This window comes from Polypterus senegalus, chromosome 4 (assembly GCF_016835505.1).
Source record: "Polypterus senegalus isolate Bchr_013 chromosome 4, ASM1683550v1, whole genome shotgun sequence".
NCBI classification, from domain to species: domain Eukaryota; kingdom Metazoa; phylum Chordata; class Cladistia; order Polypteriformes; family Polypteridae; genus Polypterus; species Polypterus senegalus.
The window spans coordinates 253993667-254137845 of record NC_053157.1 but is presented as its reverse complement, the minus strand read 5'-3'; the positions used below and the strand labels follow the sequence as shown (position 1 = coordinate 254137845).

The 144179-nt window shown below is 44.2% G+C and overlaps 3 protein-coding genes across 3 annotated transcripts in view; 1 reads left to right on the top strand and 2 right to left on the bottom strand.

Moving 5' to 3' along the window:
* LOC120528512 (NACHT, LRR and PYD domains-containing protein 3-like) overlaps positions 1-396 on the bottom strand; it is a 5873-nt gene extending 5477 nt beyond the window's left edge. Inside the window, exon 1 of the mRNA XM_039752690.1 lies at positions 237-396. The gene's annotated coding sequence lies outside the window, so the exon portion shown is untranslated. The remainder of the gene's footprint in view (positions 1-236) is intronic.
* A 66489-nt stretch (positions 397-66885) lies between these two features.
* LOC120529056 (E3 ubiquitin-protein ligase TRIM16-like) lies at positions 66886-99158 on the bottom strand. Its single transcript, XM_039753116.1, has 8 exons — positions 98580-99158; positions 94844-94939; positions 91762-91968; positions 81675-81825; positions 77650-77715; positions 71288-71782; positions 70474-70579; positions 66886-66949 (listed from the first exon to the last, which is right to left on the bottom strand). The coding sequence occupies exons 1-8, from the start codon at positions 99156-99158 to the stop codon at positions 66886-66888; spliced, it is 1764 nt and encodes a 587-aa protein (XP_039609050.1).
* Positions 99159-108629: 9471 nt separating this feature from the next.
* Positions 108630-134816, top strand: LOC120528500 (tripartite motif-containing protein 16-like protein). The gene is made up of 6 exons (XM_039752677.1): positions 108630-109266; positions 112651-112746; positions 118639-118872; positions 121618-121777; positions 125492-125563; positions 133976-134816. The coding sequence occupies exons 1-6, from the start codon at positions 108652-108654 to the stop codon at positions 134515-134517; spliced, it is 1719 nt and encodes a 572-aa protein (XP_039608611.1). The 5' UTR covers positions 108630-108651; the 3' UTR covers positions 134518-134816.
* The last annotated feature ends 9363 nt before the right edge of the window (positions 134817-144179 follow it).

The following is a 144179-nucleotide window of genomic DNA, read 5'->3' as shown; positions in this document are numbered from 1 at the left end:
CACCCCTGTGGCCAATCGTATTGAAATGTGGCACACATTATACTTCATGGTAATTTGTCCGGTCAGTTCAGTTTTCATTCAGGTAACTCTAACTGATCGCGCTGGCTGCGCAAATGTTTGCAATTTCAAAATCTTGCATTGAAAAGCACTGGCCGATTTGCAACCTTGTCTGTCTTAAAACAAAAAAGCGTTCTGTGCAGCTTCAACTATGAATTAGTTAACTGTTTCAACTTTACCTTGACAGTGGTTGCTTCAGCTTGCATATTTTCCTCTTTTGCTCATCTGATCAGCACTTGGATGCCAACTTCAGGGAGTTTCGGTACATCTGGAAAGTATTCCCAGCGCTTCATCACTTTTTCCACATTTTGTTCTGTTACAGCCTTATTCCAAAATGGATTAAATTCATTTTTTCCTCAGAATTCTACACACAACACACCCCATAATGACGTGAAAAATGTTTACTTGAAGTTTTTGCAAATTAATTAAAGACTAGACATTAAGCCCATTACAATAACGGGCGCTAGGACAGTAGTGCATAAACATTAGTAGGAACAGTCCATATTATATGGCAAGGGACCTTGACCTCATTCTGTTTGTTGTCTTAATTTCTTTTTTTTGTTTTGTCAAAAATATTTTTGCAAGAAGCCTAAAGTAAAATAATAATAAAAAATAAAATAGAAATGTATATGATAATACAGTAAGTATAATTAATATTGCCTTAGTGTAGAAATTTATAACAATCTGTAATACACAATATCTGAAGAAGATATTTAGGAAAAAATTTCCATTGTTTTTAACTCATGAAATGTTTCTATAAAATTTGATTATAGACATTTCTTGTAAATATTCTGTCTGAGTTTGGCAACAGTTTGCCTTGTTCAGGACCATCTACAACCTTGACAACAACATCTGGAAAACTTCTAACTCTTGATAATGCAACATATAACTGACCGTGTTTTGTGTCACAACAGTGGGCAATCAGCAGAGTCTCACCAGCAACTGATGTAATGTGTGGCATGCAGCTGATAATCGTGCCAGTATTTGAATCCGTGCTGGTGTGCAGCTGATTACTGTATGTCTTGTCTCCCCGGCAACGGATTTTATGTACGCGGCCGCGACTACCCAATCAGCACTCTCCCCACCAATGATGTCCTTTATTTTCTTATCATGCGCGGCCGCGGCTAGGCCATTCAGTGTGTTCCAGTGTGTGTACGTCCACGGTGCCTTGCGCATGCGCGGGGCACGGTGCGATGCATGGCCCTGCGCATGCGCACTTCACCAGAAGACACACACACACGGACACCCCTGACCCCTGGACGCACACAGGGGTTTTATCAAAGAGGATAAAAAAACTGAGAAATCCTATGTCCATAAGTATTCACCTTTGCTCAATACTTTGTCGATGCACCTTCGGCAGCAATTACAGCCTCAAGTCTTTTTGAATATGATGCCACAAGCTTGGCACACCTATCCTTGGCCAGTTTCACCCATTCCTCTTTGCAGCAACTCTCAAGCTCCATCAGGTTGGATGGGAAGCGTTGGTGCACAGCCATTCTAAGATCTCTCCAGAGATGTTCAATCAGATTCAAGTCTGGGCTCTGGCTGGGCCACTCAAGGACATTCACAGAGTTGTCCTGAAGCCACTCCTTTGATATCTTGGCTGTGTGCTTAGGGTTGTCGTCCTGCTGAAAGATGAACTGCTGCCCCAGACTGAGGTCAAGAGCGCTCTGGAGCAGGTTTTCATCCAGGATGTCTCTGTACATTGCTGCAGTCATCTTTCCCTTTATCCTGACTAGTCTCCCAGTTCCTCCTGCTGAAAAACATCCCCACAGCATGATGCTGCCACCACCATGCTTCACTGTAGGGATGGCGCCAGGTTTCCCCCAAACGTGACACCTGGCATTCACACCAAAGAGTTCAATCTTTGTCTCACCAGACCAGAGAATTTTGTTTCTCATGGTCTGAGAGTCCTTCAGGTGCTTTTTGGCAAACTCCAGGCGGGCTGCCATGTGCCTTTTACTAAGGAGTGGCTTCCGTCTGGCCACTCTGCCATACAGGCCTGATTGGTGGATTGCTGCAGAGATGGTTGTCCTTCTGGAAGGTTCTCCTCTCTCCACAGAGGACCTCTGGAGCTCTGACAGAGTGACCATCGGGTTCTTGGTCACCTCCCCGACTAAGGTCCTTCTCCCCAGATCGCTCAGTTTAGATGGCCGGCCAGCTCTTGGAAGAGTCCTGGTGGTTTCGAACTTCTTCCACTTACGGATGATAGAGGCCACTGTGCTCATTGGGACCTTCAAAGCAGCAGAAATCTTTCTGTAACCTTCCCCAGATTTGTGCCTCGAGACAATCCTGTCTCGGAGGTCTACAGACAATTCCTTTGACTTCATGCTTGGTTTGTGCTCTGACATGAACTGTCAACTGTGGGACCTTCTATAGACAGGTGTGTGCCTTTCCAAATCATGTTCAATCAACGGAATTGACCACAAGTGGACTCCAATTAAACATCTCAAGGATGATCAGGGGAAACAGGATGCACCCGAGATCAATTTGGAGCTTTTTGGCAAAGGCTGTGAATACTTATGTACATCTGCTTTCTCAATTTTTTTTTTTGCAAATTTGCAAAAATCTCAAGTAAACTTTTTTCACGTCGTCATTACTTTCCGGATGCACTGTAGATGGCAGGGACAGTGGGCACAAGCAGCTCACAGAGTAACACACAATGCTCTTGCTGCTGGAAGAAGAAGAGGAGAAAAGAAAAAGTTACTTCTCTGGAAATAATTTGATGGAGAAATCAATAACGTAAGCATAGATAACAGAACTGACTGAATCAATAGTCTCTGTGGATTATTATTATTATTATTATAAAGAACCAACATTATCAACCTGAACTATCTGAACTAATTAATTACACAGTAAAACGTGCAGCTGCCCTGACTGACAGAAACACAGGATGGGTTTCAAAAAGTGGACTGCAGTTGACCTGTGAGAAGACAGGAGCCGCTGGGCATGCAACAAAATGACGAGAACGGAGCAGCATTTGGGTCTGTGCCATGCGGACTACTTAGCAACTGAACACACAACAGTCCGACTGCATGTTACGGTTCAGAGCCGATTCTGCTTCAGTGTATCTTCAGACGGATATGAAAATCTGTGTCACTTTGAATTCCGGTTATATGACAAATCAGTTGTTACTTACTGTGTTTTAACTAATATTGATAGCTTGACAGGTGATTTCTATTAGTTGCTTTATTCCATTTACATGGTGATATTGATACTTTTTGTATGCTAGTGCTTGTCATTTTCTTTTAATAGGTATCATTTGATGATTATTAGGTACTACTCCATTGGCTACACCTTCAAAAATGTTACGTTTAAGGAAACTGAACAGCAGTTAGTCACAGACCTTCCGGTAGGGACACACATCAGTCCGTGTCATGTTACATCACTTGAACTGGAATCTCCTGACAATAAAAGCCACTGAGCCACCACAAGCAGTGCTGCCAGGGCTGCAGTTTTCTAATTGCATTACTTTTGATTGCCGTCCATGAGAAAAGAAATGGCTTTTACAAGTCGGGGGGATTTTGGTTTACTTTTTAAAAAAAAAACAAAAACAATATAGTACTGTATTTTGGGCTATTTTTAACCCCACCCTCATCGAAACAGGCTTTTATCACGTTTTTCATCATTCTGGCACCCCTTCCCCTGCTCTTCGCTGTTGTATGATGGTGTTTATCCGCCCTGTCACTTCAAAACCTCTCAGAGGGGACACCCCTTTTTACCCAACGCTCTCGTTTTCCGGTGCATCAATTACTCCATCCCAGGCATTGGGCGATTTCTTTGGGCAAAGTCAATAGTTTTAAGCTCTCCTTTTTTTTTGGGGGGAACCAGCCAACCTTAAGTGTAAGCCTCTGATTCGTAAAGTGGTGATAAAAAGCACTGATTTAAAGGAGCCTTTATTTTTAATAATTCTTTATTTATATTTGAATATAATATTTATATTTTTGTCCTGGTCGTGGACCAGCTCTACACCCTTAGCAGAATCCTGGAGGGTGCATGGGAGTTTGCCCAACCAGTCTACATGTTTTTTGTGGACTTGGAAAAGGCGTTCGACCGTGTCCCTCGGGGAATCCTGTGAGGGGTGCTCCAGGAGTATGGGGTACCAGACCCCCTGATAAGGGCTGTTCGGTCCCTGTACGATCGGTGTCAGAGCTTGGTCCGCATTGCCGGCAGTAAGTCAAACCCGTTTCCAGTGAGAGTTGGACTCCGCCAGGGCTGCCCTTTGTCACCGATTCTGTTCATAAGTTTTATGGCCAGAATTTCTAGGCACAGCCAGGGTGTTGAGGGGGTCCGGTTTGGTGGACTCAGGATTGGGTCACTGCTTTTTGCAGATGATGTTGTCCTGTTTGCTTCATCAGGCCGTGATCTTTAGCTCTCTGGATCGGTTCGCAGCTGAGTGTGAAGCGGCTGGGATGAGAATCAGCACCTCCAAATCCGAGACCATGGTCCTCAGCCGGAAAAGGGTGGAGTGCCCTCTCAGGGTTGGGGGGGAGATCCTGGCCCAAGTGGAGGAGTTCAAGTATGTCGGGGTCTTGTTCACGAGTGAGGGAAGAATGGAGCGTGAGATCGACAGGCGGATCGGTGCGGCATCTTCAGTGATACAGGCTCTGCATCGGTCTGTCGTGGTGAAAAAGGAGCTGAGCCGTAAGGCAAAGCTCTCAATTTACCGGTTGATGTGTGAACACCAGCAAAACCATGGAGTTGGTGGTGGATTTTAGGAGGCTCAGGCCCCTCATGGACCCCGTGATTATCAGAGGTGACTGTGCAGAGGGTACAGACCTTTAAATACCTAGGAGTGCAGCTGGATGACAAATTGGACTGGACTGCCAACACTGATGCTCTATGTAAGAAAGGTCAGAGCAGACTATACTTTCTGAGAAGGTTGGCATCCTTCAACATCTGCAATAAGATGCTGCAGATGTTCTACCAGACGGTTGTGGCGAGTGCCCTCTTCTACGCGGTGGTGTGCTGGGGAGACAGCATAAGGATGAAAGATGCCTCACGCCTGGACAAACTGGTGAGGAAGGCAGGCTCTATTGTAGGAGTAAAGTTGGACAGTTTAACATCTGTGGCAGAGTGACGGGCATTAAGCAAACTCCTGTCAATCATGAATAATCCACTGAACAGTGTCATCTCCAGGCAGAGGAGTAGCTTCAGTGACAGACTTTTGTCACCGTCCTGCTCCACTGACAGACTGAGGAGATCATTCCTCCCTCACACTATGCGACTCTTCAATTCCACCCAGGGGAGTAAATGCTAACATTATTAGTTATTGTCTAATTTTACCTGCATTTTTATTACTCTTTAATTTAATTTTCTTTTTTGTATCAGTATACTGCTGCTGGATTATGTGAATTTCCCCTTGGGATTAATAAAGTATCTACGTTCCTACCCTCACCTATGGTCATGAACTATGGGTAGTGACCGAAAGAACAAGACTGCGAATACAAGCAGCTGAAATGGGTTTCCTCCGTAGGGTAAAGATAAGGTGAGAAGCTCAGTCATCCGGGAGGGACTCAGAGTACGGCCGCTGCTCCTCCACATGTAGAGGAGTCAGATGAGGTGGCTCGGGCATCTGATCAGGATGCCTCCTGGACGCCTCCCTGGTGAGGTGTTCCGGGCGCATCTAGGAGGCCCCAAGGAAGACCCAGGGCACACTGGATGGACTATGTCTCTCGACTGGCCTGGGAACGCCTTGGGATTCTCCAGGATGAACTAAGAAGTGGCCAGGGAGAGGCAAGTCTGGGCATCTCTGCTCAAGTTGCTGCCCCTGCGACCCAATCTCGGATAAACGGAAGAGGATGGATGGATGGATTATATTTGAATGTGACTTATTGTGTTGCAGAGTATTCAATAAGCAAATATGCTATGAAGTAAATACAGATTTGGGAAAGGCTCCAACTTTCATTCAGCAAACTCCGATGCCAAACGCACCTGACTGTTACGCCATGCGGACATTTCCTAGCGTGTCTGGCCAACTCTGCACACGTGGAAGTGAAACCTGAAGCTCCGCTGCCAATCCGCAGACCTGCCGCGGCCTCTGCTTCTGCACCGACCGTTCTGGCTGCTCCCAGGCTGCTCTTCCACATTCCGGCGAATGCGACGAAGTAAGTCGGGGCCGCCACGCAGAACCGGGAAGCTGCAGACGTTTTACTCGCGGACTCCCTGCACGGTCACTTAACCAACGCACCTGTGCTCCAGAAAGTCACAGAGTACCGCTATGGTGTCGTGTGGATCAGACATGCCAGGCACACGTTTACTAAACTCCAAACAGTCAAACAAAATGCCCACAATGCAGGGGGCACCCGACAACAGGGCGTGAAAAGTCCCTTGGCAAGGCGCTCGGTATGCGTTTCGAGTCCCATAAGCGGCGTTAAACGTTAAAGCGGCAGGAGGCGCGGAGCACTACGCACTTCTGGCCACACCGACGAGCGCACACAACGCGCCTCGGAGTAAATATGAACAGCGCTCTGCATTTAAGAAAGAAAAACAACTACTTGAACCGCACAAAAAATAACATGTTACCATTATTATTACTACCTTATCTCACCGGCGGGCACGACGAACTAGTGACGGGCGGATCGATACTAACGTGGCAACACTGCGTCGAGCTTCCCAAGCGCTGCTCTTCGAGGGGAGGTGCAAATACGCCCGTCACGTGATCTGGAGTCGCGCTAGCGCCATGACGTCACTGACAGCCGCACAGTCAGAGGCCGATTTGGTTAAGAAGTCCGCCGGCGCCACCGGATCTGTTTGGTTCACAACGTACGAGCTACGGCGTTTTAGCTCCTGTGAGGGTGTTCTGACGCGAGTTCCAATCCTGCGGTTCTCAAAAATTTAAAAAGACTTAAAAAAACAGAAAAATACGTTTAAGAGACATCGTGAAAGATTCACACGCGAGCACAGCAGGACTGGTTCGGCGTGAAGACAGGGGTTCGATTCTCTCCTGGGGAGACAGCAAAGAGAGAGACGTACAATTTTACAAATCGGTATGAACTGTCAGTCAGTCGGATCTTTGCGTTTTCATGTTTTATTCTGTTAAGGACTTAAGCCTGGGTTTAAATTACATGTGAGATATATGTTAGTTTTAATTTCACGAACTTGTAGGGGCGCCCTTTTAAAAACATCTGCAGTTAACATGAACAAGTGTCCTTATAAGTGTTCTTAATTCTAAGTTCTGTAAGAGATATAAAGACAGACAGAGAAGTCACTGTATAAATAAACAGGGAAGGCGCTGTGTAATAGACATGATATAAAACTGTCAGGAAAAAGAAGTCCATAGATAGGAGTGAAAGGCGCCATATAATAGATAGATAGATAGGAGTGAAAGGCGCTATATAATAGATAGATAGATAGGAGTGAAAGGCACTATATAATAGATAGATAGATAGATAGGAGTGAAAGGTGTTATATGATAGATAGGAGTGAAAGGCACTATATAATAGATAGATAGATAGATAGATAGATAGGAGTGAAAGGCGCTATATGATAGATAGGAGTGAAAGGTGCTATATAATAGATAGATAGATAGATAGATAGATAGGAGTGAAAGGCGCTATATGATAGATAGATAGATAGATAGGAGTGAAAGGCGCTATATGATAGATAGATAGATAGATAGATAGATGGACTTCTCTAGCACCTTCAACACCATCCAAGCTCTGCTCCTTAGGGACAAGCTGACAGAGGTAGGAGTAGATTCACACCTGGTGCCATGGATGGTGGACTATCTTACAGACAGACCTCAGTATGTGCGTCTCAGGAACTGCAGGTCTGGCATTGTAGTCAGCAACACAGGAGCGCTGCAGGGGACTGGACTTTCTCCGGTCCTGTTCAGTCAACATACATCAGACTTCCAATACGACTTGGAGTCCTGCCACGTGCAAAAGTTCAGACGACACTGCTATCGTGGGCTGCATCAATAAATAATATAAAAATATAGATGGATGATAGGAAAGGCTCTAACCCCTAACCCTAACCCATCTTTATAAGTGAGGGAGTTGTGTCCTCATTTTGTAAACATGCTGCAGTACGTCCCTGTCTAAAAAAGGCAGAATTAGATCCTGGAATTTGAGCCAATTATCATCCAATTTCCCAACAGCCATTTCTGGCTAAAATTCGAGAAAGAATTATTTATAATCAATTGGTCGATCACCTTAACTCCAATGATTTATTTGAGACCTACCAATCTGGTTTTAGGCGATATCATGGTGTTGAAACGGCACTCCTGAAAGTATTCAATGACATCTCTATTATTACTGACTCAGGTGAAGCGGCAGTCCTACTCCTCCTTGACCTGTCATTTTGACACTATTGACCATCAGATGTTGCTATTGTGGCTTGAACATCTTGTTGGGCTTAAAGGGTCTGCTCTTAACTGGTTCAGGTCAGATCTAACTGGTAGACACTTTCCAGTGACTTTAAATTCCTCTTTTTCATCTACTGCTCCTCTTAAATGTTCCTCAGGGATCCATTTTGGGTCCTATTTTATTCTTTATATACAATTTAGGAAATTTAACATTTCTTTTCACTGCTGTGCTGATGACACTCAGGTTTATATTCCCGTCTGCAACTCTGCAATAAATCAACTCCACAACTGTCTGTCTGAACTGAGATCCTGGATGGCTAATAATTTTCTTGATCTGCTCATAGTAGGTCCACCAGCTAAAGCCCACATTGGTCTTGGACTTCTCAGCTCTTTCTCTGTCTTTCCAAACCTCAAGTCCACAATCTTGGTGTTATCTTTGACAGTAACCTCTCTTTTGAGAAACAAGTAAATTCAGTAGTCAAGAGTTGCTTTTTCCAACTTTGTCTATTAGGTAATGTGGAAGACGAATGTTCTCTTCGTTCCCTTGTACTAATTCATGTCTGAGATGTAAGCTTTACGAAACCATGTAACAGCATGCTTTGTTTTAGCAAACAGTAAAATATTTGTCCAAAGGACTCAAGGTCTGACATTCCACACATGAGTCTGCCTTATCACGTTTTCTCTTAGATTACATCTGAACGCCATAACAAAAGGAGCCAAGAAATCAAGTTGCACAAGGGGCGTTGAAGGGGCTAAAGGTTTGTGTATAATAAATGTGTTGACTGTTACATTTTATAATGATATTAAATCACGCATTCTAGGGGTATAAAACTGGACCCCACCCAACAGACGGGGTTCAGAAGAGCCCTGATGCTGTCATGTATATTTGATTGTCTGCTTTTCTGAAACTCTTCTCACCGTGACTCTGAAAATAAAGCTGCTTTATAACCGCACCTGCTGTCGGGTCTGAGATTTCGTCCACAGTTTGATCAAGCGTTTTTTATCTTCTAAGGATCTTGAGAAAGCTACTCGTGCTTTTACTTTTTCCCGTCTTGATTACTGCAACTCACTGTATTCTGGGATTAGCAAATCTCTGACACGCAGGTTACAGTTGGTCCAGAATGCTGCCGCTCGCTTTCTGGTTGTGCAAGAAAGTCTGATTCTGTTTCTCCTCTTTTAGCTTCTTTACAGTGATTGCTGCCTGTCAGTTTTCAAATTGATTTTAAAATCTTGATGCTACTTTTTAAATCTTTACATGAGCTCACTGCTGCCTATTGATCTAAATTGTGTGTTTTACAGCAGCCATCCAGAGTGCTTAGATCTTCTGGTCAGTTGTCTCTTGTTGTCCTTCGTACCAAATGTGAAACTAAGGGGACAGACAGGACTTGTGCAGCCTCGCCTGTGGAGCTCTTTACCTCGTCACATAAAGGAGTCGTCGACAATTCAAAACGAGATTAAAGACTCATTTCTGTTCACTTGGTTTCAGTGACCTTCAGTAACACTCATTGTGATTATGTAATCTTACTTCCATTTATTATTTATTTTATTTCTATTTATGTTATTTATGTTAATTGAATGTTTTTCTTCTTCTTTTATTGTAAATCACTTTGGCCACAGCATTCCTATGTTGTTTTAAATGTGCTATATAAATAAATTTGACATTGATAATAATAAGCAGTCTTGGAAGCTGCTACATAATAATAAATAATAATAATAATAATAATAATAATAAGTATGATAGTAATAATAATACTATTATTCATGCTTCATAGACAGATAGACAGGGAATTCACTGTATAAAAGGCAGGTAGAGAAGGCACTAGACAGACCAATAACGGTATTAGCAATATATTGCAGTTTTATTATATATATTATAAATATTATCTCTGAGATTTATGTCAAAAAATAAATGAAAAATGCTTCAGCCTGTTTATTAATCAACAGACGCTGCAGGAAGGCAAGCAGGCAGTGATGTGAAAGGCGCTAGATAGATTGGTAATTAGACAGGGACGGCAGTGCATTGTAACGTCCCGGCCACGTTGAAGGCCCTTGGGAGTGACTGCTGGGTCCGATGGAGGGAGGGTGGAGTACAGCGCGGCGGACTGACACACAAGGACAGCACTCTATACTGTAATAGGCAGTCAGAGAAGGCACTAGATCACAGTATGGGCATGTATCAATCAACAGAAATGATACCATTCTACATTTAAACTTAATGATTTATCCATCCATCCATTGTCTAACCCGCTGAATCCGAATAGGGTCACGGGGGTCTGCTGGAGCCAATCCCAGCCAACACAGGGCACAAGGCAGGAACCAATCCTGGGCAGGGTGGCAACCCACCGCAGGGCACACACAAACACACCAATCACACACCAAGCACACACTTAATGATTTACTTAAGAAAAAAAGAAGAAAAACAGTCGAGCCTGCCTGTGAACACAGACGCCGCGGTGCGAGTGGGCAGACAGGCAGATCGGCGAAAAGTGCAGAAGAACGCGAACCAACCGAAACGGAAGTTGACGTCGCGCAGTTCAGTGCAGTCCATGAAACTCACAGCCTCCTTGATTTCTGACCTTATGATTAGTTGTCAAGATCATATAAATAAAGTCATTTTAAGAAGATGACAAGTCTGCTATAGTCAGTTCAATAAACGCTTCTTTTAAAATGTCTGCATATACAGAATATAAAACAGAATCTCAATGAATCGGGACTTGTGAGTAGTAACGAATAATATGTGACACTGAGAAATTATAATTCATAATTACGGGAACAAGTAAAACTACGACTTCCTAAAACGGACACTGTAAACATAGGCATTTCAATAACTCATTTAGGAGGCTTGTGTGTTCATTTCAATATCGATTTAAGAGCTCAGTAAGCCACCTGTTGTACTAAACGGCCGCTCAAACAGCGCTGAACAGTAAATCGTCTAACAACTCAATATAAGACAATGAAACGAAGAGGCCGCGCCGCCGACAATGAAGGCTCACGCTGTCCTGCTGTGTGTTTGGAAGGCGCTGATTGGCTGAAACTGTTTATAGCGAATTGTCCCAAGATGGAAGTGCCCTATGGCGATCAGAAACGAAAAGACACATTGAGGCATGCTGGACAGTAGTTTATGTGATGTTTATCTACAATACAAATTCAGTACGACACCAGGGTCTCCAAACACACAAATATGAAACTTATTACGTTTTACAGTGAAACTCTTTACATACACAATATAATTAGTGGCGTGTGCCCCCTGGCATAACCCTCCCTCCATAGGTCTCTTCGGTAGATATTGGTCCAGGGTGCAATTTTTTTGTTAAATAAGACAAGAAAAGGGTTTCTATATGGGGAGGATGAAGGACGTGAACCCCTGGTCTCTTCATGGGGAGACCACAGCAATACCATTGAGCCCCCTAATCAGGCTGACTGTCTAACTCCACACAACTGAACTACTACTACAGCTCTTAGCGCAGCAGACGTAGACAATGCATTTTCTTTGAGATATGCATGTTAAATTGGTTGCATTGTCACGAGAGTATCTGTTATATTCTACTAATGAAGACAAAAAAATGATATTTATAGATGTATACTATATGACGTACGGTTTTGAAGAAAATTAAGCATTGCATAAAAATGTTGCACGATTTATCTAATCTTTTTATATATAAAGTTGATTTATGACAATATATCTTTGACACAATGTTTCAGACAAAGGAAATCACAGCAATCCACAAGAACAATAATGAATTGTCAGCAACTACCTGAATTGTCGTTTCAGGCCGTCACTTAACTATATCAACTGAAGTGTGTGGTGTCAATACGAATTACAAAATATAGCTAGAGAGTTAAGTGTCAGAGAGACTCTCACAAATATCGAGCTCAATGCCGTCTAGTGTGTTGAGTCTTCACAAAGCCTCCTTTAACTGCTCAGGTCTGCTCAGCGCTTCGACCGCCATGACGGTTCATTAGCCAGTGCGCATGTCTGCTCGGTGTTTCCACTCTTTATTCATTGAGCTCCGTTTGAAGAACATGAGGTGTCAGCGGAGTTCAAAAACTCGATAGAATTGACAGAGAAATGAATGTTTGTGGATGATTGTGCCCGATAATACTTAGTGACAAGAAGCAAAACGATAAGTTATACATCAGACAAATGCCAACTTGTAGAATGTGTTGCAAAGAACAGCTTTAGTACTATGGGTGACAACACCTCTCTCACTATAATACTCTTTTCGCATTAATATCCCATTTTTGCCTCTTATCATTCATTTACAGTCATGTGAAAACATTAGGACACCCTTTGAAAGCATGTGATTTTTTGTAACATTTTTAATAAATGGTTATTTCATCTCCGTTTCAACAATACAGAGAGATTAAAGTAATCCAACTAAACAAAGAAAACTGAGGAAAAGTCTTTTCAAGATCTTCTGTAAATGTCATTCTACAAAAATGCCTATTCTAACTGAGGAAAAAGATAGGACACCCTTGCCCCTAATAGCGAGTGTTACCTCCTTTGGCTGAAATAACTGCAGTGAGACGGTTCTTGTAGCCATCTACCAGTCTTCGACATCGGTCTGAGGAAATTTTACCCCACTCCTCAATGCAGAACTTTTTCAGCTGTGAGATGTTTGAGGGGTTTCTTGCACGTACAGCCCTTTTCAAGTCACCCCACAGCATCTCAATGGGATTCAAATCTGGACTTTGACTTGGCCATTCCAGGACTCTCCATTTCTTCTTTTTCAGCCAATCTTTGGTTGATTTACTAGTATGTTTTGGGTCATTGTCATGTTGCATGGTCCAGTTCCGCTTCAGCTTTAATTTTCTAACTGATGGTCTCACATGTTCTTCAAGCACCTTCTGATACACTGTAGAATTCATCGTGGATTCTATGATGGTGAGCTGACCAGGTCCTGCTGCAGCAAAGCAGCCCCAAACCATGACACTTCCACCTCCATGCTTCACAGTTGGTATGAGGTTCTTTTCTTGGAATGCTGTGTTTGGTTTACGCCAAACATGTCCTCTGCTGTTGTGTCCAAATAATTCAATTTTGGACTCATCTGTCCAAAGAACATTATTCCAGAAGTCCTGGTCTTTGTCAACTTTATCTCTGGCAAATGTCAGTCTGGCCTCGATGTTTCTCTTGGAAAGCAAAGGTTTCCTCCTTGCACACCTCCCATGCAAGTTAAACTTGTACAGTCTCTTTCTGATTGTAGAGGCATGTACTTCTACATCAACAGTAGCCAGAGCCTGCTGTAGTTCTCGAGATGACACTTTAGGGTTTTTGGAGACCTCTTTTAGCATCTTGAGGTCTGCTCTTGGGGTGAACTTGCTGGGGCGACCAGTCCTGGGCATGTTGGCAGTTGTTTTGAAAGCCCTCCACTTGTAGACTATCTTCCGGACAGTGGAATGGCTGATTTCAAAATCTTTTGAGATCTTTTTAAATCCCTTCCCAGACTCATAGGCTGCTACAATCTTTTTTCTGAAGTCCTCTGACAGCTCTTTTGTTCTCACCATGGTGCTCACTCTCACTTCAACAGTCAGGAGCACACCAAACTAAATGTCTGAGGTTTAAATAGGGCAAGCCTCATTCAACATGCAGAGTAACGATCTACTAATTATGTGCACCTGGTGTGATATACCTGTGTGAGATCTGAGCCAATTTAAGAGGGAATACATGTGAGTGTGTCCTATCTTTTTCCTCAGTTAGAATAGGCATTTTTGTAGAATGACATTTACAGAAGATCTTGAAAAGACTTTTCTTCAGTTTTCTTTGTTTAGTTGGATTACTTTAATCTCTCTGTATTGTTGAAACGGAGATGAAATAACCATTTATTAAAAATGTTACAAAAAACCACATGCTTTCAAAGGGTGTCCTAATGTTTTCACATGACTGTATCTACTCTTTATGTATAAAAAGATCAGCTAAATCAGGTAACATTTCATGCAACGCTTATTTTTCTTCAGAGCCATACGTCATATAGTCTTCTTCTTCTTCTTCTTCTTTCGGCTGCTCCTGTTAGGGAGGGTCCAGGGAACTGGTAGACGGTTTCATTTTCCTGATGACGTCCTCCACTTCTTCCCGTGTGGCAACAGAGAAAGAGCAAAGGGGCTGGACAGTTTTAGGCAGCGGGTCGACAGTTGGGGATAACAGAAAATCCATGGTAGGGAGGTTTAGGCGGATGTTATAAACCTTTTGTCTGAAAACATTAATATGCAAATTACACCTCTCATCAGTGGCCTCGGAATGAGCACATGAAGGAGGTTTAAGAAGATGATTTATAGTAGAAAAAAGTTTTTTTGGATCCCTGGAGCTATGATGGTAGAATAGAACCTGGACCGTGCAACCTTCAAAGCTTCCGCATACGCCCTCCTATGTTCCCTATAGGCCTGTTTGTGAACAGTCAACCCAGAAGCCCTGAGCCGTCGCTCAAGGACACGCCCAGCCGCCTTCATTTTTTGCAGCTTGCAGGTGTACCAAGGTGCTGAGCACGAAAATGAGACGGACCAAGACGTTAAAGGGGCATGAAAGTCAAGGAGACTGCTCAGAGACTGGTTGTAGAGATCAACGAGGTCTGCAACAGAGCTGGAACTGGTAAGATCAGTAGAAAGAAGTTTAAGGTCCAGGGCCAAGGCATCCACATTGATGTTCTTCAAATTTCTAAAATGAATCTGCCGTTTTGGTTTGGTACGAGGGGAGAAAAAGGGTAGCTCCATTGACACTACTTTGTGTCTGAAATACCAAGATCATAAACCAGTAAATTACTAATTAAAGCAGAGTTTGAAATAACCAAGTCAAGTGTATGACCCCTAGAGTGTGTGGGGACATCAACATATTGCTGTAAGTTGAGGGAATCTAACAACTCAAGAAAATCAACAGTGAGATAACCTTTAGGATTATCAACATGGATATTCATATCTCCCAGGATTATGATGTTGGCAGAGGTGGCACACAATGTTGTTAGAAGATCAGTCATTTCCGGAATAAAAGCAGAGTTAGGTTTTGGAGGTCGATAGGTAAGAAGAACAGTCATGAGAAAAGGGGGCTTGCATTTAAATACAAGACACTTGCAGGAAGATGTTACAGGTACTGAAATAGGGGACACCGCCATTACCTGACGATAGATGATGGCTAAACCACCACCACGCCCAGTGCTGTGAGCTGCTTCCAAATAACTGTAGCCAGATGGACAGGCTTCATTTAAGGCAGAGTAAGCCTCTGACTGGTGCCAGGTTTCTGTCAGACACATGAAGTCAAGTCCCTTCTCCCTGATGTGTTCTTCAATCAGTGTGGATTTATTGCTGATGGATTGAGAATTAAACAATTCAAATCTGACCAGCGATTTTGGAGTAAATCTCAGTACAGGTCTCAAAACATTAAAATCCACTCCACGCAGCTTGGAATCCGCTCCACAAAATAAATCTAGTCGGGGATGTGAGGATCTCGCGGTATTTCTCACAGTGGCTCGGTTGTTTCCCACGCTAGAGTGCAGAGATCTCGCGATACTTCTAATGTTGATAGTATTTGAAACAACGGTGCTCTGATGACGCATCACACGTGCGACAGGTGACCAAAAAGATGGAATATTAGTAGCAGAGCACTTTTGCTGTTTATTGAAAATGAACTTCCGACCAGAGCCTCTATGAATATAACGAGGACGGCAAAGTTGTTAATTCCAGATGGATGTTAATTCCAGGAGTGGTTACAGGATTTAGTCGACGAAGTTTTAAACGTCCTCCCTGTGTGAAATATGACATGAAAAGGTTTTGATTTTTCATTTAACAAAAAATTCCACTGTGGACTGATGGTGAGTGAGGCGAGCTATCTTCGGGGGTTTGGGCCGCCATAGCCGGCCAGGGGGGTACAGACCCCTAGTAATGATATATCCACAGTAAATGTGCGTCTTGTGTATAACAAAACAAATCATTTGAGTGACGATTTCATTTGCTGTTGTGGGTAATGAAGCCTCATTTAGGGGTCGCCACAGCAGATCATCCGTCTTCATCTCTCCCTGTCTTTCACATCATTTTCTGCCACACTGACTGCCTTCATGTCCTCCCTCATCACATCCATAAACCTCCTCTTTGGCCTTCCTCTCTTCCTCTTGCCTGGTGGTTTCATCCTCAAACTTCTTTTCCAGATGTACCCCTCATCTACCCTTTACACGTGCCCAGACCATCTCAATCTCTCCTCTCTCACTCTGTCACCAAACTGTCGTACCGTGTTGCCCCTCTAATATACTCATCCCTAATCGTGTCCACCCTCGTTACTCTGCACGAAAATCATAACATCTTCAGCTCCACCACTGAGCCACCGTCTCCAAACCCTACAACACAGCTGGTCTCACCACCATCTTGCAGATACTCTTCTGTCACAAATCACTCCTGACACTCTTCTTCACTCAGTCCACCCTGCCCGCACGCTCTTCTTCATCTCTCTGCCGCGCTCACTGTTGGTATGGAATGTTGAACCCAAGTATTTAAATTCATCTACCTTCACCACCTCTTTTTCTTGCAGTCGCACCCTTGCACCACCTTCTCTGTCATTCACACACTCGTACTCCATCTTTTCTCCTACTGACTTTCATTCCCTTTCTCTCCAGTGTGGACCTCCACCTCTCCAGGTTTGTCTCAACCTGCTGTCTGCCTGTCACTGCAGATCACAGTGTCATCCATGGACATCACCCGTCTGACCTCATCCTTGACGTAATCCCACTCTCTCCTTGAACCAGGCTGCCATTCCTACCACAGTCACACTGTCCCACCCTCACAAACCTTTCTACTACTCCCGACTTCCTCATACAGAACCCTAACTCCGCTCTTGGCACCCTGTCATGCACTTTCTCTAAGTCCTCAAACAAAGGTCCCTGATGACCTTACTTCATTCTCCACTTTTCTGTACTCTTTGTCTCCTGTCGCAGGGGCATCAGTACGATTTGCAGATATCAGAGTCTTAGCCCCGTATCCGAATTTTGCATTTAGCCTTACTACGATATAAAATCAAATGGCAGTTCTCCTTCTCTTTCAGCGCAGGACGATCATTGGCCCGAGTCCCTAAAGCCCCACCTAGCCCCTCTAATGACGCCACTGACCGACGGTCACCAACTTGAACTCCAGTTTAAGAGCTGATCTTCAATGTGTGAGCCAAAGGCTTTCTTGAGGGTCGATGTTGTTTGCTTTGCTTGAGTCAACTATTCCAGTTGCCAGTTCAGAATCCCCTCCCTTTTATTATTATTGATTACATTAACATTGTCTAATTATTCAATGTCCGTTGTTTTATCTGTCTTTTGTGTTATTAAATGTCCATTGATTTATCTGTTTGCCGTGCGCTGGCGCCCTGCCTGGGGTTTGTTTCCTGCCTTGTGCCCAGTGTTGGCTGGGATTGGCTCCAGCAGACCCCTGTGACCCTGTAGTTCGGATATAGCGGGTTGGATAATGGATGGATGGATGGATGGATGTATTATCTGTCTTCTGTGCCTCTGGCTGATGTTTCTTTCGTTGTATTTTTAATATGTAGAGTACTTATAGATAGAACTTTATTTATCCCTAAGGGGACATTTGGCTTTTTACTGAAGCTCAATAATAAACAAATAAAATTGCTATTACATTATGACCAAAAAAAGAAAAGAAAAAGTCAAATACACTCCAGAAAGAATTAAAAAGAAATAAAACGTCTGCCTTGACAGTCCCACTCCCAGTGAGGCCTATACAGTCGTATTGCTGTTGGTACAAAGGACCACCAGTCGCGTTTCTGGACTCGCTTCTAATTATTAGTTCATTAGCTGAAAGTCCTCAGAGGGGATGTGCAGCATTGTCCATGACGGCTGTCAGTTTTGCCTTCATTCAGGTGTATCCCATAACTAGTGTGTTGATTCGGTGGGCTTCTCCTGAAGATACCTTCACCATCCCAGCATACCAACCCTGGCCAACACAGAGTTCTAGACGTGTGAAGGACGTCGCTTCCCACGTCTCCAAAGAGAGAAGACTCTGCTCTGCCCTTCCTTCTCCCGTTCCTCTGTGTTCTGAGACCAGTGCAGCCGGTCACAGATGTGGACCCCCAAGTACTTGTAGCAGTGCACCACCTCCACGTCCACCCCCTGTGATTAGAGTACAGGCTGTTTGGGTGGAAACTAATCAATAAGCAGTTCCTTGGTTTTGCTGATTTGAGGTTTTGGACAATTTCTAACAAGCTTGCAGACCTCTCTGGTCATTTGCTTTCATTCTGTCTTTATGGGTTACTGAGTGTCGGTTGGAGGGCAAAGGTATCCGCTTGAAATGAAATCTACGAGACAGTAAGGGGTGCAGAAAGTGCAGGGTCTGAGTGTCTTCTGAATCCACTGTCTTTTACCAGCCATTCTATACCAGTTTCTGTTTGTATTTACAGTCGACGACTCAGATGTTCCCATCCACTTAGAGTGAATTCTTGAAAACTCCCTTTATCAGCCCTCCGAATGTTTTATACCAACAAACTCTAAATTTGGCCTTTCGTTTAAGACGTCTATTCTGTGCAGGGCAGAAGTCATTTTGTCCACCAGTCTTCACACACCTCTGAGCTTTTTACTTTTGCTTGCCTATCACAATTCCAGTGGGTCACAAGTTTATGAACACTTTGTTATCTGTGCCTGTAAACAGCTTGGAAAATTCCAGAAAATATTGTCAAGCCTTCATGCAATTAGACAATGAGCTTCTGAGAGCCAATCGGCCTCATTGGAGCCAACGTGTGGACGGATGTTAAGTCTGACCATCAATCTCATGGTCTCTTTACTTGACATGATGGAAAAATCAACCAAGAGCTCAGAAACAAAATGGTGGACCACCACAAAAGTGGTTCATGCTTGGGCACAGTTCACAAACGCCTGAAGGTTCAACGTTCATCTGTATAAACAATAACACACAAGTATGAGCACCAGGGGATCACCCAGACGTCATGCCACTCAGGAAGGAGACGCATTGTGTCTCCTAGAGAAGAACGGACTTTGGCTCAAAAAGTGCAAATCAATCCCAGAATAACAGCAGTGGACCTTGTGAAGATGCTGGAGGACACAAGTAGATGAGTCTCGATATCCACAGTTAAACAAGTCTGACATCGACATCACCTGAAAGGCTCCTCAACAAGGAAGAAGTCCACTGCTCCAAGGCCACCATCAAAAAGCCAGACTGCAGTGTGCAGTGACACATGGGGACAAAGATTTGACCTTCTGGAGAAATGTCCTCTGGTCTGATGAATCCAAGATCGAACTGTTTGGCCAGAATGACCATCGTGATGTTTGGAGGACATAGGGTGAGGCTGCCAAGCTGAAGAACAAGCATGGGGGTGGGAGCGTCATGTTGTGGGGGCTACAGGGGGGACTGGCACCCTACATAAAATACATGCCATCATGAGGAAGGACAAAGATGGAGAGACACTACAGCAACATCTCAAGATCTCAGCAAGGAAGGTCAAGCTCAGTCGTAAAGGAGTCTTCCAAATGGACAAGGACCCCCAGCAGACCTCCAAAGTTCAATCCAATTGAACTGACAAAACGTATGTGAGCAGGGAGGCCTACCAACCTGTACCAGTCACACCAGTTCTGTCTACAGGAATGGGCCAGAATTCCAGCATCTTATTGTAAGAAGCTTGTGGAAGGCGACCTAAAATGTTCGGCTCAAGCTAAATAATTTAAAGGCATTGCGACCAAATATTAAGAAAGTGGAAGTGAACTTGAGACCCTCTGGAGCTGTGATATAAGTCAGTAGAAAGTGAAGCACTCAGAGGTCTGTGGACATTGCTGGAAAAAAATGATATTTATGTTGTTGTTGTTTAAAATCTGTGAAGAGTTTGGAAAGTGACCATTAAAGAATGGATGGAAACATTAGACTTTTTTTTGCTGTTAGCAAGTAAGGTTGTAAATTTGAGTTCCACATATAGAAGTGATTGTTATGACTCAGAGTCCCTAAGCACGGAAGTCACAAAAGGTTCCAAAAGCACCGCCAGAAATGCTTGTTAAAGGGGGAAATCCTGTCAAAAACAATGGCGAGACACTCCTTGTGGAGTCTTAATAAATTTACAAGATTTATTTTTCACAAAAAGCAATGATGCTGTGTGGAGCCCTAAGGCAAAGGGATTAGCTCAAAACACTAACTTGTAATGCACATAATGCTAAGCTCTGCTCCATCATTTCCTCCTGCTTTGTCTTGCAAAAGCATGTTGATTATTAAATGCAACTTGTAGAAAGATGCATTTTGAGAAATGATGTACATTCATGAAGAGTTCTCAAAGCCCCAAAAGCCCAATATCATTCGAAGGCAGACTCTAAATTCTAACGATGTTCTCCCATTCATGCGTTCATGCCTGTTTTCTGTCACATTTCTTCTTCTTGATGTTCCTGCAGAGCTTCTTGAATATCCTTGCACACCTGTCACAGATGCTCAGTCCGGCAGATTCCTGTTGGTAAAAATCAGAAACATGGATCGTCTTGTTTTAGAGTTCATTGGAAGAACAGCTCACTGCTACCCCCTGGTGTCTGGGGTATGAGGAGCACATTTCCTTTACCTTTGCTGCCTGCCATAATTTATGGTCAACAAGGCAGAAAGGATGATGGCAGACGGCAACTGGGGAAGATACCTCAGTATTCAACACCGTCCAACAAATCAGACAGAGATCAGATTGCTTGGAAATGGCTGTCTGGTTGTATCACAGGCCTGAGACGAGGTGCACGTTTGTCAGAATACACTGGCATCTCGACTGAGTAAGGGACACCCTTTCGTTTAGGACCCTCTTATTATTCTCCATTCCTGTTGCTCAGTATCTTTAGTGGAAGAGGTTGCTGATATTTCTTCCAGCATCTAAGTCCTCATGGTCAGCATTTAACATGATTTACTCAACATCTCGACAAGTCCTTACTCAACTTAAGTTCTACATTTTTTTTGTATGTACACTTGTCAAAAAAGCCCTGGAACTTAATACACTGTGATGTCGTAACCCTAATGGTCGATCACCTGTACTCCCTGATGATATCCTCATTATCAGAGAACTGAAAATCTGTTAATGAGCGGCAGTGCTTGGAGAGGAAAAATGAAGAACTGATAAAACCCTACACAGTAGATATGGCTGATGATAACCATTAAAACCATTTCAGATAGTGGGTTGGTTTTCCCCTTTGAGAGCCAAAAGAACACTAATATCTTCTTCTTTTTCTTTGTGGAGTCATCGTCCTGATCAATCTTCTCTAGACACTTCTGTCCTGCGCCTCCTTCCCAGTGAGACCTCTTTTACTTTATCCATGCACCTCTGCTTTGGCCTCCCTCACTTTCTTATCCTCATCTTCATCACTCTTTTCCCCCACATATTCCTTGTCTCTCCTCATCACATGTCCAACCACTACCATCTACTTTCCTGTACTTTCTCTTCCACTTTTGCTGTGCCTCTGATGGTCTTGTTTCTAATTCTGTCCTTTTTTGTAACTTCACTCATCCGTCTCAACATTCTCCACTTTACTGCTCATGTCTCAGCTCCATCCATCATTGGTGGTCTCACCACTTTCTTCCAAACCTTAACTTTAACCTTGGTCTTAATTCGTCAATCACACCAAACTCCTGATACCTTCTCCCAATTGTTCCATCTACACTGCACTCTACATCTAATTCTCCCTCTTGGGCTACTTCTGATCCGGTACAAGCTAACTTCTGAATCCTGATTGTCTTTAAACCTCAAATATTCCATCTTCTTCCTACTTATCTTCAATTCTCTCTCTTTCAAAGTCCTTCCCATTCTTCCAACTTCCTCTCCACTTCTTCCTCTATGGTGTTATACAAGACGATGTGCTGCTTTGGAGGCTGTGGCAGAGGTGTAGGAAAAATTGTAGACCAACGAAGGTGGGAGAAAAGTGTAGGTAACAGTAGAGGTTAGGGACAAAGCTGGAAAGGATTGGAGTTATAAAAAGCAGAGGAAGGATAAGCAAGGTGAGGTCTTGAGTGAGCATGACAGGATCGAGAAGAGATGGAAGAGGTACATTGGTAAGCTATTGAATGAAGAGACTCCATCAGTAGTATCTGGTCATGTGAAGGCCAAGTCCCAAGAATATGGAGGGAGAAAGTAAAGGAGGCACTGAAAAGAATGAAAAGTGGAAAGTCAGCAAGACCAGCAGAAGTGTGGAAGTGTTTAGGAGAAGAGGGAGTTGATGTGTTGTGGGATGTAACGCAGAAGAGTGGAGGAGCAGTGTGCTTGTACCCATTTATAAAGAGAAGGGTGATATTCAGGACTCTGGAAACTACAGAGGGATAAAGGTGATGGCACACACAATCAAAATTTGGTAAAGGGTTATAGAGAGAAGGCTTAGAGAAGAGACCACCATAGTAGAAGAGCGGTGTGGTTTTAAGCAAGAAAGAGGAGCAACTGATGCATTCTTTGCATTGAGAACACTAATAAAGGAGCATCGAGAAAAACAGAAAGGGTTGCATATGGCGTTGACTTATGATGGAGGGCCACGTCAAGAGGTCTGGAGGGACATGAGAGAGAAAGGAAGACTAGAGAAGTGTGTGGGGATATGCATGAGGCAGTGATGGTACACACAGACATTAACTACTCGTGTTCAGGAGGGAGTATGCTGGTGACTGCCGGCCTACTTCAAGCACTGGTGGAAAGTGACATTAAAGAACACAAAGCCAATGAAGTGATGATGAGCTTTAATGATGCCGTCACACGCAACATAACCTGTCACTTCAGATGACTCACTGGCTCTTCATCCTGATCATCCTTCGATGCTGCGGTTCCACCTGCAAAGAAATAAAACCGTGAGAGTCGATTCTTTTATAGATTGAAGGCTGAAGTTCTCATTCTTTTTCTTTTCTTATGATGCTGTCTTAAGTTTCTGCATTATATGGTGCAGCATAAGGGTGTCATCCATTCAGGTGCCAGTCCTGGTTGGAGCTGAGTAACCTCACACACACACAGATTCATTGTCACTCTGATGCCCGCACCCAAAGAAATCCAGTGGCCTTAACCCTAACCCCTTCAAATCCTAAACTCCAAACTCAAACCCTGCGTGAAGCAGTAAAGCTGCCACCATGCATTGCACTGTTTTGAACGAGCACACATGAGACAAGTGCCTTTGTCGAGGACGTACTCACCAAGTTTTCCTGCCTTTTCATTTTGGACCTAAGAACAAAATACAGAAAGGTTGGAATCGTCACAAGAGGCAGAGAACATAAGAACGTTAAGAAATTCGACAAACGAGAGGAGACCCCTCAGTCCATCAAGCCTGCTTGTTTAGCTAATAGCTAAGATGTCCCCGTATCTCGTCCAGATCCTTCCTAAACATTGTCATGGTTTAAGTTTCAACTCCAAATGACTCTGAGTGAGACACTCAACCCGACTTCGCTCTTAATTATGAAAATGTATGTGAGAAGGTCTACATCGGCTCCGTATTAGTAACGTTCGCTGGCATGGTGTGGTGCACTTTATAGAACAAAGGCTGCGTGTCTGAAGGACGAAGTGTAAGGGATGAGCAGCCGGTGACTTTCAGTTTCAAAAGTCCTCCAAGCCCCTGGTCACATGGTGTGGCCATCATTGGTCCCTCTATTTCTCTTCCTTCACATGAATGTGTCGCCTGTAAAGTGATCAACTGCTTAGCTTTGAAAGCAAACAAAAAGAAAAGGAGAGGAAGGTGACTTAAATGGGCGTAAACAAAGAACAATACAATAAAAGGGATTTAAAAAATAAATTGGAGCACAGACGTTAAACTGACAGATATAGTCTAACAAAAAAACTCAACGTGAGGTGTTTAAGTCGACCAAATTGTTCAGAAAATAGCTAACACATCCGGAGGTGTTAAAGGTACACGCAACACTTAAATTGTGATGGAGCACAAGGATGGGCTGGAGCTGGGAGGCCCTCATAGTGGAGGGAGACATAATGGAAGGACAGAAGGGAGGCTGCCATACTCCCCCAGTGTGCCAGCTGCCCTGCTGTTTGTGTGCCCCACAGGTCTGCCAGGGAGATCTTGTCCCGGTAGGCAGTCCTGTCAGGTTCCTACGGTACCAATGAGGGGAGCTGTCCTCTATCCAGACAGTTAGCAGCTTCAGGTCCCTGGGTGTACAGATCACTGACGGCCTTTCATGACCATCCTGAGGAGGCTTTGGGATGGGAACCAAATTCCTGGCACACATTTACCAGTTGCATTACATTGTGGTTTGGCAACCTGACTTGCCAGGATCAGAAGCTCCACCGAAGAACAATCCATACAGCTTCTGAAATCATTGGTGCTGACCTTCCTTAGCTTCACAAAATCTACTCCATCCAATGTCTAAGGAGGGCTTAATCCATTCATTCTGATGCCAGCTATCCAATTCATCCCAAGTATTCACCCTGCAATGAGCTGGCACCCCATCTAGGGTTTGTTCCTGCCTGGCGCATGATGCTTGCTGGGATTGGCGCAACACTGGATGGATGGATGAAAGAATTAAACAGGTATAACAGAGATTTTTTTAATGCTCCTTAAAAGTTTTCAAGAATCAGTATTCTAAGATTACAACTGGTTTTACATTTATTACAGAGCTTACTGTGTGGCAATTGGTTACGTGGAGAAAGAAAATGGAAGGACAGGAATTGGAAGTTGGTATGTTAGAATGTTAGACAGACACCGTACTGCTGTGATAAAGAAAGTCCATCCAGAAGAACATCCATGAAATTCCCAGGACACTTTGCCACCGTATCTCTGACAAGAAATTGCTAAAGTTCAATGCAGAGCACATTTATGGCAGGTGTGGCGAGGCTCCAAGAGGCTGGATGTATGAATAAGTATCCCACTGGTTTCATTGGAGAAATGTGTAAATGTTGGCTTTGTGAGCTGGTGGTCCAGAACTGAGACACAGAATTCATTGGATGATCTTCTTCTTTAGAACATTAGAACACTCTAGACGAGAACAGGCCATTCAGCCCAACAAAGCTTTCCAGTTATATTCACATGTTTTCTCCAAGAAAACATCAAGTCAGGTTTTGAAAGTTCCTAACGTCTTACTGTCTACCACACTACTTGGTCGCTTATTCCAAGTGTCTATCGTTCTTTGTGTGAAGAAAAACTTCCTAATGTTTGTGTGAAATTCACCCTTCACGAGTTTCCAACTGTGTCCCCGTGTTCTTGATGAGCTCATTTTAAAATACAAGTCTCGATCCACTGTACTAATTCCCTTCATAATTTTAAACACTTCAATCATGTCACCTCTTAATCTTCTTTTGCTTAAACTGTAAAGGCTCAGCTCTTTTAATCTTTCCTCATAATTCAACCCCTGTAGACCTGAATCAGCCTAGTCGCTCTTCTCTGGACCTTTTCTAGCACTCTCGATTTTCTGACCGCCCATTGTGTATTCAAACCTAATATTTTTACTTCCTATGTGTAATTCTTTACATTTACTGACATTAAATTTCATCTGCCACAAATCTGCCCAAGCCTGTCTGCTATCCAAGTCCTTCTGTAATGATATAACGGATTCCAAATTATCTGCTAATCCACCTATCTTGGTATCATCTGCAAACTTAACCAGCTTGTTACTTATATTCCTATCTAAATCATTTATATATATTAAAAATAGCAGCGGCCCTAGCACTGACCCCTGTGGAACACCACTCTTAACATCGGCCAGTTCTGATGAGGTTCCTCGCACCATCACCCTCTGCTTCCTGTGTCTGAGCCAATTCTGCACCCATCTAAAAACATCACCCTGAATTCCCACTTCTTTTAACTTGATGCCCAACCTCTCATGTGGCACCTTATCAAATGCTTTCTGAAAGTCCAGATAAATAATATCATAAGCTCCACTTTGATCGTATCCTTTTGTTGCCTCCTCATAGAATTCCAACATGTTAGTAAAACACGACCTCCCTCTTCTGAACCCATGCTGACTGTTCAGAATAACTCCTGTCCTTGTCATGTGTTGCTCAATCTTATCCTTAATAATTCCTTCCATTAATTTTCCTGTGATGCTTGTTAAGCTTACTGGCCTATAGTTGCTTGGATCTGCCCTGTCACCCTTTTTATATAATGGGATGATATTTGCCATTTTCCAGTCCTTTGGAATCTCTCCAGTGCACAGTGACTTCCTAAAAATATGTGTCAAGGGTTTATATATGTACTCACTAGCCTCCTTAAGAACACGAGGATAAATATTATCTGGGCCTGGTGATTTGTTTGATTTCATCTTATTTAATCTGAGCAGCACTTCTCCCTCTACAATTTCCAAATCCCTCAGTACCTCCTTAGTAGTTGTTTACCTCTGAGGGTTATCCACTTGCTCACTTGTAAACACCTCAGAAAAATGTAAGTTTAGGGCATCTGCTATTTCATTGTCTGTATCTTTTAATTCCCTTTACTATTCCTGATGAACTTGACCTCCTCCTTAACTGTTCTTTTACTACTAAAATACTGAAAGAATCTCTTGGGGTCTTCTTTCGCCTTATCTGCTATATTCCTCTCCAACTGTCTTTTAGCCTCTCTGATATCCTTCTTAATGGTTGCCCTCATTTTCTCATACGCTCGGTTCTCTTTGCAGTCATTAGTCTTATATGCCTTATACAGCAGTTTTTCCTTTGCAACTTCTTTTTAAATCTTTATTAATCCATCGTGGAGTTTTTTAGTTTCCTATTACTTCCAAATTTAGGTATGTATCTGTCCTGCATTACATGTAAACCTGTTCCACTGCTCCTCGACTGTCTCCACATTTAAAAGCTTATCCCAGTCTATCCTACTTAGACTTTGTCACATCTGCTCAAAATTAGCCCTACTAAAGTTCAACTTAACAATTTTAGTCTTTGCATCTGTACTCTTACAAAATACTGAGAATTGTATTACATTATGGTCACTTGACCCTAGTGGTTCAATCACCTCTACACCCTCAATTCTATCCTGATTATTACAGAATACTAAATCCAGACAGGCTTCACCCCTTGTTGGTGCTTTAACATGCTGTGTTAAAAACAGTCACTGATTACTTCTAAAACTCCTGCTCTTGTGCTCCTCCATCTGTAAGGTTATCCCAGTTAATATTTGGATAATTAAAGTCCCCATGACTATAATATCCCCTGTAAACTTGCCTTTTGATATTACTAAAAGATGTGTGTTGAAATTACTGTCTGAATTGGGTGGTCTATAACACACTCCTAAAATGAGACCTTTTCCCTAATATTTTCCAGTGAAGCCACATGTCCTCACTAAGATGGGGCTCATCATCCAACTGAAGATGACTTACATTTAATTCCTGTTTGGCATAAACAGCAACCCCACCTCCTTTTCTGTTCTGTCTATCCTTCCTAAAAATGTGTATCCCTCTATGTTACACTCATCCCCATCTTTGTTATTTAGCCAGGTTTCCGTTATTGCTATAATATCATAATTATGCTCTGCTACATACAACTCCAACTCACTTACCTTATTTTTGATACTTCTAGCATTAAGGCAAGCTATTTTTAATGTGTTAATCCTTCTATCTTTACGTGTTTGCTTAAAATTTACATTACTATGCATTTTTATTTCTACACCATTGTTTGTTCTTCCATGTATAGATCTAAATCTGGCCTGTCCTAAACTCCCTGCCCCTTCAGTTCCTCCTCGACTAGCCTACACATACGCCTCCCCAATACATTGGTGCCCCTCCGGTTCAGATGTAACCCGTCACGGCGAACAGGTCCCATCTGTTCCAAAAGGAGTCCCAATGCCCCATAAACCTATACCCTTCTACCCTGCACCAAGATTTGAGCCACGCTTAAGCCTTCTAATCTCCTCAATCTTACCTGGACTGGCGCTGGCACAGGCAGAACTTCGGAGAAGACTACCTTGTCAGTTCTGCTCCTCAGCTTGGTACCTAACTCTTTGAATTTGGATCGCAGAACTGACAGACTACCCTTATGTATGTCATTTGTTCCAACGTGGACAATGACAACTGGATCCACCCGCTCTGGCCAAGAGCCTATCCACCCTTCCAGGAGGTCTCCCACCTGTGCTCCCGGAAGGCAACACACCGTCGAGACTCTCTCTCTCTGGAGCACACCTGCGCTTCAATCCCCCTAATGATTGAGTCCCCAACTATCACTACCTCTCTCTTTTTGGGAACTGGTTTTGAGGTGGCCCGTTGGGGCTCCTCAACCCTGCCTACCACCTCAGAATTATCAGAGTCACCGTCCAGCTCCGCAGGACATGATAACGTTAGACACTTCTAATTCTGGGGTTGATGCCCCGGACAGTGTGCACCCTTTACCTTAAGCCTTGTGACCGTGACCCACCTATTTCTACCTGTCTGGTCTTATATCTCCTCCAGGGCCACCTTGGGGGTGCACACTATCTCTCTTAAGGACACCTGGGCCAAGTCCGCCAATTCTCTATTACAACGCAGGTCAGTTCAGCGACCCTGAGCTCGAGGTGCTGGATCAGCTGGCATCTCTTGCAGATGTAGCCCTCATAGACAACTGGCTCTTCCAAACCATCATCTAAAAGTCCAACATCCAACAGGACTTGCATTGCACTGGCCTCATTATTAAAATTTGATTTGGGGTTACTAAGCTGCCTTAACTTATTTTTTTTTTTCTTAAAATTAAATTTCTTCTTCTTTCAGCTGCTCCTTAACTTAAATGGTAACACTAAGATCTGCTACAGATATTTTACACCTTTTCCCCCTTAAGCTCCTGTACTGTTCTCCCTCTCAGCTGCCTGCTATTTGCCTTTCTATGAGGTTAACTTTACTTTTCTCTGTCTCTTCTCCTAACTTTGCGCTCTTCTTACTTATAAGCTGTTCACTTGCACTGTTTGTATTAATGAACCCTTACGCTGTCGCCCACTTAACTGTTCTCCTCTGGACCGCTAAGGACTGTTTAATCTAAAATAAACAAATAAATAAAACTTTACTACCTTATTTGCTCCTACTGCTCCTTGTGCCTGATTGGTGTCTTAACGCAGGCCGCTTACCTGCGCACTGCTGAGTTTCCACCTTTTACTGCTTTGAAGTCAGCCGCGGCCTTTTTTTCTTTTCCTTCAAACTAAGGACTCGCTGTTACGACGACGCGGTTATTTACTTACAAATGCCGATATCAGTTACTGCTGCTTTCTATCCTGCCTCCTCGATGCTAATTCAAATACAGATAACAAGAAGAAGAACAGGTACAGGTACAAGTAACTTTTCCAAGCGCACTTCCAAACACCCAGCTACTTTTGCTCTTGTGTGGTCGAAAAAAGCAAAAAAACCCTTCTAAAGGGAAAAAACTTTAAAAATTCCCACACGGTTCCTTAGCGGCAAACAAAACCAAAGTTTTTAAGAGCAAAATGTATTTTTTTAATGTAAATCTCACACCACAGAACAAACCAAAAACTCTCAACAGACTCGAGCGTTTGCAAAGCACACGTCAGCCATATTACCAAGATAGGTGGATTAGCAGATAATTTGGAATCCATTATATCATCACAGAAGGACTTGGACAGCAGACAGGCTTGGGCAGATTTGTGGACGATGAAATTTAATGTCAGTAAATGTAAAGTATTACACATAGGAAGTAAAAATATTAGGTTTGAATACACAATGGGCGGTCGAAAAATCGAGAGTACACCTTATGAGAAGGATTTAGGAGTCATAATGGACTCAAAGCTATCAACTTCCAAACAGTGTTCAGAAGCCATTAAGAAGGCTAACAGACTGCCAGGTTATATAGCGCCTTGATGTGTGGAGTACAAGTCACAGGAGGTTCTGCTCAACCTTTATAATGCTCTGGTGAGGCCTCATCTTGAGTATTGTGTGCAGTTTTGGTCTCCAGGCTACAAAAATGACATAGCAGCAGTAGAGAAGGTCCAGAGAAGAGCGACTAGGCTGATTCCAGGTCTACAGGGGTTGAATTATGAGGAAAGATTAAAAGAGCTGGGCCTTTACAGTTTAAGCAAAAGAAGATTAAGAGGTGACATGATTGAAGTGTTTAAAATTATGAAGGGAATTAGTACAGTGGATCGAGACTTGTATTTTAAAATGAGTTCATCAAGAACACGAGGACACAGTTGGAAACTTGTTAAGGGTAAATTTCACACAAACATTAGGAAGTTTTTCTTTACACAAAGAACGATAGACACTTGGAATAAGCGACCAAGTAGTGTGGTAGACAGTAAGACGTTAGGGACTTTCAAAACTCGACTTGATGTTTTCTTGGAGGAAACAAGTGGATAGGACTGGCGAGCTTTGTTGGGCTGAATGGCCTGTTCTCGTCTAGATTGTTCTAATTCTAATTCTAATTCTAATATTGCAGCCGTGCCGTCTTTATCAAACATACCAAACCCCGGTGCCTCTCCTGCCTCCACATCACCACACGATAAACGTCCTTGTGGTAGTAAAACCAGCTATAAACTTGGAGCACTGAGTGTACAGAAATTTGAAGGAACATTGAAAACATTTTGTTATACGTATTCCATCCAGGGTTGTGCGCATCCCAGCTCACCACTAGCTCTGTGCCTGCACATCTTTAACACAAACGTTAAGGCATTTCATCATGAAAATGATATCAAGTAGGCAGCTAGATGGATGAGGTCTCCAGGACTCTAAAAATATCCAAATCTTATTATGGGATATCATCTACTGTTAAATTCTGCTCCGTACTTGTAATAATTTTTATTTGTATACTGTATTGAGGATTTCTTCTATTCTGTGTATTGTATTGTATTGACCCCCTTCTTTTGACACCCACTGCACGCCCAACCTACCTGGAAAGGGGTCTCTCTTTGAACTGCCTTTCCTGAAGTTTCTTCCATTTTTTCCCTACAAGGTTTTTTGGGAGTTTTTCCAGGCAGGGCCTGTTAAAGCCCATTGTGGCAATTCTTGTGTGATTTTGGGCTACACAAAAATAAATTGTATTGTATTGTATACACCTTAGTGTTCTAAGAGAGCTGTAATATCATGACTGTAATGGATTCTGCGTGGCAATCACTGCCTGTGCGCTCCTGTCGGCCCGTAGCGATTAACGACTGGATTGGGGAACACAAAGCATTTAATGTGCTACTTTAGTTACGATGGCATTTGAGAACCTCTAGTGAATTCGATTTTAAAGTGACTTTTATGACAACATAAATGATGAGACTAAAGTTGAAACTTCAAGACTAAAGTCAGCATTTCGACTTTAATCTCAACATAGATGTTCCCTATTTTTTCTTCTTCTCTGCGGCCCTAATGCACTCCCGTATGACACTCAGACGGTGGGCTGCGACTCGCCTTTTCACGTTGACTTTGATATCTGACCACTTCTTTTTTATTTCGGGCACTGTGCTAACAGGACTATTTGACCACTCATCCTGCCAGCAGTCCCCCACAGAGTCAGTGGCACAGGTGACCTTAACCCAACGTGAAAATGCAAGTGGGCATCTAGAAAGGCATTGGATACACCAAAGAAAAGAAACAGAAGGCAACTGAGCTTCAGCCGAGACACCCGATCGTCGTCCTGCCAACATGACTCACCTTTAGGTTATCAGCACAATGAAAGTGAGGAGATCAACATCTTCAGATGTCTGGGACATCAGCTGACTCATAAAAAGAGAACAACTCACCTGAGGATTAGCGTTCTTGGAGGGGATTGAAAACAGGTGCTGTTCAGAAAAACAACAAGAAGTTTAGCCATAGCAACAATGAAAATGAAAGAAATGAAAGAAGGTCCTCCTACATCCCCAGCACCGGTGAGCTCCATGAGCTGGTGATGGTAGGTCCCTTCAGGACAAGCCTTGGCAGTGAGTGGCAGTGCCAAATGGTGTCCTCTCCTCAAAGACACCAATCAGATTTGGGCACTCTGGGCAGATTGTATGAGGGGCAGAGCAGCCACACCTTTGGATGGCTGTGCTGGGTAGTTGACTGGACAGACACCATAGACCACAAACTGGACAACAGAGAAGACACAGGAGGGAAGGCGACCTTTTCACTTGGATTATATCTCGCCATTACTTCAGTTTGCCAGTTAGACATTCAGTGCTAAGAACTGAGCAGACTCCATAACCACCAACGCTGCCCACTGAGTGCTGCCTTCTCCTTCGTTGGGGTCTCCTTCTACAAGGATGTTCACTGGAGGACATTACCAGCCTTTGTGTGGTACAACACATCAGCCCGTTGATCTCAATGCCATGCTGACTTTGGCTTCACGTGTGTCCCACGGATAAGAATGGAGAGATTCGGCAGAGACGGCTACAGCACGGTGAAGGTTTTCGGGAGTGCACAGCCATCCACACCTCTCTGAACACCAAGTGACTTTCACAGCCATTGAAGTCCCTGATGCAGTCATGACATTCATACTCTCCGACCCCATCCAGGTCTTATTGTTCCATAACAAAGATTCTGGGCAAAAAAAGTGAACCAAGAAGACAGCGTGTTGTGACTCACCAGGATGATCCACTGAACCGGAGCCGCCATCAACCCTGGGAAGAGAAGCGATTTTCAAGGAAGAATCCAAACCGCACCTTTAATATTTTGAAAGTAAAAAAAAGATGAAGTTATTAAAATGAACACCCATGTGAGTGGAGCACCAGAGCTAAGATGGATCTGTGATTTCCATCAATCTGTCACTTGAAGTCAGCGTAAGTTGGACTGAGGTGTTTTAAAAAAAGAAAGGCTCTGCTTTTCTGGCCATAGGAACCTTCTTGATGGAAAGCGTTATGACAGGTTTGGGACGGGGACGCCACTTGCAACACCGAGCTCAACGTTCAGCACATAACTTAAGTTACGTTGAGTTAAGAAGTCATATGCAATTTAACGAGTGCCATTTAAAATGACATCAGTGAGCTGGAAGGTGCCCAGTGCCCAATTGCTTTACTTAATTAAACAAAGCTGATCAACGTTAGTCAATATGGTTCAAGTTAGCAGAGAATTAAGGCAAAGGGCTTCATGTGAGACCAGAAGGAGCCTTTCAGCAGTGGACCTGACGTCAAGTCAAGTAAAAGAACCTCATTGTGACAACATTTGATTAGAAGAGCAGAAGTCAATGTCTTCTTACCTTTGGCTGAGAGCAGAGATACACTCCGAATGCTGGGTGTCTCTTATACAAGATGCAGCTTTTATATTTACAACACACCCCACGTGCTGAAGTGCAGGCATGTCATGTCTGAGGAATGCAGAAAACCGAAACTAAAAGTGTGCACCCGTTGAGGAAACTCCCTGCGCTTGGTGGATGCAAAGCAGCAAAACTAACAAGAGAGAACAGAATGAAACCAAAAGCCAAAGTTTCGAGGCCTGCAGAAGGAAAGTGTGACTCAAGAGTGGAAACACAACAGGAGCGCCCAGAATCATGACCTCGGGGCCTGTGGGGTAGACAGTAATCGGCAGGTGACTACTTGGGGTGCGTCTTCACGGTCGGGCTTGACAGTCGCATTGGCAGTTCAGGGAACGGGTGACACAACACAACCAACCCCCGGGCTGATGTCTCCATGGCATTCACGTGCTGTCGTCCCCTGGTCATGGTGATGCCTATAAATGTAAAGAATAATAATAATAATTATTATCCTTATTCTTATTTGGTTGCCTAGTGAAAATCACACAACACCTCATAGCTTCATTTACAGTAAACGGTCACTTGACTGAATAGAAATCTAAACTTCCTAACACAGTTGCACAACTTTTTTTGCAGTATTGATCTAATATTTTTCAGAATATTTCAGACATTTTTCCTAAAGTTTGGTTTTTGATCTGATTTGTTAAGCCCTGAGAGGAAATTGTCTTTTCATGCGACCTTTAGCTGTCAGAGTGCAGAGTGCACAGCAATTTTCAGGTTAAGGGCATCGCTCCACGGCCCAACAGGCAGTAACGGGACTTTGTGATGAGAGGCTCTCATTGGGTACGTGCTTCGCTCCAAGGTTGATTGCGGTGCTTGGCTGATGGCGCAGACACAAGCAAATGTGAGCCGGTCAGTCACGTAACTTGTTCACACCTCAACACTCCTGCACTCAATCGGGGAGGATAAAATGGAGCAGAGGGGGACCAAAAGAAACAGAATCAGAACAGTGAAAAATGGAAGGAGTGGAAGTTAAAGGACAGAGAGAAGGGCAGGAATGGGAGAGAGCCGGCGCGACACAATCCTAACAAACATTAGGACATTAGGACAGTAGACACTAAGCGACCAAGTAGTGTGGTGGACAGGAGGACTTGAGGGACTTTCAGAACTCAACTTGATGTTATTTTAGAAGAATTAAGTGGACTGGTGAGCTTTGTTGGGCTGAATGGCCTGTCCTCGTCCAGAGTGTTCTGATGTTCTAACACAGAGAAGAAGCAGGCAGACCGCTAAAATGGGAAGGAAGGGTCGCTCCTGCTGAGCATCCTGGGAGTACAAGTTGGTGCGGCACCCTGTACACACTGACGGACTGGCAACAGGGGCCTGCGCAGTATCAGTGGGCTGTCTGTGCCCGCTGCTTGGTGTCTCCTCCTGCTGTAGGATCTCAACAGGGTAAGCCAGGAGATGCCAGATCTTAGAAAGGAGCACAGAGGCTCATAGTATTAAAGAAAATGTTTGCCCTTGGGGGATTATGGATATATTGTTTTAGTATATTTTGACCTCCACTGGACACTCCCTGATTCTATGGGTTATTTATTTAAAGGATGAAGGAGACTGCACAGTTTGCTCTTTGTTTTGGGACTCCTGACACTTTTTGTGCCAACCCCTTGCTGAATGTGTGTGTGTCCTCATCTACCCGACTCTTCTCGGTAACATGACTATTTGACGGTTAGGATTTGAAGAGGCTCCCGGATACAACAAGGACCGCCACAGACTTGAACATGCCACCTTCCAGATACCAACACAGATCATTTGGCGCAGAGTCACAGCAGATACAGGAAACACCAGCATGGCAAACCAGTTCTGACGTTGACAGTCAAAGCTGCTGCTCCGTGTACTCCCTAGAAGGAGACTTGGCAGGTTTAAAGACGAAAGAACCAGGAGGTGAAAATGTGGCGAGGGAACAGGCCAGGATCTAAACTGGAAAACCAAAATTAAAACACTGAAATAAATAATAAACCAAAGTCGAAAGCCAGAAGTGAAAAGAGCGAGAGCCAGAAGACTGAATCACAAAAAGCACCTGCAGAGGTTTTGTCTTTTTAATTATTCACAATTTACAATATCATTTATAGTGCCCTGCGGTGGGCTGGCACCCTACCTTGTGCCCTGTGTTGGCTGGGATTGGCTCTAGAAGACCCCCGTGACCCTGTAGTTAAGATATAGCAGGTTCGATAATGGATGGATGGATTTATAGTGTATTTCAGTACAATGCAGTCAGGGTGCTTTGCAAGTGGTAGTAACTGGAGACAACAACCAAATCAGCATCTCGTACTAAGTTTCAGATGACCAGTCGACAGAGGAAAAAACCCACCAAGGCCTCCCTGGACATTCCATCATATGTCTAATATACAAAAGAGGGGGTGTCGGCCAGTGCTGACATCCTCAAGGACAGGACCTCAGTGTTTGTTTTACTTCCACCAGCTTTGAGGGAATTTTGTCCAGATGGTGGTGACCTGGGGCCTCATGTATAACGGCGTGTGTAGAACTCGCACTATAACATGGCGTAAGCACAAAAGACGAAATGTGCTTACGCACAGAAAAATCCAGATGCAGGAATCTGTGCGTACTCCAACTTCCATGTTCTTCCGCTACATAAATCCCGATCAGCGTGAAAAGTAACACTCGTGCACGCGCGTGCTGTCCCACCCCCAACTCCTCCCACAATTACACCTCTTTGAATATGCAAATCAATATAAAGAGCCCTTCAGCTCAGCCTTCTGTGAAAAGACAATGGGAAAAGCACGGGGGGAAACATAAGAATTTCAGCGAATACCAAGTGGAGGCAAAGAAAAAACATACTATTTGATCAAATAAACCGTGGTATAATCAACAAAATGAAGTTGATCGAGTGACATAGCGTGTTGGAGAAACTTGAAAGCTCACGTTCACAAAATCGCACAGTGCCGGAAATAAAAAAGAAGTCACATATCAAAGTTGCCGTGAAAAGAAGAGTTGTAAGCCCACCGTCGGATCTTATTAGGGTACAGACAAAAAAAATAAATAGGCACACAGTGGGAAAAAAGCATGAAATGTCAACTTTAATCTCGAAATTTCCACTTTACTCATGTAGTTTATTTTGTCATTAAAGTAGAACATCATAAACTTCATCTTAAAATCATTTAATTAACCAGTTTCTCAAATCACATCGTAATTAAAGTAGCACGTTAAATGCTTTGTTTTGTATTTGATCTTCTACTCGTATGTGCTCTGTGTGTGTGTCAATCACTACGTGCTTCCATTCTTCCTCTTTCTCTGACAGGACACAGAATCCATGACATTCGTGATATTACAGCTCTCTGAATAATTAAAATACTGAGATGTATACGTGATATCTTTTTCATGATGATTGGAATGAAAGCATGTTATTAAGAACACGGTGGCGCAGTGATTGTTCATGTCTCACACAATATGCTGCTGCGCCATGCACGACCTTCAATGAAATAATTTATTGTAGCACTACTGTCTCTTTCAAATGTACTGACCTCCAATTCCTGTCCTTACTTTTCTTTCCCCAAATACCCAATCGCCACACAATCAGCTCTGTAATACACGTTAAGCCATCTGTAAACTTACAACGACGATTCTTCAAAACTGTTAAGGAACATTAAAATATCTTCATAGTACGTGTTTAATTATTCTATCCATCTATCCTTCCACTGTCGCGCCAGCCTCAGCAAATATACAACGCGAGGCAGGGACGATACGTGAACTTGCTAGCATTTAATTATTAACAATACAGATTATTTAAATGAAGTTAAAGTTTTATCTGTATAATTTAACAAACATATTTTGCTGAATTTCACCTTAAAAATGATATCGTCATCATATGTAAATACGCGCTTTATAAAGTGGCTCAGGTTGTGAGATATTATAACTGTAGTGCAAGTTTACAGTGAGGTGATTGTACTTATAAGTCCTAACAGTTCTACAAGGAGCAATTGATTGAGTGCGTTTAGAGTTCTTGGGATGAAACTGTTTGTGAACCGCGAGGTCCGTACAGGAAAGGCTTTAAAACGTTTTGCAGTGGCTGAGACAGTGTGTGCTTAATGCTGTATATGATAATTCTCTTTCCGATCAGCTGCTGCTGTGATTCACACTCAGATACAGTGATATAAATACTCCGAGTGGTGCAGTGAGAGTAATATGGAAAAATATGATCTGCTGTGGCAACTCCCAACGGGAGGAGCTGAAAGAAGAAGAAGAAGAAGAAGAAGAAGAAGAAGGAGAAGAAGAAGAAGAAGTGAGGGTAACAACGCTAAAGCAGTTATGGTATTTGTAATACTATGGCTATTCCCTCTACCATTATATTGTTACGAGTTAATTACAATCAGATGCGTTACACTAATAAACAATATGCGGTTATTTTCTGTGTATTTATAAAGCCGCGTCAGGAAAATAAGGTGTAACCACACAGGAACAGTAGCACTGCTTTGACGCTGGGTGCCGCCAGTCTGCAAAACTGAGCGGAGAACTTGCGTACGACAAGGCATGAGGTACCGTGGAAAAGTGCGTGGCTTTACGCCAAGTGTATGTTTTATACATCGCGATTTGTACGTAAAAAAGTTCTTACGCAACATTTCTGTGCGTACGCACCGTTTATACATGAGGCCCCTGGTGTCCGGTGCCCACATGAGTCACCCATCATCACCTTCTGGCTACTGGATGCAAGGTGACCTGCTGAGAATCTTCATCCCTACAAATCACCTCACAGTTATCAGAGTCACCGTCCAACTCTGTAAGATCTTGGAAAACGTCGGACACTTCTAACTCTGTGTCTGAAGCCCAGGACAGCGTGTACCTTTTACCTTATGCTTACATTAAGCCATCGCCTACTTGTTTCCACCTCTCTGGCCTGAAGTCTCCACCCATGTGACTTGGGGTGTATGGTATCTTGCTAAAGATCACCTGGGTAAGGTCTATCAATTCTTTACTACAACACACATGACCCATCTCCTCCTCAAGTCCATTGGCTCTGGACCCAGCATGCTTGATCTGGTGACATCTCCTTCAGTTGTAGACTCTTAGGAGCAGGCATCATTAAATTAAAGCTCTGAAAAGTCCAACACCACACAGGACTTCATCCATTCATTCATCCATCCATCCATCCATCCATCCATCCATACATCCATCCATCCATTATCCAACCCGCTATATCCTAACTACTGGGTCACGGGGGTCTTTTGGAGCCAATCCCAGCCAACAGAGGACGCAAGGCAGGAAACAAACCCCGGACAGGGTGCCATCCCACCACAGCCACACAGGACTTGCATTCTGAATTTCCACTGTCAGAGCTACTGAGTTGGAATCCTTGTTACTGTTTTTCTGATTCACAAACTATCTGACCTCAACGAGATGGATTAACATTGTGGACTATGGCCGGCTTGTCATCCCGGCCAATACCCCCAGGCCGACAGATGGAGCCCTCCCTGCAGTATGGAGGTGCCCCGAAGACCAGCAGGTAATCATGGACAATGGAGTTTTCATCCACAGCCCTGCTGGATACCACAGGAGCAGCAAGAGGGAGCTGCAGGGTAGAGCAAAGAGTCATATGTGCCCTATAACCCGGAAGTGTGTCATAGACAGAGCGACGGCAGAAGTGACGTACTCCAGGGTGAAGAAAAGGACTTTTGAAGTGATAGAAGATCACATGGACTGGGGATTGGAACACTTCCGGGTCAGGGAATATAAAAGGATTGTGGGAGCTCCCAGACGGGGAGCTGAGCTGGGTGGTAGGAGGGCAACACGTCTGGGAGTGGTGGACAGTGGATTGTGATTATAATTGTGTATTTGAATGAGTATAGTGGAGGAGAGGGTGCTTTGTGCACTGAGCTGTGTAAATAAAGTTAACTTTTGGACTTTTACCTGGTGTCTGGAGTCTTGGACAGGGGTTCAAGGGAGTGATAGCGCCCCCTATCTGTCACAACATCCATGGCTTGAAGTTCCACCATGGCAGTCTGTGGTCACCTTTTGGCCCGCCAGCATGGGTTTGGACAGAAAGCGAATAAGAACCCATCAATAGGTACCTAAGCTCACCATGAGATGGTGCTGAGGTCACCGAGTCCAACTAGTGGACCGAGGAGGCTGAGAGTTCTTGTAAAATTATGGTGGCTGGATGCCTTCAAATGGTTAACCCTCACTCCAATTAATGAGACATGCTCTCCGCTTTTCCCTCGAAGCAACTCAGATTTCCCCTGTGAAGTGATTCACACATTCTTCTGGTTTCAGTGACGTCAGGGTAGCAGCACTCACACGGTTTCAGGTGCTCTTTGTTGTTCAGTGGCATTGTGAAGCTCAGGCATGGACATGAATTTCCATTCATCTTCAGCCTTAACTTGAACTACTCGATTTGCGGAGTGAATGTTTTGTGTTAGCTGCACTTGCCCTAATTGTCCCATCTGCCCTACAATAAAACCACGTGAAAGGCATTAGACTTTTATTTAGTAAAAGTCCACATGTAGCAATGTATGTTATTGTTAAAATGAATAAGTGATGTGGTTAAAGATGATGATGTGACAATGACACCGAGACCCCTGTACTGCTGCGCTCACCAGACGATGTGGATTTTCACATAATGGAGATCTAAACTCTTAGGTTTGATGAAGGGCAGCGCTGCGGTTGTCCCTGTTGAATCACTTGGGGTTCAAATTCCAGCCTGGTCGATGTCATGTGGAGTGTTCATGGTCCCTCAGGTTTTCTTTTGGGTGTGCTGGCCTTCCCACAGATGTACTTCACGTTGGTGGCACTGGTTAGAGATGCTGACCGTAACCGCCAGGGAATGTGGCCTCAGCCCCTTCGTCAGGGCACTTATGCTTCTGCTGTCTTCATGTGAGGTTCTCCATGTATTCTAGTCTTCAGAGGACATTTTTCCGCGGTCTTCTTTTAAAGAGTTAAACTATTCTCTTTCTCTGTCACTCTCAGGTCATCTGATCTGATGGACCAATCGGCGACTGTCGGACAATGTTGGCTCACTTTGAATTCTGATGCACTCCGGTTCAGAGACTTCAGTCTTTTACTGGGTCCCCGTTGGACCCCCCAATAGAACTGAGTCCGTGGTTCAGTCTGGGATGGTGTGCCATGTGTCCGTGGCAGATTAGGTTTTGTTTATAAGGAATGAAACTCGAGTGTAGGTATGCGCAGGAGAGACGAGCGGCCATAATGGGGGAATTGGCGAGTCAGTTACTCAGGTGTGGAGAAGGATTAGCCGGGCCATCACTCATCAGTGGCTCCACAGGTTGATTAGTGTCACATCTACTGTCACAGTCGGAAAACTCTGAGCCCAGCGAGAAGGGAGTTCAATAAAAGGAGATCTGGGGGCGGGAGACAGAATGAGTGCCGATCTGGGAGATGATTGTGGGCTCTGGGGGCTCAATTTGGTGCCCGGCACAGGTGGCAGCGAGAGAGAGAGAGCCAGGAGTCCAGTGGGTACCGACGGGGTTGGCTGAGAGGAGAAGCCTGGAAGATGAAGTCCATTGGCGTCTCTTGCCCGTTGATCGAGTCTAACATAAAGGTAGGGGAGATGAGAGGGAGACACTGGAGAATGCGGATTGTGAGTTTGAGCAGTATGTTGACATTTCAGTTGTTTTAACCCAGACGCTCTCTTTTATAGATTTAGAGTTTTGTTAAAGCACCTCACTATGACACCACTTGAACTTGCTGTTGTGTCCTCACTTGCTCAAGTCCTTCATCGTTTCATAGGTTACTGGATGTTCCCGAAGAGGGGCTGCCTGAGGCCGTTACATTCAGTTAGAGATGAATATCGGAAGGATGGACTTGACAGGTTCAGGGTGCTGATTTTAAAAAATGAAGAAGCAAATGAGACTAAACCTCCAGGACCGGTCATTAACGCAGTAGTCCACTTGAATGGATGTTTCATCTCTTAATTTAAATAATTTAGCAATTTAATAAAAAGGGAGTTCAATAATCCATATTATTGGATGGCTTAGACAAGTTCAGACTCTTTAAGGGCCACATCTGCCAGGAGGTGCCAGCTGATCCCTCAGTCATTGAACTTGTAGAGGCCAGCATTGTAGTAGAGAACTGAAGCCAGGAAGCACGTCTATCTGCAAAGAGTTGTGGGAATCTGAGACAAACTACCAAGACGTGGATCTGAAGCAACCTTTGTGAAGGATCTGGAGGAGATATGGGGCCACCCAGCTATTAGCTAAACAGACAAGCGAGAAATGGACTGAATGATCTCCTCATGTTGGTCAGAATTCTAATGAATTAACTTGAGAGTAGTAAGGGATCTCAGTCTCCCTGCCATTACCCACAGCTCATGGCTACAGGTGAGGACAGGGTTGTAGCTTGACTGGAAAACCGAGAGTCGTGTTCTTTAGATTCGTCTCCTGCTTCTCCTTGATATCGGGGACACACCAGGGGTCTTTACTAAGGATGCCCAGGGGACCGCAGAGAGTCAGGACCTTGGTTTGACATCTCATCTTAAGGACGTTGCAGAGTGTCCTCGTCACTGCACGTTCAGACCATGGGGTAAGCGCCCCCTGCTGGCCTCGCCAAGGTTCAAGGTGGCTTTATTTAGTCTGAAAACATGAAATGCGCCTTCTCAGTTGCATCTCATAACAGACAGAAAGAAATAAAATAAAACAAAGAGAGACCAGACGGGTTAAGGTAAGGCAGTTCATATTTACACTAAAGTGGTTACAGGACACCGCACTGCGATATTCTTAATTAAACCGTCAGACAGCACCAAGAAGATTGGACTTTCTGGAGCGACTCTCCTCCCTGATCCACTGAAGTTCAGTTCTCCATGTGATGTCTGTCTGTCCTCAGCTGAGATGATCTGCAGTTTCCTAAGCGTTGTCCACTGACACTCACACACTTGCCAGATCAACTCCATGAGCCCCCAATAGTAGTCTGGTGGAGCTTTTTAAAGTTTGGCTTGTCAGACCACTAAACCAGACAATGAAACTAAAAGTGACGGCAGACGGGATCAGACTGCCATAAAAGGACAACATGAGCTCCTTGTCTACTTGAAACAGTTTGAGTTTATGGAGGAGAAATAAGCGCGGATTGCATTTAGAGAATATTTGTATTCCCGTTAAGATTGTCATCTAAGTCTTTCTATTCAGTCACTGTTTCTACCTCCTCCTCCTGAACAACAATGGGTGAGCAGACAGATAATAATCATAATAATCATAATCATAATCATAATAATCGTAATAATAATAATAATAATAATAATAATAATCATAATCATAATCATAATCATAATCATAATCATAATCATAATCATAATAATAATAATATTGGCGATTCTAAATTGTCCCTAGTGTGTGCTTTGTGTGTGGGTGTGGGTGTCTTGAGGTGGGTTGGCGTCCTGCCCAGGATTGGTTCCTGCCTTGCGCTCTGTGTTGGCTGGGATTGGCTCCAGCAGACCCCCGTGACCCTGTGCTCGGATTCAACGGGTTGGAAAATGGACAGATAATAATAATAAAATTGATAATGATAATAATAATTCTTTATTTATTTGTCACATACGTGGTTATACAGGACATCATGCAGTGAAATGCGTCTTTTCGCACACCCCTTGGGTTCAGAGCGCAGGGTCAGCCATTGTGCAGCGAGCGTCCCTGGAGCAATTGAAGGTTCAGGCCCTTCCTCAGGGGCAGATTTCTGTCTCTTAAAGTCAAAGATCATTTCTTTGGTGTTGTGCTCTCTCAGATAGTGAGACAGATCTTATTGCACCAGTTCACCACACAGTCAGGGGCTTTCATGCCCCCCAGATATGCTCACTTGATAACGGAGCGGTGGTCCTTGTTAGTTAGTCTCATGTCAGGTGATGAGACATCCCACTGCTGACTTCCTGTGTTTGAATGAACGACCTTTGAAACAGCGTCCTGTGCTTTGACTGTCTGTGAACGATTTAAGAGAACGTCCTGACTCTATAAAGTGACAAATGGGTTTACAGTCATACTGGTCAGTTTCCCAGTCAGTATGTCAGGCTGGATGGTACTGAAGGCTGAAGACTCGGACATGTGAAGCAGGCTGATCATGAAAAGTGAAGATCTGAAGTAAGATAACAAGCAGAGCATCTTCAACACGTCGGTCTGCACAGTGAACACTTTAGTACTTATCTTCCAGCAGCAACCCAATGGTGGTCTCCCATCTGAGTCCTGGCCGGGCCCGAATGAGCTTAGCTTCCGAAATGCTTGTGATATGACAGCAAGGTAAAGGGGGCGCACTGCCTGGAGTCCAAATTATTTTCAGATCTGCTCCATCAGGCCACCCCAGAACCTGTGTCCAGAACGAGAGCGGTAGCGATAGTGGGGGTCTCGATCATTAGGGAGACGGAGATGTGGGTTTGTCACATTGTGTGTGGTGCCTTCTGGGTACACAGCTGCTGGTAGCGGACGTCTGGTGTATCTTATTTATTGGTTGGTTGACTGAATGATTGTATTATTATGTCCTGTGAGTCCACATCTTGGAGTTTCAGCTGCATTGTAACCACCGGGGGGCACCACTGAGCCTCGGACACATTAATGCCCAACATGATTCAAAGATATTTATTTATTTATTTATTTATTTATTTATCAGTCACCCCATGCACAGATCATTTAGCAAATCACAATCCAAACCAATTTCTTGCTGCCCGCTGCCTCCCGGCCCTGACTCCCCAATGTGTGGCGCCAGACTTCTTTTCAAGCAAACCCCGGGTCTGTTTCTGGTGCCACCACATTGCTGGTTGAGTACATTTCTGGGTCACGTGGACAGCAGCAGGGCACTGCCAGACTCCAATTCCCATTAAACCCTGTGAATGTCCTGACTGGGATAAGCCTGAAGGAACACTGCCACCTTCTGTTTCGAGGTGTGAACTGTTCCTGGTATCCGCATTGAACCAGTCCACCCATTATAGATCGACACCAGCTGGAATGAGAATTACAGAGCCAGCGTTCCAGCAGCCCTTCCATTACTTCATCCAGTCTGGGCCAGAGATTATCCTCCATTCCCACCAGGATGCAGCATCTGAATTTCTCCCGGGATTAGTAAAGTTTACCTCACCTAATAAAATACACGCAGCATAACTTGCTTACCAGCCAAAGGTAACAAAATAAATGAAACGAGTAACACTTTAAAACTTGCCTGCTGGAGAATCAACAATCCAACACGTGACTAAGCATGTCTGCTGTATGAGGGGGCACGCTGCCCCCAAGTGGCTGTGGGACGCCATGAGCTGGATGTCCAAATCATGAGTGGTGTTGTGTGTGTTAGAGCTAAAGCTGTCGACCGAGACCGGGCCGAGATCAACAACAACACATTTATTTCTGTTGCACATTTTCATATAAATGATGAGCTCAAAGTGCTTTACAGGATGAAGAAAGAGAAAAAAGACAAAATAAATAAGAAATAAAACTAGGCAACACTAATTAACATAGAATCAAAATGAGGTGGTCCAATGGCCAGGGAGGACAGAAAAAAAAAATAAAAACTCCAGACAGCTGGAGAAGAAAAAAAATAAAATCCACGAGACCACCCAGCCCCCTCTAGGCGTTCTACCTCACATCAATGACCTCACGGTCAGTCCTCATGATATTCAGGGCTCACATGGAAGAACTTGATGATGACGGTCATTTGGACCTCTGGCCTTCAATCCATCACTGTAGGATCAAGCCTCACAGGCCAGGGGTGCCTGACAGACACCAGACACCAGACAGACAGACAGACAGACAGACAGACAGACAAATAGACACCAGACAGACAGACAGACAGATAGACACCAGACACCAGACAGACAGATATACAGACACCAGACACCAGACAGACACCAGACAGACAGACAGACAGACAGACAGACAGATAGACACCAGACAGACAGACAGATAGACACCAGACAGATAGACAGACAGATAGACACCAGACAGACAGACACCAGACACCAGACAGACACCAGACACCAGACAGACACTAGACAGACACCAGACAGACAGACACCAGATAGACACCAGACACCAGACAGACAGACACCAGACAGACAGATAGACACCAGACAGACACCAGACACCAGACAGACAGACAGACACCAGACACCAGACAGACAGACACCAGACAGATAGACACCAGGCACCAAACAGACAGACACCAGACAGAAAGACAGATAGACACTAGACACCAAACAACAGAAAGACATCTCCCCCAACTTTATATATATGGACTAACTGTGCCAGCCATCTAAATAATCCACTCAGACCTCGGTGCACCACCGATTTTAATGGATTTTGTACTGAATGCAGTAATGAAATGAATTGTATTTGCCATTCCAGCCGATGGCGCATCGCAAACACTTATAGTCATAAAATGCCAAAAGCTTGTGATGCGCCATCAGTTGGAATGGCAAATGCAATGCACTTTACTACTACAGATGTCTGAGATGGCAGACACACAGACACACAGACACACAGAGGCTTGTCCTTTAGCGAAGGTGGGTCAGATTTCCATATAGAAGGCCTAACTCCGGGTTGCTTTTTGTTCGTGTTTGCTGACTAAGATTTGAGGTTTCTTACTTCCATTTTGAGCACTTTCTCTTTCCTGCCCTTTTTGCTCTCCCGTTCTTCTCCACCTTGGATTTTCACACTTATAAACTGCCATCAGGGTCTGAGGTGTTTATGTTCAGGTCGTGATGCCATCAGCGCTGTGATAAGATGCAGATAAGAGTCGCGCTGCACCGGTGAAGCTGACTTTTAAACATCTCGCCACGTTTGTCTTAATGAGCAGAACCGCCGCTGGCGGTCAGGGTCTCATTTGTAACTTTGGCTTTTTGCGGCTCTCCATCTCTCTCTTCTAAGCAATATGATGGCTGAAGCTGAGCTATTTGCACTCCAGGACGAGTTCATCTGCTCGGTGTGTCTGGACACCCTGAGTGACCCCGTCACCATCCCCTGCGGTCACAGTTTCTGTCTGAAGACCTCACGGACTGCTGGGATCAGAGCCAAGAGTGGCGCTGTCCTCAGTGCAGAGAGACCTTCACGCCGAGGCCCGAACTGAAGGGAAACACTCTGCTGAATGAAGTCGTGATAAAACTGAAGGATACTCGACTCAGGCCTTCTCTGGGTCAGAATTACAGCAGCGGCGGAGACGTGGAGTGCGACTTCTGTACTGGGCAGAAGGTGAGCGCGCTGAAGACGTGTCTGACCTGTCTGGCCTCCTTCTGTCCGACTCACCTGCAGCCTCACTACATTGGAGACATCTGGAAGGACCACGAGCTGGTGGACCCAGATGGACACCTACAGAGAAAAGTCTGCACAGAACATCGGAAATGTTTGCAGTTTTTCTGCAGAACGGATAAGACGTGCATCTGCCTGCTATGTGGGATCACCAACAACAACAACGACATTTATTTCTGTAGCACATTTTCATACAAACAGAAGCTCAAAGTCCTTTACATAATAAAGAATAGAAAAATAAAAGACACAATAAGAAAAATAAAATAAATCAACATTAATTAACATCGAATAAGAGTAAGGTCCAATGGCCAGGGGGGACATAAAAAACAAAAAAACTCCAGACGGCTGGAGAAAAAATAAAATCTACAAGGATTCCAGGCCATGAGACCACCGGCCCAGTCCCCTCTGGGCAATCTACCTGACATAAATCAAACAGTCCTCTTTGTATTTAGGGTTCTCATGGAAGGACCTGATGATGATGGTCACGTAGACTTCTGGCTTTCAGTCCATCAATGTTGGAGCATCATGAAGCTTTGAGTAGGTGGAGGTGGCGCAGGTCACCACCACAAAGAAACCGGAAAGAGAAACAGAAGAGAGAGTTGGGGTCAGTACGGATTTAAGAGCCACCATGAATAGTTATGATGAATTGAACATACAGAGTATCAGGATTAAGTTAAACTGAAGTTATAAAAAGGCCACCAGACACAACGGTCATGAAATGGTCAAGTTGAGCAAAGGAAGAGAAGAAAAGCAGGTGAGAACGGGGAGGGGAGAAGAAGCACACGGTTTGTAAATGTAGGCCCATCCATTTTTGAACCTTGCTAATCCAGTACCGTATCTACTCGAGGATAAGTTCTCCCGCGGAAAGGTCGGGACTTGATTTAACCCTATAACGCCGAGTGCAACGTTTTCGTAACATTTAATTAAAACGTATCTGGTGCCGAAATTATAAAGCTTTTGGAGCCGATTTATATCAACGAAATCGTAGCACTTCACTAGTACAAATGCATACCGCTAGTGACGCATTTTAGCAGCAACCTGCTTGAATAGGGGCACATGTTTTGACCGATTGTGCGCTTGAGGTTAGTGGTCGTTGGCATTCAGTGCATTTTACGATAATTTTCAATCTAGTGAAGTTTTAGTGTTGATATTTTTTATATATGTTCATAAAACTGTAGTTTTTATGTCAAAGGTGTAATACGCATAAAAAACATTATATTTATTATATATTTCTGCTTTTTCAAAACGTAACGAATTCGTTACGTTCGTCTTTTGAATCGACGGTGACAAAAATTATCACAGCATGGATTGTGGTTTGTTTTATGGGAAACGGCGAATTTATGACCTAGATGGAAGTGGTACAGACTCAGACAAGGAACCAGATGCTAATAAGGATGAAACTGGTAAATAAAATGTGTATTATATTTAAAAATTTTGATTTTACTATATAAAATTTTATTTATATTGCTATTCAAACTATTTTGATAACAATATTTATTTTATCCCATGATAGGAAGTGAATATACACCCGAATATTTTGATTTGGATGAATTAGAAGACCTCGTAGTTAGTAATGATAATACTAGTGAAGATGAGTTAGAAACTTCAGTTGTTGAAGTTGAAGAATCAATTCCAATAACTACAAGTTCAAAGCCATCTACATCAAAAAAGCAAAGAATTCCTGTTTGGCGGCACATTTCTGGAGACGGTACAGCTAGACCTGTGCCTGAATGGTTAGGACAAATAGATTCTTCTGGGATACTAAAACGTCCTGTTGAATATTTTAGACATTTTTTCTCGAAGGATATCATTACTCATATTGTTGACCAATCAAATCTTTATGCAATCCAGCAAAATCCCAATAAACCTCTTGCACTGAGTAGCCAGGAACTTGAGCAATTTTGGGTACACTGCTTGCTATGTCGATGGTGAAGCTCTCAAATTCACGCTTATATTGGAACAGCAAACTAAACTGTCCTATTGTATCGGAAGTGATAAGTAGAGATAGATGGGAAGATATAAAGTCCAAGATTCACTTCAATGATAATTCACAAATTCCCTTACCTAATGAGAAAACAGATAAATTATTCAAGATCCGGCCTTTGATAGACCATTTACAAAAAAAGTTTCGGGAAATGCCAATGCCCCAAATGCTATGCGTGGATGAACAGATAGTTCCATTCAAAGGTAGATCAAGCATAAAACAATATACACCCAGCAAACCACACAAGTGGGGATACAAATTGTTTGTTCTTTGCGATGACAAAGGCATCATGTATGATTTTTCATATATTCAGAGAAAATTAAACCGTATTAGGAGAACCCGACTTGGGAGCTAGTTCAAATGTAGTACTGAAATTGGCCCAATCAATTCCTGTTGGATTGAACCATTTATTATATTTTGATAACTGGTTTACGTCACTTCCTTTGATGACAACTTTAGCAATGAAAAAAATATTTAGCTTGGGAACTGTTAGAATCAATCGTTTGCCTGGCATCCCACTAATCAAGGACAAAGATTTCATGAAAAGAGGCAAAGGGTCCCATCAAGAAGTGACTGCTCTAGTTGAAGATACTGAAGTACGTGTAGTGAAATGGGCAGATAATAGAGTTGTAAACCTTATGTCAACTTTTGCCTCGGCAGAACCAAAGGCCAACTGTAAGCGATATGACAAAAAGACAAAACAAACCATCACAATCGATTGCCCCGCTATTGTGAAAACCTACAATCAGTTTATGGGAGGTGTTGATTTGATGGACTCGCTAATTGCACTGTACAGAATTCACATCAGATCAAAAAATATTATCACAAATTATTTTTTCATTTTATAGATGTGACTGTTGTGAACTCTTGGCTACTTTATCGTAGAGACTGTGAGAGCCTTCAGTTACCAAAAAAAAAGATCCAAAGTCTGCAAGAGTTCAAAATGAGCATCGCCGAAGCTCTTCTTCTTGAAGGAAAAAGTAATAGACCAACAAAAAGAGGCAGACCTTCTACTAGCTCTACTGATGTTGAGTTTGCTAACAAAAAGAGAAGAGGTCCTGCCACCAAAAGTATCCCTGGAAGAGATACCCGTTTGGATGGTCTTCACCACCAGGTCACAAACAGAGGAAGATGCAAAAATGTAAATTGCAAGAGTGCACCAGTATTTGTCTGCAGCAAATGCAAAGTTCATCTTTGTATCACAAAAGAAAAAAATTGTTTTGTTCAATTTCACACTAACTAAAATTATAAACAAATACATTTTGTATTATATTTTATAAATAAAATAAGTTTTCAGTTTGTTTTTTTATTTAATAATAAAATAAGATGAAAAATAACATAGAAATGAAGGTGCATTTTTTATTCTTGTATTATCAATCCATGGACGAATGTGACAATTTGGTTACATTTAAAAAACATTGCAAATTTTATGTTTTTTTAATATATTTTGGTTGTTATATATATTGACAACTATGAAAGTAAAGAATAAAAACAAAAAAATTTTTTTTTTCCTGAAATTAAAAATTCAGGCGTTATAGGGTTAATTTCTGGAATTTTATAATGTCGGTCGTATAAGTCGAATTGGTCCAAGAGATTACGATAAATGGTAACGAGGTGCTAGAAGGTGTGGCCTCAGGCAGATGGGAGGCCAGTCCATCATAGTGCCCCCTCACGTACCCTCACTTTGGACCAATCAGAGTTAGGGTGTGAGTGATGACGGGGACACCAGACACGATGTTACAAATCATCTCTGCGTGACTGACGTGGATGACACGGCCCTAAAATGTCAGCTGAAATGTTTGAGATGAACGTATGGGGAGAACTTTAGAAGGTAAACTTCTCGTTTTGTTTTGCTGATTCTCACTTTATGGTGGTGTGGGCGACTATACAGACTTTGCCCTCATCTGCTTTTTGCTCCATCTTGGCAGGCCTCCCATTAGAGTTGCCAGTCATGAGGGGCCAGCCATTTCATTAACAAGTGACATAATCAGACCACCATAAAGGAGGCTCAGAAACAGAAACGTCAGGCCAGGACTAGCCTGCGACTTGACAGGATCTGTTGATGTCGCTCGGTTCCTGTCTGTTAGTGACATCTAGTTTGACCAGTCATGTTAGTCTGTGAAATAAATTGACCGCATAAGACCACATGTGACCGCTTGTGTTTCCTGAACAGAAGCAGCTGGGGGCGACACTGGGAGAAGTGGAGAGGAGACTTGAGGAAAGACAGAAGAAGCTGAAGGAGATGACGCAGGCAGAAGGGCTGGTGAAGGTGAGTGGAATTAAGATGGCACTGTGTGCCCCACGTGCTCTTTGCTTGGGGTGTTGTCAGTCGGGTCCCACCGCTGGAGGGCTACCTTTTACTGTATGTAACAGAGCGCTGGGCGATGGAGATTTCTGTCACCAGAGCTACCATCCCACCATTGTTAGTCCCCGCTGCTGACGAGTAAACGTGTAGTGATGCAGAGGGGTGGGATGAAAATGGGGGCTCACTCAAATGAAGCTGGCAGCAGGCACTGAGGCTCAGTGAAAAAGCTTCAGCATTGTGAGAAAGTATTTGCCCCCGTCATTATCTCTGCGTTTGTATATTTGACACAAGGAATGACCTCCAACCTTAAGACAACAGGCAATATTAGAGAATTTGAACATTTAAAATCAGGACTCTCTGTATTCAAGGAACACGGTTATCCGACACCCCACATGAAAGAAGTCATTGCCCCCATAGTTCATCTACTTGGCTGAGGCACCATTAGCAGCAAGTCCATCATTTGAACTCAGTCTCTGGAGTTTTAGCCCTCAGAACTGCTTTGATTCAGCCACTTTGGCATTCTGGGAACGTCAGACTCTTATTTCAGCATATTGCTGGGATGGAGTCGGGACGTTGAGTAGGCCACTCCAAAACTTGAATTTCGCTTCTTCAGTTTAGATTTGCTTTTGTGTTTTGTCTCCTTGTCCTCTCACAAATCCCAATGATGCTTCAGCTTTAGGTCACGGACAGGTGACTGGACATTCTCTTTAATAATATTCTGGTAACGTGGGGAAATCATGGCTCCTTCACTAATTCCAAGTCTTCAGGTCCCCACTCTATCACACCTGCTCCCGTCTTGTTGCAGGTCTGATGTTCTTACTGTCCAACACCGGGAATAGCGGACCCTGTGTCATCCAGCGTGATCTGCTTGGAATTTGTCTGTCCAAGGAACATCGTGCCTGAAGGTTTGAGGATCATCCAGGTGTTTCTTTGCCAAAGCAGGACCCACAAGGATGTTACTCCCAGATAGCAGAGGTTTCCACTTTGCTGCCCCCTCATGACTCCCACTTTATCTCAGTCTCTTTCTTACTGCGGAGTCTTGAACACTGACCCTAGTGGAGGACAGAGAGGCCTGCGGTGTTCTGAATCTTCTTTTGGGATTCTGTTTCAATTCCTGAATGACTAATTGCTGCCTCCTTGGGGTCATTTTACCAGTGCTGTCCATTTGGATATAACAGCTGTCAGCGTGGTAAGTTTCCAAAGCCTTTTCTCCAAATCTCTTCTGGAATTTTCTTTATCCAAGGCCAAGTGTTCTACTAGACGCATTGTGATGACGACTTCAGTCTCACGATGAAGGATCGATACACTTAGGTCCATAAATATTTGGACAGAGACAACGTTTTTCTAATTTTGGTTCTGCACATCACCACAATGAATTTGAAATGAAACAACTCCGATGCAGTTGAAGTGCAGACTTTCAGCTTTAATTCAGTGCGTTGAACAAAACGATTGCATAAAAATGTGAGGCAACTAAAGCATTTATTTAACACAATCCCTTTATTTCAGGGGCTCAAAAGTAATTGGACAAATGAAATAACTGGAAATCAAATGTTCATTTCTAATACTTGGTTGAAAACCCTTTGCTGGCAATGCCAGCCTGAAGTCTTGAACTCCTGGACATCACCAGACGTTGGGTCTCCTCCTTTTTAATGCTCTGCCAGGCCTTTACTGCTTTCAGCGGCTTTACTTTCAGTTGCTGTTTGTTTGTGGGCCTTTCTGTCTGAAGTTTAGTCTTCAACAAGTGAAATGCTCACTCAGTTGGGTTACGATCAGGTGACTGACTTGGCCATTCAAGAATTTTCCACTTCTTTGCTTTAATAAACTCCTGGGTTGCTTTGGCTGTATGTTTTGGGTCATTGTCCATCTGTAGCGTGGATCAATTTGACGTCATTTAGCTGATTTGAGCAGACAGTATGTCTCTGAACACCTCAGAATTCATTCGGCTGCTCCTGTCCTGTGTCACATCATCAATAAACACGAGTGTCCCAGTGCCACTGGCAGCCATCACACTGCCTGACTCCACCGTGTTTTACAGATGATGTGCTATGCTTTGGATAATCAGCTGTTCCACACCTTCTCCATACTTTTTTCTTGCCTTTATCATTCTGATAGAGGTTCATCTTGGTTTCATCTGTCCAAAGAATGTTTTTCCAGAACTCTGCTGCCTTTTTTAGATGTTCTTTAGTAAAATCCAATCAGCCTTTCTGTTCTTGAGGCTTATGAGTGTCTGGCACCTTGCAGTGCCCCCTCTGGATTTACTGTCATGCAGTCTTCTCTTTATGGTAGACTTGGATATCGATACGCCTACCAAGCCCTGGAGAGTGTTGTTCACTTGGTTGGCTGTTGTGAACGGGCTTCTCTTCACCATGGAAATGATTCTGCGATCATCCACCACTGTTGTCTTCAGTCGACGTTTAGGTCTTTTTGCGTTGCTCAGTTCACCACTGCTTGTTTTCTTTCTCACGATGTACCAAACTGGAGATTTTGCCACTCGTAATATTGTAGCCATTTCTCAGATGGTTTTTTTTTGTTTTCTCAGCTTAAAGATGGCTTCTGTCACCTGCATGGAGAGCTCCTTTGACCGCATGTTGTCTGTTCACAGCAAAATCTTCCACATGCAAGCACCACACCTCAGATCAACTCCAGGCCCATTATCTGCTTAATTGATAAGACGTAACGACGGACTTGAACACACCTGCCATGAAATAGCCTTTGAGTCAATTGTCCAATTACTTTTGAGCCCCTGAAATAAAGGGATTGTGTTAAATAAATGCTTTAGTTGCCTCACATTTTTATGTAATCGTTTTGTTCAACCCACTGAATTAAAGCTGAAAGTCTGCTCTTCAACGTCATCTGAGTTGTTTCATTTCAAATTCATTGTGATGATGTGCAGAACAAAATTAGAGAAAAGTTGTCTCTGTCCAAATATTTATGGACCTAACTGTATGTGTTGACATTTAGAGTCAAAAGGGTTGGCTGTGGACAGCTGAGTCTAATTGTCAATTAACTTTGGTCAATTGCTGAAGTGAATTACTAAGGGGGCAATTACTTTTTCACACAGGCAATATAAGTGTGAGGTAACTTGATTACACAAATATGTTGTTATTATGGGCCGTTACACGTTCACCCTGCTTCTTTGTATGAATGATTTCATTTTGTTTAACAATCTGAAGCCATTCATTGAGGCAAAAATAGAGGATTTCAGGAAGGGGGCAAATACTTTTCCACAGTAGTGTCCAACAAAGCTAAGCGGCTCGATCTTCCTCACCTTTAGCTGAGCTGCAGACCTGACTGCAACAATTCCAGCAATCCACACTTGGTTCCCACCAACAGCACCTTCTCAGGGTGGACATGCAGAGTGGTGGGGGTGACACCCAGAGTGAATTCCTGCCAGTGCCATTGTATGTTGTGCCAGGGCCTGGAATAGATAGATAGTAGATTCTCCATGATTGACAGGAGCCTGCTCAGTGCCCGTCACTCTGCCATGGATGTCAAACTGTCCAGCTCTGTGCCTACAATAGAGCCTGCCTTCCTCACCAGTTTGTCCCTCTTCTTTATGCTGCCTCCCCAGCACACCACCGTGTAGTAGAGGGCGCTCGCCACAACCGTCTGGTAGAACATCTGCAGCATCTTATTGCAGATGTTGAAGGACGCCAGTCTTCTAATGAAGTATAATCGGCTCTGTCCTCTCTTGCACAGATCATCAGTATTGTCAGTCCAGTCCAGTTTATCATCCAGCTGCACTCCCAGGTATTTATAGGTCTGTACCCTCTGCACAGTCACCTCTGATGATCACGGGGTCCATGAGGGGCCTGGGCCTCCTAAAATCCACCACCAGCTTCTTGGTTTTGCTGGTGTTCAGTTGTCTGTGATTTGAGTCACACCATTTAACAAAGTCCTTGATTAGGTTCCTATACTCCTCCTCCTGCCCACTCCTGATGCAGCCCACCATAGCAGTGCCGTCAGTGATCTTTTGCACGTGGCAGGACTTCGAGTCATATTGGAAGTCTGATGTATGATGACTGAACAGGACCAGAGAAAGTCCAGTCCCCTGCGGCGCTCCTGTGCTGCTGACCACAATGTCAGACCTGCAGTTCCCAACACGCACATACTGAGGTCTGTCTGTAAGATAGTCCATGATCCATTGCACCAGGTGTGAGTCTACTCCCATCCCAGTCAGCTTATCCCTAAGGAGCAGAGGTTGGATGGTGTTGAAGGCGCTAGAGAAGTCCAGAAACATAATTCTTACAGCACCACTGCCTCTGTCCAGGTGGGAGAGGGATCGGTGTAGCATATATATGATGGCATCCTCCGCTCCCACCTTCTCCTGGTATGCGAACTGCAGAGGGTCGAGGGCGTGACGGACCTGTGGCCTCAGGTGGTGAATTAGTAGCCGCTCCATGGTCTTCATCACATGTGATGTCAGAGTGACAGGCCGGAAGTCATTCAGCTCACTAGGACGTGATACCTTTGGGACTGGGGTGATACAAGATGTTTTCCAAAGCCTCGGACTCTCCCCTGTTCCAGGCTCAGGTTGAAGATGCGCTGTAGAGGACTCCCCAGCTCCAGCGCACAGAACTTCAGCTGTCGTGGCGATACACCATCTGGACCCGCTGCTTTGCTGACATGAAGTCTTCTCAGCTCTCTGCTCACATGGGCTGCTGTAATTGTGGGTGGGGATGTCTCACCTATGCTGGTATCAGCAGAAGGATGGTTGGAGGATGCAGTACTCCGAGGTGAGAGTGGATTAGGGTGATCAAACCTATTAAAGAAGTTGTTCATTTGGTTTGCTCTCTCCACGTCTCTCTCGATGGTGGCACTCTGCTTCGAGCTGCAGCCAGTGATGATCTTCATCCCATCCCATCTTCCTTCAAGCTGTTATTCTGTAACTTCTGCTCCAGCTTTCTCCTGTACTGCTCCTTCGACGCCCTGAAATGGACTCAGAGTTCCTTCTCCTTCTCCTTGAGGACTTCCAAACACGTCTTCTGCACAGCTGGATCTCCAGAGAAGAGCTGCTTGAGTGTAACGATGGACAGCCAGCACACTCGTGTCTTAACCACTCTGTCATATAAAAACCAAGAATGTGTCTTTCTCCATCCAATCAGATCTCTGCTGACAGGGAAGTGCAGGAAAGGGAGGAGAGCTTCACTGATCTGCTTCACTACATTGAGGACACCTGCAGGAAAGTCACAGAGAAGATCAGAAGCCGAGAGACGAGAGAAGTTGAGAAGACAAAAGGAGCCATTCAGCAACTGGAAAAAGAGGTTGAGGAGCTGAGGAGAAGCAACGCTTAGCTAAGGGAGCTTTTAGAGACCAAGGACCACGTCCGCTTCTTACAGGTGTGTGTGTTAGAGAGAAAGAGAGAGAGATACCTCAAAGTGAGTCTGGTCAGACTGGGGTTCGTGGGATCTGGAAAGTATAAAGAATACAGATTGTCTGTTAGTGCTGCTCCAGTGAGGAGTCGTTGCTGCTTCCCTGAACTCCCATCTTTTCTTCTCCTTCTTCATGCAGACCTTTTCAATTCTCCCACCTGTACTTCCTGACAATGGAGACCTTCTCAGCATTACAGTTGCGACAGACTTCTTGTTTGGGAACTTGAAGAACGAAGTGTCCGGGGTGAGAAGGCGTGTGTCCAAGATCAGCCAGCTGGATGTGGGACAGTCCAGTGTAGCAGGTACCGAGTCCGAATGTGTTCTATCGATGAGTAGGACAGTAGTCACAGAAATCCTGAGTTAGGACAAGGGGAAGGGGAGCTTCATGGTCATTTATTGTGACTATCCCAGAGTGTTGTCCCCGTTGTTGTTTTCCCTTTTTGTTTCCCATTCAGGGAATGAAGCTCAAAGCAGAGAGGAGTTTCTGCAACGTGAGTTTGTGTTTTCTGTAAATTCATAATCATATTCATCGCTAATCTCTCATCTATATTGTTGAAGTGGTGAGAAGCAGTGCATTGGTCCACTGGGCAAGACTGGGGGGTCTAGTAAGCTGAAAGTGATGTTGTGACTGGAGCGTCCTGTGGTACGGAGAGACTTTTCTGTCGTGTGGACATTTTCATTGGGCATCAAAAGCACAAATGAGCAAAAAAGGCTCCTTCCTGTATCCACACCCACACCTGTCACCATATATTGGAGTGCTCATGGACTGTTCTGATTGGCCGACACCTTGACATCATAATAAGAAGGTGCTGCCCTCTACTCAGAAGGTGCAGGAGATCTGAACTGCTCTGATCTCCGGTGGTGGACAAGTGGAAACTTCTTGTTACGTTTAAATGGCACAAATTGAAATCAAACACAATCCAATTTTTTCCCCCTTATATTGAGTTAAAACTCCACTATACATAGAAGTAGGCAACACGATGAAATGGCACTGCCACTGATTTAAAAGAAGAAAAAGGAGGCTTATTAGCTTCTATCCAGCAGGGGGCGCTAGCTCCCCTGTTGGAATAACTTCTTTTGTATTTGCGGCGTGTTACATAACCCAAAACTATATAGACATGATATTAAAAGTCGATACCCCTCCCATAGTGATACGACGCTAAGAAATCACATAGGAGAAATAACTTGGCGTTCTATAATGACGGCTTACGCGGCATAACAGACAGGACATAACATGACAGGACTATCACCGAGGTAGGAGCTCAATGTATACAGTTCGATAGGATTTTCTGGATCGGATGACGTTATCTCACATCTGTCCGTCGACTTTAAACGTGTGCCGGGCGATGTGCCAAGGCTTTATACTCTTTCTGCATGTGCAGACCCTTACTTAGGTGAATCACGCCAGTCCAAACAAGGCAAAGAGAAGACACACAGAAATAGTACAATGTCCACGTCGCAGTTTGTCCTTAACTTGTCTTGTCTTCTAATACTTGCCTAGCAGTTCTAAATGAATGTAGTCACCGGAGGGGGATGTGACTGTCACGGTTTTACCTTTTTCTGTGTTTAATTTGCTGATTTTAAATAATTATATTTCATATATTTAGTGTAATTCTGTATTATGTGTGTTAATATTGTCACTTATTTATCATTTACTATCTATCTATCTATCTATCTATCTATCTATCTATCTATCTATCTATCTATCTATCTATCTATCTATCTATCTATCTGATTGCTCTTCAAAGTTCTTTGTATTTTGTGGGTTGAATCCAAGGAGGCGGGGCCCCTCTGACATTTCAAACTGCCATTTTAAATCATTTGATTCATTGAGAATCTGGTGTATATTGAAACGACTGAATATATAATTTAATGACTCTCACATTATTTTTGCTATATATGTTTGTTTGTATGTATCTATCTGTATCTATGGTGATGGTTTTGGGAGGCTTTGCTGCTTCAGGGCCTCAACAAATTGACATAAATGAGGGAAGCGTGAGTTCAGAAAATACTGATGGAGAATATATCTTGTCATCAGTCCATGTCCTGAAGCTCAGGTACCATTGGGTTATGAAATACGACAACCATCCACAGCACATGAGCAAGTCCACCTCTGAATGGCTGTAAAAATAAAATAAAATGAAGGCTTTGGAAAGGCCTACTCAAAGTCTTGACTTGAACCCTACTGAGATGCTGTGGTGGGCAGTTTATAATCGAAAATAATTCTGTAGGGAAAAGTGGACCCACATTTCTCCACAGCTTTGCCCCACACTAACCTCCTGTGAATGAAAGTGTTTGACTGCAGTTGTTGCTGCTAAAATGGCACAACCAAGTAGTACGTTTAGGGGGGCAGTTACTTTTTCACGTGTGTTGGTGAACTGTTTCTCCTTCAATAAATCAAATGTTTATTGAAGAATGATAATATTCACTGCTCTGAATTTGTTGGACAATCACCTTGTAACGGCCGACCCCTTTACCCAGCCGGCAGCTACACCTCCAAGACCTGTGGCCTGGATAATTTACTGAGAAATCTAACTATCAAGCCGTACTTCTACACAATTAAACTTTTCCCCACAATCAACGGTATAAATGCAAGTACACAAAAGCTGGATGTAAAATTAAACGGGTTAAATGTATTAAATGAAACAAGACATGCCACAAAACAGATATAAATATAAATATCCCTCCACCCCAGCAACAACAAGACAGCACCAAATATAAATACAAAAACCCTCCCTTGTCCCTGTAACATATAAACACACAACACGAACAACAAAATGACTGATAAACAGAATGATTGTGAACTTGAGTCCGAATATAAAAAATGTCCTAATTACGGATGACTGAACTAGCGGCAATTGTGGTGTTTGATTTTCCCGGCGATTGGAGCAACCTCACCGTGATTCCTCGGCGTATGGTGGATGGTGAATCGACCCTGGGGTCTCAGCAGATGCAGGTTGAAAGACAGTCCGGAAAATGAAAAGCAAACTGGTGAAAAGGCACGATGTGAAGAAACAGCAAGCAAGTTGAAGTGGTTGAAACAAAACGGTCTTTTTTTCCTTCTCCTCCCTCTTTCCTCTCTTCTTAAATAGTCTGTGACGGCTGTAATTGGTTAATTAAGAACAGGTGTTTTCCAGGTTTGCGGCTGTGGTCTCCTTCCATCATCCGTCCTCCTTTACGGGGACGGCATTAACTGATACACATACAAACAGCAAACGGGACAATGAAACGAGACGCACTCAGAACTGACATTTAAACACTAACTATGTGGCCCCGCTACATTCCCCCCCCCCAACCTTGGACAAGGGAGGGCCGAAGTACGGCTTGAGATTGGCCACATGGATTGTGTCTTGCTTGGAGTCAGTGCCGATACCCCTTTGAAACTGGAAATTAACAGGACCCGTTTGTGAAATAATCTTGGCTGGACCTAACCATTTAGGCGCTAGCTTGGCGGAGAACCTTTTGCTGGCATCCGAGAGATGGTGAGCTCTAATCCAGACCAAATCACCCGGCTGAAAGTGCACTTCCTTACGCCGGGCATTATATAACTTGGCATGTCTGGATGTCGAACTCACCAACCTCTGTTGGATTCTCCGGCGTAATTCCTCCATTTTAAATAAATTATTGTAGCTGGTGGTTCCTGGACTAGGGGCTCTGGGAAGGAGTCGGTCAAGCGGGCCCTTTAGCTGTCTGCCCAGCGCAACCAAAGCAGGCGTCTCACCTGTGGCTTCATGCACAGCGGTGTTCAGGGCAAACCGGAGCTCAGGGAGCCATTTATCCCAATCCTGATGGCGTTCACCCACATAGGAGGCGATCATGTTCTTCAGGGTCCGGTTCACTCGCTCTGTCATGTTGGCCTGGGGATGGTAAGCTGTTGTCAGGTTTTTCTTCACTCCCCAGGCTGTATAAAGTTCATCTAATACAGAGCTCGTGAACTGCGGACCCCGGTCTGAAATGATGTTCTTCGGCACCCCCCAGCGGGTGAAGATTTCGTTCTTCAGGGTGGAGCATATCTTGTTAGTTTTTGCATCCGTTAATGCAAACAGCTCCACCCACTTTGAAAAATAATCAATCACCTCCATCAGGACGGTCTTCCTCGAGCTGGTAACAGGAAATGGCCCCATCAGGTCGACTCCCAAAGTCTCCCCCGGTCCATCCGCGATTGTCGATTGTACAAATCCTGCCGGTTTACCAGGTGGGTTTTTGAGCTGCTGGCAGGTTACGCACTTCTTCACGTGGTGGCAAACGTCTTTCCGGACAGACGGCCACCATGCAACCCCCAGGATCTTTAATAAAGTTTTTGTCCTTCCAAGGTGACCACCTAAAGGACTGTCATGATAGTGGTTTAGAAAGTCGGGGATGAGCTCTTCCGGGACCACTAGTTGGTGTTGCAGACCCCCAAGGGAGGATAAAGTGGTCTTGTACAGAACCCCCTGGAGGTCCACGAAGTGTACCCGGTCAGTACGCTGCTGCTCCAGTCTCTCCCTGATGCTCTGGCAGAATGGACTGGTGGCTTGTGTTTGAGCCAGGTCTTCAAGGCTTCTTGGCAGAGGGAGGATCATCTTCTTTGCCTCTGCCAAACACACCATCCCCGGCGGCTCTGACACCCTGGACAGAGCATCAGGCACGATATTGCCACAGCCCTTCCGATAGGTCACTTTGAAAGTAAAGTTCTGGAGGCGGAGTACCCACCTGGTTAGGCGGGAGGAGGTCTTCGGGTGATTAAATACCCAGGTCAGAGCGTGATGGTCGGTGTACACTTCAAATTCAACCCCCTCCAGATAATGTCTCCATTTTTCCACAGCCCACACGACAGCCAAACACTCTTTTTCAGCTGTCGAATAATTCAGCTCAGCGCCGTGCAAGGCTCGAGAGGCGTAAGCGATGACATGTTCAGCCTGGTGGATTCTCTGAGTGAGCACGGCGCCAAGCCCCAGGTTGCTGTCATCTGTTTGTACCTGGAAAGTGAGCTGCGGATCTGGCTGGGCCAGAACGGGCGGCTCTTGAAGGTGGCTCTTTAGTCGCTCGACCGCGTCCTGGCACTCTGTTGTCCACTCCCACGGGACATCTTTTTTTCTTAGGTTGTTCAAGGGAGCCGCTATATCAGCCAATCTGGGAATGAACTTATGATACCACCCCACTAACCCAAGGAAATGTTGTAAAGACTTCAAATCCGGGCGTGGGGTACTCTCGATGGCTAAGGTCTTCTCGGGTCTACAGCGACCCCCTCAGATGAAAGAATGTGCCCGAGGAAGCGTATGTGGGGTTGAATGAAGGTACATTTCTTCGTGTTCAGCGTAAGGTGCACTTGATGTAATCATTGGAAGATGGTGTCCAAGTCCTGGAGATGTTGTTTAATAGAAGGGGAGTAAACAATGACGTCGTCGATGTAAACAAAGCAGATCTTGCCTATCAACCCCCTCAGGACTTGTTCCATGAGCCGCTGGAAGGTGGCCCCAGCATTTTTAAGCCCAAAAGGCATGACGTTGAACTGGAACAAGCCTTCAGGGGTGATGACTGCCGTCTTCCTCTTACTCCCCTCATCCATCGGCACCTGCCAATAGCCAATGTGGAGGTCTAGTGTGCTAAAAACTGCAGCTCCATGCAGTGACTCCAGAATCTCATGAACCAGGGGCATGGGATATGCATCCAGGCTCGTCTTCCCGTTAACCCCCCTGTAGTCCACGCAGAAACGATAGGTGTCATCCGACTTCTTCACGAGGACCACAGGGGACGCCCAGGAGGAGGAAGATGGTTCGATTATTCCCTCGGTGAGCATTCGATCAAGATGTTCTTTAATTATGCCCTTCTTTAGTGGAGAAACCCGGTAGGCTCGGTGCCTTATTGGAACTTCGTCCAAGGTGTGGACCATGTGGGTAACTCCTCGGGCGACTCCTAATTTCTCAGTCCACACCTCGGCCCACTTCTTCAGCACCGGCCTCACCTCTTTGAGCTGTTCCTCCACAGGGGCTGCCGCCGAGGTGCTTGCGTCACTCCTCACTGCTACGTAGAAGCCAATGAATTCTGAGCCCAGATCTTCTTTGGATTTATAAATGAATTTGCATACCCCTTCCCCCGGCACCGTGTACCCCCTGGGACTGAGATGGATGGTCATCCTCATGGTGGTTAAAGAATCCAGCCCAAGGAGTAACGGGACTGACAAGTGCTGGTCCTCTAGGACATATGTATCCATTTCCCAGGTGGCTGCCAATACAAATCGGACGGACGGGGCAGATGTTAAGTTGTCTGTTGGTCGGCTAATCTTCTTCCACATGCTTGAGCGGATTAAGGTGTGATGGCTCCCTGTATCCACCACCGCATCCATCTGCCACCCCCGCAGCTTCACTGGGACGATCAGGAGGGACGTACTCACTTGTATGATGGCAAGATTGGCTTCCGACCGGCAAGGTTTGGCTCGCTGGGGTTTTAGGGGCTGGGTTTCTCGTGTACTGGCTTGTACCTTGTTCCAGTACGTTTGAGTTTCCCCAGTCCCGTTCCACTTGTGAGCCCACCTTCACCAGGTCTTCCACCGACCCCACAACCCCCCTGAGACCCCCAGCTAACCGCGGGTTACAGGCATTAAGGATGCGGCGGACCACCTCTTCTTCAGACATAGCTGGCCGCCACTTCAAACACAAAGCCCGGTATTCATAGGCGAAGTCCCGGATGGATTGCGAAGGCAGTTGCACCATGGATCGCAGCTTGTCCTCCAGTTCAGATTCATAGTCATCCGGAAGAAAAGCCGCGAGGAAAGATCGACGAAAGGATCCCCAGTCTACAATGTTCTTCTTGGCCGTCAGCCACCAGCTCCGCACCGGCCCCGAGAGGGATGTCCCTATCACCCTATAAGCTCTTCTGGGGTTAAAGGGTTAACAGCCAGATACACCTCCCCGTCCTCCACAAAGTTGAGGACATCATCGATGTTATATGGAGCCCCCAACTTGGGAAAGGGAAAGGCGCACCCCAGGAACAGAGGGCCGATTGATGTATTCACTCCCCCCACGAGACCCGTATGGCGTTGAATGACAGGGTGACTGACGTAACTTCTGGAGACTCCTTCGGACCTCCCCCTGAAGAGTTTCTTGCCAGCGTTGATCCCGCCTCTGGAGGCACAACACGATTTCCCGCCCCAGGAGTTGAACTTGCTCATTGAGGTATTCTTTTATCTCCTCCTGGGAGCTGCTGATGCGAGCCCTCAAGGCATCTTCGTGCCCGAGCGCACTTTTAGCAACCTCGCAGACTTTCTCATCCAGCCGGATCAGTTGTTGCGCCAGATCTTCCCACGGAGGCGAGACATCCTCCAGGCATTCCTCCTCAGGTCCATGGTGATCTTCGAGGTACATCGACTGCAATGAATCCACCACCTCCCGCACTGCTGAACACGCTCTGACTGTGACGTGCCGCGCCCCGGCTACTCCATCATCACACCGTGGCGAAGCAATGATGTCGTCCTGCTCGGCACGCCCTAAAGACATGATAATTTGGGGAACGTTTAAAGGCAGACAGCGATCGATAATTAAGATTCCTCAGAGAGGGCACCACTTATGTAACGGCCGACCCCTTTACCCAGCTGGCAGCTACACCTCCAAGACCTGTGGCCTGGATAATTTACTGAGAAATCTAACTATCAAGCCGTACTTCTACACAATTAAACTTTTCCCCACAATCGACGGTGTAAATGCAAGTACACAAAAGCAGGATGTAAAATTAAATGGATTAAATGTATTAAATAAAACAAGACATGCCACAAAACAGATATAAATATAAATATCCCTCCACCCCAGCAACAACAAGACAGCACCAAATATAAATACAAAACCCCTCCCTTGCCCCTGTAACATATAACACACAACACGAACAACAAAATGACTGATAAACAGAATGATTGTGAACTTGAGTCCGAATATAAAAAATGTCCTGAATACGGATGACTGAACTAGCGGCAATTGTGGTGTTTGATTTTCCCGGCGATTGGAGCAACCTCACCGTGATTCCTCGGCGTATGGTGGATGGTGAATCGACCCCGGGGTCTCAGCAGATGCAGGTTGAAAGACAGTCCGGAAAATGAAAAGCAAACTGGTGAAAAGGCACAATGTGAAGAAACAGCAAGCAAGTTGAAGTGGTTGAAACAAAACGGTCTTTTTTTTTCCTTCTCCTCCCTCTTTTCCTCTCCTTAAATAGTCTGTGACGGCTGTGATTGATTAATTAAGAACAGGTGTTTTCCAGGTTTGCGGCTGTGGTCTCCTTCCATCATCCATCCTCCTTTACGGGGATGGCATTAACTGCTACACATACAAACAGCAAATGGGACAATGAAACGAGACGCACTCAGAAATGACATTTAAACACTAACTATGTGGCCCGCTACAACCTGATTTTCATTGCAGGGTCTGGGAAAAGCTGCTGAGCTGACATTTTTGGTTTTCGATTTGATTGCAATTTCTTCATCTTTCATTGCGAATGATTTGAATCAGGTGTCCACCACATCTCCACCGATCTGCAATAACAGGAGGTGATGCTGCGCACCAGGACATACATCTCACTGTCGGCACCAAGATGGAGACTCGCCGCATTGCTGGTTCTGCCGTGTCTGTGCTAACAGCGATGGCGTCTGTGATCTTTTTATATTTTCAGAACTTCTGCTCTGCTTACTTTTAAACAGGTTTTTGTGGCTGTCGTGTCTTCAATTCACATTTTAGTTACTAAAGCTTCACTGTATTTTGGTTTTTCAGAACAGAGGAATCAACTGCACCAGGAGCTTTGGCCCTAAAAACTGCAAGAGATGCCTCTACCTACGAGTGTTGAACAATTCAGGTCATTAAATAGCAGTTCCTTCTCCCATCCCTCCACCATTACACATACTCCTCCACTCATCCCACCAAGCTCTGTCCTACTCCCTCCCAACTCCGGCTCGCTTGGCGAGTCTCCACCAGTCCTTTCAATAGTTTTTGACCCGGAAGTGCTTCTGTCCTTCCAGCCACGTGACTCGTCTGCACTTCTGGGTCAGATGGAGACTTGTGGATTCCTTTGTCTTCAGTACTTCTCTGATTCCGTCCTTGTAACTCAGGAGTACTTCCAAGCTATACGGAAAGTACTGCAGCGTCTCCTGGCAGCACCCACGGCACCCAGCAGGGTAACTCCAACTCCCATGGTGCCCTGTGGGAATCTGGGGTGCTTCTATGCTGCAGGAGCATCTCCAACTGTACCTGCTTTCCCCCATCTTACTCCTTTGTGGGCGTCCCGGCCGTCCACCACACCAGACATGAAGGCTCTCTTCTTCACTTGCAATAGGACTTTCAAGTCTTTTGGGATTCGTGATTTGCTGTTGTGAAAATAGCGCATTGAATTTGTGAGGACTGTGCTATCCACTCAGAACTTAATGTAGACTGTGACACAGCGGCTGAGTCCCTCAATGTCCTCTTTCTCAGTTCATTTTCCTGTCAGATTCCACAGAGGCCTCCTTCTCCATTCCTGCAAGGTCCTAGCATGGGCTGGCAGCTGCTGAACAATGGATTTATATGTGGTGTAACACTAGATGGCGCTATACCAGCGCTTAACCTGACACACAGACACCAAGAAGCTGTTTCATTTCTCTTCTTCAAGTAAATAGTGGCCAAAGCACCTCCATGACAATAAACACAATACTCTCCAAATCACTCCTCCACACCTCCCAGCAAGCTCTGTCCTCTACCTCCCAACTCCAGCTCACTTGCTGGGTTCCCATCAGCCCTTTAGATAGTCCTTGTCCCGGAAGTGCTTCTGTCCTTCTGACCACGTGACTGACTGGCATGAAGAAGTGACATTTTCTTCTTGGGGGCTTCTGCCCTCGTGACTACCTTGTAATTCCAGGATAAATGGAAAGTATGAGTCCCCAGGTTCTTCGACAGCTCCCCTTGGTGGCACCCAACAGGGCTGAGAAACCGAACTCCAAGTCCCAAGATGCCCTGTGGGAATCCAGAGCACTGCCACACTGCAGGGGAGCTGCCATCTAGTGTTTTGGGGAAAGCAGTGTCCAAAAATATCTGCCTTCTCCCATCCTTCCATTCCAGGGTCATCCTGGCCGAGTTGAGCAAATTATGGTCTGATCTGCCCAAAGGTGGCAAACAAACAGAGTTGTAGGCCTCTTTAACATTGGCATATAGCAAGTCCTGGGTCCTGTTGTCTCTTGTTGTGCAGTGGTGAGAGCGGAGGAAACTGAAACACGGTTTCAAACACGGTGCCCCCATTACCCGGCATAAATACAATAAAATCGAGCCACAAATAACCTGAAGTATGTAAACCTTTATTAAACCTGTAAACCTCCCTGAACACTCAACATCTTTCTTAAACTAATTGTTAATATTGAAATATTTCCTTCAAACACTAAATAATAACAAACTTCAGCCATCATATTGAGCGACTAACCACAATAATCACAGAACACAGGTACAGTTTTGCAGGAGGCCATTCCCGATTCACTGACTCACTGAGTCGCCGTTTGATCGCGCTCTCCTCAGACAAACCACTTCTCCCTTCCTTTCATGGCTTTCTCTCTTCTCCTGGCACAGGCTGTCACCCTCCATGGGTACGACATTCTAATTATGACATATGTGCAGGTGCGATGGGCCTCAATCTCCGCACATTTCACATCTCCGCACAAACAACAACAACAATTTATTTTTGTAAAGCCCAACATCGCTCAGGGAGTGCAGCAATTGGCTTTAACGGGTCCCATTTTTGACAGCTCCCCCAGCTTTGACTCCCTAAGAAGACAAGAAAAAACAATAAAATGATAAAGAAACTACCCTTATAGGGAAAAAAATGGAAGAAATCTTGGGAAAGGCAAGAGAAAGACCCCCCTTTCAGGTAGCAGAGCGTGCCATGGGTGTCAAAAAATGTGGTAAACACAATCCAATACACAGAAGAGAGCACAAGTAATCCTCTTCACAGATCTTGGTGGCCATTCTGTCATTGTCACCACAGGAGCACAATACAATAGTATGATAGTAATAGTACAAGCTACAAAGCACAATGCAAAATGAGATTCTATTGCATATGAGTCCTGGAGACCTCGGCCATCAAGCTGCCTCGCCCCTACTGGCCATTTCACAGCTGAGTCAGTGCTGGGCTGGCCAATCAGATGAAAGGACCCATCTATCCAATGACTCCATAGGGAGGCAAACGACTTGGCAGGTGGGCCGTGGCACCAAGGGCCACATGTGAGTACCGAGAAGAGAAACAGAATTATAACAAATTTTAGGGCCAAATTATACCTATCATGTTACTTCTCTTTGAGTGCTAATGACAGACAGTCTGCAGAGTTAATCAGCAGCTCTAGGCAGGGTGTGCTAAACTGAACTCATAAGTCTTTAAAAGCTGAGACTGAAGGGCCATCTCTTATAGAAGCACACAGACCACTCCACACTTTAGGGGCCCCTGTAACTAAAAGCTCGACCTCCCACTGTTATTTTATTAATCCTTGGAATCCTAAGCAGACCGGCATCTTGAGATCTTACTGTGCGCTCAGGTTTGTAAGTCGTGATAAGTTCAGACAAGTAAGCCGGACCTTGGCCATTTAATGCTTGATATGTTAAAAGGAGGATTTTGAAATCTGCCCTGAACTTAATTAACCGGGAGCCAGTGTAAGGATGTAAGAACTGGAGTTATGTGTTCGTATTTTCTTGTTCTTATAATCATTCTTGCAGCAGAATTTTAAATGAACTGAAACAGCGATTATAAAGAATTATTTGAATATCCAATGTTCAAATATAAAGAACGATTTGAACACTGCATTGCAATAGTTAATTCTACTAGAAATAAATGCAAGAATTCATTTCTCAGCGTCCTGCATATTTTGAAAACACCTTAATTTCCCAACATTTTTAAGACGGAAAAGAGAACTTTTGGATCACTTTAAATGACATGCTAGAGTGAAAGAGAACTCGGAGATTGTGGGCTGATTCAGTAAAATGAATGGGGACTCCAACTGAGTTAAATGATGACAGAATATTGTAGTGATCAGCGTCATTCCCTCCAATAATTAACATCTCTGTTTAAAGACAAGTAGTTCTCATCCATCCACTCCTTTAATTCACTAACACGTTGTCACACACACATGCTTGGGACGCAGCTAACGGGCTCAATGACGTGGGATAACACAAAGAAAGTGGAATTTTACAGGGCATTAATGTCAGAAGAACAGAAGAATAAAACGCACCGTTTGAAGACTGGCAGACGATTCCACACACACAATAACAAAGCCTTTACTTCCGACCTCACCTGATGACTACACTTCCGACCTCAACATTCCACGTCATTCCCGCTCGACCTTCTTCCCAGCATTCCCTCTGCATTCAATTTCCTGCCAGCTTCACTACAGGAAATCCTCTCACTCACTGCAGCGTTGTCCTCTTCTTTGATGATGTACAAGAAAGAGAAGAAAGTTGAACAGAAATAATGCTGGGGTCTCCAGTCTCATATGGATCTGCAGACCCCCTCTAACTTCTACTTGTCCAAATTGCAGACATCCAGCAGACGTTCACATCGATCAAGGGAAACAGTTCTGAAGAAGAACAATGCTCACCAAATGTACTTTACCTTTACACTTGCATTTATTTGCTTACCGGACACTTTTATCTAAGATGACTTACAAATGAGGTCATAATCGAGTAAAAATCAGTCTCGGAGACTGTTGGGAACAAGTGTGACAGATCAAGGTGACACAATTGATCTCCACAAGTGAAGAGCTCAAAATAAAATACAAGAGAGTTACTGTTCACAAGTCACAAAACAGACAGAACTTCACCAAACAGGAGGGTCTTTAAATACTTTCTGAACTTATTGAGGGAGGCAGAGGTTAGGAAGGAGGTGGACAACTCATGGAACGAGTCTGGACTGAGATTTGTAACCACACAGACGGTTATCAGCAGGGAATCAAGGAGGAGTCCAAGGTATTAAAAGCCAATAAAAGGTCAAGAAGGACAAGGACCAAGTGAGAGAGAAGCAGCATCTTCAATGTTTTAGGAGGTGTCTCTCCAAGCAGTTTGGACGACCGGTGACTTTGCTGCTCACCATCTACGCTCTCACATTTTAGTGCTCTTATTAAAACTGGGTGAGTTTCTGCGTCACAAGAGACAGAACCCTTGACCAATGAATGAGATGGACCTTTACTTCCAAACGTCAGTCCCATATGACTTTTGCTTCCATTCATGAAGTGTGCCGATTTCTGCCAAAATATTTAACAATATTCTAGATGAAAAATACACAAGGTTTGCACATTTAGAACACAGAACTGGATATCTGACACGTGGATTATATGAGATTCATTGTGAAGATGGCATCTAAAGAGGACCCCAACTTCCCCCCTAAGGTCTTGACTCAGTTTCTTTTGATTTTTCCATTGTCTTAACCACAGTAAGGCACTGGCTCTACTGGAGTCCCAGTGAACTACTAATTGGGACAATGATCAACAGTAATGACCTCAATTCTGAGAGTCATCCATGCTGGTGAAAGAGACACTCAACTTTGACCCACTGAAAATCTGAATCAGAGGTTAAAAGCTGTAATAAATCTGTCTCTTAACACTCACTTTGTGGAACAACTCTTGTGGAAATGAAGGAGATACACACATTGACTTAATGTTTCAGTTGTTTGGTAACATATGTGCTAAGGTGGGCCATTTTGAGGCTGAAGAAGTTTGAATTCAGGGTTTATGTGGACGTATGGCCTCAACTGTACAAACATTAAAGCTGTGTGTCAGAACATTTTTAATAATTTCTTAATTATGTACCGAATGTCATGTTTCATTCCTTCACTCTCGCTTTTGAATGTCCATCAGCCAGCCGTCTCACAGCTCCAAGGTCCTCCCATTCCACTCCTGTCTCCATCTTCTTCTTTGTTGAGTTTGCTTCTCCTTCCCATGTCATTTTGGGCTGATAGGTGGACTGACAATCCTGTGATTAGTCATGTTGGTGGGGTGTGTGTGTGGGGGGGTGCTCTGGCCAGAAGGGGGCACTCTTGAGAAGTCCATGAACCCAAATGAGGACCAAGTGAGTAGAAATAGCACAATACAAGTTCATTTTATTACAAGTACAAAATGGAGGACAAATACACAGCGTAGTTCAAATGTAGCGGACCACCCCAAGAAATGTAGCGGACCTCCCCAAGTATTCACTCACCCACCAATGAGCAACACGCCACTCCTCCAAATATCTGCCACCTTCCTCTTTCCACCTCTCGTCAGCTTTGCTTCTCCCACCGTTGGTCCACCTGACTCCTAGCTTTTTACCTTGTGTCCAGCAGGCTCTTCTGGAACACCAGCCATTTCTCTGATGTGATCTGTGCCTTGACTAAGTACACCAGGCCATAGCTCGACCCAGCTGAGGCTGCTCCCCCTGCAATTCGATGGGAGGGCCCAAAAAGAAAATGATGGAATGTGCTCCTTGTCCCTCAAGATTTGACTTTGGAATCAAAGAGGAGGATGCTGGGAAAGGACTGGAGATATGGACCACCTCAAAATGTGGGTCTTGACAGATTGGTGGATGCATCAGGTGATGTTTTGTCAGATTTCATTCCATTCCCATGGTAAAGTGAGCTTCACAAGAACTTTTAAGAGGCATATTTTTCAAATTTTAAATATAAATTTTTATTAAATCAAAAGAAAAGGAACAACAAAGAGACGTGTTGGATTAGAGAGCTCAGTGCAGTTAAGAAGTGACCCTCACCCGAGTGACCATGAAGGTGAGCAGAGCGTCACATCCAGATGGCACTCAGCCAGTTTACCTTATCTGTAGATGTGATGTGGACCTTTGTGGCCCAAGTGTTAGTCCATATAGTGCCTTTCATGAGATGTCACCCTCGTTCATCATCCCTCACACACCTTACATGCCTGGCTGTTCACGTTTCAAAAAAAGAAGCGATGGAGGGTTGTCCTCACTTGGCTATAACACTTCCGAACTTAAACCTCACCCCTCAGCAGTCAACCATCCAAAATCATCTCAGTCACAAAGTGACCTGCACTCTTGGGGACATCAAGCGACTGGTCGAGGGTACCAGTCAGTGGTCACATGACGTCAGATGGCAGATTGTTACACTCGGGTTACGAGCGAGCCAAAATCCCGGATAGAGGGGCTCAGTGAAGGAGGTGTTGAACCTGTGCAGGATGGTCATTGTGTGTGAGACGCTATAAAATGACACAGAGCCAGCAGGCCAGTCCAGATACACACCTACTCTGGGGCTGTGGGGGGCGCTGATTAGAGTCATCATGCTATTGTGACACACAAAGGACCATGACTGAGAACAGACCAAAGCCCAGGACTTGTTGTTGTATCCAAGACGGCACTCATCACCGTTTCCTTTCCTGCCCAGTCCTTTGTATGCGACTCCCATCGCCATGACATCCCCACTCCACTCCACTTCCCAGTAACAGCGAGTCCCAGTCAGAGCCTCTTTACACAGAACTTGCTCCCACCAGTCGAACCTGTCAGGATGATTAGGATATTTGGTCTTTGTCTTCTCACATGTCACCTTCTTGTTCCCTTCAGACAGACGGAGGACTCTGTGTGCCGTGTTGATGTCCAGTGTGAGGGGACAGAAGTCTGAAAGGAGAGAAAAGAAAACGAGTGAGGAAATCTGGGACTGGGGGCGGAGCACAACACAGACAATTAACAAGAACCAATCAGGAGCTGCGCTGACGAGCCTCAAGTGCACACCATTTCAGAAACATCAGTCAGAAAGGAATTTAGACCCTGGAACAGATGAAGAATGGACAATTGAAACACAGTTAAGGTTATGCTGCAGGACCCAATGGTGTTCATCTAATTCTGACCCTACAAGAAGGTTCTAGGCAAACATCTGGTGTGCTCCCAATCCTCAAGATAATACAATCAAAAGCTTCACATCAGTGCTTTTCAATGCGCTTTTCCCCCCATAAATGTATTCACGACCCACCAAATGGATTGTGATCATCAGGGCGGGAGGTAAGGGACCGTTCCCCTTGGGGAATCAAGTGTGATTGTTTGTGCAGGCGGGGGGATTGAGCTCGATCTACGTGACCCATGACCAGTACAATAAATGGCAGCTCGCTACCCACCAGTGACAGCGTCTGACCTAAAAGTGGGATGTGCCTCATTGGTTAAGAAACACCGTCTCTTAAGTGACTACCAGCTAGCATGCTGAGGATTTTGATTTTTGACTTCATTAGTGTGTTGAACACCATGCAGCCCAAACTGCTGAAGGAGAAGCTCCAGTCGATAAGGGCTGACGCTATGACTGTGTCCTGGATAATGGACTACTTAACTGGTAGGCCAAGTGTGTCGGACTCGGCTATGAATACAGGGTATCCACAAGGGACTGCACTGGCTCTCTTGCTATTTACCTCGCACACCTCAGATCTCATATCATCTGCAGAACACGGCCATAGTTGGGTGCATCAGAATTGTGAAGGAGAATCAATACAGGGCACCAGTGAAGGACTGTGTTGAATGGTGCAGAGCTCGATATCAAGACGGGTCAACAGCATGTCATGTGTGTGAGTTCTCACGTACCGGTGAGTCTGAAGTCATTTCAGAGGGTTCAGAAATAAGTCACATGAACATCAACAAAATTGAAGAGATGACTAGAACATTAAAAAGATCTCCAAAAGCGTCAGAGTGTTACGCCACTACGACACAAGTCTCTTGAAGAAGAGGACCTCAACGGGATGAATCTTAAATTTATTTGGTACACTCCTGTCAGTTCTTGTGTGGGTCAATGTGATTCCCGGGTTGCCTCCCTTTAAATCTCAGGACATTGATGGTCATGAAACTAAAGACGGTATGGACCAGGGCAAATGAGGACACAGAAGAACCAGACTGGTGCAGAATTACTTTCAATTTATCAATGTGTTCAGTGTTCAAAAATCAAATAAATGCTTTACTTCTACTGAATAAAAGATCCATAAAATCTGTGCATTTGTGAAGATAAAAGCCAACAATAAAGAATCATCGAGTTGACTTTCCTGCCAGCCCAATGCGTCTTTCTCCTTCCACCTCCCCAGCTCACCCATTGGGCCTTGCAGTTGTGCTGAGACACCAACATCTGTCCCCCTCTCTCTGGCTCTCATCCCAATGACAATTTTTCAGCATTAGCTGGAAATCCATCTTCTCTACACCACCCAGTCCCCCCAGTGTCTACAGGACTCCTACGAGGACACCCTGTTGCTCTCCACTTCTACATAACTGTTCAACGAGGGACGATCCACCCCAGAACTCTGGTCCTCTCGCTCCCTCGTGGGGCCCACTGACCACCGGCCTCCATGCCACCACCCTGCCTCACACTTCCAGGTGTTTCCATCTTTACACAATCGTCTTTCTAATCTACTCAGGCTCCTTATTGGTCCAATGGGCATGGTGTCCTAACCAATGGCACACTTACATGCAGGTGCAATCAGCCACAGACCCCACATTAAACACCCACATCCATGGAGCCTGAGTGCACAGTTTAACCAAACTTGCACCATGGACCCCATCGTGTTCTACCACAGTGTTGGAGGGCACCTGGAGGGTCAGTCAGCAGTGATTCGCAGTGCCCTGGACATTCAAGTGGTCCCATAATGTATCAGAGAGAAAACGTGGAGCTCCGTTGACCTTTTGCTCAGTTTGAAGACAGCAGCCTGTAAGACTCTTGGGGTACTGAGTTTAGGTTCTCAAATGGTCTTTTAATGGGCACGGCCGTGTTCGCTTCCCCTCTACAGGAGGACCCTCTTCATTTATCTTACCAGCCCTACTTGGACCCACTGATGATCGATTCAAAGGGTTTCTGAGTAGTGATTTGTCTGTCTACTTTCACTTATTTAAAGCTGGATTTAATTCAAACATCAGAATTTCTCATGGGCTCACCACCTATGGGAGGGGCCAAGGAGGTTGGGTGCAGTGTGAGTTGGGTGGTGGCCGAAGGCGGGGACCTTGGCGGTCTGATCCTCGGCTACAGAAACTGGCTCTTGGGACGTGGAATGTCACCTCTCTGAAGAGGAAGGAGCCTGAGCTAGTGCGAGGTTGAGAGGTTCCGGCTAGATATAGTCGGACTCACCTCGACGCACAGCTTGGATTCTGGAACCAATCTCCTTGAGAGGGGCTGGACTCTCTACCACTCTGGAGTTGCCCCCGGTGAGAGGTGCCGAGCAGGTGTGGGCATACTTATTGCCCCCCGACTCGGAGCCAGTGCATTGGGGTTTACCCCGGTGGACGAGAGGGTGGCCTCCCTCCGCCTTCGGCTGGGGGGAAGGGTCCTGACTGTTGTTTGTGCGTATGCAGTTTGGAGTATCCACCCTTTTTGGAGTCTCTGGAGGGGTGCTAGAGGGCATACCTTCTGGGGATTCCCTCGTTTTGCTGGGAGACTTCAATGCTCACGTGGGCAATGACAGTGAGACCTGGAAGGGCGTGATTGGGAGGAATGGCCCCCCCGATCTGAACCCGAGCGGTGTTTTGTTATTGGACTTCTGTGCTCGTCACGGATTGTCCATAACGAACACCATGTTCAAGCATAAGGGTGTTCATATGTGCACTTGGCACCAGGACACCCTAGGCCTCAGTTTGATGATCGACTTTGTGGTCGTGTCGCCGGACTTGCGCCATATGTCTTGGACACTCGGGTGAAGAGAGGGGCGGAGCTGTCAACTGATCACCACCTGGTGGTGAGTTGGCTTCGATGGTGGGGGAAGATGCCGGTCAGACCTGGTAGGCCCAAACATGTTGTGAGGGTCTGCTGGGAACGGCTGGCAGAGTCCCCTGTCAGAAGTAGCTTCAACTCCCACCTCCGGCAGAACTTCAACCACGTCCCGAGGGAGGTGTGGGACATTGAGTCCGAATGGACCATGTTCCGTGCCTCTATTGTTGAGGCGGCTGACTGGAGCTGTGGCCGTAAGGTGGTCAGTGCCTGTCGTGGCGGCAATCCCCGAACCCGTTGGTGGACACCTATAGGACCTTTTTGTCCTGTGGGTCTCTGGAGGCAGCTGATAGGTACCGGCAGGCCAAGATGAATGCGGAATTGGTGGCTGCTGAGGCAAAAACTCGGGCATGGGAGGAGTTTGGAGAGGCCATGGAGAACGACTTTCGGACGGCCGAGGAGATTCTGGTCCACCGTCCGGCGTCTCAGGAGGGCGAAGCAGTGCAGTGTCAACACCGTATATGGTGGGGATGGTGCGCTGCTGACCTCGACTTGGGACGTTGTGGGTTGGTGGGGAGATTACTTCAAATACCTCCTCAATCCCACTAACATGCCTTCCAATGAGGAAGCAGAGCCTGGGGACTCTGAGGTGGGCTCTCCCATCTCTGGGACTGAAGTCACCGAGGTGGTCAAAAAACTCCTTGGTGGCAGGCCCCGGGGGTGGATGAGATACGCCGGAGTTCCTTAGGGCTCTGGATGTTGTAGGACTGTCTTGGTTGACACATCTCTGCAAAATCGCATGGACATCGGGGACAGTGCCTCTGGATTGGCAGACCGGGATGGTGATCCCCCTCTTTAAAAAGGGGGACCAGAGGGTGTGTTCCAACTATAGAGGGATCACACTCCTCAGCCTCCCTGGAAAAGTCTATTCGGGGGTTCTGGAGAGGAGGGTCCGTCGGATAGTCGAACCTCGGATTCAGGAGGAACAGTGTGGTTTCCGTCCTGGTCGTGGAACAGTGGACCAGCTCTTCACCCTTAGCAGGGTCCTGGAGGGTGCATGGGAGTTTGCCCAACCAGTCTACATGTGCTTTGTGGACTTGGAAAAGGCGTTCGACCGTGTCCCTCGGGGAATCCTGTGGGGTGCTCGGGAGTATGGGGTACCGGACCCCTGATAAGAGCTGTTCGGTCTCTGTACAACCGGTGTCAGAGCTTGGTCCGCATTGCCGGCAGTAAGTCGAGCCCGTTTCCAGTGAGAGTTGGACTCCGCCAGGGCTGCCCTTTGTCACCGATTCTGTTCATAACTTTTATGGACAGAATTTCTAGGCACAGCCAGGGTGTTGAAGGGGTCCGGTTTGGTGGACTCAGGATTGGGTCACTGCTTTTTGCAGATGATGTTGTCCTGTTTGCTTCATCTGGCTGTGATCTTCAGCTCTCTCTGGATCGGTTCGCAGTTGATCTACGTTCCTACCCTAACCTATGATCATGAGCTATGGGTAGTGACCGAAAGAACGAGATCGCGAATACAAGCGGCTGAAATGAGTTTCCTCTGCAGGGTGTCTGGGCTTTCCCTTAAAGATAGGGTGAGAAGCTCAGTCATCCGGGAGGGGCTCAGAGTAGAGCCGCTGCTCCTCCGCATCGAGAGGAGTCAGATGAGGTGGCTCGAGCATCTGATCAGGATGCCTCCTGGACGCCTCCCTGGTGAGGTGTTCTGGGCACTTCTAACTGGGAGGAGGCCCTGGGGAAGACCCAGGACACGCTGGAGGGACTATGTCTCCAGGCTGGCCTGGGAACGTCTTGGGATTCTCCCAGAAGAGCTAGAAGAAGTGGCCGGGGAGAGGGAAGTCTGGGCCTCTCTGCTTAAGCTGCTGCCCCCGCGACCCGACCCCGGATAAGCGGAAAAGGATGGATGGATGGATGGACATCAGAATTTAGATTCATTGTGTTAATTGTTACATGAAAATTTGGTTTTAAACATCTTCGATGCCATTTCGTTTATAACGGGAGTCACCATTTTTATCCACCCATTGCTAGGGGGGACTCCAGGAGGGGTTAAAAGGTCAGCTATCACATTACTTTCCTATCCAAGGTTCTGGACTGAAACCACCTTCTGCCTGCACCCTTGCTAGACGATGTCTGGTTCATGTTTCGGTAGTTTTCCCAGTTTTGACCTTTGACAACTGCTCTCTTGTAATGTTCTTGTACTCCGTGACAAGCTGCCTCACAGCACTTCACCCACAACAAGTGAAGACCAATGGAGTTGTTGTTTCAGTCCCAAGTCGTGCATCTGCACTCAGCGCTGTAGGCCTGTTCACTTCTCTTTCGTCATGACCGGACACATTCAGAGGCACGTGATACTCGCAAACCTTCTGAGAACTTAACAAAATGCAAACATTTCTTATGTCTCCGATATTTTACTTTGCTTACTGTGCATTTTCTGCCACGTGTGGCCTCACTGGTCTACAGAGCACACATTCTCTTGATTTTCTGTACTATTTACTTATCAGCTCCTTATTGACAGATGACATTAGAAAGTGGATGGAGGTGAGGGAGTGAGCGTAACAGGAAGGGAAGAGAAAGAAAAGAGAAATAAAAGGACCGAGAAACAGAAGAAGAGAAATCACCAAGGACTCACGTGACGGCTGAGCCTGGTGTAGTTGGCAGGATACCACTCGATTTTATATTTCCTATAAGTGACATCACTTGATACGTAAAGCTATTTGAGTCTCTTTTCCCAGGATACACCAGTCACATAACCAGCATAGATAATAAACGATGAGCAGTTTTTGTTCTGATGATCAAATTACTAAAATCACAAACTCACATTGTAGAAACTCCTCTCGGCTCTGAGGTTCAGGAGACTGCAGGGTGCAGGTTGGAGCTTCATGACCTGAAAATAAAGAGAAAAGAGAATAGAAACTGTGAAGAAGGCCTTCTGTTGGTTAAATAAATGTCTACCCGTGGAAGTGTGTGTGTCTGTCTGTCTGTCAGCCTTAGGCTGAGCCGCTCATAACACAAGTGAGGCGAGCACGTCGACAAAACGAAACCTCCAAGGACAGACAACATCGCTTAGCCGATAACATCGGCGACATGATATCTCTTTAACTTTTCCTCCCGCCGTTCTCCCTCTGATGGCACCCAAGGACCCTGACAGGGTTGTCCCTCAGGACTAGAGACCCCATGGATCTCTCTGGGTGTCCATACAGGGGCCATGCCTGAGCACCACTGCCATTTTTTGTACTGGGAAAGGAACTGTTCCTGACAGTCAACCTCCCCCAGTCTGTCCATTCATCTTCCACTCTGATTGGGTTAATAATGAGCAGCATCCTGGAGGGGGTCACATCTTGAAATACAGTGCCCATCCGTTATGGCCTTATGGTGTCTGGGCCAGGAATCGCACTTCATCCCAGTCAGGGTCCCGTACAACAGAGTCTAATGTCTGGGGGAGCAGAGTCTCGAACAACCTAACCTGTCTTAGAACTGAGGACAAATCCTAAGACCACTAAAATGATTTATGGGTCAGCCTCGGAGGGCCTGCCGTGGGGGCTGTTTAAGAAGACCTTCACTGGAAGTCCCCATTGTCTGTCAACCAGAGACCGAAGAGCATGGAGCACCATAGTCTACAGTCTGAAAAGGCAGGCACTGGAGGACATCCACACCAGTTTTGTTTGAACCTCTCTCTTCCTTCATTTAGGATGAAATGGAGTCCTCAACACTTTATCATGTCTCTCTTGTCCTTCTTTTGTGACAAGCTATAAGGTCACACTGTCTTCGTTTTTGTTACGATCCTGGCTGCTATGTTTGAATTATTGAATATAAACTGTTGATTATAACTCAAGGGATGTTATGTTCGGACTCTACAAGGCACTCGTCAGACCACATCTGGAGTCCTGTGTGCAGTTCTGGTCATCGGACTACAAAAAAGACATAGCAGCACCTGAAGCTGTGCAGAGGAGAGCAACCAAGTGCATCATGGGACAGTCTCTAGCAGAGCAGACTAAGTGGGGACCTAATTCAGGTCTTCAGAATCTCAAAGGTACTGATAAAGTGGATCCAGCAGATTGTTCAAATACTGGAGGACACTAATGGAAACTAAGGAGAAGTGCATGTAGGCCAGGAGGATTGTGGGAATCGGACACAAACTACCAAGACAAGGAGTTGAAGCAGAAACCTTGAAAACGTTTTAATAAGGAGCTGGATGAGCTATTGGAACAACTTCACTATTAGCTGGATGGGCTGCTGATTTCTTCTTCGTTCAGCTGCTCCTATTTAGGGGTCTTCCATCTCCATCTCTCTCTGTCTTTTACATCATTTTCTGCCACACTGACTGCCTTCATGTCCTCCCTCACCACATCCTCTTTGTCCTCTTGCCATCCTCATCATTCTGTCCCCGATGTACCCCTTCATCTACCCTTTTCACATGCCCAAGCCATCTCAGTCTCGCCTCTCTCACTCTTGACCACACTGTCGTACGCTTGTTGTCCCCCTGATATACTCATTCCCAATCCTGTCTACCCTCGTTGCTCTGAGTGACAATTCTAGAATCTTCAGCTCTGCCACTTCTTTTTGTCAGTGCCACCATCACCAAACCCTACAACCTAGCTGGCCTTGTAGACGTTCCCTTTCACTCTTGCAGATATTCTTCTATCACAAATCACTCCTGACACTCTTCTTCACCCAGTCCACCCTGCCTGAACTCTCTTCTTCACATCTCTGCCACTCTCTACATTGGTTTGGACTGTTGAACCCAAGCATTTCATTTGTCTACCTTGCAGTCAGGAAGGGCACCTGGCGTAAAACCTGTGCCAAATCAAACTGATGATCTCCTCTAATTTGTCTTCTTATAAACCCATTTTAGAATAGTAAGTGAAGTCCTTCTTTCAGGTGAGGAGTGGACTACAGATCAACCAAGAGCTCTCTGTCTTTAGACTCGGGTGGTGAAGGAGAAAGTCAAAGGGCTTGACAGGTGAGGAGGTGCAGGCCTGAGCTGTGTGGGTAAGGTTCATCAAGGACATCGAGCCCACATTGAGGATGATGATGACGATGAAGATTAATATTTGTCATTAAAATCCCGACCATATCTGCTCATTTAGGGTTTTTTTCGGAAATACACAAATCAATCAGCTGGAGCCTCCATGAAGGGAACTAGCAAAACAGATAGAAGAGTTTCCACAATGCTGTTGATTAGAACTTCATTTCCTTAAATAACATTTGTGACTGCTTGTGGTTTACTTGTTTATGAGTGATTTTAGTGTCTTAAGTGAGATGTGCACCTGAATGTGTGTGTGTGTGTGTTACCGTGAAGTAGCAGCGGTACACTAATCAGCAGGCACTGGCTGGACAACAAGCAGGACACCAAAGGGAGCAGGACAGTCTTAGAAGGTGGGAGAAAAGTAAACGTCTTTGTCAGAACCAACAGCGAGACCGAGGCAGCTGGCAGAAGAGGGAAGGGGACGCCATGGGAAGTCAAGCAAAATGACCCCTCTGATTGGCCAACTGGACAGGTTAACCGATTCTGCCAGGTTGTAATCCGTGTCTTTCTGGTTGACTTCTCATTGCATCCATAATGATAATAATCATACATTTTATTTATTTATATAGCGCCTTCACAGAGATTAAGATTGAACGGCAGGGTATACAGTATATAGCATTGTACTAAACCAGATAAATAAATAAAGAAGAATAAGATTTAGAGAATTTCAGAGGAAAGCCTAATAGACAACATCATTGATGGTCTGCACACGCACACAGCTTACACGAACATCTTAACATGGAGGTAAACTGAGAGAAGGGTAATAAAGTCAATTCCTGAACAGAGGAGTTTTAATGGCTAGCATGGCACAACACCCTTACTACTACAGCGTGAAGGGGAGAAAGAAGACGGGATGGGCAGCAGCGGCCAGGCTGACACTGCAGAGAGCGAGCGAGAGCGAGAGAGCAGGACCAAGGGCTGCGTCGGGGTTCTGGGTTGTCAGCTGTTGAGGAGAAGCCACAGGAGCTGCGGGGCGAGCAAAACGTGGTGGCGTCCTTGGGAAGGGCAAAGCGCCCTGGAGAAGCGATGCTTCTGGAAAAGGTGGCAGTTCGGGGTCTGCATGTCAGACTGGACGTGGTGAGGTGTGCGCTTGAGATCTTGAACTCCAACAATACTTGATGAAAACTGGGATGATTTTTAAAGATAAAAGTTTTATGCTTTTATGCGTTTTGCGAAGTCCTGACGGGAATGTTTTTTGTCGTTGTACAGCAAAACAGCCTTCTCGTGTTTGTTGAGTGACCCATTTTGATGACTTTGCCTCCTTGCCTGGTCCATCTTGGCTCTGACTGCTGCTGTGCCCAAGGTTGCTGGTAGCATCACAACGCCTCCATATCAGTGAATTGAGTTGGGTCAGTTTATTTGAATGGCCACACCACTAGAAGATCAGACCATAATAAAATGTCACTAATTCATTCATTATTGAACTTGGATTGAAAATTAGCAGCTTGAAGACTGCAAACTCAAAAATAATTAAATAATGTAACACCAACAAGGAATATTAAGTAGTCATGAAAAAAGTAAAACTCTTTAGCAGAGGAATAGGTTTTCTGTATGTTCAATACAAATGAAAAGATTTAAAGTCATTTTGTCAAATCCACCAACCAGAAAGTCCAAAACTAATGAAATTCTCCACAGCACTCTTTTTAAGAGGGGCAGAGTAAAAAACACACATTCACCAAGTCAGGGGTCGAGAAACTCTTAGTACTGGGTGGGCAACGTCACATGTCGGCTCTAATGATGGCCACCAGTTCGGTTAAGTGTCCCCGCCCCCCTCGGCGCTACATACAAATAACACAAATTTAAAACCACACACTTACACGATGGTGTCAGTTTCACGACGTCCTGCTGATTGACTTTCTCCAGTTGCTTTTTCAGACAGGACATCTCCTTTCGCATTTCCTCAGAAGAGAAATCAGGGGTGACAGTTATGCCTCTATCAGCAGGAGTGGCACAGAAAGATGAAAAAGTCTGTATGGGCAGAGGGAATGAGACTTTAGAGAGGAGAAATAACAAGAAACATCTATTTAAAGCAGCTCTTCTCAATTGAAAGATCTCTGTGACAAACAGACTGCAGGCATTCACGTGAAGGGAGCGCTTTTCTCCAACGTCCAGGCTTGGACAAGGTGTGCAATGCCCCACTGTGACAAGAGGGGGTGCCAAAGCTAAGCGCATTGTCTCTTTTCTCTTCCCTACCTTTAAGAAACAACCCATGGAAGGGCAAGTCAGCCACGCCCCTACAGAAGTAAGCCACACCCCTTCATGTCAGGATGGCACAGAGCTGTGGGCTCATGGAGGATGGTGTCTTCATCCCACATTCATGAACTTCCCAAAGCAGACGTGATCGAGAGAGCTGATTGTTTAGAAATACTTTAGAAAAGCCATAGTTATTAGGCCCGACTTCATTTGGACCACTGCATGCTCATGTTTGTTACTAAACAGGGCGGCACAGTTGGCACCCCAAATTTACTTTGGTTCTCCTGGTCCTTACTTTCTGCCTCCACTCTTCACTATATATATATATGAATATAATAGAATAATTCAAAAATTCTAGGGGCCTCTTCCCCCTGGTTGCTTTGCTCGCCCACCCCTGGGTTTGGTTGACCGGATATACAATTTTAAGTGATTGTTATATTCATGGGAATTGTTACATATGCATTATTTTCACTTTTACTTTAAAACAATATTTGGAATGAACTTTTCTTCATGATCGCATTGATTCTGTATTTTGATTCGTACCAATGCAACATATTTCTGCTTGTTAGTGAATATCGTTTCTTTCTCTCTAATAAATAAAATGACTTTCTCGAATGTTTGTCCATGCTCTTTCTTTTTCACTTTGTCATTAACGTGTCATCTAGATGTATAAAATTATAATTTGTAAGAGCTGAGAGCGTACGAAGCGTGTCTGCCCAAAGCATTCACACGACTGAGGTTAGATGACAACGGTCTTGTTCGAAAATAGTTGTAAGTGTGGCATGACTTGAAAGAATCTCACGTGAAAAGTCTCCGTCTTGCAGGACTTCATACCGCGCCAACGTTTTTGGAATCTTTTAATCCTCACTGGCCAACACGAATTAGATGATCTTTTGTCGCTGTTCCGTTATTTCACCGAGTAATAATTTCCGTTTGTTTGCACTAACGTGATCTTTTCTATCCTTTTTTTGAGACTTTTGTACTTCCATTATCTCTTAACGTGCTGTGCATGTGTACTGCACCAACATTTTTGAATTCTTTACGACGTTCTAATTTGCCATCAACTCTTTATTTTTTATTTCCAGCCCCAGGACTGGACGCGTCTCATGGGACATATAAGTGTCTCTCCGAGAAAATCACGTCTCATCTCCTTCCAAGATTTTTTTGTTATATTCGAGAGATTTGCCATCTCTTGCCCTACAGTATGTGTACCTTCAGCTCCTTTCCTCCATGTGTGTCTGAATGTCTTCTCACACTCCATCATCATCACTGAGGCACCTTTCTCATCTCCTGTCCGCTTTTGTACTTCCAGTCTTTGAAGGTGCCCATCTTGGCATGCCTTCTGTGCTGTTTCTCCTCTTCGTGTCTCTAATGATCGCACTTCCTCTTCCAGTCGTGACACCAAAGCCAGACTGACCAATCATATTGCCCTAAGGCAGGGATTCTTAAACCTTATTGGTATTGCAGCCCAATCCTGCCTTTTTAGTGTCATCGAGATCCATTCCTAGTTGAATGCCTGGATGTTTGTCGCCTGTTCTGTCTTGAACAATCTGGGGGATTGCTGCGTGATCAAACATGATAGTCGGGGGAATGTCGATCGTTTGTATAACCTGCGGCCAACTACTTCGACCCACCTGACAAACCATCCATCCGCGAACCTTTACTATTAACATACAACAGTAACTCACAGCCCAGCAGAGGAGATGCACGACCCGTGGTCGAAGAAACCCTACTGCGAAGGACAAGACACACACACAGACCTTACAGTTTTAGAATAAGATAGATATATATGTATACATGTATATATATATATATATTTTAGACATACATATATGCAGTGTATAGAGGGGCATCCCTCTTGTAGATCGGAGCCAGATGTGAAATCAGAGGATCGGAGCCAGATGTGAAATCAGAGTCCACTCACAACTGCATGTGAAACCAGAGACCCCTTGGAGTTCGGCGTGCACTTGCAGCCGCACGCGAGTTTTAAGACCCCTTAGAGATTGGAGGAGTGTGTGCACGACTGTACGTGAAACTGTTGAGTGAGGGGAAGGGTCTTCTCACTTGGAGATGCAACTGCTTGTGAAACCAGAGACCCCTTGATGATTGGAGAGCGCTCACAACAATAAGGAAATCACCCATGAGCTTCGCCAGTTTCTCTTTCCATTTCACAATGTGATCAAGAAGGGGAAGACATTTTATGAACCGAATGGATTCTTCCAATACGAAAGGAGGTCAATGAGATGTTGTAGATTCAAGAACTGCTGAGACAGATTTCATTGTTAATCTCTGTATTGGAAGTCTAGGTATAATATGTTAGACAAGTAGACAGGGGTGCTATTTGTCTGGTCCTTCTTTCCCCCAACTTGAAGACTGTAAGGAGATAAATGAAGAAGCTGCAGAAAAGTTTAGGGTGTCTTTTAAAAAAATGAAAATGTAAGCAGCCCCCCTATCTTGTGAAATTCAATTTGAGTCAATTTGACTCATTCTTCAACCGACGTGCCCAAAATATCGTTACACAAACAGCACAACACGCAAAGCAATGAAATGCAAACTAGTAAGCAGAGTGCTGACCACCAAAAAATGCCACCAGCATACTGAATCTTCAGATGTACACAAGACTGTACAAAAGTCTTAGACGCTTGTAAAAAATGATGTAAAGTGGACATGCATTCCAAAATAAGGACGTGAATAGCTTTTATTGATCAAGCAAGTTCTCAAAAAGTGCAGCAGGCAGAACACAAAATAATTCAGTGGTTGGTGTGCCCACCCTTTGCCTCCTCTCATTTCCACTCTTATGCAGTTTTTTTGCAGGTCCTCTTGGTGTGCCTCTTGTGTACTTGCTGTAGTTACACTGGTTGTCTTCCTTGTAATTCCAGGTTTGCCTGACGATGTGCAGAGCAGGGCTCTGAGGTGGCCATACCTTGGCTTCGTTTTATGTGTTTGGGCTCACAAGGGCTGATCAGATGCCTCCCTGATGGTACTGAATGGCGGATAAGAATCTCAAGCAGTGAGGACTGCCAACAATGTCACTGAAATCACCAACTCCCTTTGTAGAAATGCAGCCCCGAACCTGCAGGGAGCCTCCACTGTGCTTCACTATTGACTGCAGACATTCATCTGTCTACCATTCACCAGCTCTTTGGTGGGCACTCAGGGCTGTCTTACCAGCATTATAGGACCCCTGGGCAAAGCAGTGTACTGGTGGCCCTGTTTTGATAGTATGGATCATAAAATCCCGAAAATAACATCATTTCTACTAGATTAGAAAAACATTTATTATAAATGTTAGTTTTGGATCATGAAAGAGTTAACCAGTAAAGGTCTAAGCCTGCATATGGAAGCCACCAATATTTTCTTTAGCACAAAGCTGAAGGAATATCAGGAGTCATAAGGTGGTAATTAGTTTTAAGACAGCTGGACATTGAATAAGGTGTTGGGGATGGACCAGCTGGCTGTACTTGGACCCTATGGAAGATGTTGGTGACTGAATTTGGGCTAATGAGGAATGATTAGAGAAGAAGTCTGAACGATAAGAAATGTAAGAAAAATGTGGTACACACTTGATTCTCTGCTCATTTCATTGAATTGAGATGGCACAATGCCTTTTCCAGTATGATGGAGCACCGGGGCCTTAAGGCAAAAATGACAACTGAGGGGCTCGGGGGAACAAAATATCAAAATTTGGGGTCCATGCATGGGCAGACTGGCCATTAGGGCATTTGGGCAATGCCTGATGGGATGCGAACTCTGGTCTGGTTATGGGTCGGCCATTTCATGAAATAAACTCCATGTACTGTTTGACATTAAAATAAATTTTCTAAACTACTAAGCATTATCTGTCTGGTACTGCGATTTATATAGTCCTATATAATATACCTTATAATATACGTCATCAAGTTGTTTTAGTTGTCAGTATACAGCGTTGCAGCAAATAATTAGGTCCAATCTGCCTTTTGCCAATGTCTTTTTTGATACTATTACATTCCGGTAAGCATATACATTATTGCAATATATTTTATCTCATCCCTTAAAGATAAGGTGAGAAGCTCAGTCGTCCGAGAGGGGCTCAGAGTAGAGCCGCTGCTCCTCCGCATTGAGAGGAGTCAGATGAGGTGGCTCGGGCATCTGATCAGGATGCCTCCTGGACGCCTCCCTGGTCAGGTGTTCCGGGCACGTCCAACTGGGAGGAGACCCCGGGGAAGACCCAGGACACGCTGGAGGGACTGTGTCTCCAGGCTGGCCTGGGAACGCCTCGGGATTCCCCCGGAAGAGCTAAGAAGTGGCTGGGGAGAGGGAAGTCTGGGCATCTCTGCTTAAGCTGCTACCCCCGGGACCCGACCTCGGATAAGCGGAAGAGGATGGATGGATGGATATTTTATCTCAAATCTAGTATTTAAATTCTTCGGTATTATTAATTAGTTACTCCGGTTGAACCTCTTAACTGATGCTGACTAGAGCACTGGCCTTGCCTACAAGCTCCTGCTAATGTTGCCCGTGTCGTAAGTGCTGTGTGAAAGATCATTGTCTGCGTTGAAGAGAATCAAAAGCCAGCTGAGAAGCACAATGATGAGAGAACATCTTGAGGCGTTCATGTTGATGTCGGTGGAGAAAAGTATCCGAGCCAAGCTTGACACTAACAGTGTTATTGATGATGTGGCTGATAGAAGCAGCAAACTGTGTAAGCTACTGGCCTACTAGGGTACTGGCACTTGGACATGACATTGACATTTGACATGGACTCTAATAACGTGTAAGCCGTCTTACTAAAATTCTCTTTTTTATTAAATGTTATCGTCACCTCACTCGTTGAAGGATGCCTGGGCTGGTTTTGAGTCCTAGTCCGCTCCTGGGTCCATGGCCAGGAAACTCCCCACTGAGAACTTGTGGTCAATCCTCAGGAGGTGGTGGGTGGACAAATAAAAAAACCCCAATTCTGACAAACTCCAAGCATTGATTATCAAGAATGGGCAGCTGCCATCAGTCAGGATTGGGCCCAGAAGTTGATTGCCAGCCTGCCAGGGTGAATTGCAGAGGTCTTGAAAAAGAAAGAAGGGCCAACATTGCAGATATGTCATATGAGATATATATCTGTGCATAAACTTTATGGAATTGTCAATGAAAGCCTTTGAAACTTCTGAACTGCTTGTCATTCTACTTCGGTGTACCAGAGAAACATCTGACCATCCCTGAGAGGACTAATCCCTACTTTCTGTGGTGATGATCTGTGTCACCACCACCACCTGATCAAAGCACCGTGCAGTCACGACATTGATGGATGGAAGGCCAGAGGTCCACATGACTGTCATCGTCTAATTCTTCCACGTGAAGCCTGTAAACCTGAGGACTGACTGAGATCATTTACGTTAGGTAGAATGTCTAGTGGGGTCTGCAATGAAAAAAAGTAGAACATTGATGTTCTTCATTCAACATAAATGTTCTCTTTCAAGCAACTTAAGATTAGTCATTTAGTGTTGTAGCTTGAAATATTTGGTTTCAGATCTCAATCAAAGTAAAAAAAAATGTGTTTGTACCAAAGTAATTTATGCTGGAGGGAATCAACATAAAAATCCTATTTCAGTTACCCTCATATTTTCGGTTGTTCGTGTGCCGTGTTTGAGGGGCCCTTTGTATTTTCTTCCGGTCAACCTTTCCAGCGTGTTGGCTTTCCAACTTCCAAAAAAGAAGAAGACTTTCCCGAGTGGAGTTCACGTGGCTGTACAGGTCTGGTCATTTTCAGCAGCAGACTTTTATAACGGAGGATTTCTGGTAAGTAACCCTGCTTCTCAACTGTTACTTTTAAGAATAAGAACTCGTAATAAAACAAACTTTCAAGAAAGCTGTAGAAATGTTTAACAATTTGTTGTTGTATATTTAAGATTTACACTGCATAATGCTTGTGTATTTGCACTAGATTTTTAAATAAATGTAAAAAGTACAGCATTGGAATGTGTTGTGTTCATAATATTTCTAATAGCATAAAAACAGGTTACGACCAATAAACCATTTTAAATTGTAACAACTTAAAAACAGATTTACTTCAGCGTAAAACACGTGAATTACACCCAATTACTCTAAATGATTCGCCTCAACTTAAAAATTGTGGGTTTAATAAGATAAAAAGAACTCGTAAATTGGTTCAGACTGAAAACATTAAGTGATTATTTTAAGTTGCACTTTTCTCAGCGTGGGTGGTCTCGTGGCCTTGGAACCCCTGCAGATTTTGTTTTTTTCTCCTGTCCTCAGGGGTTTTCTTATGCTTTTTTCTGTCCTCCCAGCCCATCAGCCCTTACTTTTATTCTTTGTTATTTGGCATCGCCTAATGTCATCTTCATTTTTTATAAACCTTTCTTTCTTCATCTTGTAAAGCACTTTGACCTGCACCACTTGTACGAAAATGTGCTATAGGAATAAATGGTGTTGTTGTTGTTCCCCCAAGATGCTAGATGGCAGCAGCCCTGGATATTGGTGCCCATTCTGGAACTGGCAGGGAAGGCCAGGAATTGCGATCTGGCAGTGCGGCCCTGCTGGGGTCCATGGGTGCCACACGAGGGCGCTGCAAGGAGATACACTGCCTGCTATTGGGACTACCGCGTGACCACTAGAAGTACTGCGAGTCCTCAATTAAAGGGTCCGCACTCCCCTGTCTAGGCAAGTCAGAGCTGGGAGGAAGGAAGGCAACACTCGACTGGAGAGAAGAGACGTGAATTGGAGAAGAGACAGCAACTTGTTTTTGTGCTGAAGTATTGTGTAATTAAACACCCTTTATTTGGACCCGGGACTCTCTGTGTATTTGTGTTTGAGGGGTTTCTGGCACCCCCTACCCTTCACACTGTTTATGTCAGAGGCTTTTTCAATTGGACGATGAGCCTCATCTCAGTGACGATGTCTGAATTCATCTGGAAAGCATTAGGGAAGCAGGTCTTATTTTTAGGAGTGTGTTATAAAAACCCCTTTAATGCAGATTATAACTTCAATACAATTCTTTTTAGTAATAATATTGAGGGAACTTTACAGGGGGATATTATAGTCACGGGGGGCTTTAACTACACGAATATTAACTGAGACGTTTCAAATAAAACAAGACTTTTTAGAAGTTATCAGCGACTGTTTGTTAACACAGCATGTTAAAGAGCCAACACGGGGTGACGCCTGTCTGGATTTAGGATTCTGTAATAATCAGGATAGAATTGAGGGTCTCGAGGTGATTGGACCACTAGGGTCACGTGACCGTAATATAATACAATTCTCAGTATTTTGTAAGAGTGCAGATGCAAAGACTAAAATTGTTAAGTTGAACTTTGGTAGGGCTAATTTTGAGCAGATGTGACAAAGTCTAAGTAGGATAGACTGGGATAAGACAGTCGAGGAGCAGTGGAACAGGTTTAAAAATGTTTTACATGTAATGCAGGACAGATACAGACCTAAATTTGGAAGTAATAGGAAACTAAAAAAAACTCCACGATGGATTAATAAAGATTTAAAAAAGAAGTTGCACAGCAAGAAACTGCTTTATATGACATATTAGACTAATGACTGCAAAGTGAATTGTAGAGCGTATGAGAACATGAGGGCAACCATTAAGAAGGACATCAGAGAGGCTAAAAGACAGTTGGAGAGGAATAGAGCAGATAAGGCGAAAGAAGACCCCAAGAGATTCTTTAAATAGTAAAAGAACAGTCAAGGAGGAGGTCAAGTTCATCAGGAATAGTAAAGGGAATTAAAAGATACAGTGAAATAGCAGATGCCCTAAACTTACATTTTTCTGAAGTGTTCACAAGTGAGCAAGTGGATAACCTCAGAGCAGTAACAGGGACTACTAAGGAGGTACTGAGGGATTTGGAAATTGTAGAGAGAGAAGAGCTGCTCAGATTAAATAAGATGAAATCAAACAAATCACCAGGCCCAGATAATATTTATCCTCGTGTTCTTAAGGAGGCTAGTGAGTACAGATATAAACCTTGACACACTGGGGAAATTCTGAATACCTGGAAAATGGCAAATATTATCCCGTTATATAAAAAGAGTGATGGGGCAGATCAAAGCAACTATAGGCCAGTAAGCTCAACGTGCATTGCAGGAAAATGAATGGAAGGAATTATTAAGGATAAGATTGAGTAACACATGGCAAGGACAGGACAGTCAGCATGGGGTCAGAAGAGGGAGGTTGTGTTTTACTAACATGCTGGAATTCTATGAGGAGGCAACAAAAAGATGCCACCAAAGTTATTATTTATCTGCACTTGGTGGTGTCCAGCAGGGGTCAGTGCCGGGGTCACTGATATTTTTAATAAAAATAAATGATTTGGATAGGCTGGCTAAGTTTGCAGAAAATACCAAGATAGATGGATTAGTAGATAATTAGAATCCGTTATATCATCACAGAAGGACTTGGATAGCAGACAGGCTTGGGCAGATTTGTGGCAGATGAAATGTAATGTCAGTAAATGTAAAGTATTACACATAGGAAGTAAAAATATTAGGTTTGAATACACAATGGGCGGTCGGAAAATCGAGAGTACACCTTATGAGAAGGATTTAGGAGTCATAGTGGACTCCAAGCTATCAACTTCCCAACAGTGTTCAGAAGCCATTAAGAAGGCTAACAGACTGCCAGGTTATATAGCGCCTTGATGTGTGCAGAACAAGTCACAGGAGGTTCTGCTCAACCTTTATAACACACTGGTGAGGCCTCCTCTGGAGTCCTGTGTGTAGTTTTGGTCTCCAGGCTACAAAAAGGACATAACGGCACAAGAGAAGGTCCAGAGAAGAGCGACTAGGCTGATTCAGGTCTACAGGGGTTGAATTATGAGGAAAGATTAAAAGAGCTGAGCCTTTACAGTTTAATAAAAGAAGATTAAGAGGTGACACGATTGAAGTGTTTAAAATTATGAATTAAATTATTCCAGTGAATCAAGACTATGACTTGACTTTGACTAAAATGAGTTCATCAAGAACACAGGGACACAGATGGGTAAATTTCACACTGACAATAGGAAGTTTTTATTTACCCAGAGAACCACAGACACTTGGAGTAGGTGACCAAGTAGTGTGGTGGACAGGAGGTCTTTAGGAACTTTCAAAACTCCACTTGATGTTACTTTAGATGAATTTAGTAGGTAGACTGGGCTGAATGGCTTGTTCTTGTTTAAATGTTTCTGATGTTCCATATTGGAGATATCAGGTGAACAAGGAACGAACGATGAGCTCTTTCCTGTTATAACCACTAAAAACGCGGAGCAATTGAGAATGAAATCTAAGATGTTTCGACTTTTACAAAGTAACTAGGAAAAGGATGGAGTTAAAGGAGCCAGCAAGTTCATAGGCCGAGATCCGAGCAACATAGCAACAATGCTAAGCTGTAGTCAAAATATTCCTCAAACCACCAGCTTGTTTTTCTTGCCTCTAATGACTGTGAAGGTTCGAGATATGTTTCGAAGTTAATCCATCACTTGGGTATCGCCATTTATTATACTCGGGGAACACAGCAATCACATATTCAAGGGAGACGCAGCAAAAGTCCTTTCAAAATGGTGCTGAGACAATGCACCATCAAAACCAAATCTCTATATATAGTAAATATATATGAAGAGTGTGTATAGAAAGCCCACAAATACACTAAATGTATTGTTGGCATGTAAAAATGATGATTCATCGTGACATTGTAGAACCTCATCACGCTTCCAGTTTTGATGCACCCCAGTCTCTCACCTGCATGAACTCTTCCTTCAGCTCAGCGTCTTTGCTCTTCAACTCCTCAATCTTCTTCTGCAGGCGCTCCATGATTCCTTCAGTCTTCTCCACATCTCTCTTTAGTTCTCTGATTCGCTTGGCCATTTTCCTCTGAGGTTTCTCAATGAAGTGATTCAAACCAGTGAACTTCTTCTCCTTTCCCTTCACCTCCTTTTCTGCAGACATCTGATTGGATGGACACAGACACTGAATTGAGTCGACTCATAAACATTTTCCTTTCACAAGACTCTTTCTTGGCATTTAGGTACCAAAGATTGTGAGCTGGAGATATTAAAAGCCGGGCTGGACGTCTAGTGTGTGGTCAGCGCAGTCTGATTTCATTAAATTTCATTAACTCAGCATGGGGGAACGGTCCGTTTCATGGCCGAGGGGCTCGTATCTGGGGAGGACCTGACTTTGAGGTTCCCCAAGTTGTTAGAAAGACCCCTTGACCCCAAAGTGACCCTACAGGACTTCCTCTTTATTGCCCAGAGTCGTTGTCGAATGATTTTCAAATAATGCCTTCTTGGCTGTGCAGTGTACAAAAGATGACCTCAAACTCAACAAGGAGGGTGGAAAGAATTTCCACAGGACCAGGAAATGAATCAAAGTGGTGGAGGAGAGAGAAAGTGAAAAATGAGAAGACTAGAAAAACCGAATGGACTAAGCAAGAACCACAAAACAAACTTGTAGTCAATTCAAGAAGTCATGAAAACCAGTCAATCGACAAAGAGAGAAAGAAGTGTGAAGCAAAGGTTTTGTTCTTTTAAGAGCGGAATTCAGTCACAGATACTCAGAGCATTTAACGTGTCACACTAAAGATGTCAGACGTCACATCGCGTTCAGTCACAACGCCAGCCATCAGCAGATGCTTCCAGGGGGACAGACTGACACAATTACAAAATAATAAGTAACCCTAACCCTAATGCCTAACCTGAAGGACGTCTTCTCGAGAAAAAACAAAAATGAGACTAGAAATGAATGTTAATTCACACCAAGTGACACGCAGCATTCACTCACATTAATAGAGCGCTGTCGTCATCGTTCTGTCAAGATGGCTCTCCTTCATTTGTCATCGTCCATCCTTGGTTTTCAATTATTTCTCTGGTATTCTTTGGTGTCTGAAAATATTTTAAATATTGTTTTGGGGATTTTAGAGGCCAAGATTTGGAGTGATTAGGTTTACATTTTGTTTTGCTGTGTCAAGTTGTGTTCTTCATGAGTGTCAGCATTGCAGAACCTTTTGTTGACAGTTGCTATGCAGTTACTAAGTAAGGTCAACGTCGTTCCCTTCCTGGCTGTCCGTAAAAAGACTTGGCCTTCTCTGTAGTGTTTCAATCTCATTTGTAGCAACAGGCTCTTCTGTTGTACAACTTATCTCTGGTTACGAGAAATGCTTGCACGGGCACTTCTCAAATTTGTGCCCCCCACTCTTCAGTTGAATCGCCACTCCTGTTCATGCTGGCCCTGCCGCTCACAGCACATTCACTGACCTGGACTTTGCAGACGATGATAGCTGAATTACAGCCAACAATGCAAGACACAGAAGAAGACTGAAAGGATTGGCCTACGTGTTAATGGCACGGAGACGAAGGTCACGAAAAATACGCATCACAGAGGGAGGCAGAATGGTCAAAGGAGTGATTGATTTCACCAACCTGAGGAGCATCATCAGGGAAAATGGCGGCACAGATGAAGTCACACACTGACAGATCAGGCAAGCGAATCTGGTCAACAAAATTGATCCACCTTGTGATAAAAGTAATAGCATTGTGGTATCAACGGTAATATATGCAAGGTGGGCAACGATGGGCATGGTCCTATGACTCAAGATGTTTCACCAAAGGTGCTTAAGGATGCAAATCAAAGTAATTGGAAGGGACTGTCACCATATGGGGTTACAGCAATGAACTGAAGACCAGCAAAAGGAGCCAGGGAAGGAAGGAAGGACCTTCTAGACGTTGTGGGTGACCTGCCATGAAGGCCTTCAGACCATCGACACTGATTAGGACAGAGCAGAAAACAGTGCTGCAGACAAGTCAGTGAATGAAGCTTACTGCCCTAATCACTGAAGTTAAATAAGTTCTCTTCAACTGTGGAACTGCGATTGCGGCCCTTCGATCACACGACACCCTGTCACCAGTCTTAGATTATTGTGCGTAAATCACAAGAGGGATCCACAGAAACTGCGTTGTAACCCTCAAAGCTGCTGCTCTGTGTTTTTCATGTTAATGAATAAGTGTTGGACACGGAGTATGGACACTTTATAGAAGCATAAGAAATTTGACAAATGAAAGGAGATCATTCAGTGCATCAAGATCACTCGTTTATCTGATTGCTAAGCTGCCCCAATATCTCATCCAGATCCTTCATAAAGGTTGTTCAGGTGTCTCCATGGCTCAGTAGTTTATTTCCAATTCCCACAACTCTTTGCATGACAAAATGCTTCCTGGCTCAGTCCTAAATACACCCCTCCGCCACCCAATATCCACTTCAAGCTCTTCAGTAGACTTGATGGCACCAAACTGGTAATGTGAGTTTGTAAGCTAGGAGGACAGAAAACAGTCCAACGTCATCAAAGGATTCAAATCCAAGACTAATGAGTAGTTTAGAGTGGACAATGAAAGGAATCCCCATAATGAAGATGCGCAAAGCGCAAACACCTCACGGACAGGAAACATACAACAATGGATGAGTGAGACACTAACCACTGGACCACCTTACCAACCTCTCATATCAAATATCAAAGCTTAAATAAAACTGGTGGAGCCCCAAATTGAGGTCTACACTTCATAACTAGTGGAGCACCTTAAGTTACAGAGTCAAAAATAAAGTTGTGTAAGTGGAGAAAAAATGACACAGTGGGATAGAAAACTCAGGACATTGGGGTTCTGTGGTCCAAATCTCTAATGAATAAAACAAGAAATGTCATGAAGGAAACAAGAAAGCGCCTACTCTGAGTGGACCCTTCTTATTATTACCAGTGAGATTCTGACGCCTCTTCTAGCATTAAATGATTTCTCCTGACCACGACATGGAATGTCTTCTTTATTTAATTCACCTTCATCACTTCTCCTGGCTGATTGGTCTCCCTCAGTTTCTTCTCTTGCTCCCTGAATCTCTTCTGGATTTCACTCAGTGTCATCCCCGGCTGCTTCTGTTTGGGAACAAAAGAGGACACAGATGTTATCAGAATTCAAACATCCTACAAGGATATCAAATATTGTCCACACATTTGTTGGATATTACTTTCGTCTTCAGATCTTTTGACGACACTCTGTGTTTCCAAATCTGAGGTCATGGACCTGAGCTGGAAAAGAATGGAGTGCACTCTCCAGCTTGGGGCAGAGGTGCTGGCTCAAGTGGAGGAGTTTAAGCAACTTGTTCACGAGTTGAGAGAAGGAGGGAGTGTGAGATCAACAGACCGGACCGAGATACATCAGCACTCGTGCAGACATTGTGACTGGTCAGTCATGGTGGAGAGAGTTGAACTGAAAGGCAAAGCTCTTCATTTTACCAGCCTTTCTATGTTCTTCTCCTCCTCATCTACAGTCACAAGCTTTGGGTGACTGAAAGAATCAGATCATGGATACAAGAAGATTCCTTTTCAGGGTGCCTGGACACAGACTTAGAGATGGGGTAAGATGTTTGGGAGGAGCTCAAAATGGGTCACTGCTGCTCCACATCAAAAGGAGCCATTTGAGGTGTTTTGGGGCGTCTGTCCAGGATGTCACCTGGATGCCTCCCTGCTGAAGTGTTTTGGGCATGTCCAGCCAGGAGGAGACCTTGGGGAAGACCTGGGACATGCTGACTTTATTACAACTCCCAGCTGGCCTTGGAATACCTGGGTGCCCTCCTGGAGGAGTAGTTGGAGATGGCAGGGCAAAGGAATGTTAGGGTAGCCCCATGACATGGACCAGAAAAGTGGAGGAAGATAGATGGATGGATGGATGATCTTTAAACAGGATGGAGTTTGGGTATGCACCATGCTACAAATAAAGAAGACTGTTTGAAGGCACCATGATGGACAGCTTGGTTCTTGATATTCAGAAGACCTGACATTAGGCTGATATATCTGAGATATATCGGAGACATCGCCCGTTGTTCGTTCCTATGATAAGTAAGTCTCTCTGAGTGCTGGGGAGAGCGGACTGTGCTTGTGTTATTCATACGGCACTCGTGTGTGTTAAAGTGCTGAGAATAACGTGCTGTGTGTACGTCTTTCATAAGGTACTTGTGTGGTGAGGGTCTGTGTCTGCGTATGTCTCTGTCTGTGTGTGTTCATCTTAAAGTGCGACAGGAGACCAACCCGGTGACGAACTTGATGAGCACACTGATCCTTAAAGAAAAGAGGTAAAGGGTAAGGAGAGGGAAATCCCACGATAATACAGCCATAAAACTGCACGACTTACTGGCTGTAACAGAACTTGGAAACGTTAATATCAATTGAGTTGGTGGCTCGTACATATCTGGAAAATCTGTGAACTGGCCAGTCCTTCAACATGCGCAGTGGTTACACGTTTCCCAGCTCACATGATAGTCATTTGTGTAAGCAAACCCATCTCTACCGTTTTCTTTTGCCGTGCAGTAACCACCAAAATTCTCAGTGCCCACATGAGACCCTGGCGTGCTTTGCAGTTCTGACTATTCTGGTCCTTTCGTTAATAAAACATAACAGGGTTTGGTCCAGACATCATTCGTGCATATTTTGCCCCGTTCACAATTCCCACCAACTCCGACCACTAAATTCGTCAAGTTTCTTGTTGATAGCCTCCTGTTAACATCTGATAGACTGGTAGACTTTTAAGGTCAGTTTCACTTTCTAAATCTTGTTACATAGACGCTTGCTGTTGTCATGCATGTACGCGTGGAGACCACCTTCCCGTTTCTATCAAGGTATGTGGCACCACCCTGTGATGAGAGAGGGGCACCATCACTGTCTTCTTTTTCACCTGCAATTCTGAGAGTCTGCCTTCAGCCCCAAGATGGCCCGTCCCGTCTGGTCAGCACACAACTAAAATCTGGTGGTCCTTGGAAAATGGCGGCTCATGCTGTGTTCCTGGCCAATGGAGACGGAGCTCCCCCTGATGAGATCCCTGTTCCCTTGCATTGAATTTTGCTCTTTTAGCAAATGTCTTTTTTTTCTTTTACTGACCAGAGGTCCGTAAATTAAACCAGCTGGTACCCTCACAGTCTGTCCATTGGTGACCCCTTAAAATTACTTGGCATGTGTTTGCTTTCCAAATATTTTTAAAATTCAAATTAACTCTTACAGCGATGTGATTTTGTTGAGCAAATTTATAAAACAATTCCATATATGAAGTATAAACTCATTCTCATTTGTAAGGAACAAAGCTAAGTTACCAAACAGGGTGGGCCGATACGAATAGTTGGTGGGAGCTATACTGGTAAGGGAGAGTGTGACAGCGCTTTATGACTGGGCTCGACCCAACAGAAAATGAAATGCTGCAGGACCTCATTCACCTCAGATCACGAGCGATGAACAGATTGACTCGTGGAAAAGCAACAAATACTGAAAGGGCCGTGGAGACCATCGAGAAGGATGTGTGGACCTGCAAGGATGGCACAGGACAAGATACAAATCAGGCAACGGAATACAAGTTGGTCACAAAACCGACATCAAGTCATAGGGATTGTCAGGTGATGGCGAGGTGGTGTTCACTCTTCAGATATGTGTTTTAGTAGAAAACTGGAGGAAGTCAACCAAACTTCCTACCAGGAGATCACATGCACCTCTAGAGCAGAATGAACCTCCAGTCTAAGGAGACACAGAAGTTGGGGAAAGGTTGTGCGTTAACTAAAGATAAAACGTGCATACCATCCAGGAGTATTACGTCCAGATTTGAAGTGGTAGCTCAGGATAAGGAGTCCCAGTGGGTCACCTCTAAACCAAAGGTAAGAAAAGGGGAGAAATAATAGTGGGGACTTAATTAATAGAAGGAGACCTCCTGGACACGTGAACCACTTCTTTGCCAGATCAGCAGCTCACTCGGTGGTCACTGTCCACATTGGAATGAGCGACACCAGTTAGACAAGACTGCCAAGTTCTCCAGGGTACATTCAAGGAGTCAGGTGCTAAGATTTGGGGTAGAACAGACATTACAACATCAGAACACTCTAGATGAGAAAAGGCCATTCAGCCCAACAAAGCTTGCCAGTCCTATCCACTTATGAGTTTTGAAAGTCCCTAATGTCTTATTGTCTACCACACTACTTGGTCGCTTATTCCAAGTGTCTATCGTTCTCTGTATAAAGTAAAACTTCCGAATGTTTGTGCGAAATTTCCCCTTAACAAGTTTCCAACTGTGTCCCCGTGTTCTTGATGAACTCAAGGTGGTCTTGTGTGCTTCCAGTGCCATGTGTCAGTCTAGGTACAATGTAGGGCATACCGTGATAGCACAGAGAAGGTGGTCTGATGTGACAGTCCATGTACTGTAAGACTAGAGGCAATCGGGACATTTCACATGTGGCTCAGCTTTGGTATAGGATGGGGGTAAAGTTTAGGGGTACGAGTTACATTTGGCCTTAGGGGCACCAATGAATCTGGAAGGCCTATGTGTATGTTAGCTGAGGACCATTTCACGTAGGCGATGGGCAAAGAGAGTTGTTTCCTGCCTTACGTCCCATGTCACCATGTCACAGCATGTCATGTTTCTGTACTGGATAAATCTGGTTCCTAAAACGGATGGATGTCTTTCTCTGTCCAACTGTATTTACAGATCACTTGACTCTTCTTATTGACTTAGTTTATTTGTGAAACACTAAATCTCACTCACCTGCTTTTTCTTTCCTTCCGTCTTCAGCTCGACAACTTTATGCCCCTTGTGTCCAGCCACCATGCACATCTTGCAGAGACACATCTCATCAGTCTTGCAAAATACTTCCAGGCTCTTGTGATGTTTTGCACAGAGCTTCGCCTTTAGATCTTTATCAGGATCAGCCAGCTTGTGGCCTTTCCGGGCAGCATCTCTGTAGTGGGGCTGGATGTGAGTCTGACAGAAGGAGGCCATGCAGGTCAGACACGACTTCACGGCTCTGAACTTCTTCCCACAGCAAGCGTCACACTCCACGTCACCAGGGCCGGTGCAATTCTGTGTCGAGGGAGGGCTGAGTTCCGTCTTCTTCAGTTTCTCGATGACTTCAATCAGCAGCGTGTTTATGTGCAGTTCAGGCTTCAGGATGAAGACGTGTCTGCACTGAGGACAGCTGTACACGTGGCTCTGATCCCAGCAGTCCGTGAGGCACTTCAGACAGAAACTGTGACCACAATTCAGGGACACGGGGTCAGTCAGGGTCTTCAGACACAACGAGCAGGCAAACGCATCCTGAAATCCAAATAGCCTGGCTTCGGCCATCTTCTATCAGAGGGAGAGAGGAAGATACAAATCAGACAAACAAGGAGGCGACTTTTAAATGTTTGTTGTGAATTGACACATTCATTGAGGGATCATTGTCTGCTCTGTCTTTACTTGGAGAAGCTGGAAGCTAATAATCCCATCAGCGGTGATCGGTGTGAAATGTGGTATTTATGGATTACAGACTAAAGGACATGAACATTTCCTGACCCAGAGGAACTTAACACTTTGTACGTTAGCTCTGGTCATGAGAAGAACATCCTTCTGAAATGAGCACCTTCTTCCTTGATGATTTCAGGAGGATTTTAAAGCAAGTCAATGTCCATCGGGCGTGGGATTTCAGTTCTGGCACTGAATTGACAGCTAGCCAGGAGGTAGAAGTACAAATGGAAAGAAGGTGAAAACCAGGAGGACAAAACTGGTGATCAAAAATGTGGTCAGAACCAAAAGGAAATTACATTTGGTGTAAGATGGATCTTTAGGATGTGCTGGATGTATCATCAGTGATGATCCTGGGGTCATTGTGGGATTTTAACATCAGACCCCCTTGACCAGAGGTGAACAGCAGCCACTCACTAATCAGCCCCCACAAGACCATCTAGTGGCTCTCTTTGCAATTTCTGTTTTTGGCTCTAATGGTCATCCTTTTGGCAGCCCCCATGATGCTCAGCATGTTCAATGCTTAACCATTCACACACCCAGGTGGCTGCAGGCCATTTCATCTGCTGGTGCTAAACCACTCTGCTGACACTGGGCCATTTTGATGCACGGAGGGCCAGGGCTCTGTACGGAGACCCTTGGCTGGGCTCCTTCTGCCTGTGGACAGGTACAAGACCTGCGTGCCGCCCTGACCCAGCGATTCATTCTTAAGCCTTGATGGCTCTTACACACTCTGCTGCAGATACATCTCACAATCGTTACACCAGCTAGCCTAATACACTAAAGTATGGAGCCGGTCAGATGGGCTGTGGTGACATTGTGGTCACTGAGTGGTTTACTACTTAACTGTTTGGTTTTCCTTTCTGTGTTTCAGCTTTCATTTTTATATGAGATTTAGAAACCAGCGTACACGAACAAAGACAAAGTGCAAGACTTCATCTCCCACATTCAGCACAACCTGTGGACTTCCATCCATGAACTAAACTCTGCCTCCAAAAGTAAACCTCATAAATGTCACAGAAACAGTAGAGGAAAAGGCTTAGTCAATTTCAGGGCAATTTCACAATGACCACGTGTGGTGAAGCGTGTGAGGGGTCTGTGACGGTGTGTGTTTTTAGATGAAACAGTGGGTGCTGGTCAGGTCAGGTTGGGGGGCATGTACTGGTACAGCACGTCGCCAGACCCACCACGCCAAGGGCGTCAAACTCCGGTCCTGGAGGGCCGCAGTGGCTGCAGGTTTTCATTCTAAGCCTCATCTTCATTAGTGACCAGTGTTTGCTACTAATTAACTAATTAACTTTGCTGTAGTTTTAATTAGCTTGACTCAGGCCCCTTAGTTAACAGCCAAACGATAATGACACACAAAACAAGCCGCCACATGACCAGCTCACCTGTGCCCATCACACAATATCTGAAAATAAAGAAAGGCGAAGGTCTCAGTAAGGTTGAGAGTAGAATGAGAGCAGCAACAAGCCTTGGAATTAAATCACGGGTTTAATTAACAGCAAGACTGGGCTTCTCATTAAGAGACTGGTTGGAGTTTGAAATCCCAGTTTAGCTGGTCATCTGTTGGCTCGTTTCACACCTCATTTCAGTTTGGCTGTCAAATGAATTAAGAAAGGAATCAATTCAGAGGAGTGAATCCTTAAAAACAGGGCTAATAAAATGAAGGGAAAAGGAGCCAATTAGCAGAGCAAACTGATTAGGGTTAGGGTGAGAATGAAAACCTGCAGCCACTGCGGCCCTCCAACACCCATGCAAAACCCCCACCCTCTGCAAATGACCCTCTATCTGCCACAGCCAGGTGTTACGTGGGCATCCCCTTGGCCTGGTCCAGCCACTCGGGTCCTGAGGGTCACCCTCAGGTAATCACGCCACATGGCCGTTGTGTCGTAACTGACGCTCCCTCACGGTGCAGGTCATGTGCCTCATTCAGGACTCGGTGAGCAGCACAAAGTCAGACCAGCGGTGTCGGTGACTGTAAAGCCATGAGACCCCCAGGATGGTCAATGAGGAAACTGCATTAACACATGAATGAATGATTGGTTCACCAGTTCCCTCATCGACACTCCGCAGGTTTGTTACGCTTGCCATCTACACCCACTAAGTATAAAGAAGAGAGAATCTGAAAAGGGAATAAAAGGATAAAAGCAAAGAAAACTGAGAGCAGAATCGTACTGGCGCCAGTAGGGCGGGCAGGAGGGGAAGCAGATAGGACCCCCTAACCCTAACCCCTGAATGAGTGGTACGATGCTCCAGGTGTGCTGAGTGGAGCAGCAAAAGCAGTCGGGCTCATGTAAGCCTACAGGGTGGTCCCAGTGGGTCCCACCCGAGGCAGCTAGGATGACAGGAAGTTGGTGGCTCAGCCCTTGGAAGGTAAACGGGGGAGACAACAGAAACAGAGAGCACTGGGGGTCAAGCAAAGGGTGGAGACGATCCTGACCGTCTTTATAATTGGGATCCATTGATTGGCTTTACCCTGTGACCCTGCGTTAGGATACAGCGGCTTGGAAAATGACAGACTGACCGACTGATTGGCTTCATCTTCAGGCCCTACTTCTCATGAGTTCATTATTTATTGAAAAATTGCATATTGCTGCACGTTGGTCGCGTTATTTGAATAATCTGCACAGAGCACTTTGCACCAACCTTGCCCGTCCAAGTCTTCATTAGAAGTCCATCCCTGATTTTAGGACTATCAATGACCCAGGATTCGCCCCCTGGCACCACACTGAACTGCACACTAACTACCCTGACTCTGTAGGTATCCTCAGTTATAACGGGGGGGCACCATTGGCACATACCCTGCATGTCTGTATTTATAGGATGGACATATACCGGGACGGCCCGGTGGCGCAGTGGGTAGCGCTGCTGCCTCACAGTTAGGAGACCCATCTGGGTTCGCTTCCCGGGTCCTCCCTGCGTGGAGTTTGCATGTTCTCCCCGTGTCTGCGTGAGTTAAGTTAGGTGCACTTGAAATCGTGTGTGTGTGCCCTGCGGTAGGCTGGCATCCTGCCCGGGATTTGTTCCTGCCTTGTGCTCTGTGCTGGCTGGGATTGGCTCCAGCAGACCCCCCTGACCCTGTGTTAGGATATAGCAGGCTGGACGATGACTGACTGACACATACAGGAGTCGCTGCCTACCAGTTTCTCTTCTGACGTTACGTTGGAGACACAGGATAATCCGAATTCTTCCTTTCCTTTCATGTCCTTTCTTTGCCTCCGTATTTGTTTTTCTGCTGTATTTACTTTTTCTTTTTATTCCTCAGGTTTATTTCCTATCATGTGTTATGGTCTCTCTGCTTTTCCCAAAGATCACATTCTGTTCTTTTTTGTCTATATACATATCTCAAAATTCAGTCCTTTAGAAACTGATGGAAGTGAATATAAAAGGCACAGCAATACGGCAAAGATTGAAACTGAAAAGGGAAAGAGTGCAAAACAATGAGAAGATCATGAAAACAGAGGACAATAGAGAAGAGGAAACATAAAAGTGAGATGAGCACTTGATGGACACGCAGGCACAGACACACACGGTCACACCAGACGGACAGCCTGTGATATATCAGGACACATCAGGATTATCAAATTAATAAGCAGACAAACTCACCGCTCAGGTAGTCAGAAGACTGCAGGGTGAAACTGGAGCTTCAGTTTCCAAATATGAAAAGAGAAGAATGGAGGATGTGAAGAAGACGTTCTGTACTGTCAGTTCCATTCACTAGAACAGAACACTTCACTCCATACCCACTGGTGCAGCAGACTGGGATCAGTGGCACCTATCGACTTCAGACGGACCCCCTTGTCTTATTTTTCTCACTTTATTTCTTGGCTCTCCGTCTTCAGGTCTCTGCCTGAGACGTCCGTCCAAGAAGACAGACGTGAAGAGCTCAGCTTCAGCTGGGGAGCCCATTGAGAATGAGCAGACCAGAATATGCTAAGTGTCTTTAAAAGGATTTAGTCATCATGTGCCTAAGGGGTCGAAACACTTCTACTGACTGCTCTGTGTGTCCAAGCACAACTGTTAACAGAGTTTGACTTAATAATAAGAATTCTCTGCATTTATACAGCGTTTAAACACTCAGCAATTGCAGCTTAAGGGCCCAACAGAGCAGAGTCCCTATTGGCATTTACGGGATTCGAATCCAATTGCCAGTGCAGACCCCTAGCCTCAGAGCCACCACTCCGCCATACCGGAGACTTTGGTCCTCCGTCCAGGACGCCACATTCACCTATCGGACGTGAGAAGCTGTGTGTTGGTGCTGCTCGGCCCATTTGGACAAATCACGATAAACGTTGGCAGTCACAATGTCCTCTGTCCATTTGTGTCAAAGGGAGTCGAGAGCACAGCAGAACCCACTGAAAGAAAAAACGAGAGCTCTGGGTACCAAAAAACCTGCCGTGCTGTCCTTTAGGGAAACAAATACGAGAAGAAGCAGCACTGGTGATGGACAAACTGCGCGAGTGCAGGGATGGCTTGATAGTTGTGGAAGACGAATGTTCTCTTCGTTCCCTTGTCCTAATTCATGTCTGAGAAGTAAGCTTTACTAAACCAAGTAACAGCCTGCTTTGTTTTAGCAAACAGAAAAATATTTGATCAAAGGACTCAAGGTCTGACATTCCACACATGAGTCTGCCTCACCACGTTGTCCCTTAGCTTACATCTCAACGCCATAACAAAGAAGGCTCAAGGATTGTGCATAATAAAGTGTTGACTGTTACATTTTATAATGATATTAAATCACACATTCTAGGGGTATAAAACTGGAGCCCACCCAACAGACGGGGTCCAGAAGAGCCCTGACGCTGTCGTGTATATTTGATTGTCTGCTTTTCTGAAACTCTTCTCACCGTGACTCTGAAAAATAAAGCTGCTTTATAACCGCACCTGCTGTCGGGTCTGAAGTCTTCGTCCACACAGTCAACAGGGGGCACGGCTCATTTTAAATACCGTATGTACTCACATTTAAGTAAGTCAGGGCTTGATTTTACCGTATAATTTTATAATGTCTGTCGTAAAAGTCGAATGTGGAAAACTCAACGCTATTGGCCCAAGAGATTACGATATGCTAACGCCTGCCCACCTGAGAGAGTAACCATGGGGCACACGGCCTTTTTATTTAGTATGTATTGTGCCTACGTGACCACACGGTAATACCCAATTATTAACTAATTAGTACGAAGCGACGTTTGCACCGTTTAGTGTTTTTTGTATCTCACACCCTCATACACCTTTATCGTAAGAGCATCCCTTATCTACGATTAGAAGAAAATATGAAGCTGGTTTTAAATTAAAAGTAGTGAAAGAAATTGGTAACTGTGCTACTGCAATAAAATTCGATGCGTCTGAGAAACTGATGGGAGATTGGAGGAGACAAGAAGATGTAAAAAAAGAAAATGAAAGTGTCGTATTTTTGAACGGGTGTATAAGTCGGGATCTGATTTTATGATCGATTTTTTCAAGTTTCATGACCCGACTTATACGCGAGTATATACGGTATGCTGATGCTCAGGAAGAGCAGCAGATAGGATGTCCAGTGGTGGCCCTGGGGCTCGGGATCTGCACTGCCAATCGGAAGGTTGCTGGTTCGAATCCTGTAAATGCCAAGAGGGACTCTGCTCCGTTGGGCACTTGAGAAAGGATGTCCTTATCCTGCAATTGCTGAGCGCTTTGAGGAGTGAGAAAAGCGCTATAGAAATGCAAAGGATTATTAATAATAGAGAGTCCCAGCATGGCAGTGTCCTTTCAAGGGCACTACACTGGACATATGAGGGATAGGAAGACATCAAAGAAAAACAGAACAGAATATGGATATCATCGAAACAATAGTATAGAAGAGATGATAACCACTAAAGAACAAGGGATCAGTACGAGAGATTGGAAATCAGAAGGCCATCAAACACTTTTCCATACCATGTGGTGTATAGTTCATCGTATAAACAATCTCAATGTGTATTAGTGCCATTGCCAGGGTGGCTCTGAGGCTCGGGATCTGCACTGCCAATCAGAAGGTTGCCGGCTCGAATCCTGTAAATGCCAAGAGGGACTCTGCTCCGTTGGGCACTTAACCTGCAATTGCTGAGAGCTCTGAGTTGTGAGAAACGCGTTATATAAATGCAAAGAATGATTATTATATTACCATTACATTAATCACACTCAGTGATTCACCTCAAACAGATCATATACTGTATATGCCCCCTGGTGAAATGTCCCGAGATGCCCATCACCACCCCAAAAGTCTGGCAAATCTATCCAAAAGACATGAGGTAACCGTAACCCTCGTATCTGGAGGACAAACACCTGAATATCGGACTCCCACCTGGTCTTCTGGATGGCATAAACTGTTCCAAGTTCAGATTCAAGAGCCCTGGACACACGCTATGTATGTCAACTCCGGAAAGAAATGTCATGATTTGTCACGATTTTGGGTCCTCAAACGCCACCCTGGTTTAATTCTGTTGTCCGGCGTCGCTGGGGGCGTGGCCTCTGAGGTCGTGACCCTTGCATAATTGATGCCGCCTGATAAAAAGTTGAGCCCCTTGTCCAATCTGCTGATGCCAGTACTGTAAAGAACTCAGACTTTAGAGCTGCCCTCCTTTCTCTCGTGTACTTTTGTTTTTGACCTTCTTGTTCTCTTGACCACAATTGTCGGGTCTCACATTGGGCTTTGGTTTCGTTTCGCTTTCTAACTTTTTTGTTTTTGTTTTTTATCACCAGTTTATCTGCCAGTTTGCTAACAGAACATTGCATTTGAATTAAATGTTCAGCATGTCTGGACACCATATTGGTCCCTTTTTCAAGGGTCTTCCAATACAATAAGTGTGCAGCAAAGCCGCTTGAAATTGTAGAACAAGAGGCCGAGCACATAAAACGAATTGCTTTGAACAAGAAACTGAATCAATGATTATGTCAAAAATAAATGTTCATACCAAACAAGCAGAAGATAAACTAAGCAGCTCTCGTTTGTCAACAGGCAAAGTGTCAGACGGCGGTCACGCACAGACAGCATGTGCAGCTTCCACCATCAAACAAACTCGAGCAGAAATAGCAAAACGCTGCAGAGCACGCAATTCATTTAAAACAACAAATGATTCGTTTATTGGAATAAATAGAAACCTGGCTGTCGTGGGGAAAACAGCTCGGGTTTGGCACAGTGCATCCTGGGAATTTACAAAATGTCCAGTGTGGCCGCGTGCAGGAATGACAGGCAGGCAACAATGAAAAGCTGGGACACCAACGGGGTCGTCCTGTTTAATCCGGTAGAGTTTTGTGCTTAAAGAGCAAGACCCTCTGGCAGAAGGGAAAGTAAAGGCCGCTCAGACGGGTGAGAATGGATTGGTGTTAATGGATCCATTAATGAATTACCACCTCTTCTTTTTGGCAATGGCGGTAATAAGCAAAGGCCTTTACACACTCCTAGTCCATTTGCATTGGTCCGAATCGCGGGACGTTTCGTTACTTTGTTTCAGTTCCCAATTAGTTTGGTTGCGATTCAAGTGAACTCAACATATCGATAAACTTCTTTCATTGGCAGAAACGTGCTTTCCCAAAAAGAGGGTGCACGGCAAAGGTTAACGCTGAGGTCACCGTGATTACTAAGCACAGCTGGCATTCACAATTAAAGTGCAGTCAGAAAATCTCGGCCACTCGGCACGCCGCGCTGTGACGCGTTCACACACAGTTAGACTAAAGGCGTTTTACATTCCTGCTCTCTTCGCTTGGCTCCGCATCAGGAGACGATTTGCTCCTTTGTTTCAGTTTCCACTATCAATAAACACCCTGCAGGCGTATCGTGGGTGGCATCAGGCAGAAACCTTCCCAGGAACAAATATGATTGAGGTGTTTGTGCACAGCCACGTTTTTTTGATTCATTTACCAAACACAGTTCAATGACAAAAACGTCTGTTATGGAAGAACTGGGAAACTAAGTAAGTGCTGCTCCTCACGGTACGAAAAGGACCCGTCTGAAACGGGCGAGTGTACCTGCTGCGGGTGCTCACTGATGGTAGACGTACCTTCTGATGATCTCACAAAGATGATCCAAAGCTCATTCACTCCATGTTCCTTTCCATTGGCTACAAGTCACCATGCTGAATTGATATCAATATCGTACTTAGTAATGATATGCCACTGTAGCATAGCATTCTCTACGCCCACTTAACCCTGGCATAGCGCACAAGACAGGAGCAAACATCTCGTAATGGTGGGCTGGCACCCTTACCTAGCTGGCACGTCCGGAGAATGGAAGGAGCGGGAGAGGAGAAGCATCTTCCCCAGAACTTGAGATGGCAGCTGCCCTGGTGGGTGTCGGGAGACGCAAACAGAGCTGGGAAGCTCAACCCTGTGGGGGCGCCTGGACATTTTCTAAGCCCTGGACTGCAGCACTTCGGCCACACCGGGAAGTGCTACAAGAAGGTCATCAACGAGCACCTGGAGCACATCCGGGTACAACAGAAAAGGGGCCGCCTCACTCCATTCGAGGAGCCGGAGTCGGGAGGCAGAGGACAGAGCTTGTGGGAGAGGAGTGGAGGCGGCAGGAGAAGAGAAAGAGAAGGACTGAGCATTATTGTGGTGATTTGTGTACTGTGTGTTTGGACATTGTGAGTCTGTGTCTGTGGCTGTGGCACTGGCTGGCGTTCTTCCACACCCTGAACAGAGCACCAGTCCATGACAGGGTGAACACGCCACACTCACCACGGGGCCACATTTAGCCTCGCCAATCCACTTGCCCTGCATGTCTTTGGAGCTCCTGGAGGAAACCCAGGCAGGCGCGGACTGTTTGACAAGTGTCGTGTCATCGGGTATTGTCATTTCATCCACATTGTCATTAAATTGCATGTTTGACCACAATGGACCTTATCTTGCTCTGTTGCTTATTAATATCCACACAAATTCATTTTTCTAAACCTGCTCATGATATGATATCACTAAATGATGGCTACAGGCAGTTTTGTGAAGTACGTTATGCATTTGATTGTTAAGATGTTTTTCAAAGTTTATGGGAGGACTTTGCCCCCTTTAAGGGTTTGCCACACCACTTTTGGACCCCTACTTTTCTCAGATGTTGCGTTTTATTCCCTTTATATTCCATTTGTAAACGTCTGCCAAATGAGAACTTCACTATGCATGGAGGTGAATTAAACATAACAGCCCCCCTGTCATAACGTCACTACCAGCGTCACGTCTCACCTTAGCTGTTCGTCTCTCAGCTGTCACTTTAAATCCCCTCCTCCTTCTCCTCCTCCTCCTCCTCACTCTGTGCAGATAAACTTTCACTTTCACAAGTCACTTCCTTGTTTGCCTGCCTGCCTGCCTGCCACTCCTCAGACTGACGATGGCTGAAGCCCCGCTGTTTGTTTCACAGGACGAGTTCACCTGCTCGGTTTGTCTGGACACCCTGACTGACCCCGTGTCACTGCATTGTGGGCACAGTTTCTGTCTGAACTGCCTCACAAACTTCTGGGATCAGAGTCAAGTGTGCAGATGTCCTCATTGCAGACACATCTTCATCCTGAGGCCTGAACTGCACATAAACACCGTGCTGAATGAAATCGTCAAGAGATTCAAGAACATGGGTGTCAAGCCTTCTCCTTCTCCTCCTCCTCCATCTCCTCGTCCGGCTCCTCCATCTCAGAATTATGCCGGCCCTGGAGACGTGGAGTGTGACGTCTGTACTGGGAAGAAGTTCAGAGCCGTGAAGTCCTGTCTCACCTGCATGGCCTCCTTCTGTCCGACTCATCTTCAGCCTCACTATGAAGGAGCGGCCTGGAAGGCACACAAGCTGGTTGATCCTGATAGAAATCTACAGGAGAAACTCTGTGGGAAACATCGGAATTGTCTGGAACTATTTTGTAAAACTGATGAGATGTGTATCTGCGTGTTGTGTGTGGCGACTGGACATAGAAATCATGAAACAGTAGAGCTGGAGACGGAAAGAGAAGAAAAAGAGGTGAGTGGAGTTTGATGTTTGATAGACTTGAACTAAATAACAGGAGTCAAGGGATTAGTGAGTGCAGTGTGACAAACAAATCTAACCTTCCATCCATCCATTTTATAAACCTGCTTGATCACGTATTTGTAGAAAGGATTAGAAGACTGGGGGTAAGGCAGGAAACTGGCCAGGATGAGATATTCGATTTCATCCATGAGATGGGAGAGTTTCTGTGTGCTCTGGTCACGTCTGAGTCACTTAAAGAGACACATTACAGCCACATGTCCACCATCATGAATTCAAAGGCCCGAGATCTAGAGAGCTCCAGAGCATGTAATCCCAAAAATGTCCACTAGAGGGGGAACCCATCAAACCAGCTAGTAACTGTAATAAAAACAAAAAAAAAATATTAGCTGAACGCCGGGAGGAAAATAAAGTGTTTGTGTTTTTTAATTGTTTGAGAAAAATATCATTAAAAAATACACAACTTAATAAAAATAAAAATAAATTAACAAGCAATGAAGACTCACTAATGTGCTTGTATTGTTTACTGAAGTCAGTCATTATCTAATCTGCTATATCCTAACACAGAGTCATGGGGGTCAGCTGGAGCCAATCCCAGACAACACAGGATTCAAGGCAGGAACAAACCCCAGGCAGGGCACACACTAGGGACAATTTAGTGCCACCAATGCACCTAACCTGCATGTCTTTGGACTGTGGAAGGAAACCCACGCAGACACGGGGAGAACATGCAGACTCCACGCAGGGAGGACCCGGGAAGCGAACCCTTAAAGGTCTCCTAACTGTGAGGCAGCAGCGCTACCCACTGTGCCACCGTGCCTTTCTATATGCAATGTTTCTAGTTTTCCTGTCTTTAGCCAATATATGAAGGTTCTTAGGACTTCCTACCCTTGAACAGGCCACATAAAGAGAAGCCGGCCGTGTCCAAACAATTGTCAAAGATTGTCCAGACGTTCTGAGCGTCAAGTGGATGATAACAGACATACGAGAACGAATCCCAATCTGTCTCTTCCAATTGAAATTCTTTTACAATCAATTAAAGGTTAAATATTTTACCAATATAAATAAGTATTATAAGTTAAATATCATAGCTATATTTGGTCTATACTTTACCTTTGATTTTGATAACTTAATTAAATTAGTAATTAAAAAAAAATTTCTATTTCTTTTTTACGAAAAAATTGTAACACCAACACCTTAGCTACGATGTGGCAAAACACAGAGAGCCGCTGAATCCACCAAATAAATATAGGATGTGTGCTTAGTGCGTGGGTGTGTGTGTCCTGCGGTGGGTTGGCACCCTGCCCGGGATTGGTTCCTGCCTTGTGCCCTGTGTTGGCTGGGATTGGCTCCAGCAGACCCCCGTGACCCTGTGTTTGGATTCAGTGGTTTGGAAAATGGATGGATGGATGGATGTTTATGGTAGATAAAAATAAAATTGCTTACTTATATCTGGGCGGCACGGTGGCACAGTGGGTAGCGCTGCTGCCTCACAGTTAGGAGACCTTTAAGGGTTCTCTTCCCAGGTCCTCCCTGTGTGGAGTTTGCATGTTCTCCTCGTGTCTGCGTGGGTTTCCTCCACAGATCCTAAATTGTCCCGTGTGTGTGTGTGTGTGTGCCCGCCCTGCCCAGGATTGGTTCCTGCCTTGTGCCCTGTGTTGGCTGGGATTGGCTCCAGCAGACCCCCGTGACCCAGTAGTTAGGATATAGCAGGCTGGATGATGGATGGATGGATGGATCTTATATATAATATAACAGATAGCCTATTTTAATCAAAATATAATCGCGCAATACGTTCAAAATAGTGTAAAAATGATGGGTTAAGGTTTTTTGACAGATTCATTTTTGTTTTTTTGGTTTAATACAATAGCCTCCCGTTTAAGTCCACATATTTTTCCCTAAAATTCTGGGTTCCAGATTAATTAGTTAAACATGTCATGAATTGTCATTTGGCGAAGGTTTTGAAGTTTCTTGCGTTTGGCTTTGAGGGAGATAATAATTCAAACGATTTCTTAAGATCATCAAATGTATCATCAGCTTCAATTTGAACTTCAGAGCAGAGCAGCTGATCCTCGATGTCGAGAACCTGCTTGTAAAGGGATTCGAACCCCTGAAATACAACTCCACTTTCTAAACCGGCATTCAGGTCTTGAGGATCAACGTCGTCATCGTCATAAGTGCGTACAAACTTCGCAGGTTCAAGTTGCGTACTTAAGCGGGAGACTACTGTAATAAGTTTTTATATGCAGAATTTTTGACAACGTAAAAAAGTCAATTAAATTCATATTATTATTAGGTTGATTTAATTCTATTACCATTACAACATTGTTACAATAAGAATAATGCAAGATGAAAATATAGTTAGCAAAAGCAAACATTAAACGACAAACAAATAACACTGCGGACTTTTCATGATAAAACTGTCGGTTGCTTTTACGGAGCACACCAGAAACATTCAGAGCGTCAACTGGATGACAACAGACATGCAGGACCGCAAGATTGTTACAGTCTGCTTTATATATAAGAGGTGTACTGTATATATATATATATATATATATCTATTATAATAAAGAAAATCTTGGGACGAGACGAGAGTTTTTGAAGAGACTTTTTGGAAGGAAGCCCCGTGAGACGGAGACTTTCAGCACGAGATTCTTTCAAGTGACGCCCTACTTACTTAATTTCAAACAAGACCACCGTCATCAGGTGCATTCTGGCACTTAACCTGGACAGACACCAGTCCATTAAAGGGCTTACTTATGAACACACACACACATTCACACACACTTATGAAGATCCGGTTTAGAATCCCCCATTCATCTAAATATGGCAGCGAGAAACGATGAAGTCAAACGAATTAATGAGAAAATTATCAATCGGTTACACAGCATGTTGATTAAATGCGTATCGATAGACTCTGCTGAAGCAGTTGGTGGTGATGGTGCAGAAGATGAAAACATCAAGTTTCAAAATCACGAAGAATATCTACAACCGCTAACACCGTCTGGTCTTTGGAGATCCTAAAATGGGTTCTCCTGGGGGCTCAGTGGAGTTTTGTTTTGCTTGTAAACTTGCGATGTCTTCTGACCTTCAAGAGCTTGTAGACCAGTGCACCTCCAAACACACAGCACTCTTCAAAACCCAAATCCCATTTATAATCTAACAGTTGAACGAATACATTTTATGAATCTTTCTATTTCTTCACATTTGTTGCTGCAAAACTTTGTTTGTCACCTACTGTGTCAATAAGAAGACAACTGTAACAGAAACAATAAGTTGTTTTATGAAATGTAAAAGAAAATGTGTAGCAAAAATCAAATCACAATGTGAAAGTGAATCCTCACACGAGCATGCGGGCCCACTTTTGTTTTAAAACAGAAACAGCTGGGGGTGACACGGAATGAAATCAGGAGGAGACTTCAGGAGAAGGAGAAGACACTGGAGGAGACGAAGAAGGCGATGAAGAAGATGCAGGTGAGGGAAATTAACATGACACTTTTAATCAAAGAGAGGAGAAATAAATTAAAACTAAAAGAGCTTCACTGCTCATGGAATTTGACCCAACGAGTGGAGTCCATTCAGTCCACCAGTTTCATTTGTGTAGCTAATAGCTAAGCTGTCCCAATGTCTCATTCAGATCCTTCTTAAAGGTTGTTAAGGTCTCTGCTTCAGCTCCATATCTTGTTTGTTTCTTTGTGTAAAGAAGATCTTCTCATCTTCAGTTCCAAATACCCTTAATTTCCACTGACGTCCTTGAATATGTGATTCACCATGTAGTTGAAAGAATTCTGGTGGGCCTGCTTTATCAATGGCTTTGATGGTTTTGAAGATCTGGATTAGGTGCCCATACAGTCCCCTCTGCTCAGACTAAACCGGCTTAACTCTCTGAGTGTGTCACAGAAGGACATGTCCCTAAAGTCCTGGGGCCTCATGTATAAACGGTGAGTATGCACACAAATGTTGCATAAGCCAATTTCCACGCTCCCATCATGATGTATAAAAACTAAACTTGGCGTAAAGCCACACATTTCTACACCAACTCACCCTTCTGTGTACGCATGTTTTCTGCTTGGTTTTCAAACTGGTGGCACCCAGCGTCAAAGCAGTGCTACTGTTCTTGTGTGGTTACCCCTTCTTTTTCAGATCCATGCCCCTGACGCTGCTTTATCAGATACACTGAAATTAACCGCATATTGTTTATTAGTTTGAGGCATCTGATTGTAATTAACCTGTAACAATATAATGGTCCACAGAATGGCCAAACTATTCCAAATACCATAGCTGCTTTAGTGTTGTTCCTCTCACTACACCACTCGGAGTGTTTATATCTCTGTATCTGAGCGTGAATCACAGCCCTACAGGAGCTGATCGGAAAGGGAATTATCAGGATACAGCATCAAGCACACGCTGCTCAGCCATGCGCACAGTCTATTTGAACTTCTCTCATATGACAAACACTTCAGAGCCTTCCCTGTATGGACCTCGCGGTTCAGAAACAGTTTCATCCCAAGAACTCTAAACGCACAACAACAACAACATTTAATGTCTATAGCACATTGTCATACAAATACTGTTACTCTACGCGCACTCAATCAGTCCATCAAGCTCTCCTTGTAGAACTGTTTGGACTTATAAGTACAACCACCTCACTGGCAGCTTGTGATACAGTTATAATATTGCACAACCTGAGGCTCTTTATAAACCATTTGCACTATATGCTCATGTATATTGTACTTATGCTTTCATAGTGTATATTTTTCAGTGTTTTATGCATTATTTTTATTATTATTATTTTATAGCAAAAAAAGTTTATGGAGGATTTGCATATTGAATCTCAGTTTACCAGAAGAGAGCGCATATTTACAGATGATGGCTTCTAAGTCAGTTTAAATTTCCAAGCACAATCTTCTTGGAGTTCTTGATATCATTTTTAAAATGAAAAGCATTAAAGTATGCATATTACATTATACAGATAAATGTGTAACTTCATTTAAATAATGCACACTGTTAACTCTTTGAGGGCCGATGCTAAGATTTGTTTGGGTGTCACAAGGATGGACAGGATTAGAAATGAGGACATTAGAGGGTCAGCTCAAGTTGAACGGTTGGGAGACAAAGTCAGAGAGGTGAGATTGTGTTGGTTTGGACATGTGCAGAGGAGAGATGCTGGGTATACTGGGAGAAGGGTGATAAGGATAGAGCAGCCAGGGAAGAGGACAAGAGGAAGGCCTAAGAGAAGATTTATGGATGTGCTGAGAGAGGACATGAAGGTGATGGGTGTGACAGAATAAGATGATGAGGACAGGAAGATATAGAAGAAGATGATCTGCTGTGGCAACCCCTAACAGGAGCAGCTAAAAGAAGAAGAAGAAGCTAACTCTTTGAGGGCTGAATATTTTTTCCAAAAAAAAAAGGCACGCAAAGCAGTGGTTTCCTACATAAATCTACGTAAAATGTCTCTTGCTGTGTGGTGTGGCTGCTGTCAGCGTCTGTATGGCGTCTCAGGCAGCAACAGTTGTATGGGGTTGGCTTGATGGCCAGCAGAAATGCATGCGCGTTGATTGCCTGGCTGTCTTTGCACAGAACGTGGGCAGTGGTGACAGTTACAGTGTGACACAATCTAGTTTGTACCTCTTGTCATTGTAAGTGGCGGTCCTTCCAGACGAACGTTGCTGCACGAACGTGTCCAGCACCACGATCAGCTTGGGACAGATCAGCTGATGCTGGTACAACAACAACAACAACAACAACATTTATTTCTATAGCACATTTTCATACAAATAATGTAGCTCAAAGTGCTTTACATATTAAAGAATAGAAAAATGAAAGACACAATTATAAAACAAAATAAATCAACATTAACATCGAATAAGAGTAAGGTTCAATGGCCAGGGGGGACAGAAAAAACAAAAAACTCCAGACGGCTGGAGAAAAAAATAAAATCTGTAGGGATTCCAGACCATGAGACCGCCCAGTCCCCTCTGGGCATTCTACCTAACATAAATGAAACAGTCCTCTTTGGATTTAGGGTTCTCACTGAAGGGCTTGATGATGAAGATGGTCACGTAGAGTTCTGGCTTTTAATCCATCCATCATTGTTTGAGCATCATGAAGCTTTGAGTAGGTGGAGGTGGTGCAGGCCACCACCACAAAGAAACCAAAAAAAGAAACAGAAAAGAGAGTAGGGGTCAGTACCGATTTTAGAGCCAACATGAATAGTTATCTTGAGGAGATTGAACATATAGAATATCAGGATTAAGTTAAAGTGAAGTTATAAAAAGGCCATGTTAAAGTAATGTGTTTTCAGCAGTGTTTTAAAGTGCTCTACTGTATCAGCCTGGTGAATTCCTATTGGCAGGCTATTCAAGATTTTAGGTGCATAACAGCAGAAGGCCGCCTGCCCGCCTCACCACTTCTTTTAAGTTTAGCTTTTGGAATTCTAAGGAGACACTCATTTGAGGATCTGAGGTTACGATTTGGAATATAAGGTGTCAGACATTCCGATATATAAGATGAAGCGAGATTATTTAAGGCTTTATAAACCATAAGCTGAATTTTAAAGTCAATTCTGAATGACACAGGTAACCAGTGTAGTGACGCTAAGACTGGTGTGATGTGTTCTGATTTTCTTTTCCTAGTTAGGATTCTAGCAGCTCCATTCTGCACTCGTTGCAAGTGATTTATGTCTTTTTTGGGTAGTCCTGAGAGGAGTGCGTTACAGTAATCTAGTCGACTGAAAACAAACGCGTGAACTAATTTCTCAGCATCTTTCAGTGATATAAGAGGTCTAACTTTACTTATGTTTCTTAAGTGAAAAAATGCTGTCCTAATGATCTGATTAATATGTGATTTAAAATTCAGATTACAGTCAACAATCACCCCTAAGCTTTTTACCTCCGTCTTGACTTTTAATCCTAATGTATCCAGTTTATTTCTAATAGCCTCATTGTATCTATTATTGCTGATCACTAAGATTTCAGTTTTCTCTTTATTTAACTTGAGAAAGTTACTATTCATCCATTCTGAGATACAAGTCAGACATTGTGTTAGTGAATCAATAGAATCAGGGTCATCAGGTGCTATTGATAAGTACAGCTGTGTGTCATCAGCATAGCTGTGGTAGCTCACGTTGTGCCCTGAGATAATCTGACCTAACGGAAGCATGTAGATTGAGAATAACAGCGGACCAGGCTAGAGCCTTGTGGAACACCATATTGGATATCATGTGTCTTCGAGTTGTAATTACCACAACTCACACAGAATTTTCTCCCTGCCAGGTAGGATTCAAACCAATTTAAGACCCTGCCAGAGAGGCCCACCCATTGACTAAGGCGATTTCTACGAATATTGTGATCAATGGTGTCAAATGCAGCACTCAGATCTAAGAGGATGAGAACAGATAAATGGCCTCTGTCTGCATTCACTCGCAAGTCATTGACTACTTTAACGAGTGCAGTTTCTGTGCTGTGATTTGTTCTAAAACCCGACTGAAATTTATCAAGAAAGAAGTGGTACCTCACTTTTGTTTTCGCTGTCCATCTCCAAATCACTTGCATCAAAATCAGAGTTTGATTCAGTGATAAAATGCAAAACATTGTCCACTTAGTATTTTGCTTTATGCATTCACTTTGTTCTCTCGTCAGATGTCGATGCCATTTTAGAGGTTGTTTGCTCTTTGCTACTCATACACATGCAAGGAATCAAGGTCAATTCAACGAAGCTATCTTTTCTTCTCGCAAAGACAGTTGAACTAAAATGCACTGAAAGTTTACAGCTGATTACCATCCTCTACCCCTGAATTTCGACCAAAGTCAACATCTGCCCTGAAAGAGTTAATAATTAAACATGTGAGGACACGGTGGACAGCAGTAGCGATGAGCTGGCACCCCATAATAATTAAACACGTGAGGACACGGTGGACAGCAGTAGCGATGAGCTGACTCCCTGTTCAGGGATCGTTCCTGCCTCGCGCTCTATGCTGACTGGACCTGGAGCGACACTGGAAGGATAGATGGATAGAATAATTAAACACGTACTACAAAGATATTTCAATGTTCCATAAAAGTTTAGAAGAATTGGCGTTCTAAGCGCTTACATATGGTCTAAATTTATTAAAGAGCTTATTGTGAGGCGATTGGTTATGTGTAGAAAGATAAGGAAGGACAGGAATTGGGTGTTGGTACGTTTGAAAGAGACAGTACTGCTGCAATAAATGACTTCACTGAGCTGGGAACAACCTCTGGCTCATCGCTACCACTGCACCACCGTTCCCCGATGTGATTTAATCCATTTTATCATTAAAAAAATATCAAATATACATTTTAGTATTCAATGTGTTCAGCAAGCTGTAATATGATGAATGTAATGTATTCTGTGTCCTATTGACTTTTGAGATGATCAGCTTATTCTCCTAATACCGAGCCCCTGACTTTCACTATTTGCTTCTTTCTGGGGACTGCTTTGGAGGCTCCTCATTCTTGCCTACTATCTCAAAGTTTTAAGAGTCACCATCCAGTTCTGCAAGGTCCTCACTATCTCTGGACACCTCTGCCTCTGTAGACGATGACCCTACACTTCTTACCTAAGACCTATGTTTGACTGAGACCCACTTACCACTTCTGGTCTGGTGTTTCCTCCCATGCCACTTTGGGCTGCACACTTTCTCTTCAAATGACACCAAGTTATCAGTAATATCAAGAAGATCATAAATTAAATGCAAACACATCAACCTTGGAAATAAAGAGTAACAGCTCTGTGCTTTAAAAGCAGAAAAAGATGAGGGACAATAAATAAACAAAGAGCTCATGAACAAACCTCTAGGTACTCATATGTCCCTCTCATAGGGTTGACATTGTGACAGACATTAGGAAAACCAGAACACAACGATTACACACAAACCTCTGAACTTTATGGACTCTTTTATTTTTGCACAATCAACTTCCAACACACAGATCTTTCTTCACAGTACCAGTGCTTCCTCTTCTTCCTCCATTCTCCTCCTTCACTCCAGGCAAGCATTGTCCTGCTCTAATCCCAAGTCAGTCTCACCCAGCTGTGGAGGAAAAGCTGTTGTTAAAGCCAGTTGTGGCGTTTGAGGGTCAGGCAGACTTCACAGACGTCATAGGAGTTGTTCACAGTAGATCTCTGATGATGCCCAAATGTAAGAGAGATGCTGCCATCCAGCAGACTGGGGGATATCTGACATGGTAGACAGCCTGCTATGCCCTTTCATTATTTTACCCTTCAGTCTGAGGAAAGTACCAGTCTGGCCAAAATAAGACCTCATCTGAACTGTCTTCCTTCTACATTTTGTGTCTTGAGGTGATTCTTCTTAGGTGAGTCAATTCACTGTCTTTATCCTATCAGATCTCTTTGGGAAGACAAGTAGATGAAAATGACAAGAGCTTCGCTGATTTCATTCGCTGCATTGAGGAAGCCCACAAGAAACTGAAAGAGAAGATCAGAGAACAAGAGAAGAGAGAAACAGAGAAAGCTGAAGGAGTCATGGAGCAACTGGAGAAAGAGATCAAAGAGCTGAAAAGAAGAGACGCTGAGCTGAAGGGGCTTTCAGGGACCAAGGACCACGTCCACTTCCTGCAGGTGAGAGCGACACTTTGCGGGGAACCTGAGAACATTTAGGGGGAAATTTAAAAGATGTGAGGAGTTTTTACAGCATGACATGAACGAACGCCTTTCTCCCAACAGATATAATTTTGTCATATTTGCCTAATATTTGAAAGACTGCAGATTTCTGCTTTCATGTTCAACAGGAGTAGCTTGTTCCATGAGTCCACAGATTTATGAAATTTATGTCTGACCAATTCCAATTTAGGTGACATCTAATATAGGAAAAGGTGGACTGTCCTCTTTGAGTGGAAGGTGAGTCATTGCCTCGAGTTGAGAACTTTGAACTATCTTGGGGTCTTGTTCACAAGTGAGAGGAAAAGGGATGCAGTGAGATCGACAGATGGATTGAGGTGGTGAGTGCAGTTATGTTGTCACTATGACAGTTCTAAGTGGTGAAGAAGCCAGAAGTCGATCTACGAGCTTTGGGTAATGACCAAATGAATGAGATTGTGGGTATAAGCGGCCAAAACTGGCTTTTTTCACAGGGTGGCTGGGCTCTTCCTTAGCGGTAGTGAGGAGCAAAACCATCTGGAGTAGAGTCACTGACCCTCAGCGTTGAGTGGAGCCAGTTCAGGTGGTTCAGGCATCTAACATGGATGCTTCCAGGATGATTCTCTGTGTAGGTTTTATGGGAATGAAATCTGGGAGGAGACCCAGGGGTAGACCCAGGGCTCATTGGGTGGGTTATATCTTCCAGGTGTCCTGGGAATGCCTTGGGATCCCACAAAATGAGTTAGCAAGTGTAGCTGGGGAAAGGGAGGTGTGGGCATCACTGTTAAGTCTGTTTCCTCCGCAACCCTGTCTCATAGAAGTGGTGGAAAATAAAAGAATGAATGAATGAACATGTAATATAAGGTGACACCACCCCACTTCACATCTTCATACACTTCTGTCATTCGATTTGATCGACTTTATTAAAGCTCCCTGAGCACGGGGAAGGCACCATTTCAATAACATGTGTTTTTATTATTATGACTTATTAATAGTTTACTCCCTCATGTCTCTGTCCTTAAACTGATGAGATTCAAATCCTTCAGCATTTCCTCGTTTCTCAAACTTTAAAGTCCACACTCATTTCTCTGTAAGGGAGGTGAAAGCTGCACACAAGATCCCTGATGTGGACTCACAGTTGTGCACACATGTCTACATTTCTACTCCACATATTATGGCCGCTATACAAGGATCAACCAGAGCATTAACACCCCAACAGGTTCTGTAAATAATGAGAATTATCTTGTTATGATGCCACCTGTCAGAGGGTGGGACATATTAGGTAGCAAGTGAACAGTCAGTTCATGAAGGTAATGTCTTGACAATGGCCGAATTGTGAAGGACAGACGACTGGATCAGAGCATCTCCAAAACAGCAGATCTTGAGGGGCGTTCTTAGTATGAAGTGGTCAGTACCTACCAAAAGAGGTCCAAGGATGGACAACTAGTATATCAGTGACCGGGTTATGGACATCTAAGTCTCACTGATGCGAGCGAAGGCTAGCCTGTCTGGTTCAATCTCACAGAAGATCTACTGTAGCAGAAATTGCTCAAAAAACCTAATGCTGGCCATGAGAGAATTTGTCAGAACACACAATAAATCGCAGCTTGTTGTATACCCACAGACTGGTCAGCGTGCCCATTCTGACCCCTGTCTACCACCGAAACTGCCTACAGTGAGACTATGGCCTGACAAGTCACTTTTTTATCATACAGATAGTCGAGTGCATGTGTATCGTTTACTTGATAAAAAACATGGCAATGGGATGCACTATGAGAAGAAGGCAAGCTGGCAGAGGCAGTGTGATGCTCTGGGCAATGTTATGCTGGGCTCCTGGCATTCAGGTGGATTTATTTTGACACATACCACCTACCTAAACATTGTTACAGACCACGTGGCAACGGTATTCCTTGATGGCAGTGGCCTCTTTCACCAGGATAATGCACCAGGCCACACTCCAAAAATTGTTCAGGAATGGTTTGAGGAACATGACAAAGAGTTCAAGGTGTTGCCGTGGTCTCCACATTTCTCAGATCTCAGTTCTAATAAGCATCTGTGAGATGTGCCGGATAAAGAGGTCCACCTTGCCACTTTCGGGACTTAAAGATCTACTGGTAACATCTTGGCATAGATACCACAGGGCATCTTTAGAGATCATATGGTGTCTATGCCTCGATGGGTTTGAAGAGGGGACCCTCCACAATATTAAGCAAGTGGTTTTAATGTTGTGGCTGACTGGTGTACACCTTAGCATTTCATTAGCGTTCTCCACTCTGTCTACTTGAGGATGATGATGAGTGCACCAAGGCACACGAGGTCCACTTTCTAGATGCAGAATTTCCTTTTCCATAATTATTTTCAATGGCTTTCTTCCTTTGTGTGTGTGTAAGTCCTTATGTTGAGTTCAGTTCACTTCACCTCTCAGCCCAATGCCTCGTTTTCTTTGCTAAGTTCATTCTACACCCACCTGCCGACTGCACCCTCAGTCCCCTTATCTACAGAATGATGACTCGCCTGTCACAGAGTCCTGTGTGGACAGCTTACTGAAAGTCGAGGTTGACGATATCTTAGGCTCCACCATACTGAAACACTATCCCATGAGTAACCAATGAGTTAATGGAAGGTGAGCTCCACATCTAAACCCAAATTATTGCTCAACCACACAGATCCCTAACTGAGAAGAGCGTCTTCTTATTTCTTCTCATCCCCTCTTCTCTCCTGATGCAGACTTTCTCATCTCTCTGTGTCCTACCTGAAGATGGGGACTCGCTCAGCTACACGGCCACCGCTGATTTCTCTTCTGAGTACCTGCAAAAGGAACTGTCCAGTCTGAAGAAGAGTCTGGAGAAGATCAGCCAGTGGAACATCACAACATTTACTCCATCAGGTAGAGTTGTGTCTGCTGTTAAAGTCCATTAGAAGGACCAGAGGGACAATAAGAGGAAACTGGGAGTGAGGCTGGATGTATGGACATTTACCTATCAGCCTTAACTGTTAAGGATTTTATATAATATATATAGCGCCTTTCACAAGAACAAGCTGAGTGCTTTAAGGGACATATTACCCTCCTTATTTCTTTTTAGTACACTCTCTCAAAAACTCTTTTTTTATTTGCTATTGTGATTAATTGCATTTGCTTCTCCTTTTTGATAAAATAATAACAAGCCAAGATTTGTTTTAAACTGGCCAAACTGGGATTGTTAATTTGAGACCAGTGAAGACATAACTGTCAGATTGACGTCAGTGCTTTTTGAATATCGTGAGTCCTGAATGAGCTTCTAGAAACCTCTACACCCACAGTTCTCTCAGGTTACCTTCAGTAGGGCCTGGTGAGTGCGTGGTGTCCATTTTAGGATCTTCTCCTCCTGCCTTCCCCTGGGGAACTCCAACCTCACTGCTGTCTCTGACAACCTCCACCGACTCACACACACACCACACAAACGTCCTCCCATCCCAGTGTCGGCGTCTTCCATTATCACAAAGTCTTCTGCTCCTGGTGCGTCCATTGCACTTCGTCAGATGACTTCTATGTTCTTCAGCTGGACTCGTGTGTTTTGTTTGAGTTGTTGGCTGCTTTGACAAATCAGTCCCGCTGATAGTGAAGAGCGTTTTATAGACCAAAAAGCATTTTAGTTGATATACTTTGCCTAAAACGATTAGGGTTAGATTAAGGTTAGAACGTTGGTCTGGTTTGGTTTGTTGAGGTCAAATGGCTGGCTGCTCCTGATTTGACGCCAGGCCCTCCTATCACCCCCATAATCAGTGATGGGACAAATACGTTAGGACATTGTGACTTTTAAAGAAGACTGGTCTCCAACTTAATTGAAGACGGTCTTTTCTTGTCCAACAAAACTGAGTAACACATTTCCATCCAAGCCCAGCTCTTCTGACTTATGACCTCTGATGGTAGATGGACACGATTTGGTTGCTCCTCAGTGTCATCAATCTCTTCCCACCATGCCCTGCTAGAATGCCTCAAATGAAACAACTTCCATCCATCCATTATCCAAACCACTATATCCTAACTACAGGTTCACAGGGGTCTGCTGGAGCCAACACAGGGCGGCACAAGGCAGGAAACAAACCCCGGGCAGGGCACCAACCCACCGCAGGGCACACACACCCACACTCCCACACGGGAGAATTTAAGATCGCCAATGCTCCTAACCTGCATGTCTTTGGACTGTGGGAGGAAACCCACGCAGACACGGGGAGAACATGCAAACTCCAAGAAGGGAGGAACACCAGACGTGTCTCCTTACGGTGAGGCGCTACCCACTGTGCCACTGTGCCACCCCTGAAACAACTTGAAACTAGAAAATAGTTTTTACTCCTCACTCCTGACACTTCTGATTGTTAACATTTCTAAACTCTAATGACCACCAAAACCTGCCAACCTTTCATATGCAGGACGAGGTGTTGTCCTACTCGCCATCGCAGCTCCGAGGTGTGACGCTGGCAGCCGTACTGCATTGACTGATAATAAGAGAACAATTAGCGCGGCCTGGAGTGCGTCATGAATGGTCCTCAGTGTTGTTAAAACGCAGAAGGGGACAGCAAGCTTGAAATGTCTTTCTGTTTGTCTCCAGCTGTGGTGTCCTGTGTCTCAGGTGTCCGCAAGTCAGGATGGAACTCAAGAAGATCACCTTGGAGTTAGCGGCTTTACTGTTTGTTCTTACGTCTAATACAATGACATTGCTGCAGTAATCGCTGTTATTCTCGATCGCTTAGGGAATTTGTGCCCCTATAGGGGCAGCGCTGGCACTTCAACACATTTCAGCGTCTTTCTGCTTCATCACGCAAACGTCATACTGACCTCACCGACCTCACGGCCCACCTTTCTGCAGATCTAAGATGTGTATTTACTCGTTGAGAGGTTGCGCTTTACATTGCAGTGACCACTTAGGGGCACACAACGTGAACAACGCTCAGTGAGGTCTGGAGGGAGGCCAAGGATCAGCGGAAATGAGGTGGGGGGCTACAGCGGGTGGGCCTGCACGTCACTTAAAGCATGTGGACTCCTCAGCGCACAGAAAAGGACGCGCTCTGACATTCTTTGGGTTTTTTATATTTTTGATCCACGGTTGCTGGAATGCAAAATTCACTTTTTGAATTCAGTGCCAAGAAAAATATTAAAGTCACATGAAATAATCGAAACAATATTTTCAAAGTTAATCATCACGCCTGAGGGTAGAAAACAGCATGAGCTGGCGTGTCGATTGGCAGAATAGCAGGGAACGAGTGAGTAAGTGAGGGAAAGAGAAAGAGTGAGAGAGAGAAAGTGATAGAGAGAAGGGAAGAGTGAGAGAATGAGAGAGAAAGAAAGAGACAGAAAACGAGAGAGAGGGAAAGAGAGGGAGCAAGTGAGTGAGAGAGAGTGAGAGAGTGAGAGAGAGAGAGAAAGAGAGTGAGAGAGAGCAAGAAAGAGAGAGAGTAAGAGAGAATGAGAGAGAAAGAGAATGAGATAGAGAGAGAGGGGAAAAGATAGAGAGAGAGACAGAGAGTGAGAGCGCATGCCAGCGTGAGGTAAAGGTGGGTGTCTCAGCAGTTGGCAGCAGAAGATCAAAACTCCTAACCCATCCAGAGGCTCCTGATTTTCTTTCTTTTTCTCTTCTTCTTATTTCTTTTTTCTTTTTTCTTTTTTTTCCACTGTTGCAGTTTGCTCTTTTTGTTTCTCCTCTTGTGTTTGTTCTTGTTTCAGATTTAAAGGCTCATTTTTGTCTCGCCTGCACTTGTGTTTATTTGTGAAGGACACTTTTAGGAAGTCCTTAGACTCGGTGAAACGTCACCATCACAAACTGTCTTTAAAGTTCTTAAAGTCCCTCAGCACCTCCATTTATATGACAGAGGGGACCAGTTAGGGGGCTGAGGTCTCGTGGCCTGTAGGAGCAAAAAAAAGAAGAGCCGAGGAAAAGCAAAACCGAATAAGGCCGGCGCTGAGCGTGTTTGATCAACGCGAGTGATTTCGTGTGCGTCGCTGTGTCCAGCCTGGCTGTCTCTTCAATTCCGTTCACCCCATTTGTGCTCAGATGTAATGTTACACGGACAGTCGCAGTGTTTCCTTTGAAGGAAAAGAGAAACCAAATCAAGAGAACTTCATGACTTACAGACACGATGTCGACATAAGCAGCAGACACAGCATGAATGTGCACACAGCATCCAGAATTTTGAGCCCACAATCCAAACATTACACCAAATACGTATTTTAATATTCAAGATTCACGTCCACATTTGATGTCCCTTATACTCCATTTGTGGAGTGGTGGCTCTGAGGCTGAGGACCTGCGATGGTATCTGAGAGGTTGCTGGTTCAAGTCCCATTACTGCCAGAAGGGACCCTTGGACAAGAGCCTTAACTTGAAAATCGATCTCTGTGCTGTTCAATGGCTGACCCTGCAAAATGAACCCCAAAGGTCACGTGAAAAAACAGGCATTAATAAAAAATATCAATTCAGATTCAACCTTCTGTTTGTATGTGCAGTCTAGAAAGTGCAGGCTGCTTATGTGTGCTTATCACTTCTTTAGGCCATCTTGTGTTTTCGCCCTCAATTTATAATTAGACCATCTGAACGGTTTCTGTTGTTCTCTTTTCTCTTTTTAGGTTCAGATTGTGAAGCTCCAACTTTCAGCCTACGACCTCCTGAACTTAAAGGCAGAGAGGAGTTTTTACAATGTGAGTTTGTGCTTTTTATTGTGTAGATCATCAGAATAGAAATCATTTCTCCTTGAATGTCCCAGGACAGGCTTAGGACATGAAAGAAGCCAGAAGCCATTAAGAAGGCTAACAGACTGTCAGGTTATATAGCGCCTTGATGTGTGGAGTACAAGTCACAGGAGGTTCTGCTCAACCTTTATAACGCACTGGTGAGGCCTCATCTGGAGTACGGGGGGCAGTTTGGGTCTCCATAAAGATATAGCAGCACTAGAGAAGGTCCAGAGAAGAGCGACTAGGCTGATTCCAGGGCTACAGGGGTTGAATTATGAGGAAAGATTAAAAGAGCTGAGCCTTTACAGTTTAAGCAAAAGAAGATTAAGAGGTGACATGATTGAAGTGTTTAAAATTATGAAGGGAATTAGTCCAGTGGATCGAGACTTGTATTTTAAAATGAGTTCATCAAGAACACGGGGACACAGTTGGAAACTTGTTAAGGGTAAATTTCACACAAACATTAGGAAGTTTTTCTTTACACAAAGAACGATAGACACTTGGAATAAGCGACCAGGTAGTGTGGTGGACAGTAAGACGTTAGGGACTTTCAAAACTCGACTTGATGTTTTCTTGGAGGAAACAAGTGGATAGGACTGGCGAGCTTTGTTGGACTGAATGGCCTCTTCTCGTCCAGAGTGTTCTGATGTTCTAATGAAGGTGTAATCAGCAGAAAGAGAAGTGTGAGTGCTGTGCCCTTCATGAGCTTAAAATGGTGAGGGTCCTGTGACTGGTCCATCCTGGGAAGAGAGAGATTGCGAATATGGAAACACCAATGCAGTCTGTTGGGCTCTGAATCTCTTACAAAATGAAATCCTGCCAACTACGCCAGGTCCACCTGTGTAATGTGACATTTTTGCATTTATTTGTTTTTGTTATCACATGTAAAATCTAATTCTTAAACTTGCTTTACATTTAAAATTTTTACCAACCTTACTTTCAATATTTATGCAATGCCTTGTTCCTGGTCACATGACTGTGTGGTCACGTTAAGCATCTTGGCATATAAATATGGCGGTGATTGTTCATTCAGATTGTCCCTCAGTATATAAACTGTATTTAATGTTTCGCTGACCTCATTTTCATTTGTTTTCACAATGCGTTGTTCTGGGTCACATGGCCCGATCATGTGGTCACGCTTGTCACGTCAAGCATCTTTACACATAAATATGGCAGCGATTGTTCTTTGTGGATTAACTGTATTTCATTTTTACCGTCCTTATTTGTGTTGCTTATGCAGCAGTCTATCCTCTTCTGTTCTTTTTGTGCTCACAGAAGTCTTCAACCACTCGGCCTCCCAAGTCCTTTTGACATTTGGCCCATTTTTCTTTGTATTTTCTCTTTCTGTCTTCCAGTTTCACCTTAATGCATTAAATTAATAAAAACTAGGGGGCTTTGCCCCCTGCTTGATTTGCTCGCCAAAACCTCCCCTCCCCCCGACCGCTGAAGGCACCCTAAGGTGACGCGGTCGCTCCTCTGAAATCCCTTCTTAAATGGCGATACAATGGGAAACAAATACAGTTGTTCTTTACCTCCTCTTTGCTCGATCAGCTGCTGGCTTGCTGCTCCTGCTGTGCTACGTGTTCTGCATTTCGTGTGGCGCTTTGAACATTTAGAAGTCTCTACGACAACAGTCCTTTAGTCTCACTGCCTTGTCTCTTCTCCCCCAGACATCCTCAAACACTATGCGATCTCTGTTCACTGTTCCGTTATTTTCCGTTTCTTTGCACCAATGCCATCTTTACACTCATTTTTATTGAGATTTTCGAATTTTCCTACTACCATTATCTCTAACCATCTAACTATCTCTAATCTTGTCCTCACAGGTGGCGCAGTGGTAGTGCTGCTGCTTTGCAGTAAGGAGATTGTGGGTTTGCTTCCCGGTTCCTCCCTGTGTGGATAGCACTTTGAGTACTGAGAAAAGCGCTATATAAATGTAATGAATTAATTAATTATTATTATTAACCAGCTCTGCATGTGTATCACAGGAGGACATTCGAACATTAGAACACTCTAGACGAGAACAGGCCATTCAGCTCAACAAAGCTTGCCAGTCCTATCCACTTATTTCTTCTAAAATAACATCAAGTCGAGTTTTGAAAGTCCCTAACATCTTACTGTCTACCACACTATCTGGTCGCTTATTCCAAGTGTCTATAGTTCTTTGTGTAAAGAAAAACTTCCTAATGTTTGTATGAAATTTACCCTTAACAAGTTCCCAACTGTGTCCCCGTGTTCTTGATGAACTCATTTTAAAATACAAGTCTCGAATTCACTGTACTAATTCCCTTCATAATTTTAAACACATGTCACCTCTTAATCTTCTTTTGCTTAACATTAGAATTACCAGAGCCTACAAAAAGACTCGTAGATCCATCCCACCTTAAATCACTTCTCACCTCTCCGTCAGCGTATTTTGTCCTTTAAATGTGTTGATAAGCAGCAAACAGCAAGCAGCCTGCAATCACACCCCCCACTCCGCACAGTTTTCTCAGCTCAAGTCTGTTTACCTGCGTGTCAGTTGCTTAGAGTTGTATAAAGTGAGAAGTCAAGCACAATGACACCTTTTATAAATACTATATCGGTATTTGGAACACTTGCATTTCATGTGGGGTCCGTGTCTGTAACAGCATTGCACTGGCCTCATTATTCAAATTTGATTTGGGATTACTAAACTGCCTTAACTTTTTTTTTTCTTAAAATTAAATTTCTTCTTCTTTCAGCTGCTCCTTAACTTAAATGGTAACACTAAGATCTGCTCCAGATATTTTACACCTTCTGTCCCCTTAAGCTCCTGTCCTGTTCTCCCTCTCAGCTGCCTGCTATTTGTCTTTCTGAGGTTAACTTTACTTTTCTCTGTCTCTTCTCCTAACTTTGTGCTCCTCTTACTTATAAGGTCTTCACTCGCACTGTTTGTATTAATGAACCCTTACTCTGTCGCCCACTTAACTGTTCTACCTCTGGACCGCTAAGGACAGTTTAATCTAAAATAAACAACTAAATCAAACTTTACTACCTTAATACTTAGGTATTAGGTGCTCAGAGCTGAGAGTCACGTGTGCTTTGCAAACGCTAGAGTCTGTTGAGAGTGTTGGTTTGTTCTGTGGTGTGAGATTTACATTAAAAAAATACATTTTGCTCTTAAAAACTTGGGTTTTGGTTGCCTCTAAGGAACCGTGTGGGAATTTTTTAAAGCTTTTTTCCCTTTAGAAGGGTTTTTTGCTTTTTTCGCCGCACAAGAGCAAAAGTAGCTGGGTGTTTGGAAGTGCGCTTGGAAAAGTTATTTGTACTTGTTCTTTTTCTTGTTATCTGTATTTGAATTAGCATCGAGGCGGCAGGGTAGAAAGCAGCAGTAACTGATATCGGCATTTGTAAATAAATAACCGCGTCGTCGTAACAGCGATTCCTTAGTTTTAAGGAAAAGAAAAAAAGGCCGCGGCTGACTTCAAAGCAGTAAAAGGGTGGAAACTCAGTAGTGCGAGGTCAGCGGCCTGCGTTAAGACACCGTTCAGGCACAAGGAGCAGTAGGAGCAAATAAGGTAGTAAAGTTTTATTTATTTGTTTATTTTAGATTAAACAGTCCTTAGCGGTCCAGAGGCAGAACAGTTAAGTGGGCGACAGCGTATTGGTTCATTAATACGGGGGAATACAAACAGTGCGAGTGAAGAGCTTATAAGTAAGAAGAGCGCAAAGCTAGAAGAGACAGAGAAAAGTAAAGTTAACCTCATAGAAAGGCAGGCAGCTGAGAGGGAGAACAGTACAGGAGCTTAAGGGGGAAAAGGTGTAAAATATCTGTAGCAGATCTTAGTGTTACCATTTAAGTTAAGGAGCAGCTGAAAGAAGAAGAAATTTAATTTTAAGAAAAAAAAATATATAGTTAAGGCAGCTTAGTAATCCCAAATCAAATTTTAATAATGAGGCCAGTGCAATGCAAGTCCTGTTGGATGTTGGACTTTTAGATGATGGTTTGGAAGAGCCAGTTGTCTATGAGGGCTACATCTGCAAGAGATGCCAGCTGATCCAGCACCTCGAGCTCAGGGTCGCTGAACTGGAGGAGGAGTTGGCTGACCTGCGTTGTAATAGAGAATTGGCGGACTTGGCCCAGGTGTCCTTTAGAGATAGTGTGCACCCCTAAGGTGGCGGGAGGAGATTCCAGACCAGACAGGTAGGAATAGGTGGGTCACGGTCGCAAGGCGTAAGGTAAAGGGTGCACACTGTCCGGGGCATCAACCCCAGAATTAGAAGTGTCTAACCGTTATCATGTCCTGGCGGAGCTGGACGGTGACTCTGATAATTCTGAGGTGGTAGGCAGGGTTGAGGAGCCCCAACGGGCCACCTCAAAACCAGTTCCCAAAAAGAGAGAGGTAGTGATAGTTGGGGACTCAATCATTAGGGGGATTGAAGCGCAGGTGTGCTCCAGAGAGAGAGAGTCTCGTACGGTGTGTTGCCTTCCGGGAGCACAGGTGGGAGACCTCCTGGAAGGGTGGATAGGCTCTTGGCCAGAGCGGGGTGGATCCAGTTGTCATTGTCCACGTTGGAACAAATGACATACATAAGGGTAGTCTGTCAGTTCTGCGATCCAAATTCAAAGAGTTAGGTACCAAGCTGAGGAGCAGAACTGACAAGGTAGTCTTCTCCGAAGTTCTGCCTGTGCCACGCCAGTCCAGGTAAGATTGAGGAGATTAGAAGGCTTAACGCGTGGCTCAAATCTTGGTGCAGGGTAGAAGGGTATAGGTTTATGGGGCATTGGGACTCCTTTTGGAACAGATGGGACCTGTTCCGCGTGACGGGTTACATCTGAACCGGAGGGGCACCAATGTATTGGGGAGGCGTATGTGTAGGCTAGTCGAGGATTGTTTAAACTAGGGGATGGGGGCAGGGAGTTTAGGACAGGCCAGATTTAGATCTATACATGGAAGAACAAACAATGGTGTAGAAATAAAAATGCATAGTAATGTAAATTTTAAGCAAACACGTAAAGATAGAAGGATTAACACATTAAAAATAGCTTGCCTTAATGCTAGAAGTATCAAAAATAAGGTAAGTGAGTTGGAGTTGTATGTAGCAGAGCACAATTATGATATTATAGCAATAACGGAAACCTGGCTAAATAACAAAGATGGGGATGAGTGTAACATAGAGGGATACACATTTTTTAGGAAGGATAGACAGAACAGAAAAGGAGGTGGGGTTGCTGTTTATGCCAAACAGGAATTAAATGTAAGTCATCTTCAGTTGGATGATGAGCCCCATCTTAGTGAGGACATGTGGCTTCGCCTGGAAAATATTAGGGAAAAGGTCTCATTTTAGGAGTGTGTTATAGACCACCCAATTCAGACAGTAATTTCAACACACATCTTTTAGTAATATCAAAAGGCAAGTTTACAGGGGATATTATAGTCATGGGGACTTTAATTATCCAAATATTAACTGGGATAACCTTACAGATGGAGGAGCACAAGAGCAGGAGTTTTAGAAGTAATCGCGACTGTTTTTAACACAGCATGTTAAAGCACCAACAAGGGGTGAAGCCTATCTGGATTTAGTATTCTGTAATAATCAGGATAGAATTGAGGGTGTAGAGGTGATTGAACCACTAGGGTCAAGTGACCATAATGTAATACAATTCTCAGTATTTTGTAAGAGTACAGATGCAAAGACTAAAATTGTTAAGTTGAACTTTAGTAGGGCTAATTTTGAGCAGATGCGACAAAGTCTAAGTAGGATAGACTGGGATAAGCTTTTAAATGTGGAGACAGTCGAGGAGCAGTGGAACAGGTTTAAAATGTTTTACATGTAATGCAGGACAGATACATACCTAAATTTGGAAGTAATAGGAAACTAAAAAATCTCCACGATGGATTAATAAAGATTTAAAAAGAAGTTGCAAAGGAAAAACTGCTGTATAAGGCATATAAGACTAATGACTGCAAAGAGAACCGTAGCGTATGAGAACATGAGGGCAACCATTAAGAAGGATATCAGAGAGGCTAAAAGACAGTTGGAGAGGAATATAGCAGATAAGGCGAAAGAAGACCCCAAGAGATTCTTTCAGTATTTTAGTAGTAAAAGAACAGTTAAGGAGGAGGTCAAGTTCATCAGGAATAGTAAAGGGAATTAAAAGATACAGACAATGAAATAGCAGATGCCCTAAACTTACATTTTTCTGAGGTGTTTACAAGTGAGCAAGTGGATAACCTGCCAGAGGTAAACACAACTACTAAGGAGGTACTGAGGGATTTGGAAATTGTAGAGGGAGAAGTGCTGCTCAGATTAAATAAGATGAAATCAAACAAATCACCAGGCCCAGATAATATTTATCCTCGTGTTCTTAAGGAGGCTAGTGAGTACATATATAAACCCTTGACACATATTTTTAGGAAGTCACTGTGCACTGGAGAGATTCCAAAGGACTGGAAAATGGCAAATATCATCCCATTATATAAAAAGGGTGACAGGGCAGATCCAAGCAACTATAGGCCAGTAAGCTTAACAAGCATCACAGGAAAATTAATGGAAGGAATTATTAAGGATAAGATTGAGCAACACATGACAAGGACAGGAGTTATTCTGAACAGTCAGCATGGGTTCAGAAGGGGAGGTCGTGTTTTACTAACATGTTGGAATTCTATGAGGAGGCAACAAAAGGATACGATCAAAGTGGAGCTTATGATATTATTTATCTGGACTTTCAGAAAGCATTTGATAAGGTGCCACATGAGAGGTTGGGCATCAAGTTAAAAGAAGTGGGAATTCAGGGTGATGTTTTTAGATGGGTGCAGAATTGGCTCAGACACAGGAAGCAGAGGGTGATGGTGCGAGGAACCTCATCAGAACTGGCGATGTTAAGAGTGGTGTTCCACAGGGGTCAGTGCTAGGGCCGCTGCTATTTTTAATATATATAAATGATTTAGATAGGAATATAAGTAACAAGCTGGTTAAGTTTGCAGATGATACCAAGATAGGTGGATTAGCAGATAATTTGGAATCCGTTATATCATTACAGAAGGACTTGGATAGCATACAGGCTTGGGCAGATTTGTGGCAGATGAAATTTAATGTCAGTAAATGTAAAGTATTACACATAGGAAGTAAAAATATTAGGTTTGAATACACAATGGGCGGTCGAAAAATCGAGAGTACACCTTATGAGAAGGATTTAGGAGTCATAGTGGACTCCAAGCTATCAACTTCCAAACAGTGTTCAGAAGCCATTAAGAAGGCTAACAGAATGTTAGGTTATATAGCACGATCTGTGGAGTACAAGTCCAAGGAGGTTATGCTCAACCTTTATAATGCACTGGTGAGGCCTCATCTTGAGTACTGTGTGCAGTTTTGGTCTCCAGGCTACAAAAAGGACATAGCAGCACTAGAAAAGGTCCAGAGAAGAGCGACTAGGCTGATTCCAGGTCTACAGGGGTTGAATTATGAGGAAAGATTAAAAGAGCTGGGCCTTTACAGTTTAAGCAAAAGAAGATTAAGAGGTGACATGATTGAAGTGTTTAAAATTATGAAGGGAATTAGTACAGTGGATCGAGACTTGTATTTTAAAATGAGCTCATCAAGAACACGGGGACACAGTTGGAAACTTGTTAAGGGTAAATTTCGCACAAACATTAGGAAGTTTTTCTTTACACAAAGAACGATAGACACTTGGAATAAGTTACCAAGTAGTGTGGTAGACAGTAAGACGTTAGGGACTTTCAAAACTCGACTTGATGTTTTCTTGGAGGAAGCAAGTGAATAGGACTGGCGAGCTTTGTTGGGCTGAATGGCCTGTTCTCGTCTATATTGTTCTAATTGTTCTAATTATCTGCTCCTACAGCCCCTTGTGCCTGATCGGCATCTTAACGCTGGCCGCTGACCTGTGCACTGCTGAGCCTTCACCTTTTACTGCTTTGAAGTCAGCCGCGGCCTTTCTTCTTTTCTTCTAAACTGAGGAATCGCTGTTATGATGACAATTTTCTTCATGAGCACTAAACTGTCTTGTTTTCTGGCCAGTAAATCAACGAGCTGTCAGTCACAAGTATTACGACAATTCATCACAATCATTCCATTCTCTGAAAGTCTGTCCAGTCCATTACATCTGGGACCTCAATGGTGACCTTGTGGTATTTTTTGTATTTCCAGACTACTTACAAATATCCAACTTGTCTGTCTGTCACTTCATTGTTTGTCATTTTTGTGTTATTTGCTTTTAAATTTCCCCAGGATTCTGTCCAATCAGGTGAGCTCTTTAATAACAGAGTAACAGAACTCAAGTGGTGCACACTGGAGTCACGTCAGCACAGCTCCTGATTGGTTCTTGTTAATCGTCTGTGTTGTGCTCCGCCCCCCAGTCTCAGATTTCCTCACTCGTTTTCTTTTCTCTCCTTTCAGACTTCTGTCCACTCACACTGGACATGAACACGGCACACAAACTCCTCCATCTGTCTGAAAAGAACAAGAAGGTGACATGTATGAGGACAGAGGCCAGTTACCCTGATCATCCTGACAGATTTGACTACTGGACCCAAGTTCTGTGCAGAGAAGCTCTGACTGGGACTCGCTGCTACTGGGAGGTGGAGTGGAATGGATACTTGATGGGGATAGGAGTCACATATAAAGGACTGAGCAGGAAAGGAAGGGGCAAAAAGTGCAGCCTTGGAAACAACAACATGTCGTGGAGTTTGTGGTGGTCTGAACACCGATACATGGTATATCACAATGACAAAGAGACTGCAATCAGGGCCCCCTACAGCCCCAGAGTAGGTGTGTATCTAGACCGGCCTGCTGGCTCTCTGTCATTTTATAGCATCTCTCCCACAATGACCCTCCTGCACAGGTTCAACACCTCCTTCACTGAGCCCCTCTATCCAGGGTTTTGGCTTAGTTGTAATTCCACTGTATCAATCTGCCAACTGATGCCATCTGAATACTAACCAGTGACCCCCACCAGTCAGTGTAGGTCCTCTTTGAGTTTGTAGTTTCGTTTCAAATAAATTTCACATGATGGGTTGGGGTGGCATTAAGCTTCATAGAGCCTGCTGAGTTAAAAAGAAGAGATGAAAGTGAAAAAAGAGTTAGGGGTGAGGGTGATAGGGGAGAATTTTAGAGGGATAAAGGGTGACATGAATAACCCGGAGAGACAGAATGAGTCAAGTGGGTGCACCACTCGTGTGGCTGTGCTGTTGTACTGTAACATGACTTAAATAAGTAAACTGCGTTTGGCTCTTCCTGTCTGATTTTCTCTTCTTTCACTTCACACACCATGTTGGTTGTCCTGTGATCAGGAATCGTATTCCTGTCGTCTGATTCTTTAGGGACTTGGCCATCAGACAGATGAGCTCTTCGCTGCTCACCTAAACTCTTCTCTCTCTTCTGTTATTTCTTCAGTTTCTGCTGCCTGACCTCATAAAACTACTGGTTTGTCTGGTCATTCAGGTCCACATCACAGCTACACATTGGATGTTGGTCAAATATGAAATAGAAATGTTAATCAGCAGAGTGGGCAAGTGACACATTTTGGCCAGAATCTCATTCTAAAGTCGATGACCACACTGGGCACATTCTCAGTCACCAATAATCGGTGCATCACTGTGGTTCTCTCGGGTCCCCACTCTGTCCTTGATGTGTCACATTCTGAATGTCTCAACTCGGTCCGCCTTATGAGTCTGTCATTTTGGACATTTTCTTCTTGTATTTCTTTCGCTACTCGCTCTTCATCAGCTGTGCCATCATCTCTTCTGCATGCTCAGACTCTTTAGAGTGTTGACTCCAATATATCTTGACCTGACCCTTCAGTGACTCTCCTCATCTTCAGTTCTGACCATTCTAAACTCAGTCGCGATCAGACAGGGGTACATTGATTCTAAGAATGGGTCCATACAGTTCATCTAGAAGGTATTCATTAATACATTTGCAAAAATGTCCAAATGCCTGTGTTTGATTTGTCACCCTAGGGTGCCAAGTGTGTCTTGATGAAGGGAAAATTGAATTTAAACAGTTCTAGCTTAAGACTGTAACATGGCAAATGTGAAAAAAGTGAAGGATCTGAGTACTTTCTGAAGCCACCATATGGTGGTCATCCTAAAGACCTGAGCATTCAGCACTTGGTGTGAGCCAAGCTGCCAACCTGCCACAGACCAGTGCTGCCACTCTAGGTGGTGAAGAGCACAGAAGACAAAAAGAGGGCATTCCTTAAACACGAATGCTTTATGTGTCATGAGATCACCAATGGCAGTCACTTTCTGCTGTGCCCTGACACACTCGAGGTCACTGAGGCAGGACAGACACTAATACTGCGACTGTGAGATTCATGGGTTTGGTCTGAACGTCTCTGTGTTTCTACTCTTCAGGCATTTTAAAAGGATACGATTATTCCCCATGCCTAGTCGGCTGCCAGTCAAGTGTCTAGCTCACCCAGTTTGCTGCCCTCCCTCACCACTGCCTACCTGCTCAACCCAGTAATGACTGCTGAGTGGTTTATTCCATCATAATGTGTCTTTAAAATGCACATCAAGGGACCCTCCACTTTTAATGTTCAGTGTTTCAGGGCAGAAAAGTCGTAATTAGGGGGGTCCCAGATCCCTAGGACCACCAGATTTCTCATTTTGTTCGACTGCCTCCAGTGTCCTGCTGCTGCCCACCTTTTTTGAACTTTGACCTCTGTTTTCTGTCCATACAGGATGTTATTTATTACTCTATGCTTGTTTTACTTGTGTTCCGACATTTGGGCACTTATTTCTTTGACACTACTTTTTGAAGGCCCCCATTTAAAGATTTCATAATATTAATATAGAGAAGAGCCAAGCAAAATGACCCCACATCTCACCTGAAGAAGGGGCCTGAGTTGCCTCGAAAGCTTGCATATTGTAATCTTTTTAGTTAGCCAATAAAAGGTGTCATTTTGCTTGGCTTTTCTCTACATTCATAATGGCAAACACGGTACACACCCTAGTACTGCATAATCTTAATACATAATTACTTTTAAATTGCACTTTTCAATCACCTGGTCAGATATGATGACATCCATTCATTATTTATTAGGTGGTGAAGGGGTGGGATGGAGATGATTCGGAGGCTAGAATGGACCACGTCCTGACAGACGGTTTGTCCAGGACATCGGGTTGTACCCTAGTCTTTCCGAAAGATGTCCAAGGACCTTATATGACCACAGAGAATCGGGACCTCAGCTTTAGGTCACTGCACAGGCAATGGGATCCATACAAAGAAGACAAGGTAAGCGCCCCCTACTGGCCTCACCAACACCTCTCCCAGCAGCGGTGACCCAAGCTTTACCGAAATGTTCTCCCATCCAATTACTGGCGGGTCCCAAACACGCTTAGATTGAGGTGGAGGACCTGTCCTGAAGGGCACGTGGTATGGCTGCTGACATGATGAAGTGTAATGCCCTACTAAAACTCACCTATGTATTTGTTCTAACGTCCTACCTGGAAATATAAAGTAGCCTTTCACCTTTGCAATGTCTCCCCCTCTCTGGACACTTAAAAAATATCATATTTAACTTTTTGGCTGTTTAAATGACCCACTTTTATGATTCCTATTTTATTTATTCCAACTTTATTGAACACAACAACAAGATAGCCTTTTCGTAAAGAAAACACAAGTATGTACTTTGGTAAGCCAGACCATAAACATGAAAGCAATGAATTTCTACCCTTTAATTTTAGTGACTCTCTTTCTAACCTTAGTTCTGTCTTAACTCACTAAGCGTGTCCTTTAATACGGCCAAATATATAGCTCTTCTTCTTCTTCTTCTCCCACCTTGATGTGCCTGACCAGCCTTCTCCACACAGCTTGGTCCTGCACCTCCTCACCAGTCAGACCTTTTCCTTCTCATCTTCTGTGACTTTCTCCATCCACCTCCACTTTGGCCCCTTTCCCTTTCTTGTCCCCTGCACTTCCATTCCCATCACTCTTTCCTTGTCTCTCCTCATCACATGTCCATACCACTGCATTCTACTTTCCTGTACCTCATTAGATATCTCCCGCACTTTAGTTGTTCCTCTGATTGTCTCATTTCTTATTCTGTACTTTTTGTAACTCCACACAGCCATCTCAACGTTCTCATATCTGCCACATCCAACTTCTTCTCCTGCTGTGCTCCATTTACTGTCCATGTCTCAGCTCCATACACCATTGCTAGCTAGTCTCACCTATCTATAGAAATGAACCAGCATCTTCTGGGGGAGGTCAGCTCTCCTTAGCTTCCTGAAAAAATTGAGGCGTTGTTGTGCTTTGCCTGTTATAGCCAAGCTGTTGTCAGCCCTGGACAGGTCCTCTGAGATGGTGACTCCTAGAAACTTAAAGGTGAAAACTCTCTCCACAGCATCTGCATTGATAGTTATCAGACTGTGATTGGTCTTTTTAGTGGTCCTAAAGTCCAGAAGAACTTCTTTGGTCTTTTTGGTATTTAACACCAGGTTGTTGGTGTTGCACCATGCTGTCAGATTCTGAACCTCTTCCCTGTGTGTAGCTTCATTGTTCTCTGTTACAACAACAACAACAACAACAACAACATTTATTTCTGTAGCACATTTTCATACAAACAGTAGCTCAAAGTGCTTTACATAATGAAGAATAGAAAAATAAAAGACAAAATAAGAAATTAAAATAAGACAACATTAGTTAACATAGAAAAGGAGTAAGGTCCAATGGCCAGGGGGACAGAAAAACAAAAAAAAAAACTCCAATAATATATATATATAATACAAGCCCAATGACAGTTGGTGTGCTTTACACCACTCCATCTGACGCTTGGCACTGGGCTTGGTGATGTGAGCCTTGCATGCAGCTGCTTGGCCATGGAAACCCATTCCATGAAGTTTTTGTTGCTTACATTAATGCCAGTAGAAATTTGGGACTCTTCACTGATGGAATCAGCAGCGCGTTGGCGACATTTACTCACCAGGTACCTTAGTAGTCATTAACTGCACTCTCTGACTTTATGTGGTCTCTTCCGCTTTGTGGCCGAGTTGCAGTTGTTCCTAAACGCTTCCACTTTCCAATAATTCCATTTACAGTTGACTGTGGAATATCCACCAGGGATGAAGTTCCATAAACTGTCTTAGTATCTATCTATCTATCTATCTATCTATCTATCTATCTATCTATCTATCTATCTATCTATCTATCTATCTATCTATCTATCTATCTATCTATCATTATATATTGCCTTGCACTCTATCTATCTATCTATCTATCTATCTATCTATCTATCTATCTATCTATCTATCTATTGCAAAGGTGGCATCCTATCACAGCATCACACTTGAGGTCACGGAGCTCTTCAGAACGACCCATTTAGTTTCACAAATGTTGTAAATGGAGTCTGCTTGGCTGGGTGCTTGATGTTGTACACCTGTGGCAATGGCTCTGATTGAATCTCCTGAATTCAATAATTAAGGGGTGAGTCCCAATGCTTTTGTCCACATGGTGTATATATATATATATATATATATATATATATAAGATCTTTAACATCACAGTGTCTTTTTCATCAGGATGGCAGGGTCTCTCTCTTCTCTCATCCAGATATCGCTCCCACAGTGCTGCCTGCCGGTCTTAAATCCTCGTCGTCTCTTCTCACAGTTTTGAAGACAGTATCTTTGGTGGCACTCATGTGCTAGGACACCTTCATTGCATAGCAATCACTGTATCAAGCCCCCCACAAGCTCAGTGTTCTGCAGTGTGACAATTCATTTAGATGTCAGTCTCAGTCCTCCTTCTGTTTCTTTCCTCTCCAGCCTTTCATTTTTTATCTTATAGTCCTAAATTAGTCCTGCATAGCACCAGCCATTACTGAGATGGCTCACTGGCACAGCTGGCGTCTGTCTTTTCTTCAGCTTTCTCTGACAAGTCTTCAGCGCCCCTCTCTTTTTACCGCTCACAGCACCACCAGCTCTGTGCCGTCCAGTACTTTTCATTTGAGCGATTCTGTAGCACCACCCATTTACTCACATTGCGCCTCTGATTTTGCGTCTCCAAATGTTGTATTGAAATCGGCACTCGACTCACATCCACTGCCCTAAAACCGCATGATGACTCCTCTCTCTCTTCTTTATTTTTTCTCCCCCCTTTTATTTTTTTCATCTTCTTCTACTTTCATTGGCGGTGGGCTTCAGACCTTTCAGGGTGTAACCTACTTTACGTTTCCCTGTCCTAACGTAGGAGAGCAGCACACATGGGGAGGAGGACAGACAGTGTGACTGATTACATGAAGAGCACAACCAATTTGTTTAAAATGACAGGAAAACAAAGTAGCTACCTGTCTGTAGAAAAAGAGAAGGAGACGGAGGAGAAGGGGATGGAGGAGGAACAAAGGGGATTGAGCGAAACCACGAGTGACGACATTGATGAAGTAGAACTTGATGTCATTTGGCTGGAACCGGAAGTGACGTCAGTCTGAGCCCCAGAGACCGGACGTGACATTAAATCAGGCAGGTCTTCCCGTATTTGGCCTACAGAGATAACAGAGGTAGGTTTAGTGCACCCCGCCACCCCCTGGCCTGGCGGGTAATCACCTCCACTTGGTCCACTCAGCTCCTTCCTAGTTGCACATGTGTGACAAAACGAATAGTGAAATTGATGTAACTTATGCAAAAACAGATTTGTACAAAATAATTGAACAGCCAAAGTAGTTTCATTTTGGTGCTGCACTCATTTTATTAACCTGTACTGGCGATCTGTTTGTCCTTCAGGATCAGCTATTAGATGAAAAGGAGAAGAAAATACACAAAGCATACAAGCTGACATAACCTTTTAAAGTAAATTTAACAAGTCAATGACTCCCTAATGGAGGTGACATGCGACGTTTCTCTGTTGTTAGACAAATGCAATCGGAAATTGGCCAATGTCTTTCATAATTCGGCAACTTTTACAGCGCACTCTGTTTGCTCAATCTGAATGTAAACTGAACTTTTCAGACAAATAAACTTAAAAAAGTGGACCCAATATCAGCAAGATCCGTCCACTATCTGGACAGACAGACAGACATGAGGTGAGGGGCATAGAATGGGTCCCTTGGGCCTCTGAAATGTGTGAACCGCAGATTAGGAAGACCTGGTGAAGATGCTTTGTACTTTCTATTTCTTTGTCGTGTTATCTGACATGAAAGACAACTTTAGGTTTAAAAAGGCCTGAAATCAGCCAAACCGAAATTCTTTAAAAACACACAAACAAGACAAAGGCCAGCAAGCAGCTAAAGACGCATATCCTGCATGTGTCAGCTCCACAGAAAGACCCTGTTCATGGGGTCAAACCTGGGGATACTGATCATGTCTTGGGTGACACGATGACTTGTGACACTTACACCGGCCAACTGTAGCGCCAGCTTGTTAAGGACACCTAATTAGGGTGAGAATGTTAGATATTCCTACAAACAGTCCAAGTGCTGCTCACACCCATGTCACGGCCATTTTACATCTGCCGGCTGTAGTTTGCCCCTCACTGCCTTAGACACTCAAAATTAAAACTGATTAGAGCACAAAAAGCTGAGTTTGGCTTAATGAGACCACTCATCTCACTTGACGGCACAAGGATGATACTGGGTGTCCCATCCTGGGCTGTTTCAGGACTTGTCCTCAGTGTCACCAGGATAGACTGCAGCTCAGGACCATCCTGTACTCGAAAACTCAGATTTCTCTATCAAACCACACTTACAAACCCCTTAACTCCTGCTATTGAGTTTGTTTCCATTAAACAGTGAACTCCACTCACCTGTTTCTCTTCTCTTTCCATCTTCAGCTCCACCATTTCATGATTTTTATGTCCAGTCACTTCACACATCGTGAACTGTGGTCAGCTGCCCAGTTGGCTCTGATCCCAGTAGTTGGTTAAGCACTTCAGACAGAAACTGTGACCACAATGAAGTGACACGGGGTCAGTCAGGGTATCCAGACACACCGAGCAGGTGAACTCGTCCTGTGATACAAAGAGCTGGGCTTCAGCCATCGTCAGTCTGAGGAGAGGCAGGCAGAGAGAATCAGTCAGACAAACAAGGAAGTGACTTGTGAAGAAACCAAAGTGAAAGTTTGTCTGAGCTCAGTGAGGAGGAGGAGGAGGAGATTTAATTAAAGAGAAAGCTGAGAGCTGCCCATCCTGTTCCTCCTTGCCCAAATGAGCAGATACCAGTGGGTCCAGCTGATGGGTTAAGTACCTTCTATGAGGGGCCCTGTCCAGCTCTCCTACAGGAACAGCCTGTCTGTCTCCTGGAATCTCCTGCATGCCATTGAGACTGTGCTGGGAGACACAGCAAACCTACTGGCAATGCCACATATTGATGTGCCATCCTGGAGAAGTTGGACTACCTGTGCCAGCTCTGTAGGGTCCAGGTATGGCCTCATGACACCATTAGTGACACCGACCGTAGCCAAATGCAAAACGAGTGACAAAACAGATGAGGTGGGAAAAATATCAGTGGCCTCCTTCCACCTGTTAAACCATTCAGTCCTGTTTGGGGGTCGTCTCTCTTATTGTTGCCCCTCTAGTGCACCAAAGCAGCTGAAACTGATGAACAAGCCCCTCTGCTACTCAACTGAGCAGATCAACAGCCCAGATGTTTCATTCACTTGATGCGATACTCGGATTATAAAGTGTAACTTTCATATTTTGGGCATTATATAGAGAGATGTGACATGAAATTTAAATACAAGAACAGACTTCATAAATTTACGAGGTCTGCCTAATAAATGACGAGTCTGTGTTTTTATCTCTTAAACAGAACAGTGAGAACTGATGATAAGATCTTGCCATGCCAGTTTAAACCTGTCCAAACCTGCACGACAAACATCAGTGCCCTCTGCCGTTTAGTTGATTGTCAGTCACCGTTTGGCGCAGTTGTGCTTCCCCTTGTGTGCCGGAATCCTGCTGAGTTTAAAAGGTGAGCAACGTGTCAAATGCTTACTGAGGCTTACAAGGAAGACTGCGTGTCTCGTGCTCGTGTGATTTTCCTAAATTGAAATCGGTGCTTTAAGGAACACGTTTTGAGTCAACGGATGCAGAAAAAAAGTAAAGAAGAAAACGTTAGATGCCATGACAAAGCCGACAGAAGCTGATCTGCTCCTCACCTTCAACCAGTGGAAGCCAAGACTGCATCAACGCGTAATGGTGTTTCACAAGGTTCTATCCTGGTCCGCTGCTCTTCTCAATCTACATGCTTCCGTTAGGTCAGATTATCTCAGGACACAACGTGAGCTACCACAGCTATGCTGATGACACACAGCTGTACTTATCACAGCACCTGATGACCCTGATTCTATTGATTCACTAGGACAGCATTTTTTCACTTAAGAAACATAAGTTAGACCTCTTATATCACTGAAAGATGAAGAGAAATTAATTCACGCTTTTGTTTTCAGTCGACTAGATTACTGTAACGCACTCCTCTCAGGACTACCCAAAAAAGACATAAATCACTTGCAACGAGTGCAGAATGCAGCTGCTAGAATCCTAACTAGGAAAAGAAAATCTGAACACATTTCTCCAGTTTTGATGTCACTACACTGGTTACCTGTGTCATTCAGGATTAACTTTAAAATTCTGCTTATGGTTTATAAATCCTTAAATAATCTCGCCCCATCTTATATATCGGAATGTCTGACACCTTATATTCCAAATCGTAACCTCAGATCCTCAAATGAGTGTCTCCTTAGAATTCCAAGAACAAAACTTAAAAGAAGTGGTGAGGCGGGCAGGCGGCCTTCTGCTGTTCTGCACCTCAAATCTGGAATAGCCTGCCAATAGGAATTCGCCAGGCTGATACAGTAGAGCAGTTTAAAACACTGCTGAGAACACATTACTGTAAATAAAGCCCCTTATCATTCGGGGTCATTTTTGCTAAATCGCTTGTAATTCGACCTCTCCAAATTAGAATCATTGCTGTTATTGAACTATCTGGAGTATCAACACATGTCTGGTCTCTTTGTAAAGGTAACATTCTCTAGTTTCACCCTTAGTAGTCAGAATCACTGTAGGTGTGACTGATCAAAAGTTATGCACATTAGAACTCACAAAAAAAAAAATTTTTTTGCTCTCGCCTAAGTTTTTTTTTATGAAAATAAAGGAAAATAAAGCTGCAGTAGGTAGGTGGGGACAGAAACACACTATGTACCAACAGAATAACTTGTTGACTACTCACATTTCAAATTTGAAAAGAATACCTGTACAAATGACATTTTTGACACCAGTTTTTATGTGGGCATGCCCAGGTGCTTTTTAGAGGGACCATTATCCACATTTTGGACCGTATGTTAAAAGTGTAATAACTTTTGAATGCTTCAACCCACAGATATCAATGAGTGCTCTACTGAAAGCTTACACCTAAAGGAATCTATATCTACACACAGTGTCACTCTATTAGTTATGGAAAATCATGTTCCATAATAAAAACAATAAAAAACACACATTTCAATATAATAATAGTCAAAACAAGGCTTATGGGCCAAATATATATTTATATTTTTTAATTTTTACTTTTTTTTTAATAAAATGCACACAAACTATATATATTTCTTTTACAAACTGTTACAACACAGCTCAGCGTTTTTCCATGTGCCACTTGATGGCAGCAATCACTAGCAAG

What these genes read in the sequence shown, in the direction of transcription:
- LOC120529056 (XM_039753116.1), bottom strand. Translation starts at nt 99,158, where the DNA reads ATGGCCGAAGCCAGGCTATTTGGATTTCAGGATGCGTTTGCCTGCTCG. An exon ending in CGGAAGGAAAGAAAAAGCAG is followed by an intron (nt 94,940 to 98,579) that starts GTGAGTGAGATT and finishes GTTCCCAAACAG; the next exon opens with AAGCAGCCGGGGATGACACT. An exon ending in TGAAGGAAGAGTTCATGCAG is followed by an intron (nt 81,826 to 91,761) that starts GTGAGAGACTGG and finishes CTGCCCATACAG; the next exon opens with ACTTTTTCATCTTTCTGTGC.
- LOC120528500 (XM_039752677.1), top strand. Translation starts at nt 108,652, where the DNA reads ATGGCTGAAGCCCCGCTGTTTGTTTCACAGGACGAGTTCACCTGCTCG. An exon ending in AGGCGATGAAGAAGATGCAG is followed by an intron (nt 112,747 to 118,638) that starts GTGAGGGAAATT and finishes TTATCCTATCAG; the next exon opens with ATCTCTTTGGGAAGACAAGT. An exon ending in ACCACGTCCACTTCCTGCAG is followed by an intron (nt 118,873 to 121,617) that starts GTGAGAGCGACA and finishes CTCCTGATGCAG; the next exon opens with ACTTTCTCATCTCTCTGTGT.